General features: G+C 37.4%; 2 protein-coding genes across 2 annotated transcripts; both read right to left on the reverse strand.

Annotated features, from left to right (window-relative positions):
- Positions 1 to 30307: 30307 nt before the first annotated feature.
- PGGT1B (protein geranylgeranyltransferase type I subunit beta) lies at positions 30308 to 71463 on the reverse strand. The gene is made up of 9 exons (XM_069492149.1): positions 71322 to 71463; positions 61800 to 61918; positions 56554 to 56621; positions 51926 to 52077; positions 48525 to 48657; positions 42579 to 42624; positions 37650 to 37834; positions 34647 to 34755; positions 30308 to 30900 (listed from the first exon to the last, which is right to left on the reverse strand). The coding sequence occupies exons 1-9, from the start codon at positions 71459 to 71461 to the stop codon at positions 30719 to 30721; spliced, it is 1134 nt and encodes a 377-aa protein (XP_069348250.1). The 5' UTR covers positions 71462 to 71463; the 3' UTR covers positions 30308 to 30718.
- A 3662-nt stretch (positions 71464 to 75125) lies between these two features.
- On the reverse strand, positions 75126 to 103348 carry CCDC112 (coiled-coil domain containing 112). Its single transcript, XM_069492251.1, has 10 exons — positions 103150 to 103348; positions 92403 to 92524; positions 87690 to 87811; positions 85059 to 85148; positions 82860 to 82935; positions 82082 to 82472; positions 78019 to 78432; positions 76500 to 76595; positions 75682 to 75800; positions 75126 to 75475 (listed from the first exon to the last, which is right to left on the reverse strand). Exons 1-10 carry the CDS (start codon positions 103264 to 103266, stop codon positions 75445 to 75447), a joined length of 1578 nt encoding a protein of 525 aa, XP_069348352.1. The 5' UTR covers positions 103267 to 103348; the 3' UTR covers positions 75126 to 75444.
- Positions 103349 to 144179: the final 40831 nt, after the last annotated feature.

Consider the following 144179-nt stretch of genomic DNA (forward strand, 5'->3'; position numbering starts at 1 on the left):
TGTCCTTATCAGTTGCCTGGATTCCGACCTAGGACCAAGACAGTGGTGGGGCAAAGGTTTTGGCATCAGCTGCTGCAGTGTCAGAGGACTGCCCATGAGTGCGCCCATGTCAGTGTCCAGACGTTAGAACACGAGTTGGGTCCTGAGCATTTACTCAAATGCGGGTGGTATTTACCACCCTTTACTGCTATCATTGTGTGAAGAACACTCTGGAGCATTAGAGACCTTTCAAAGATGACAAGAATACAAAATAAAGACCACATTAGAATTTCTCCTGATATTCTTTGTATGGACTTCAAAGACACAGACAGGGTCAGACCGTCATTAGGTACCAAATAAAAGTTGTTTCATTATTTCTTCTCTAAGAACAAAATAAAATTAAAATCATATAGGTTAATATCAAATTTCACTACCCCAAAGGAATCAAAGTTAAGAAAAATGTTAATATTTCTCTAAAAATGATGAATGGAATTAACATGACAGATGCTGCTTCCCAGGGAACTTCCCCACCCAAGAAGAAGATATTTAATAAAGGGATTATGTGATGTGTGAATTTTTCACACTGAGAAGACCAGCAATATTAAAGGGTGCCTTGCTGTGGAAAATCTGCTAATTGCCAACTTCCATCAAATGGAGAGAAATCTTCAATATAATTGCTCTATTGCCATGCCAATTATTGAAATCATTGAATATACAGATTCATAACACTCCATTTTCTCCTTCTGATGGTAACCAACATAATGTTAATACATAATAGTTTTAACAAATAACAGTAACAAAATACACAATCCAATTTTTTTAAATGGTGTACACACAAATAATTGTATTTGTGAAGGTTTAGAAGTTAAAATCTATGACAATTGTTTAGCTTTTTAAAAGTTAGAGACTGAAACAAGGAATCTACCAAGATCTAAGTTTTAATAAACTTACATTTTCTTCAACAGTTTTTAATTCAAAACTGTAAACATAAAATTTGACTTTCTGACAAAAATGCATCCCAGTATCTGTACCCAGAAATGTAATTTTAAAAACCTCTTCTTTATTTATTTAAACAGTTTTATTGAGGTATAATTTACATTCTATAAAATTCACCAATTGTATGTATACAGTTTAGTGATTTTGATTAAATTATGGAGCTGTGCAACCATCTCATAATCTGGTTATAAAACAATGGAATATCCATTTAAGATTTTCTTTAATTTCTCTCAACAATGCTCTATAGCTTTTAATGTTGAGATATTGCACTTCTTTTATTAATGTATTGCTAAGTGTTTTATTCTCTTTACTATTATTGTGAATGAAATTGATTTCTTTATTTCATTTTTTGGATTGTTCATTGCTATAGAATTATAATTGATTTTTGCATAACATAGTATCTTGCAGTAGTGCAAAATTTATTTATTAATTCCAATAGATTTTTTTGTAGATTCCTTATTATATCATCTATAATTAAAGAAAATTTTACTCTTTCTTTTCCAATCTATATGCCTTTTATTTATTTTTCTTACCTTATTGCTTTGGTCAGAACCTCTAATGCAATATTGAGTGAATGCAGCAAGGGTGGACATCTTTGTCTTATTCTCAATTTGGGGGAAAAGCATTCATTCTCTCACTGTGAAGTACTGATTGGGTTAGCTACATTCTCTGAGTTTTGATATGTTCTTTTAATTCAGTTAGAAATATTTTTTAATTTCCCCTTATGATTTCTTCTTTGACCCCTGAGTTATTTATAAGTGTGTTCTTTAATTTGAAATTATTCCAAATTTTCAAATATTGTAGATTTTCCATTTTGGTGGTATTGATTTCTAATCCAATTCTGTTTTGAAAAAAGAACATCCTTTGAATGACTTTAATGTTTTTAAATACATTGAGACTTTTTATGGTCTAGCATGGGATTCAGCAAACTTTTTCTTAAAGGATGAGATATTAATTGAACCTTTTACTTTTTTTTTTTTTTTTTTTTTTTTTGAGACACAGTCTTGCTCTGTTGCCAGGCTATAGTGATGTGGCCTCAGCCTAGCTCACAGCAACCTCAAACTCCTGGGCTCAAGTGATCCTTTTGCCTCAGCATCCCAAGTAGCTGGGTCTACAGGTACAGGCCACCTTGCCTGGCTCATTTTTTCTATTTTTAGTCACCTAATTTTTTCTATTTTTAGTAGAGACAGTGTCTCGTCCTTCTTGCTCAGGCTGATCTTGAACTTTTGACCTCAATTAATCCTCCCGCCTCTGCCTCCCAGAGTGCAAGGATTATAGGCATGAGCCACCTTACCTGGCCTAATTGAACATTTTAGACTTGTAGCCATATGTTTCTGTCACTACTCAACTCTGCTGTTAGAGGATGAAAGGAATCATCAACAATGGGTAAACAAATTGTGGTGGACATGTTTCAATAAGCATTTATTTACAAAAATAGGCAGCTGAATAAACACATGAAAAGATACTCATTATTAGTCATTAGGGAAATGCAAATCAAAACAACAATGAGATACCCCCTCATACCTACTAGGATGGTTATAACCCAAAACACAGAGAATGAAAAGTATTGGTGACAATGTGGTGAAATTGGAAGACTCTTACATGGCTGATGGGAATGTAAAATGGTGCAGCCATTGTATAAAACAGTTCAGTCGTTCCTCAAAAAGTTAAACATAGAAATACTGTGTAACACAGCAATTCCACTTCTAGGTATGTACCCAAAAGAATTGAAAACAGGGACTCAAACAGATACTTCTATATTAGTGTTCATTGCTACATTTTTCACAGTAACCACAAGGTGGAAACCATCCAAGTGTCTATCAGCAGATGAATGGATAAACAAAATGTGGCATACACATATAATGGAATATTTTTCAGCTATAAAATATTAGGAAGTTTTGATATATGCTACAATATAAACATTATGCTAAGTGAAATAAGCCAGAAACAAAAGGACAGGTATTATATAATTTCACTTATGTAGGGACAGAAAGCAGATTAGAGGAGCTAGAGAAAGTCAATAAGGGAGAGTTATTGTTTAATGGGTATAGAGTTTATGTTGAAGATGATGAATAAATTTTGAGTATAGATAGTGGTGATGATTACACAACATCAGGAATATAATGCCACTGAATTGTATGCTTAAAAATCATTGAAGGAAAATAGGCAGCGGGGCCAAGTACATGGTGGCTCACACCTGTAATCCTAGCACTTTGGGAGGCTGAGGTGGGAGGATCGCCTGAGGCCAGGAGTTCAAGACCAGCCTGAGCAAGAGAGAGACCCTGTCTCTACAAAAAATAGAAATATTAGCCTGGCATGGTGGCCGGTGCCTGTAGTCCCAGCTACTCAGAAGACTGAGGCAACAGGATTGCTGCTGGAGCCCAGGAGTTTGAGGTTGCAGTGAGCTATATGACGACACCACGGCACTCTAGCTCAGGCAACAGAGTGAGACTCTGTCTCGAAAAGAAAAGAAAAGAAAAAAAAGAAAAAAGAAGAGAAGAGAAGAGAAGAGAAGAGAAGAGAAGAGAAGAGAAGAGAAGAGAAGAGAAAGGAGGGGAGGGGAGGGGAGAGGAGAGGGCTGGCCCTTAGGCTATAATTTACTGACCCCTGGCTAAGAATATAATCTATTTTGGATGATATACCAGGTGTGCTTAAAAAGAATGTATTATATATCCTGTTGTTGTTGGGTGAAATGTTCTTCAAATGTCAGGTAAACTTGGCCTTTCTGTATGTTCCATGTCTTTGTTCTTCCTATGTTCCTCTGCTGTCTTTTGTGTTAAATACCTTTTAGTGTTCCTATTTCATTATTCTTTTGATCTTTAACAAAATTCTTATTTCTTAATGGTTATTCTAGGAATTATAATGCAAATCTTAACTGATTATAGTGTACTTCAAGTTAATACTAACTTGATTCTGTTAAATATAGCAACTTTACTTCCAAACCTCCTCCCTCCATTGTCATACATGTTTATATATGTTATGAATCAAACAGTACAATGTTATAATTATTACTTTACGCAATCTAACATAAAACTGTTTTTAAAGAAATTAAGAGAAGAGAAAAAATATATGTATACAATTTTATTTATACACATTTATCATTTCTGGTGCTCATCCTTTCTTGCTATCTGTAGTCTTTTCCTTACATTCTGAAGACTGCCTGTAGTATATCTTGTAAGGCAGATCTGTAAGCAATGGATTTTCTCAATCTTAGTTCACCTGGGGAAGTCTTCATTTTACTTTCTTTTCTGAAGAATAGTTTTGTTAGATATGCAAATTTTGGCTGATGGTTTTTTTCCTTTCAACACTTTCAATACACTATTCTACTGAATCAATGATGGATCTCATTTTAATTTGTATTTCCCTTATTACCATTGTGTTATGCATCTTTTCATGTTTAATGGTCATTTGTTTTCCCTTGTTTAGAAATAGTTTATTCATATTCTTTTCTTTTTTTTTTTTTTTTTTTTTTTTGAGACAGAGTGTTGCTTTGTTGCCCTGGCTAGAGTGAGTGCCATGGCGTCAGCCTAGCTCACAGCAACCTCAAACTCCTGGGCTTAAGCAATCCTACTGCCTCAGCCTCCCGAGTAGCTGGGACTACAGCCATGTGCCACCATGCCCGGCTAATTTTTTTTCTATATATATTTTAGTTGACCAGATAACTTCTTTCTATTTTTAGTAGAGACGGGGTCTCGCTCTTGCTCAGGCTGGTCTCGAACTCCTGACCTTGAGTGATCCACCCGCCTCGGCCTCCCAGAGTGCTAGGACTACAGGCGTGCGCCACCACACCCAGCCTATTCATATTCTTTATACTTTTTCTATTGGGGTATTTGGGTTTTTTCTTATGGACTTATGGGGTTCTTTATGCATTCTTCTATGTATCCTTTATCTGTTGTATATGTTGCAAATATTTCCTCCCAGCCTATCTCATTTTTTTAAACTTTGTTGTCTTTTGGTGTACATAGGTTTTTTTTCAGCAACATTTGATGGGTCCATCCTTTTACCACTGATTTGAAATGGCACCTTTATTACTTAGTAATTATAAATCACATAAAATCAAGTAAAAATCATGAGTCTTTACCTAGATTTTTCTATTCTGTTTTATTGATCTATTTGTCTATTCCCATACTGATTATTCTAATTATTAAATGTACTTCATTTTTGTATTTGCTAGAGCATTACTCTTATTTTAGAGATTGTCTTGAGCATTCTTGTGCATTTCTCTTTTGTTTGTTTGTTTGTTTTTTTTTTTTTTTTGAGACAGAGTCTCACTTTGTTGCCCAGGCTAGAGTGAGTGCCGTGGCGTCAGCCTAGCTCACAGCAACCTCAAACTCCTGGGCTCAAGCAATCCTCCTGCCTCAGCCTCCCGAGTAGCTGGGACTACAGGCATGTGCCACTATGCCCGGCTAATTTTTCTATATATATTTTTAGTTGTCCATATAATTTCTTTCTATTTTTAGTAGAGACAGGGTCTCGCTCTTGCTCAGGCTGGTCTCGAACTCCTGACCTTGAGCAATCCACCCGCCTCGGCCTCCCAGAGTGCTAGGATTACAGGCGTGAGCCACCGTGCCCAGCTGCATTTCTCTTTTGAATTAATTTTAGGACTTGACAAGTTCCTGGATAATCTTTGAAATTTTCATTGTGATCTTTTTGGATTTATAGATTAATTTGGAAAAAAAAAAGAGAAGTGTTTACAATTTAGAGTATTGTCTTCCAATAACATAGTATGCCTGTTTATTCAGGTCATGTTTTGTAGTTATATCATTCAGGGACGGTTTTAAATATTCTTACAAACATATTGCGTTGTTTTTCTGAGTATGAGTCCTTTACATGGGTATTGCTAGTGAGTAGGAAGGCTGTGGATTTTGTCTGCTGATTTTGTTTCTGGTCACCATATTCGAGTCTTATTATTTCTAATAGCTCGTTATTTGATTCTTCTGGAAATTTTTAAAAGATATATTATCTGAATAGACATATAGGCCATTTTTCCCCCTTCTTTGCCAATATTTAGAGATCAGTTTTTATTTTATTTGCTAGAACTTCCAATGTAATATTGCATAGAAGTGAAAGCAACCTTTTTGTCTTATTTCTGACTTTAACAGAAACACACCTAACTTTGTAGCTGAGGATTTTTTGGCAAATATACTTTATTGGGTTAGAAAGTCTCTTTCTATGCCTAGTATGCTAAAAAACAAAAACAAAACCTCTTTTTTTATTAGATATGTATGTTGAATTTTATCAAATCCATTTTTAGAGCATCTATTTACATGACTGTATGGTCTTCATTGTTAATCTGGTAATAGAGTGAATTACACTGATGTTTTTTTCCAGTGTTGAACCTCTCCTGGCATAGGTCCTTCTTGGTTATGATACATAATTCTAGTAATACATTACTGAATCTGATGTACTGACCTAGTCCTCAGCATTTTTGCTTTAATGTCCACAGATCACTGTCTGGCAGCCTGAGACTCCTCCTATTCCCTGTATCTGCCCCTTCTGAGTCACCAGCCCATTTGGAGTCATTCCATTTTTAGGTAGCAGCTTTTCTCTGTTACTATTATTTCATCTGCATTGCATATTTCAGGTATTCCTTGTAATAATTTCCGGTCCAGCCAATGTATCCATTTCTGTGTTCTAGTTCTGCTATGGATTTTAAAAATAATAGTATCCATTATTTCTAGGAATTAGGGATGGGAGGGCAGAGGCTTAACATGAGTTCTGCTCTCCACCTTGATTCAAGATCCAAGATTGATGCAATTTTAGTCTCTTGTTGGAACCTGATTTTTCTGGTACTCTCTGAACAGTAAATATTACCAGAAAACTAGGCCTACACACCTAACATTTTCTTCTCTTTCAATAATGTGTTTTTTTATTTAATTTCTTAAAATATTTGCTATTAGAAAGGCAGTACATTAGTCAAAGTTGTCTATAATGGAGACATGTCACAAGATACCTTTGCTATGTGGCTTTTCAAATTTGGGACAGATTCTGAGAACTTCCTCTTGAAATGAACCAACTTGATCAGCTACTAATATTTTTGTTCTCTTCTACATTAGAACAGGAACCTCCTTCCCCAACCTCGATGAAATACTGGTTACCTCAATAGCATTCAGAACAGAGTTTTCTTTTCAAGTACCTTTTCCCTTGAGGTGAAAAGGACATTGTATCTTCTAACAGTTTCTTTTCTCCAGAAGTTTATCACAACACAATCTTTGGCCCAAAGAAGGTAGCAAACTGCCTTGGGATTGTTTGTGAAAGGACAAAGGATCAATCCTTGTCTTAGAGTTTCCCAAATGGCAAAGTTGGAACTGTGTGCACATATCCGAAATTCATCCTCAATCTCAAGGGACACGTTATTTCTCCAGCAAGCAAGACTTTACCCAGGAGGAAGCCCAGGATGGCCAAACCAGGCTATCGCAGGAGGCAGTGGCCTCCCAAGACACGCTGCAGAAAACATGACCTTCTGTGCCTGAATCCCAAAATACCAATAACACTCAATCATTAATATCCATTAAATATGACTGACCACCTACTGTGTGCCCAGCAGTGTTCTGGCAGTGGAGATTCAGTGGTAAACAAGATAAATATATTCTTAAAATATAAATGCCCTTTTACTATCATTCTGTGTTTTGAAAGCTTCAATTTTGTTTTGGGATTTTTAATGCTGAGGTAATATGATCTCGGTAGGTAGGGCAAAACCTTTTTCCCCCTGCAGGGTACACCGTGAAATGATATACCATTTCGTTCCTAGGAAATGAGATATGTGAAGAGATCATCAGTTTGTTTGTCATTAGATATGGGAGAACTGTATTAGATAACCAGTCTTCTCTTAACTAAGGTCCTGACTAGCTGCCCACACTCCACCCCCTGAACTTTCACATTGGGGCATAATTCTTCAGGTGGTGACAGCTTCTATAGGTACAGGAAAGGTGGGGTTAAGAAAGAAAACTGCCTCTGGTCAATAAAGCCGCAGGGGCATCATAAATAATTTAACCACGTACTCCGTTTTTAGTTTCTTTGATCTGCTTCTCTCATCGTGCCTGGTTGTGTTGTTGCTGCCACGAAAGTTTGCTCTTGGTGAGGTTGATGAGACTTACGGCAGTCCCTCAGTCACCTTCCTGGGGCAAGGGTCCACTTTGAATTACGCCTTCTGCCTCGTAGCTGAGCATCAATGTGTTTCTTACCGATCTTAAGGGTGCTGTTGCTTTGAAATGTTCTAAGTCAGTTTGAATGAATAAGTGAAGTTACTTATTCATTCTGGTAATAAGATAAATGGACTGGTTCTAAGAGCCATCTTCCTGTTGTTCTTTATTTATTTTAGAAGTTTGTTTTGTGAGTTTTGGGACAGGAAAGCTAGGGAGAGGAAGAAAGAGGGATAATTTTCAGGATCTCAGATTTAGCACTAGTATTGCTTTTAGGGGGCAGTGAGTGAGGAGATAGGGTATATTAGGCAGTAGTAATTAGTATAGAACTTGCTATCTGATTATCAGAGTTCATTGGCTCTGGGAAAAATACTAAAACATGTCTATTTTTCTATTTTGCCACTGTCATCTATTTTAAAAATCTTCTTGTAGTGCCAGCATTGCTCAACAAAAGGCACAGCTCATATCTCCATTAAATTGAAATTAAGAATATTAATAACACCAATATAGGCTATAGATTTATTGCTTAAATTGAGTATTTGGTAGGACTTGAGCACAGTTGTTCTATTATAGAGGGAGGAAATATCTGGCAAGAAATGCACAGAATAGCAAAAAGTGCTAAGAAAGGGATGCTATAAGCATCATACTATAAAAATAACATTGACTTTGAGGAGCAGGAAGGACAAGCTTTTGGCCAGGAGGCAGACACATTTTCACCTGTCCCTAAACTACACACAGGTCAGCCAAGCTAAGGTGAGGAGCTATGGTATATGTTAAAAAAAAAAAATAAAAATCACCATTTTCTGAGTAAGATCGAGGACACAAAGGGGAAGGTGTGTTGAGAATTGTATTTATTAACTGATTTTCTGCTTTTTAAAAAATACCTACCTTTCCACAGAACACTCTCCTGAGTCCTGCTGTTCTTGATGCTTTCCTTTTCATCGACTCTATTTTACTTCATTTACCTCCCTTTTTGAATCCGTATTTGAAATGGAGGTCTCTATGTCTTTGGTAATTTGAAATGAATATACTCTGTGTTAAGAATGCAAACCACTATTGTGGCCCCTCCCCCCAGTGCCCACATTTAAGCAGATCTCTGACTGGTGCCGCAGCTCCTAGGTGCCCTGCAGTTCCTCCCACAGCCACCGTTGCTTGTGCACTATGGCAAACGAAAGGTAAAGAACTAAGAGCTCAGATGGCTTGTCTAGTGTCAGAAGGTAATCAGAATTAGTAACAAACTGAATATGACCCACGACACCCCAGCCACAGCCTGGGGCTCTGGTTCTGAAGTTGTACCTCTTTATTTACTGTCATATGCACAGTTTAAATTCTATCAGAGGAAACATTTTTAGTGTATTTTCCACAAGTATGATTTTCTTCTCAATATATTTCTGGAACACAGTGGCAGTATTTATAACTATTTCTTTGGAGAAATGATATGACTCTATTAATATAAATGAGAAGAATATTTTCTGGAAATATATCTATTTTAGTGTTGCATCAGCTGCTAGGGGAGAGCTTTGTATTTCACCAAGTCATTTTATAGTATGTTGTTTGCTTTTAAAAAGAACCATTTTTGATATTTATCTTCCAATATCCTTATATGTAAAGACTCATAAGATGTTTTGCTCTGTGTAATATGTACTTAGTTGAACTATTTGTACCTCATATGATTTCAAAATAATTCCAAAAGGAGTTTTAAGTTTCTTTTTTCAATATATTATTAAGACAAATTTAGTTTACCCTTATGAAAAGAAATACTTTCTATTTAACTGTAAAAGTGCTCATTGAGTAACAAACTTTAGACAATTTGTTACACATTACCCATTTTCTTAACAATGAAACAGAAATGACTATCAAATACAAACTATCCAACACCCATTAAGTCCAAAACAAGTTTTTTTGTTTTTTTTTTTTTTTTTTTTTTTGAGACAGAGTCTCACTCTGTTGCCCGGGCTAGAGTGCTGTGGCATCAGCCTAGCTCACAGCAACCTCAAACTCCTGGGCTCAAGCAACTCTCTGCCTCAGCCTCCTGAGCAGCTGGGACTATAGGCATGTACCACCATGCCCTGCTAATTTTTTCTATATATTTTTAGTTGTCCAGCTAATTTCTTTCTATTTTTTTTTTTTCCAGTAGAGATGGGGTCTCGCTCTTGCTCAGGCTGGTCTTGAACTCCTGAGCTCAAACGATCCACCCGCCTTGGCCTCCCAGAGTGCTAGGATTACAGGCATGAGCCACCGCACCTAGACCCAAACAAGTATTTATTCAATGAATGAATGAACAAATGAATGAATTTATCTACTTTACAACTGAGGTCAAAAGAAAGGTTTTAGCCATAATAAAGTATAGTATAACCCAATTAAAAAATTCTGTAAACATCTAATTCAAATATACTTTTCCTTTAAAAAAAAAAAAAGGACAAATGAGGACAGGTGCTGTGCTCACACCTGTAATCTCAGCACTTTGGGAGGCCAACGCACGAGGATAGCTTGAGGCCAGGAGTTCAAGACCAACCTGGGCAAAATAGTGAGGCCTTGTCTCTACAAAAAATAAAAAAAATTAGCAGGGCATGGTGGCACACGCCTGTAGTCCTTAGCTACTCAGGAGGCTGAAGAGAGAGCATCACTTGAGCCCAGGAGTTGAAGGTTACAGTGAGATATGATTGCACCACTTCGAGCTCAGCCTAGGTGACAGAGCAAGACTTTGTCTCAAAAAAGAAAAAGAAAAAAAAGAAAAAAAAATCAGAAAAAAAATGAGGAAAATTATTTTACCTAAACACCATGTCTGTCTTTCTTTTACTCTTGGTTGTAAGAGTCTAAAATAACCATTTAAATACTACAAAGTTACAGAATTTCATCAATTATAAATAAACTGTGGATAAGAGAAACCTAGGAATCTTAGTAAAGTTCTAATTTTTTTAAACATGTGCACCACCTTTTTTGCATTTTCCAAATAATCACGACAAGTGGGAAGTAAAAACAGTAATACAGTTTTCTCTTCACCTGCCAACCAACAGCACAGTTGTAGTCTGAAAAACTGTATTTCATGGCACATGGGTCCACTATTCACTTTCTTCTCCTTCTTTGATACAGAACCTTGAGAAATGTGCCCGACTTAAAAAAAGCAAAACCCACTTTGCAGCCTTCTTTGCAGACAGGGTAACCCATGAGATGTCAAAGCAAGTTTTGAGGCTGGGCTGCTGGGAAAGCCCCTTGGGCCTCTCTTTCCTTTCCTTCTAACTGAAGCACAGTTCTGCTGCCTGGCACTCCAGCCATCCTGCACTGCTGAGCAACACCTGAGGGTGGAAGTCAAGCACTAAGATGGCTAGAGGGGAGAGAGACAAGAGGCTAAGAACTGCGGAGCTTCCCTTGTAACTCTTAACTATTATACCTACCTCCCATCTTCTTTTACTCAAGAGAAAATTAAACCATAACTTGTTTAAACCATGTCACTTGAGTTTTCTGTTACGTACAACCACACCTAGTCCCAATTGATGTAGTCACATTATACCTATTTGACTTTTAACAATTCATTTAACTTCTCTGTACCTCAGTTTACTCATCGGTAAACATGGACACAATAATAGTATTGACTCAGAGAGCTATTACAAAGATCAAATAAGGTAATGCATATAAAGAGCTTAGAATTATAGCCAGCACCCACAGGGGGCTCAATGAATCCTCTCTGTTTCTCTGTTATTATTATTCTCTGTTAACTCTGTTATTATTATTGCACTATCTGTAATACAATAGAACAACAGAATATAATAAATACAATAGAACAACAGTGCTCAAGTCCTACCAAATACTCAGTTTAAGCAATAAATCAGTAGCCTATATTGATGTTATTAACATTCTTAATTTCAATTTAATGGAGATATGAGCTGTGCCTTTTGTTGAGGAACCCTGGCACTATAAGAAGATTTTTAAAATAGATGATAGTGGCAAAATAGAAATTAGCTACACTGTAGTCTTAATATAATAATGATGATAATAACTAATATGTATTGAGCACTCACTATAGGTGAGGCACCACTGTAAGTACTTACTCATATTGCCCTTCATATTATATAAATGTGAAAAGGTGTATGAAGAGGAGAAATCACTGTATTTGTTTCTTGTCATCTTCTTCACAGAGAGAGCGAGCTTGAACACATAGTATTTCTCAATTAGAAACACTTTGCAGATTACAAAGCACTTTCAGATACCTGAGTTGCTGTAATACTTACCAGAGCTCTGACGCGAGGGTGAAGGCTGAAGCTTGCTTGTGTTGGCAGGTAGGTCACTGGCTCCATAGCTGGAGTCCAAGTTCCCTGTTCCAGTAAGGGCCAAGTAGGCTTGGTTCTAGTCATGACCCTAGACAGTGCAGGGCACTTAGCTTTGGTTCCATGCCCTCTGAAGATGATTCCAAATTTAAATCACGTGGGAGGAAACATGAGGCAGTATAACCAGCCACACTCCTGAGAAACTCCAAGCATCTGCCTTCTCCTGCTGGGATTGACTCCACCTGCCAGCAGGGGTGTGTGTGTGTGTGTGTGTGTGTGTGTGTGTGTGATGTTGCCAGCAGGTGTGTGTGCGTCGTAACTAAGGTTTTTTGTTTGTTTTTTAAAGGGAAGTTTCCTGAATTATTTTCAAGAAATCTGAATATTTTTCCCCAGATAATTTATATTGAAGCCTTCTGAGCCTTAGGGTTTTAACTTTAGGATGATTCCCCAATTAGCTCCACTCTAATATAATAATGATGATAATTAATATGTATTGAGCACTCACCATGAGGCACCACTGAAAGTACTTATATTACCCTACTTGATCCCCACAAAACTCCACGAGGTACTATTATATCCAGAGATTATTATACATTCAGAGATGACCAGCCCAAGGCACAGACAGTGGGGTGACCTGCCCAAGTCACTGGTGGGGACAGAGGCAGAGCTAGGTGAGAGCCATGCCCTTAGACTCCACCTACTGCCCCGTCCTATATTCATAAATGCTCTACTTTCTGCCTTTACTTTCCAAGCCTTGGCCACTTGGTAGTGCCTCGCTTCCTTGCCCAGGTGCCTTTGATGGTGGCCGTATTTGCATCACTTGTTATTCTGCATTCCAGTCTTACATTACTCACAAAAGATTATAAAATCCCTCAGGCAGTGTCTTCTACTAAGTTAGCTACCCAGATTGTTCTGTCTTCCATGCCAGAGAGCTCTGGCCTGTGACTCTAGGACCAGCTTTCCAGGGGAATTTTTTCTTTGGGGTCCATTCCTGCTAGTGATACCCAATCGGGAAGAGTGACTTCCTGTAATACATACAAGCATAATGCCTCTATAATCCTAGCAGGCACTATCAATATAATAAATTTTTGGGGGGTGCGGGGAGAAGAAGATGGGGAAAATAGACACAGGATTTTTAAAAAGTAGAAAGGTAGAAAAATGCCCTTTTACTTCTGTAATCTTTCTTCCCCAAACCCATAACCACAGTCTAATCATGAGAAAAACATCAGATAGATCCCAGGTGAGGGGCATTCTACAAAATACCTGATCAGTACTCCTAAAATGTCATCAAGAACAAGGAAAGTCTGAGAAACTGTCACAGCCAAGAGGAGACATGAGAACTAAACGTAATGTGGTATCCTGGATGGGATCCTGGAACATCAAAAGGACGCCAGGTATAACCGAAGGAAATCTGAACATAGTTCATAGTAATGTATCAATATTGGGTTACTAATTATAGGAAATGCACCATTCTAATGTCAGATGTTAATAACAGGGGAAACTGAGTGCAGAGTATTTGGGAACTCTCTGTACTGTATTTGCACTTTTTTCTGTAAATCTAAAACTGTCCTAAATTAAAAAGTTCCCATAAAAAATGCATAGGCAATGTAGTCAAGTCCTGCCCCATTTGTGAGGTTCTACTGGGCTGGCTGATACACTGTCCCCTTCTTTACGGACACTTTGAACCAAACACTCCCTCCTCTCCTCTAAAGAGCTTTGGACACTTTATAGCCAGGCACACATCAGTTTTCATTGTTTCCACTGGTCCAGGTGGCAACGTTTATGATTCCTGGGTTACACAGTAATGAGATCTGGCATAGGGAAAGGCTTGCTGAAGGTCACCAGAGCGGGGCTGAGCTGGGTGTGGAGCCCTGTTTGTTTACTTCTCCCAGTGCCATTCCAGGCCGGGCACGGAAACCGGCTTAGATGATTTTAAGTCCATTCAATTCAACAAATGTTGAATTTGCACTTACTATGTATTGTAAGCACTGGGAATCTAAAACTGAAAGAGATTCGTTTTCCTGCTCAAGGATGATTTGGTGCAGTCGGGAGAGACATATACCTATAGACAATTTAGGTACGCGAAGCCAAGTGCCATGGCAGATGTGTGACAAGTGTTGAGGGAGCTTGGGAGGAAAGACACCTCACCAGGCAGGATGTGGCAATTTAGCCCAGTGTGGAAAACATCTCAGCCTGAAGTGCAGGTGGATCCTGGTTGGGGGAAAATAAGTCTTATTTCTGCAGGGGCTCCGCTGTGTCTGGTTTCTTACGGGCTCCAGGGCTCTTCCAAGGGGTTTACATGGTAGCAGTAAAGGACTACGCTAAAGCCAGTTTTCTTGGCGGGGCATAAATCTTACATTCAGCAGCTCAGTTTCTGTGAGAACATGAAAGGGCTTTGATACATACCAGTAGCAAAACCACGGTCCAAGTAGCTTGGCTTACTCCTGTGTCTCTGAGCTATGAATGGAGAAGGGAGATTTGTGCAGGATTTTCTGTACCGTAAAATATGTTGGCACTCCCAGGGGAGTGGCGACAGCCTTGCGTTTTCTGTTTCAGCCTTTAGGAGTGATGAGCTAATCAGGACAATGGAGATTAATGCTATTTTCTTATACTTTTTGACAGTAAGGCATAGGCAGTTTTTCCTTAGGCTGTGAGCCAGGTCTGGGAGACACTCTGGGCCCCTTTCCTCCCTGTGGGAGATCTAATAAGCCCATGTTTTCTTTAGGCCTCTAGGTCTCAGTTTGAGGCACTGAGTAAAGCCCATTTTGCAAGCATGAGAGATTTTTTTTTTCTTTCTTTTTTTTTTTTTTTTTTTTTTGAGACAGAGTCTCGCTTTGTTGCCCGGGCTAGAGTGAGTGCCGTGGCATCAGCCTAGCTCACAGCAACCTCAAACTCCTGGGCTTAAGCGATCCTACCGCCTCAGCCTCCCGAGTAGCTGGGACTACAGGCATGCGCCACCATGCCCGGCTAATTTTTTTCTATATATATTTTAGTTGGCCAGATAATTTCCTTCTATTTTTAGTAGAGACGAGGTCTCGCTCTTGCTCAGGCTGGTCTCGAACTCCTGACCTTGAGCGATCCACCCGCCTCGGCCTCCCAGAGTGCTAGGATTACAGGCGTGAGCCACCGCGCCCGGCCTCTTTTTAGTTTTAAGTCACTGCATTAGAGAAGGGATTTCCTACCTGGAGGTTTCAAATCAATTGTCTATGCTGTCTAAATTTTATTCCATATATTTTGAAATTATTTGCTCCCTTTCCCTGTCATTTTCTGAGAGATTAAATGCGGCCAAATCTTGAGTCCTCTTCTCTCCCTGCTTGATGCCAGCACCACCTCCCCTTCCCCATCCGAGAAGCCCCTTCTCTCCAAGACAGATGCCCACATCATATCCGGAGAGAGTTAACATCCTTCCCACCATATCCACTTTCCTCAGCTCAGAAGAGAAAAGAAACTCTATCTCTTGGCTTTACTCAGCACCTGGTGTAGTCTCACGGCCTGCAACTCTTTGGTAAATTATGCCACTGTTTGGCTACCAGGGGAAAACTGGTCTTTGTAACATTTTCCTTTTATGAGTCTCCCTAATGCAGTAGAAAGAAGCCAGCATCCAGGTGAGGATTTAAAAAGTGGTATGTGGAGGTAAGTTTAAAATGCTTGGGGAAGAAAAAGGATACAATGAGAGAACATGATCTTTACAGTGGACATAGATCAGCTAGGAATGTGAAGGATTTCTTAGTATCTTTAAAGAAGACAGCGAGCCAATATTAGGCTTATATTTTTTGGGGAAAAATGTACTGAACAATGATTTAGTAGACAGTGTTTATAACAGAAGATGTTTTTCTTCTGTGACTTATTTAGATATGATTTAATTTCTCCTTGCAATAACTTTATTACAGTTAAAATATATTAAATCTTGAAAGGATAAATCATAATTTTACGTCTAGCCTGAGGGATAAGAAAGGGATTTACATGCTATTCTGTATTTTACGAAACTGGCCACAAATCAGAAGAATACAAACAGAATTATTTTGAAATGATTTATAAATATTATATACACTATTGTCTTTAAGAGAAAATAGTTTTCTGGCAGAAGTGGCCAGCAAGATTCCCTGATTTGTCCAATGAGCATGAATTGTACAACTACCGTGTGCCGTGTTTGCCTCCTAGAAATTAAAAAGTGAGTAAATCTAAGATGCTGTACGAGAGCCTACAGTAGTTGGCTTGGGAAAACAGAGAATGAACAGAGAATCAATTACGTTACAATGTGGTGAGTACTGTAATAGAAGCACATAAGCAGACCTAGGGGGCAACAGGGTGGATGTAAGACCATCATGGGTGAGTGTCTCACTCTAAATCTGCTGGGGCAGGTGAAGCTTGACTTTTAAATGGAGAATTGAAGGATAAGTAAGAGTTCAAAAGGGCAGGTAAAGGGAATTAATTCGAGGCTGAGAAGCACCTCTGCAAAGAGGGGAGTGAGAGCACAGTGTCCTCAGGTGTTTTAGATACTTTACTCTGATTGGGTTGCAGAGATGGAGTGAGCAAAGAGGAGGCTGGAAAGGTGGGTGGAGCTCAGATCTCCAAGGGCCTTTTATCGCCTGCTAAGGAGGTAGACTTTGCCCTGCAGACTAACACTTCTTAAACTTTAATGTTCATGCGACTCACTTGGGGATCTTGTTGAAACACAGATGCTAACTGGGCATGGTGGCCCGTGCCTGTAGTCCCAGCTACTGAGGCTGAGGCAGGAGGAGTGCTTTTGCCCAGGAGTTCGAGGCTGTAGTGTACTATAATCACACCTGTGAATAGTCACTGCACTCCAGACTGGGCAACATAGTGAGACGCTGTCTCTTAAAAGAAAAAAAAAAAAAAAAAAAAAGTAGCTGCTTTTTTAAAAATCCCCAGGTAATGCTGCTGCTGCAAAAAAGTGTGGTCTGCAGAGCATGCTTTAGGTAGCAAATAATTACAAATTGCATTAGCTGGAGTGGATTACCTGTGTGCTAAGACAACCTTTAACTCTTTGAGAGGAAGGATGTGGGGAGTGGGACATGGGTCAACTGCAGTCTCCAGGATGGTGGATTCTGCCCAAAAGCTGCCTCTTGAAGGGTTTACTACAGGTGCCCTACAAATACAATAATACTTTCTACATGTTCTATGATATGAAGAGAGTAGAGGAAGCAAGGCAGTACAAGTAATTCAGTCTGCACTGTAAAGACCACAATCTGGCCTTTTCTTTCTTTCTTTTTTTTTTAATTGGTGCCACAAATAGTCCCAGTTACCCAAAGCAGCTGATATTCATTGTCAGCATGGCCTGGAGCCTTTCCTCCTCAGCATTAAGCATTTGGAGATTGAAATCTTGGCTCCAGTTCCTCTCTGCAGTGGGACTGACTTCATCTCAGCCTGTGCTGGTTTCTGCAGCAGCTCAAATCTATCAGGCTCAAAGTTAAAAGATTCTGTCATGCCGTAGCAACAAAGGCGTGGCAGAATTAAAAAATAAAAATCTTGTTCTATGACCTTTCAGTTATTATTATTTATGAGTTTGTAAGTAATTTTGTCAAGTTAATCTTTAGCCCTTTCTCAAAATATGACAAAGATTATTAAGTTGGCCAATTTTCCCTAATAACCTGTAATAGATAGCTGGAATAGGAAAATGTCAGATTGTATCAAAAGAATGAGAATTTAAATTTCTGTGGAGTCAAGTGTTATCATTGTGTATGTATAAACATATTCACACATACGTGATTGTAACTACAGGTCAATTTCTAGAAAAGAAACTGGTCATACTTGCTGCCTCTGAAGACGAGAATTGGAGACCCTGGAAGGGTTGGCTGTGGGAGAGGATCTTCTTGACAGCAGTACTGCTTTTATCCTGCTAAATTAAAAAATATAATAAAAAAGAAAGTTGTCTCAGTGATTGAAAACTACGGTGATATTTGCAGGTTTGGGTAATATAATATCTTTCCTCCTGTGTCATCTAGTACGGAAACTCTTTTTATACCGTGTGTTAAAGGGGAAACGATTAGTGTCTTTAGGTGCCCTGAAGTTTAAGCCTAGGTTGCTAAATTACCTAGAGTCTATTAGTAAGGAAATCAATCTTCGAAATAAAAATTTTCCACAAGTCAGAATTTTTTTTCAGTTGTTTCCTCAGTTGACAATTTCTGCCTTCTCTTCAGACAATAGTGAAACATAATCAAAATGAGATGCAGAATTACAAAATAAAAAGGAACTGGATGGAAAGACATTTGTTTTTAATATAGTCAAGCATCTTCATTGATGCCCTTCCCTCTGCTTCTTTCTTCCCCCAACTATAATATCATAGAACTCTGAGGAAAAGCACATCCCAGATATATGCCATATAAACTAATAACATTTAATGGATAACTTCCATTATGCTATTATATATTTATAAGCATAGAAGCCATATTGTTTTCCATAAATACTATGAGTATTAAACATTCAACAGTTATAAACCAGTTTGCAATCTCCTATGACTTATATAAAATCTTTTTTTTTTTTTCTGAGACAGAATCTTGCTCTGCTGCCCGGGCATGAGGGCAGTGGTGTCATCATAGCTCACAGCAACCTCAAACGCCTGAGCTCAAGTGATTCTCCTGCCTCAGCCTCCCAAGTAGCTGGGACTACTGGCACGTGCCACCACACCTGGCTAATTTTTTCCTATTTTTTCTAGAGATAGGGTCTCCCTCTTGCTCAGGCTGGTCTCAAACTCCTGACCTCAAGCAATCCTCCTGCCTTGGCCTCCCAGAGTGCTAGGATTACAGGCATGAGCCACCACACTCGGCCTATAAAATCTCATTTTAATAAATTGGAGTGTAGATGTATGAATTCATTTAGGCTCTAAAGTTATGTTAATATATTCCTCTTATAGAAATAAGAGCTGAAATAAATTGGGTTGGAGCCGTAGAGTTTTGTATCCTGTTTCCTTTCTTCCAAGTAGATAGTACAGTCTTGTTGGAAAAGACTTAAAGGCAGTGCTTCCTGAAACTCATTTGTCTACTTATGCATGATAGGCCTTACATTTAGAAATTCTTACTTTTTAAGGTTTCATCTATAAAGAATGTAGAGATAAAATATAAATGGTTTCAATATAACTAACATTGAACCAACCACTACTTCATAATTAGTTTTCAACAAAAACTTTTCTCCTCGTGGTTTCAGTATCCATCGTTTGACTAGAATCTATTAGCACTTACAATATAGCTATTTTCTAACTCCATTACTGCTTCTCCATGTAGGCACTGAGACATTTTCTGGAAGAGAGAACTTTCCCTTATCAACTAGGACAATTTGTTTACTCTGAAGATGCAGTTTCTTCAGAACAGGCAATATAAACTTTTTTAGACAAATGAGCTGATGTTTTAAAATAAGTGTGCATGTGTTTTTTAAAACACTGCCTTGCCCACAGTAAATGCCATCTCAAAGTGGGTCTAGCCTAGGGACTGCCAACCTTCGGTCCTGGTGCTCTTTTCCCGATTTCCAGCCTGAGTCTCACCTTCTCCAGGAGCAGTAGCAGCAGGAGCAGGGAACTTACCGGGGCTCCCCATTTCAGCCTCAAACAGCTCTAATGTTGCAGAATTTTTCTTTATGGTTCTCAAATATCAATTCATTTATTCCTTTATTCAACAAATATTATTTTTTGTGCACGCTAAAAGTTTTGAGAAGTCCAGTTATTGGTGAAGGAAAAGTGTGGCTAAGGAGAGACCTGCTTTCTCAAAAGCCACCAGAAACAGATGCACAATAAAGAGTGTAGTGATACGCAAATCACCTTCACAGCAAGTCCTCTAGGCCTCATCTTCTCGCTGATGGCCACCGCGAAGGCCCTCCAAAACAGGAATTCTGGAGTTGCCACTGAATCCAAACCTTCCTCTAAAGAACAGGCCTTTATATATTTGACTATGAAAAATAGTCACTTCTCCTTGCCCCTCTGGAAAGCCCGAGCTTCCTACCTCTGACCTTTTTAATGTGTGAACCGTGAACCTATCGCGGTATCCCGACAGTATAGAGGGCAGTGGCATCATCACCTCCTTCACTTTAGCTACACTACTTGTATCAAAGTAATTTGGCAGGGATACTAAATTTGAAAAATGTTTAATGTTTTTTGCCTTTGCATTTCCTATTCCATCAGAGGTAACTCATTTGCCTTGAGACACATAGACTATTACAAGGATAAAGGGAGGACATACACAGCTTCTGAGTTTGCAGCCAAACAAGAATCATAAAGTAAAACTTTGTCACTCGAGAGGATTTTCTAAATTTCTTAAATTCCAATGATCATGAAAGTCAGTAGTAGAGAGAACTGAGGAAATGAAGAAAGGTCCTTGCCACAGATGAAAAGGGCTTCATTACTCCCAGCCCTGGGAAAGTGTGGGAAGGATAAAAGATGGGTAGGGAAGAGAGGTACGTGGAAGTAGCAAGGAATGAACAGGCATGAAGGAAACTGAGAACACAGAGGCTGGCAGCTGCCAGCACTGCCTTTGGATCTGGGCAAGAGGGGCCCCTGCAGTTTAGTGGACCCCATTCTGATGCTTGTCTCTACAAGGTAAGGAATCAGTGGGGCCCCTTTCTAGACTATGCCCCAGGTGCCGGAGATGCTAGAATTCCCTGCCCCAGCCCACTGACAGAGCCTGCATGGGCTCCTTCCCTGGGCCATTTTTGGACTGTGCTGTTAGAGTGTGCATGCCTAGGTCTAAGGTGTGATGAAGGCCCAGCTGTTTGGGAGAGCTGGGGGTAAGGTGGAGCTTGGACAAAAGGGCTGAAGTTCCTTCACAAGCATAAGGGAACTCCTCAAGGTGTGGGAGAGTCCCTGGGGTGGGAACAGGACGACTGGCAGTGGGCTGTGAACCTTAAGGCCAAAATTTCTAAGTCTGAACCTGGTCTTCCAGCCTCAGGTTGCTTTGAGGCATCTGAAAGGGTGTTTGGTGGGGGTAGGAGGCTGGACACACATTGTGAGCAAAGGCTGCCTGACTTGGGCTGAGGGGAGTAAAGAGAAACCTGTGCTCAGATGGAGAGGGTGTGGGTAGGCAGAAAGGAGACTGAGCAGGGGTTAAAGAACCACATCACTGCTCCCTCCCCAAGAAGAGAAAGTGGATGTTTATCCGGTGGATACCTCCAGTGAGTACAGGAGCCAGGGCTGGCAAGCCGACACCCAGGGAGAAATCTTTCCCCTTTGTCCGCTCTGCTCCAGCCCAGCAGCAGCCACTGCCAAATCATGGCCTGGGGTGGAAAATGCAGTTAATTTCGAAGTTGCGCTCTTCACAAGTGTTTGGTATGACTCGCTATTTTTTCCAATTCTGTCATTTTGAAGGTATGTTTGTCAAGCTATATAGAAGACAGAACATAATTTGCTAGTTTGATTTGACAACTTTTAAATATTTAGGCATGTTGTACGTGTGGTATATGGGGTGGCCCTGCGACCTGCTTCTCTAAGCACAGCCTAGAAGAAGCTGCAGTCCTAGGAGAAACAGCCTTTAGGCTTATTTCCATATCCAAGGTGGCTCCGTAGCATTGAACTGGGAGGGGAGGGAGCTAGATATATGAATAGGAGATGGTGCTTCAGGCATAAACAAGATCTAGGAGTTTCTGCATAGGCCAGAGAGCAGCGAATTTGTGCACGTGGGGCAGGCAGAGGGTGGCGGACACAGGGATGGATCACTAAAATCAGTTGGATTGAAAGAGGCCTGGGAGTAGAGCGAAGAGGCCATAGAACAGGGGCTGCAAAATCAGAGGCAAAGAGCCAGCACCCACCTCAGTAGTCCACGTTAGACCAGGAGCAGACACCTCAGTATGCACCAGTCCAGGGACCAGACCAGACCACAGCAGCAACCTGCAACAGAGGCCCTCTATCCTCCAAGAATCCACATACACCCAGACTGCAAGGAGCAGGGGAAAAAAAACACTGCTGAAATCAGAAGAGACTGAGATAGTTAAATTCAATGGTCCCTCTCCCTAGCCTCCCTCATCCCTTGCTATCCAAAGATATGGGTAAATGAAAACATTATTTGAGAAAATAATGTCATATTTTCTTTGCATATCTGAGCATTCATTAAATTTTCAATCCTACTACCACAGAGTGAGATCATATTAGATTTTTTGGGGGGTGAGAGTAAATATCCCATTGTTGAATTATACTGAACTTATTGTTGACTAAAATCCCTATTTTTAAAAATATAAATTTGCAAATAATCATGGGGCTCTCAACTGCTTCTCCTACCCAAGCTGCTTTTTTCTAAATCAGTGAATGGTTGTCAAAAATAAGTGTGCATTGGAACCACTTGGAGGGCTTGCTAAAGCACAGATAGGCTAGGCCCACCCCCCGAGTTTCTGATTCAGGAGGTCTAAGATGGGGCCAGAGAATCTATACTTTCTAACAAATTCTCAGGTGATGTTAATACTCCTGTGTGCAGAAGACACTTGGAAAACTAGTATTCCAAGTCCTAGTTAGCGGAGAGAAATTATTCTGATTTCACTGTCATAGGCAGTACTGGTATTCCCTCATACAGCACATACAAACGATGAACCTCCCCCAAAACTTAGCAGAACTTTTTTTTCTAATTGTTTATCAGTGTGGGGATACCATTTTTTCCCCCAACCAGAATGGAAAAACTTTAAGATTGATAAAATCCAGTGCTGCTGAGGATATGAGGAAACAAGTACTCTAAGACCTTGTTGAATTTATGAATGAACTACACTGTTTCTGGATGGCAGTGTGGCAGTAACTACCAATATTTTTTAAGCATAAATTCTTTAGTCCAGAAATTTCCTTCTAGGAACCCCATAGAAGTGAATAAATGATGTTCATAGTAACATTTATGAATTGAAAATAACCTAAATGTCCCTTAATATGAGAAATATTAAAATGAGTATCAAAAGACATAAAAGTAAAAGGCATTGCCAGAACAATATAGTTATATAATTTAACCACTGAATAACTTTCTATAATGTGTTCTGTAGCAAAAAAAAGATATTCTGTAAGAGAATATCATTTGTGGATATTCTAGTGTGGTACCCAATTGCTGAAATTTAAATGACAAGACGAAAATCCATTAACACTCTAGCAAGTTACTTAAGTGTGCTTTATCAAATTATTTTCCCTCACTCATTAGAGACTTCATAAAGCTCTACCAAACTCCCTGTCTTGCTCATGTAGGATTAAATAAGAGGGAAATTGGCTTTAAGCCTAAATTTGTAACCTGTCTCTTTTACTTTCATTTCACTTGTTTCTCCAGTGAATTATACATGGCTTTCATGCTCCCACACACTTTAAAAAATCCTTTTATTTTGAAATATAGACTCACAAGAAGTTACAAACATACTATGGTGAGGTCTCATGTACCCATCACCAGCTTCTCCAATGATGACATCTTACATATGTGTAGTGCATTATCAATCACTTCAGGAAATCCCACATACACTTCTAATGGCAACCTTTAATTTAGTTAGAGCCTTAATAAGAGCTTTGACAAAACGTTAGTAGAACTAAGCATATGGAAAAATGTTAAAAGAGGCAAGAGATGGAGTATGAACACTTCAAAGGAATGTTGTGGCATGAAAAGAACCCTCTTTTGGAAAAAGAAAATGTACACTCTAGTTGCAGAATTTGTATATGCTTATCATCTGCAAAGAGGGTGAGGAATTAAGCCGCGAAAGTCCTTTCCAACGTCACAACTTTGAGTTACAAGTAGATGGCATTTTATTATCAGAAGAGCTTTCAAGGTAGAAGTGTGCACTAGTACAACCTTCTTGGAAAGCAGCTTAGCAAAAGCTATCAGAAATTAAAATGTGCACACGTTTTGCACCAGTAATTCTGTATCTATAAATTTCGCTTAAAGAAACACACAGGCAATGTTTTCAAGGATCTTATAGCAATCTTTTTTGTCATTGTGAAAAACAAGGCACTGATTATGATACATTTAATGCAATGCAATACTATGCAACTGTTAAAGTATGGATATTGAAAGACATTCATATTTTGTTGAATAAAAAATTTACATTACAGAACATATAGTAACTCTGATCTTTACACATGTATACATATGTCTATGTGGATTTGTGTAAGTATGTGTATCGTATTGGTATAAGTAATGCTGAAATACATTTAAAGAATATGTATTCTTTATATAGAGCATACATATTCTCTACTTTTACATATACACATAGAGATTAAAAGGTCAGAAGGATTTATGCAACAGTGGTGGTTATCTGTAGGAAGGGAGGTGGGGTGGGGAAAGGACTATCACTTTTTTCTCTTTTAAATTATAAAAGTAAACATCCCTTCTAAAAAGAAAAGGTTCAAAGTGAAAGAAGCTATATACCCTTCAAAAATACATAAATAGCTGAATTAAGCAGTAGTAATCCCATAGAACTTATTTAGAAGTTTATCTCACTAATTTGAGATGCTGCCTTTATTGTGTTCTAATATGCTACTGAATCTATTTCTGGAACTTCTGTTCCATTGGACCGCCTATTAATGTGTCAATACCAAACTTTTCATTCACTCAACAGTATGAACACCATTCAACATCCATACTTTAACAGTTACGTAGCATTACACTGCATGTATCATAATCAGTGACTTTTCCCAATTACAAAAATATTGCTGTAAGATTCTTGAAAAGGTATCATTGCCTCTTTGTGTGCTTCAAGCTAAATTTATAGATACGGAATTGCTGGGGCAAAAAGCGTGCACACTTTTAAATTCTGATAGCTTTTGCCAGGGAAGGTTTAGTGTTTTAATGTCTGGTAGGGCTGCTCCCCTCTCATTCTTCTTTTTCAATTTTCATGGTTATTCTAGTATGTTCTCTCAAATGAAAACATGGTGATTTTTAGTGGGATGACGTAAAATTTATAAATTAACATAAGGGGAAAGGCATGTTTTGATGTTGAATCTTCCTAAGAATATCGTGTATCTTCATTTGTTTGAGTACATTTTTGTCTTTCAAGAGCTTTATTCTTTTTTTTAAAAAAAAGTTTTTCTCACACAGGTTTTAGACATGCCTTATTAAGTTTGCACGAGTTTTTTTTTTTTTACTTTTGCTAACATAAAAGCAGTTGTCTCTTCTAGTTTAGATTTGTATATATATGAAGTCTTTTTATTTTTAGTAAACATTTTTATTGAACTGTAATTATACATACAGAAAAGTGCACAAATCACAAGTATACAGCTTGATAAACAGTCATAAGGTGAATGCACCTATGTAACCAGCACCTAGATAATGAAACAGAACATTACCAGCACCATGCAGCCCCCCCTTGTCCACTCCCGCTGAGTTAAAGCCAGTTGGAAATTAATGTATACAGTATGTTTCCACTTATATAAAGTCTGAAACCAGACAAAATTAACTGATGGTGATTGAAGTCATGACAGTACTTACCTTTTAGGAGAGAGGTAGTGGCTTAAAGAGGGTGCTCATTTCTGACATCAGGCATAAACGCTGCCTGTTTGGAACTTTTCCTCTAAATGGAATCAGAGTGTGCACTCTTTTGTGTCTGGTGAAGGCTATGAATATTTATACGTTAATTATATTTAACTGCTACTTCACTAAGTTCTTTTATAGTTTTTCAACAAGTTCCTTTGGGTTTTCTAGATATTCATATCTACTTATAGTTTTCTTTCTTCTTTTTCAATTCACAAGTCTGTTTTGTCTAACTTCACTGGCTAAAACCCCCAACACAATGTTAAGTAGTAGAGGAGATAGTGGGCATATGTCTTGTTTCTGACTTTAGCTGGAAGCCTCTTTTGGCATTAAGATGCTGGCTTTTACGCAGAGGTACAATGTTAATGAATTATTCGTCAATTTCTATTTACTGAGTATATTTAATAGAAGTGAGTGATCAATTCTATCCTATGCCTTTTCTGCAAAAGTGGAAGATAATATAATTCCTATAATAAACCCAACTTGATCATGATTTATTATCTTTTGAAAGTGCTGTTGGATTGTTTGCTAATATATCATTAAAACTCTTTCATTCATATTTGTGAGATTGGTCCAGTCTTCATCAGGTTTTTGAATCAATGCTATTATCTTCACTTTACAAAATGAATTTGGAAGTTTTTTTTTTTTTTTCCTTTGGCACTTTGAGGTGTAAGATTCCTTTTCCAGTTCCTAGAATTAAGCAACAGTGGGATTATTTAATCATAAAGGTTTGGTTTGGAAATTCTCTTGAAACAATCTGCGCCTGATACTTTTTTTAGTAATGGTTCCTTTATTTACTTATTTTTTATACTCATATTTTATTTTGTAAGGGTTTTTTTTCCTATGGTAATTGGTTTGTTTTGACTTTCTGTATTCACTAAATTTTGGCAATCTGCATTTTTCTCAAAAAAGTTAATTTTCTGGTTATATAAAATTGCTCAAAGTAGTCAATTTTTAAAAATTTCCTGTTTTCTTATTTCCCCCGTCATTTAAAGTTTTGTATGTGTGCTTCCTTCTTTTCTTAAATAGGTTAGCTGGTGGTTTGTCTATTTCATTGAGCTCCCTGCACCTCCCACCACCAACTCTGCCAAAGAACCAACTTTTGGATTTATTTATTGGCTCTACAATATTCTGTTTTTCTACTGGTAATTACTTTTTGCTTTTATCTTTACTAATTCATTCCTTCTGCTTTCTTTTGATTTGCTTTTTACTCCAGTTTTTAAGACTTGGTCATTTAACTTTCATCTTTCCCTACTTTTATTGATATGGTACTAAATACATTTCCTGTCATAATTGCTTTTTAATTTTTTTGGAAATATTCGGTTTTCATCTGTCTTGTGGTCATGTCTCTCTGGTGTGCTTTCATTGTCTGTGGGGATGTTGATTTACTCATTCTCTTATTTCTTATACTAACTTTGAATGGAATCTGACTGTAATCCTGGCTCAGTTGCTTTTATTTTTTCACCTTAAGTGAAATGAGTTTGCCTATACTTTTATGAATGAGGGGTGGCTGGTGGATGACTTTTCTAGCTTCATGTCCCTAAAGCTCCCTTTTCTTTTTCACAGTGGTTTGTGTGTGTGTGTATACACATATATATGTATATATACACATATATATATACATAATGTCTATGTATATTGGCTTCCTTACCAATATTTATCTGGACCTTTCTTTTGTCCTATCGTACCCAACCTGCCCAATTTGGATTCTAATTCTAGCAGTTTCTCCTTAGCGCTAGGCTTTGTCTCATTAGCTTCAAGAGGTATACAGTGTAAGGCCCATCTGCTCTGGCACAATCATCAGACCTTATCATACTGCTTTACCAGGCACGTGCAAATGGGATTCTGCAGAACTCTTCCCAGTTTCAGCTTCTGTCCTCAGGTTGGCCCACTGCACTGAAGTAGTGAGAAACTGTGGGCAGTGTTACAGTTCTCCAATTTGCAGGGTTGTCACAAACCAGCTGCCTGCCTTCCCCTTCCTCCCACACAGATGCTCAAACTATGTGGGTCAGTGGTTTGTTCTCACTTGTATTTGAGGTTCATGGAGATACCCTGTCATCTAGTTCTGCAGAGAGTGTCTGTGGCTATCCTAGTGGCTGTGTATTCTCATGGGGAAGATTCAAAAACTACACTGCTGTCATCACCTTCCCTGAGTTTAATCTCTGTTAAGAATTCTTTCTAGTGTAGAAAACAGGTTAACTACAATGACAATCTTACGATTATAACATAAACTATAATTAGGAATTTGTTGTATTCCAGGCACTATGTGAAGTGCTTTATATGTATTATCTCATTTAATTCTCAATCCCACGAGGAAACCTAACTGCCTGTTTTTTTTTTTTTTTTTACCAATGGGAGAGTTAGAATCCAAGATCACGCTGTTGAACGGGCAGATCTGGGATTTAAACCCAGGTCATCTGATTCCAGAGCATCTGTTCATTAACTGCCTCTTAAATATTATCAGGTCTAACAGCTTTCAAACTATGTATTACTGTCAGTAAAATTTCAATTTGAATTTAGATTAAATAGTTATAAATAACCATTTAAAGAGTTCATAAAAACATACATATTATAGGCCAAATCTAAAAACACTGTTGATGAATAATTGGTTAAATTATGTTGTATGACTTGATTAACCTTGTTTTTATGCAGATACTCAAAACAGAGCTTCTCCTATCTCCTAAAAATACTATGGGGGTGTCGAGGGAAACAGTAGAGAGTAGAAAATAGATTTGAGATTTTGGACTTCATATTTCCTTTCTCATTATATCACTATTGCTAAAGAACAAAATATATATGTGAAATATTGCTTATAATTTACTTTATTAATAAATACTTTTTTATAAGTAACTATTTAGAAAAGTTAGGAATAGTTTCTCCACAATTCACACTGGCCCGCTATTTTTTGGTCAGTATGTTCTTGTGGAACATGAACATTTGCTGGTCCACAAAGTTTCACAAGAAGGTCTCCCACAAGTATATCAATTGGAATCATACTATCATACTATAATTTATATTCTTATGCTATTGAGTTAGAAAATATTTATGAAATAGTTTTTGACAGAAATTCTTCTCTTTCATCTCTGAATATAGTCATTACTACTACTTTTCTTACCTTCTAACCAATGATAGTCATTTAGGAAAAACAGTTTGGGCTTTTTAGAAAGTCCTAAAGCCATTACATATATGCTATTTTAACTCCCAATGTCTAAAAGATGACTTAGTTTGAGATATGGATGCCTTAATTTGTCAGGATTTAAACAGAAGCAACTGGAATAACTCGTAGAAGGGTAACATCTATTGTTAAGCTTACTTTCCCCCCACCATCAGATGATTTGTTTTATTTCTAATTTAAAAAAATACAGTTGACTTTGGCAAACTCAGGTTTAAAACTAAGCATGCCAATAATAAATGAATTGTTTCTCCAAGTACGTAGGGTTTCCCTTGGGAAAAACTGTTACTTTACAATATTTTTTCTCTAATTTAGGAAAGGAAAATAAACTTAAAATATTACAATACCTCAACAGTGAGACTAGTAATTTAGTTTTTATACTGATGCCTGTAGAATAATTCAACATTTATTACCACCAAGACTAACTTAAACCCAACACCTTTAGTGAGATTTCCTTCTCCATTCTAGTACTAGACTCTTATCTTTGAATGTCATTGAGCAAGTGATAGATGTGATTTATTGATAAATTGATTACAAATGAAGAGTTTTGACACTATCTCCTTTATAATTAGCTAGTTCACAGACTTAAGAAAACAAAACAATGAACAAAAACAAAACGTCAGTTCTTACCCTCTAAATAGTTACGTTTCCCTCCTACTTACCTGAAAATATAAAAATATAAATGACCATATATAGAGTTGAAACACTGAATTTACTTGAGTGGTTCTACTTTTGTATTTAATTTGAAAAAACTTACAAAATTATTAGTTTGAAATTAGAGCAGCTATCGCAGTGAGGGCAACAAACTAAAAAAGAAAAAATCCAAATGACTAAAAATAACTCAGTTATGAAAGTACAATTTACAATATCATGTATCTCAGAAAAATAAAAACACTAAATATCTTTTCCTCTAGATAAGATTGTTTTCTTCTCAGAAAGCAAAAGAGAAAAAGGAAATAAAGGGCAACTAATGATTTGAAATTAAAATCAAACATAACTGGTATTCACCAGAGCAATGTCTAAATAAATGACCCACACAGCATAAAACTTGCTCATTCACAATCACATACAGTTAAATTACCTTTCCCTCATAATAGTCCTCTTAAAACAATCTCCCTTTAGAAAACTATCATATTATTTAAGCCTATTTATTCCTATTATGAAGTCAATAATTTCATCTATATAGGCCACACAAGTTTAATTGGCACATTTTACTTAAGAATAAGACAAAATAATTCACTTTTCTTTAAAAAAAATTATGGGATCATCTGTTTCCAAAGAATAATCCTAGATACGTAATTCATTAAAGCAAATTTTCTATTATCAGCCGTCAAGCTTTTTAAATGATCACTAAGTGTTCACCTGAAGATTATCAATGCTATATGAAGTGTAAACTTGTTTTTAAGATTTGTGTCCATTTTATAAGAAGATACAATTTGTACTGAAGAGTTTTTAAAAAGATAACCTACATACATACAGTTAATTTGCCTCAAAGAACTTCTTAGAAATACAGTATAAACATTTAAGAACCATTACAGAGTCGTGGTTCAAACTTCAACAAAGATTTTCTTGAAACCCAGTACAAAAGTTACTGGCTCAAGACTATATCCCAAAGTGACATCAGTACAAGATTTGATTGTAAGACTTCTACCTCTTAAAAAAAGAGCACACGGTGGTTATACATGGCTTTTCACCTGGAGCTACAGTTATGCTACAAATCCCCCCACCCTCCCAATCTAAAGTCAGTCATGTGGAGATATGTACATTCTCTGAGCACTGTTCAGAGTCCTTGGTTTTCCAGCTTTGATGGAGATTTAGAAGGCGTTCAGAAGTCCGTGTGCTTACATTCAGAGCAGGATGAACTTTACAAATTCCACTTTCCTCCATTAGTGACAGGCCACAGATCCCAAAGTATGCATGCAAAGCATCTGAAAATGAGGCATTAAAAAAAATCATAATAGGCATTTTTATACACGTATGAAATATTTTAGCTACATACCTAATAGTCCATCATTACATTAAAAATAAACTTAGAAAAATGCTAAATATGGTTTTTAAAATATTTGCTTTCTCAAAGTCTCAAACACCAATTTTTAAAAAATCAGATGATCAAAATAAAATCTTTTATTCATGAAAACAGTATTAACAAAGGAACACAGTTCCCAGCTGAAGAGAAAACTCTGCCAACAAATTCTGTGATTAAAGGACAGGGAGGAAGAGTAGCAGTAATATGAAAGACTTTTCTCTTTAGTGAGTTTTCCCTTTTGCTTATTACAGAAAATGGAAACAAACAGCTTTAACTCTGTATCATTAAAGGAAAATATTTTCTTAAAAATGAAAACAAAACTCTCAATCTAAGTAGCAATACTCCTCTCCTCCCCCCAAGTTTTACCTCTGACAGTTCCTAAACCATATATAGTACTATCCTAATATTGTGTTAAATGAAAGGAGCTGAAATAAAAATAACCCATTCTGGAATGCTGTACCATATTTAATTCTCCTATTTAGGGTAGTATCAGTCATTCTAAAAATATCTATCTGAAAATAAAAATAAACTCACATTCTATTAGGTTATAATAATATATGAGTGCTCATATCGTAACACTTCTGCACTGGTCTCATTGGTTTCCCGTATTTCAGGGGGCAGCAACCCTCTTCTATTAAAGTGGCCACTGAAATCACATGGCCATTGCCTGTCTGAGAGCCTTATATAGACTTCTGAAGAGCTCAGAGCTATGTAGTTATAGAAACACCACACAAAGTTTCATAGCAGTCAAGAATTTTTTCTATTTTTGAACTGGCCAACATTTATGCCCTCGAGCTTTTAAAGTTCAAAACATCCTACCAAGTCAAACTTTGTCAAAAGAGTTAAAGTTTTATTTACATGAGTATCATTTACTTTTCCAAAAAGAAATGACAAATAGTTGTGTTATTTTTGATAAAGTTATTTCACTAATAGAGGTCCTTGTTTATCCCCTTTTAGGCCTTTTCAGAAAATGCTTAGATTTCTTCTGGCTCACTTTCCTCTAATTTTTAGACTACAAAAAATAAATTCAGTTTCCCCTGTATTATTACATCATTCCATATAGTTATTCTAAAATTACAAATAACACAAAGCAACATTAAGCTTTATTTTCTAGAAACTAGGAAACTTTTCTAGGAAAAAATGCAATGTAAAGAAATATAATATACAGCTATAATAACAAAATAGAATCTGTGCAAGATTAAAATCTCTTTGGATAAAGTAAAAATAAAACTTATTTTTTTCTCTGAAGGAATTTTGTAAAAGCCAGTGACATTAGAACTAAATTGTTTCAAACCTCAAATAGTTAAAAAACAAAACAAAACCAAACCAAGAAACTCCAAAAAACCCTCTTTATCTGTAGGTGGTGATGTATTCAAGCACTTTACATGTTGAAATATATTTTTAGTTCACCATAAAACATTATTCTTTTGAAGTTTCTTTCATAAATGTATATAAAATCTCTATCAGATCTACTACTGGATTTGCTAAAACTAAGAATAAGTTCATTTTAAAGAATCTCCTTAAAATGATTTTTCTAAAGGCCTGTCCATATAAATTCAGTTTATCATACAAAGACTTTCTATGCTTTTTAGTGTATAGGCTCTGAAAACATTTTAACGTATCTGTAAAAAGCCAGTATTACATCCAAATATTTATACAAATGTTAAAGGTAGCAACCGATCTCCCTAGAAAAAAGCTTTAAAAATTTTCTCTCAAAAGTTACTGGACAAAGTTTTTTTAATATAAATGAAATAAATTCATTTTTTTCCCCTGAAAGTGACTCTTACAAAAAATGTAAGTGTGATTAAGTTTAAAGGTATATCAAATACTTATGGAAGATGATTAAAAATCAAAATTCTTTTAAGTATCAGGTTAAAAAGAATTTTTCTAAGTAACAGTAATTAGGATATAAAAAATTTTCCTCCAAAGTAATATTTCACTTTACATTTTCAAGAAGGTAGTCAGGTGTGTTGATGCCTGAGGTCTCAAAAGGGAAATTTTTCTATTGCTGGTATCGTGTCCTTAGGGATGTAAACCTCAGCTACCTGGAATACCTATGGAGTGTGTGGTTCTGGTTAACTAAAAATTAATCAGCAAACATTCTGTAGCAACCATTACAGAAAATACTCTGCCCTTAAAAAGTATGGTATGCCAGAGATAAATTAGTGTTTCTTGACATTTGAGGAATTTCAAATGCCTCAAGTGTGTTGTATTGAACAATGACTGTAACTGGATATAGACATAGAAAGGACAAGAAATGGAAATATTTACTAACACTGGGACATCCTTTGGAATTAAAAAAAGAAAAAAAGATATATTATTCTTTAAAAAAAAGCTATTGGAAATAATGTATTTCAAGTAGGTTTATACAAGAAATGCTTTTTAAGATTTCTATTTCCCTATTCTCACCTATCTCCCTATTCTCATCACTTGTTAAAATAGTGATAAAAAAAAGGCATCAAGAACAAAATAACTGTCTTCTTGAGGCATTTTTCTATCATATTTATAGCTATGTGTTATAGGTACCAAGAATTTCAAAATATGATTTGCTTTGGAAATTAATTTGTGAAAATATAATTTGGCTTATGACTTTGAAGCATTAAACTTTTTTTTTCTAAGTAAGTTTTACATGAAAATACAGGCAAATATGAGTGTGAGGAAATATTTCTGCTCATTTCAGGTACAAAAATATGATTTCATGAGCCCCTTATTTATGTTTTGATGCAAGTGCACATTCAACCATAGCAGTTTTATGATGGGAGACAAGTTGAAGAGGTATTTTCTAGACTGATAATAAAAGCCATGATTCTATAGCAATGCTGCAAAAACAATCATTCTTTGCATCTAGTTTCATATATTTATAGCTAATTCCTCGACAACTTGCTTATCAAAAATGTCAGTGTTCTGAATTATTTTAACAAATTTTATATTGATTTTTATGAGGCAACTGTAAATAGACTCATTTTACTGAAGGTGAAAATATCAGGGGGCCGCTGTAGACTGGAGAATGATGCTAGAGGCGGGAGAGGAGCCAAATTTGGGGGAGAACCTTGAGTGTCATGCCATTAATACTGTATGAATCTCTTTGGTTCCTGATTTTTAGACAGTGAATGGTGAGAGTTCAAACAGCAAGGCAGTCATCTAAAAAAGCTACCTGAATCTGCTGAAATTTAGAGAACAAGAGTATGGGGCAGTGAGAAACACCTCTATTCAGGATTTGAGATGTTTTTAATTTAACAACTTCTGAAAAGAATAAACTGGTTCCCTTTGGGGTTGAGAGTAATTTAGACTACTTAGTTCAAGTCATAGCTAATAATCCTAATGATTTTGGATGGGCCAAATAATTCCCTATTTTGGAAAGGGCCCATTCAGACCATCTGCCTTACTGCTGCAAATGAAATAAAACATTGCTAAGTGAAATATTTGGGAAAAAAATGTACATTATACCAATACATCTTGATAAACAACTCTTTCCTTTATACTCCCCAACACCCTAAATCTATCCCAAGTTTAAACAATCTACTTTTTAAAACACATATTATTTAATGTGACTTTACAATGGTGGCTATATTTTCTATCATATGCCTTTTCTAATAAAGATGCATGAAGAAATTAAAGTTGTTCTAGATTCATACAGAAAATAATTACCTGGATGACTATCTGGCCACTTGGCAAATCCCCCTACAAGGCGATCTTGAGTTGATAAGATGTAATTTCTATTTTTCTCAAAGTTAGTGTATTGGAAAATTTTCAGAAGCTGAAATGACATGACAAAAGTTTATTGACATATAACTTTCATATTGACTTTTGGCTCAAATTTCAGATATGTATCATTTAGATATGCTTTTTCCTGGCCAAGGTGCTCAGAGCCAGTCTTTGGGGACTTCAGCACTTACAATTAGTCAACCACATTATCTTTTTTTATCTTCTTATCAAATCAGTTTTGTTTTGAGGCAGGGTCTCACTCAGCCACTGCCCTGGCTAGAGTACAGTGGCATCATAATAGCTCATTGTAACCCCGAACTCCTGAGCTCAAGCGATCCTCCTGCCTCAGTCTCCTGAGCAGCTGAGACTACAGGCATGCTCCACCATGTCTGGCTAATTTTTCTATTTGTTGTAGAGATGGGGTCTTGCTCTTGCTCAGGCTGGTCTCGAACTCCTGACCTCAAGTGATCATCCCTTCTAGGCCTCCCAGGGTGCTGGGATTAGAGGTGTGAGCCACCCATGCCCAGCCTATCTTCTTATCACATCTACTCTCCTTTTCTTGACCCATTCATTTCTTTCTTCTGAACCAGGCCCATCTAAACTCTGCATCACATTAAGCTAGATTCAAAAGACAATTTCTCCAATATACTCAGTCATTTCAAAAAAGTGCAATTTTATCTACCCATATTTTAACTCTAATTATAGGCTCTTGAGCTATTAGTTACAAACTGGTAATAATTGAAACTAAAAATATTTCAAAAAAGAACAAAAAAATTAACCAAATGCTAGAGGCAATTTTGTTTGAGAATAGTAAAAAAGTATAGCTCTTTAATCAAGAAAGACAAAGGTAAGACAAATATGATTACAACATAAAAAACTCATTTGTCTTTTCTCTCAAAATTTCATTAAAGAGAAAAAAATAAAAATAGATAAATCAAACTGTGAAGAGAACAAGGGTGGGGTGAACAGTAGTTAAGAGTGTTCAAGAAATTTCTGAGGATACAAAGTGGTTTAAAGTGTGTTAATGAATTAAAGAGAGCTACAGAAGGTATCAGTGATTTACGAAGAAATATTATTTCTCCAAAAAAAAAAAAAAAAGCTAAACCTGTAAGAAAGTTATGGTACAAATAAGAAATAAACTTATTTATTTTGATTTAATTAACAGAACGTACGGAGATTCTTTAGAATCTTGATGCTAGGAACATTTTCCATCAAGTGGCACATGGGTCATTACTTAAAATGAAGAAATTATAATCTTAACACTCTGCTTAGTTTAGCAATGAACAATAGTTACAATATCATAATAAATGTTGATTACTAGCTTTTAAATTTTAGAAACAATCTATAGGCAAAGCATGAAAGATTTGAGCATTACTGAACAAAATATGAATGCTAGCTAATTTGATATTATAAAAGTAAAGATAAGCTTACAGCATTAGAAGGTGGAAAAGGAGGAGAAAAGATTCAGAATTAAAAATAATATAACAAGTAACAATTCGCTGGTAAAAAGGAGAAGCTAAATCTTAAATTTTCATAGTTGGGAATCAAAGATAATGTCTAAAAGGTGCTAAGATAAAAAAATCAGTATATTATTTAAAGTTATGGTAATGTCCACAAGAATTAAAAAAAAAAAAAAAAAAAAAAAGTTTAAAAGTCATTGCCGGCCGGGCACGGTGGCTCATGCCTGTAATCCTAGCACTCTGGGAGGCCGAGGCGGGAGGATTGTTTGAGCTCGGGAGTTCGAGACCAGCCTGAACAAGAGTGAGATTCCCGTCTCTACTAAAAATAGAAAGAAATGATTTGGACAGCTAAAAATATATATAGAAAAATTAGCCGGGCATGGTGGCGCATGCCTGTAGTCCCAGCTACTCGGGAGGCTGAGAGAGTAGGATCCCTTAAGCCCAGGAATTTGAGGTTAGGGTTAGGGTTATCTCTCATTTAGAGATTATATTAAAAAATTTCCTGACAACATAAAAGATGGCATCTGGAATTTGCTTTAAAATAATACAGTGAATGGGAGGGAAGTAGGCAGTAATATGAATGAAGAAAGACCGGCTTTGGGTTGACAACTACTGACACTGGTTGATGGACATATGAGGGTTCATCATACCATTCTCCCTGCTTACGAAGATGTTTGAAATTTCTTACACACACTAAAATGGTGCACTCGAGAAATGGCACTACAAGTGAGTAGAAACAGACTATTGCCTTTGTTTTACATCATTCTTTTCCATATTGTTTCAACCTCATATATGAATTCTGATTAAGAGAAAAAATTAGGATATTATATGGAAGATGAACACAGACTCCTGTTAGATTCCAGAATATCAGAACTAGGTAATAATTCTTAAAGGTGAAAAGGCAATTTTTAGATAAAAACTTGTGGTTATTTAGCGATTAAATAACCTTATAGACTTAGGTATATTAAAAGGTAGTAGATACAGGGAAAAACGTGTGGGCATGTCAATGAATGAGTTTCGGAAGGTTTAGGCAAATAAATAAAAAACCTTACATGTTTTTTTAAAGGGGTGACCAACGGTTTGTTTTTTTAAGATTAATACTTTTCCATAAAACCTTTACTGGTATCACTATCATACAGTAAGTACCCTGCTCTACATGAACTACTAGTCAGTATCAGTAACAAGTTTTTTATGACCATATACCTACAAGAAAGTAGATACATAACAAGTTCTGCATAAGTTATATGTAGGTATAACACTCAAGTTCTGGGTCACTTGAGTTTTATAAGAATGGAAACTTTCAAACAGCACAAGAGATAATTTAATTCTATGGAAAAACCATACAGACTTGCTTTGGTAGAGCAACAGAAAAAACTTTGTAGCCTAAACCTAACAATATTTAATGTATATTATGAAGACTAAAACTTTTTAGCACAATTTATATTAACACAGAATACAGATTTCTCATTTTTAATATTTCTCTTACCTTTAGAGTTGCTCCCACCCAAAAAGAATAACAGGTGTCTACAGGCTTATTAGGTCTTCCATGATAACCATTTTGTTGCCTCATTATACACCACCTCTTTATCCTGTTCAATTCTTTTTCTGAAAAAACTTCTTCTAGTTTACCCATCAGACACAGTGATGCAATGCCACAAAAAGTAGATCCTCCTGTTAATCAAAACCACATAATGCTTTAAACTTCAAATTCGATGCTGATGAAAACAGTACAAAATAGATGAGGAAAAAAGTGGTTAAATAATTCTAGAAAATAATGAAATAAAATTTAAATTTAAAAAAGCAATTGTAATTTAAAAATAACCACTAAGCACAAGTCTTCAATATTAATTTGAGAAAACAGAATTTAAAATAATTTAAATCCATAAGAAACATTTTACTTTAAAAAACAAAGATGTGGAACAAGATTAAGGAACTTGTTCAAAATTACATAGTTAATGGTAGATTTGGAACTAAAATATAGGACTACTAACTCTCTGTCCAGGACACAATCATAAGAGTGTGGTTTTAAGTCCTTTAAAAAGAGCATATCGCTTATAAATTAAGGTCCCATCTGCCTGAAGCTATGAACAAATTTTCTCATATATAACATAAACAAGTAAGAAGCTGATGTGCAGATATGGTATCTAATCAGCTTAAGAATTTTAAGGAATAAAAAGTATAAGGGTGTGGGGAGGAGAGAGAGGAAGAGGGAAACCAAATACAAAAGCAGATACACAATATGACTTTAAAATGTATCCACATTCATTGTGGTAAGCTGAATAATGCCTTCCCCAAATCTCCAAATCCTAATTCCTAGAACCTGTAAATGTTACTGTTTTTTTTTTTTTTTTTGAGACAGAGTCTCGCTCTGTTGCCTGGGCTAGAGTGCCGTGGCGTCAGCCTAGCTCACAGCAACCTCAACCTCAAACTCCTGGGCTCAAGAAATCCTTCTGCCTCAGCCTCCCGAGTAGCTGGGACTATAGGCATGCGCCACCATGCCCGGCTAATTTTTCTATATATATTTTTAGCTGTCCAGATCATTTCTTTCTATTTTTAGTAGAGACGGGGGGTCTCACTCTTGCTCAGGCTGGTCTCGAACCCCTGACCTCGAGTGATCCTCCCACCTCGGCCTCCCAGAGTCCTAGGATTACAGGCGTGAGCCACCGCGCCCGGCCATAAATGTTACTTTAAATGGAGAAAGTAGCTTTGTAAATTCGATTAAGTTAAATGATCTTGTGGGCCCTAAGTGTACTCACAAGCGTCATTATAAGAAAGCAGAAGGAGATAAGACTAAAAGAGAGGAGGAGGCAATATAACTATGGAGGCAGAGATTGGGAGTGTTGTGGCCAAAGGCAAGGAATGCCAGTAGTCAGAAGAAGCTGGAAGAAGCAAGGAACTATTTCTCCCTTAAGCCTCTGTAGGCAAGGAACCAGTCCTGCTGACACCTTGATTTTAGCCCTGTAAGTCTCACTTCAGACTTCCTCACAGTTCTGGTCTCCAGACTGTAAAGAGAATAAATATGTCGTTTTACACCCATAAGTTTGTGGTAAAACATTACAGCAGCAATAGGAAACTGGAACACTCACAAAGGTAAGTACTTCAATCAGTAAATTAAAAAGTCAATATTTTTCCATACAAGAAAAGAAACACTTTCCACTGACACTATTTGTTGTCAACTCTAAACAATTTGAAAACACTTATATTTCCAATTATAACTTTACCTAATGATTTTTATTGATTTCAGCAGTTTAAATGGCTTGTTCCTAATATATCTTATGCCCTAACTTTTCTTTTGGTGCTATAAATCTTGAATGTATTCTCTGGCAAAGGAAAGGTGAGCTTTCCCTCTAGAAAACTCAAGGCAGCTATCACATTAAAAGTGTTACTGTCAACAAGAGCTATTAATCTTCAGAATTTTTCCCAATTAGTTGGGAGTCTACGTTAGTTTTGAGCGAATTAAAACAGAAAAGTAAACAAACAAACAAACAAACAAAAAAACTATCAATCTTATTTCCATTTCAACAACTCACTAGTTTCAGTTTCTCTTTCATGAAAACCTGGCCATGACTTCAAGTGTTATTTTATCATGAAATATAAAGCCTCTAATAGACAGTATATAATCTTTAAAACTACCAAAGAGTGAAAAGAGACATTTAAGTATTACTCTTCCAACTACTTGTTAGGATTCTTTAAAGCAAACTGGCACAATTCAAAGTAAAAACATTCTTTACTTTGTCCAAATTATCTGATTTTGAAAATAACTACAGAAGCCTGAGCTCTAAGTAACTAAAAACATTTTTTACAGAGTCTATGCTTTAAAATTCATTTGCCAACAGTCTATTGCTCTTAGAGTTCCTTGTTTCACACAAAACTCTTAAAAAACTAGTTCAAAAACCCATCTCTACCAAAAAAAAAAAAGAAGAGACATTGTATTTGAAATGTAGATTATTCATGACTAAGACAAACTTTGTAAGTTGCTGAAGGCTTACATAGAAAATTAAAGAACAAGCCATTTGTGAAGAAAGGTGAACAGTATATTTGGACCACTTTTCCAAAAAGATTAATAAAAAGAAGAAAAAGAGAGAACACAATGACTTGATAGGGTAGCCAAATTGCAGCACTACTTTTTAAGAAGAGGTTTCACCTGCTAGTGTAGATAGTGATCAGAGAGAGAAGAAAGGCTATTGTGAAGTCTTCTAGGGTGGTATAATACTTCCCAGCCTATATAACCTCATAGCACACAAAGAAATTTATAATATTTGATATTTGTAGGGCATAATGTGGTATATTGAGAAGGTGCTTCTGTCCACAGGCAACCTTACCAGAGGCTCCAGATACCCAAGTCCTGCTTGGTTGTTCCAAAAGCTGAGGCAGCAATATTTTGGCATACCTATAACCTATTTGAGGCATACCTATAACCTATCTGAGGCATACCAATACTGTGGCAATCTTAAAAAGCCCTTCTCTAGGGCTTTGGGCCTCAAAATCTACCATGCAAAATTCACAAATAAAAGAAAGATATAGGCTTTTGGGTGTGAACTGCAGTTCATCACTTATGATCCTGACGGGTACAATCTACTCAAGTCATACCAACTCAAAATCATGAACTACATGACTCAGGAAGATTTTTTCCTTAGTAACATATTTGGGTAGTCCCTCTCCATTTCATATCCCAGAGAATATAATCCCAATTTCCTGTCCCACAGGTCTCCTGTGCAGGTGAGGTGAGGTGTCTTCTCAGCCAGAGTGTACATTAATACCATCTACAATAGTGAGCACCAGGATCCTGTCTTCTCACAAATTCTTACAGCCGCCAGATTTCCGCTTTGTACAACAACTATATCCTGCCTGATCATGTGGTCATGACCACTAACATAACTGCTATCACCAGCTCCTCCCACCCCCAATCTCATATAGACTCAGGCACACACAAGAATTATGGTAACGTAATTATAGTATGGCTTCAGTGGAAAATCGAAGACAGTCTTCTATATACCCGTTAGAGACACACACTTTACAAATAATCTCAATTGAAGGAGGGAGTGAATATGCAAAAGGAGGAGGAAATACTTGATAGGACAAAGTCCTAGGGGAAATACAAGGATATGGGGTCAAGGAATATATGTTAAAAATATCTTTTCATACATGTTTTATGGTTTACAAACTATTTCCCCCCACATCTCTTCTAATCCTAGCAACAATGCTAAAGAAAGATGTAATTATTTCTGCTTGTGTTGATGAGGAAAACTTGAGAGAGATTAAGCAAGGTACCAAGGTAACACAGCTGGTTATCAAGGCTGAAACCTGAACACTTATCTGTTCTATTTTATTACAGTAGCGGGGGTGGTGATAACAGATGATCACACAAAAAACTGCTGTGATGAAGAAGAAATTGAAGTTCATTCAGAAAGCCTCCATGATCTGGGCTCTTTCTTTTTAGAAAAGGAAAATGGAAGCTTATTTACTTCTGACTGGAAATTTCAATTTGAGAGAGTTCAGACTGTTGACGTGTTGACAAACTTAGTGACTATCATCTTACTATTCTGGTTCTGCCCAAAGTGAGAAAAAATGTGAAAAAAGAGACTGTATTAATGTTTGTACTGAACATATGCTAATGTTTTATGTTTTAAGACTATGACTAAAGATAATTATATTAAGCAAGGTAAATAAAAATTTTCATTTCTTCATGAATTTATTGATTCATATTTAATATCTGGCATCTATTTGGTCTAACCTTTTAGTGTTATAGCAAAGAAGAAAATCTGTTTTCTTTTTTTTTTTTTTTTTTTTTGAGACAGAGTCTCACTCTGTTGCCCAGGCTAGAGTGAGTGCCGTGGCGTCAGCCTAGCTCACAGCAACCTCAAACTCCTGAGCTCAAGTGATCCTCCTGTCTCAGCCTCCCGAGTAGCTGGGACTACAGGCATGCACCACCATGCCCGGCTAATTTTTTCTATATATATTTTTAGCTGTCCATATAATTTCTTTCTATTTTTAGTAGAGATGGGGTCTCGCTCATTGCTCAGGCTGGTCTCGAACTCCTGAGCTCAAACGATCCGCCCACCTCGGCCTCCCAGAGTGCTAGGATTACAGGCGTGAGCCACCGCGCCCGGCCTGTTGTTTTCTAATAATGGCTTAAGAAATAATCCTAAGATATTTTCATGCAGCTAACACTTGAATAAATTACTAGAAAATATTGTATGAACATTCTGTCCTAAATGATTCCTGAATGATTACTGACCTAAGAGGATGCACATAGACAAAATGCTGTCAAAAGAGAGAAGCAGGAGAGTAACAAGATAATCACGCTGCACCAACAGTTGAAAAAAACTTCTGAGGTTCTCCATACTGAAAATACCAAGCTGTTGTTTAAAAGAACAAAAGAAACTACATGTTCATTTATTTTAAGATGTCTTACCATGAGATTCAAGTCCAGCTCCCTGTGCCAGCCCATTGTCATAGGACTGAAAAAGAAAAACACTGTTCAGTTTAATAGGAAGATAATAATGACTTAAATGAATATTAGATGCCATTGCACTAATTTTTTTCTTTTCTAATTTTAATTCTCCTTTGTATCTTCCAAAATATGCACTCTTCCTCATGGAGAAGTAGAATTAGGGATTTTCCAGTACCTGTTCTTGTCTTATTCACCAAGTCAAATCACTAAGTGCATATACTAGGCAAATTCTGAGAATAGATTGTTCAAAGATAGCACCTACATATTCTGGTACCAAATATTCAATTTCTACCCAGTAAAAAGCTCTGACTCTACTCCTCTCTCTAATCACAAGAATATATGAATTCAAGGAAAATTTAAGGATTTTGCACCTACAGAACTTTACAAACATGAAACAAATCTATTAATATTTTGAGGCAGTTTAGGGTCACTGAGAATAATGGTAAGTTATTAATTTGAATCTCCCCACATATCCTGCAAAATCAAAACAGAATAAGAACAATAAAACTGAATCTCCCCACATAGCCTCCAAAATCAAAATCAAAACACAATAAGAATAAAACTTATAAAACTCAAACCTTAGCAACACGAGAAGACACACTCAAGCTTCAGATTACCTGTCTACAGAAAAAGAAACATCAAATCCCAGCAAGCCATCTCTTACATCTCTGACTACCTTTGCAGAGAGCCAGGGTGATTTGTGAAAAACTGTAAGAGAGAGAAGAGCTAATCTAGATTTTTAGATTGATTTAAAATCACTAAAATTTAGATGAGTCTAAAATCACTCCCTAAAAGAGAAAGTTCACCCTAAGTGTGAAAATACAGGCAGTCCTCATTTTGCACAGTTCCGACATGCACAAATTCCAGTTACTATGGTTTAAATAATAGAAAATGGTTCAAATTTCAGTAACCATGGTGTATTAACTGTAATTGCAGAAATTACAAAACTTCATTGCTAGCTCTTCTAGCCACAAATCACTTCATAAATAACAGATGTGCATCACTATCAGTGACCAATCATATACTTTTTGCAAAGTCTGTTAGTAGTTGGTCACTGCACATGTTATTCAGTTCAAAGAGCAAAGGGGTGTGGTTGTGCTGTGTCGTTGTCTCTCAGTGATAAACCCCTATGACATTTTATAAAAAGGTACAACCAAAAGAGGGGACTAGCCACCAAAGATGAAAGTACTGTAAAGAAATAAAAACCATAACACTGGAAATGAAATTGAAATCAAACAGAGTTAATAGAAGAAACAGCTATCATGGGAATGTTGACAATGCTGCTGTTTGAGAGACTCTAGATACGTAGTCAAAAGAACTAAGTGAAGGTAAAATGAACAAAGGAAGGGGTTGTAATGAAAAGGATGAAGATGTGCTAGAGCACTGCTACTGCAGAAAAACTTCACATAAAAGGAATTTTCAGATATATTTCACAACATTGAAAACACAAAGGATAAAATGTTGGAAGCTGATACAAACTTATGAAGAGTATGACCATTTGTCAAGACACAGAAAAGATGCTCGCTCTAAATCATAAGTTATAAGATGAGAAGGCAAAGCATTGTATAAACAAATAAAATTTTAATTCTCAATATTTCTAATGTTTTAAATAGCAGTGTACTAAATATTGATTTTACTATTTAAAAAATTCTCTATACATTTGCAACTGACAGGAAGAGTTTTTAACGTTTTGGCAAAAAATTTTAAATGTCACAGAGCAATGATAATTTTTCCCATTGATCATTAAAATCCCTTTGCATCATTTCAGCTTGCATGGTTATCATTATGGTCCAGCACTACTATGCAAAGTGAGGACAGCCTGTACTGAGAGAGGCCTGGTAAAACAGCACCGACTACAGGGAAGGAACTTAAAAGACTGTGTAAAAGTCAAGTGGACAGTGCTCAAAGGGTATAACTTCTGGTGAAGAAAGAAGGAAGATGGGCCCTTTGAAGATCAGGGAACAGTAGAAAACTCAAAAAAGCAAAATTTAGAGACCTGAGAAACAAGAGAACCCCTCTCCTAGCAGAAAACCATACAAGACACAACTCCTCCCCCACCACTAAAAAAGCCACTCATTAATCATACTTTGTTGCACTGGAAAGACAGCACCCTTAAACTAGAAATTCTTGTAAGAAAAAAAAATCCATGAAATTACTAAACAAAAAGAGACAAATCTATATACAAAGTAACTCTGAGATGAAAACACATCAAACAGAATGAAAACACTTATGTATATGAAAATCTGTCCCCATCCCCTGCAAACAGGCATAAATCAGAAGAAAATAAAGCACTCCAAACTCAGCTACATATACTCAAACAAGCATATGGGAATATAAAAAGGAAATTAAAAATTAAATACAAATGGGCAAACACTATAAAGAAATAAAAATAAATAATTTCAAGAAAGATATGGGTGGGAAAAAGACAAAATAATCTAAGAAATGAAGACTAAACTATAGGATGCCTAAGGAATAATAATCTCAGATGAAAATACTGTAAGGGACAATGAAGAAAACAGCCAAGAGACTAAAAATAAGATGAAGCAAAAAAGGTCAGAGAAAAAGTAGCCACAAAATTGAATTACTAAAAAAAAAAAAGAAAATTCAAAATAGAATTAGGGATCAGGAAACAATGGCCTGAAGGCTGAATCTGGCCTGCAGCCTGGTTTTGTATGGACCGTGAGTTAAGAAAATGGTAATCTCACTCAATAATAAAAGAAATGTAAATTAAAAATACACAAATGTTATTTTTCAACCACCAGAAAAACAGCAAAAATAAAACAGCATAACATTCCATTATCAAGGCTATGTGGAAACAGGCACTCTTAAACAAATTGGTCTATCCTTTCTGGAGAGAAAATGAACAATATTTAATAATTACATGTGCATTTACCTTTTAATCAAGCAATTCCATTACCAGAAATTTACTCTGAAGATATATCTCCACGTTATATGCACGTTATCTCCACGATATATATGCACGTTAATTACAGCATTGTTTGCAATTGCAAAATATATGCTCTACAGATAGAATAGTTGAAAAAACTATGGCACCTCCACACAGTGGAGTAATATGAAACTGTAAAAAAGGGGAAAATCTCTCTGAACTAATAAGGAGTGACTTTTCAAGCTGTATTGTTAAATGAAAAAAGCAAATTGCAAAAAAAAAAAAAGTGTGGCATGCTACCTTTTGAATAAAAAAGAAGGAAAAATAAAAATATACATATCTTCTCATCAAAAAGAAATATAGGAAAGATAAACCAAAAACTAAGGAGAAGGGTCATTTACAGAGTGAATGGGAACAAGATGGTAAGTATGGGGGTTAGGAAAGGGGTAGAAGATAGAAAGGGGGAGTGAAGGGTGAGGGGCGAGGAGTCACACTTCTCTAAATATGTGTGTGTGTGTGTGTGTGTGTATGTGTGTGTATATATATATATATATATATATTTTTTTTTTTTTTTTTTTTTTTGAGACAGGGTCTCTATTGCCTGGGCTGGAGTGCAGTGGTATCATCATAGCTCACTGCAAACTCAAACTTCTGGGCTCCAGTGATCCTCCTGCCTCAGCCTCCCGAGTAGCTGGGACTACAGGCACATGGCACCAAACCCAGCTAATTTTTCTATTTTTTGTAGAGATGTGGTCTTGCTCTTGCTCAGGTTGGTCTTGAACTCCTGGCCTCAAGCAATCCTCCCACCTCAGCCTCCCAAAGTGTTAGGATTACAGGTGTAAGCCACTGGATGAATATATCTTTCTGCATACTTCTGGCATTCAGAATCAAGTTAATGCTTCACATATTAAGTAAATAAATCAAATCGACAAAGTTGAGGGGGAACCTAAATGGGGGAATCCAAACAGAAACAAGTAACCTAACTGTACTTCAAATAAATAATATAACCATATTAAAGGGGGAAAATAAAAGAAGTAACCTAAGTACTTCTTAAATATAATAATTCTGACTATATCCCCACAGACTCAAAACAAAAAGAACCAATGTAAGAGAAGCCAGGTTTGTCACTATCAAAGAATGGAGTGACAAAGGAAAGGAGGAAAGTTAAAATGAACCCGACAGTGTTAAACTGAAACCTGAGGTATCAGTATGGACTCACAGTTTTTATTATATATTAATAGATATAAAGATAAATAGATACAGAAATATAGATTGTGTGTGTCTGTGTGTGTGTGGGGGGGGGGCTGTGCGGGTGTATACAGACAGGCTGAGAGAGGGCCTAGAAGTAATGACATCCCAATACCAAGAAACATACCTAGTACCCCAAGTCCTAGTTTTTAAACACCATCATCCTCCAATAAGAATAACGAGGGCTTCACATAGAAATGACTGATTCCAGGGTTCAAGATGGGAAAGTAGAAGATAAACTTAGAATATCTTGTGCCAGAAAGCAAGGAAGTCCTCAAAGAATGAGGGGAACATGTCAAAAGGGCACAGAGCCTCCTCAAAGGGGTTTTTACTGGCCGAATCTAGGACAGAAAAAAAATGATAGTAATAGAATCAATAAAATAAAATGAATGACTGAAATAAACCGAATTGAATTTATTCAATTCATTGAATGAAATAAAAATCTAGAGTCCATAGTGATATGAATAAATAAGTAAATAAATAAATGAATGGAGGCAGAGAGAAAGCTTTTCCTAACAGAATTTTAATATTTATTTGAGAGATGCTAGAGCTGGAAAATCATCAATGCATGCTAACAACACTAGTGGATAAACATTTGATGATAGACAGAATATTTACATGGTCTCCAGATATCTCACCATGAGATACTGAATAATTACGAAGGGGAGAATGCTAAATTTAGAGAAAACTCTGGCATACACCACCTTAACCAAGTGAGCAGAAATAGAGCAAATCAATATGCTGTACCTCCACACACGATGAACGGAGAAGACAGTATTACTTCTGTACTGTTCATGCCAAAAACACATATCACCACCTTATCTAATATAAATCTTTTTTCCTCTTAAAACTCTTTTAAGGATCTCATCTTTCTTGTATCCACAGGCTTTTTAAAATTTATACTATTGTAGATTCTACAAAATCTGACCAACAGTGATACATTCAGTTAATATGAACAACTCCGTTTCTCTAAGAAATTAACAAATTTTCATTTTGAAATGAAAAGTTGAATTAACAGGTTAAAATACTCTAATCTATAAAATGAAAAACTTCATATTTGGTAAATAATAAACTGGGGAAGCAGCACCTCTATTTTTCCTATTTTATATAGAGATGAAACAGTAGAACAATGGAAAATTCTGGCTGAGACTAAGCTTTCGTTACTATTGCCAATAAAAAGATTATAGGAATAGTTTCATCAAAGATACCGTAATTTTCCAGTTTATTTGAACAGGACTCTCCACTAACTCCTTAGAATAGGCTCTCAACATTTGCCTTTCAGATTTTACTTCTTTTTTTTCTTCTAAGGTTGACCAATCCCTTTCTGATAAAGACATTGCTTCTTTAGATAAAATCAGATTACATTTAAATTTCAATGGCCACGGAGTCAATCTACCTTTTAAGATTACTTCTATACGGTGTTCTGATACATGATTTACCTAAAAAGCAATCTTATTGTCCTTATTTACAAATTCTTGGTGGAAGAGATGAGGCATACATTGTTATCAGGGGTTCCCAACCTATGGTAAGTTGTATAATTATTTCATTGTATCTTACAATGTAATAATAACAGAAATAAAGTACAAAATAAATGTAATGTGCTTGAATCATCCTGAAACCATTCCCCCCCCCAACCCCCAATCTGTGGAAAGAATTGTCTTCCATGAAAACAGTCCCTGGTACCAAAAAGGTTGGGGACCATTGCACTATACTATAGCCCTCATATACAAGCAATAACAATCTAAATAGGCAATTTTATCAACATAACTCACCATACTTCTTCTAATATAGCTGATGGCTTTTTTCATATCCATGCCTGACCAGTTGTTGAGCATATAGCAAATACAGGAAGCACAGTACACAAATCTCATGTCATTTTCACTGCCTTCAGGTACTGCACAAAAACTGAAAATAATAATAATGATTTTCTATTAACACTAGACTATAATCGTTTTGGAGGGGGGGTTAGAAACACCTCTTTTGTGTCTTTACTCACAAAAAAATCTGTAACTTACTTTAAAACCATATTCTACTTGGATTAGTCAATAAAGAATAAGACCATTAACTTGAATAATACAAAACTATCTCTAAATCATCACTCTACTCCAAACTTCTGACTCCTGGGTAGTTTTACACACTACCATGTTAATCCTACCTAGATACAACCACTCAGAGTGAGCTTATTTGCTCCCAGCCAGGGATAGCTGTGGTACACTGGCTTGAGAATTAATGACAGAAAAAGTATTAGGTCAGCGCAAAAGTAATTGCGGTTTTGGACCATGAATTTCAAATCATTATAACTAATAAGCTCAAACACATCTTTATTAATCAAAATAGCAACCATTACAATAAACACATTTTTGCCAAGGAGAAATAAGTTTGTTTATTCCTGTACTGTAAAAATCCACGCTTTGGGATTCAATGAACTCTTGGAAAGCATTTTCTGCATCCTGTTGGTTGTGGAAGTATTTTCCCTGCAAGAAGTTGTGGAGGAGATCCAAACACATCGGGAGGAAAAAAAAAAAAAAAAAGAAAGAAAAAGAAGTGGTAGTCAGCTGGCAAAAGGTCAGGTGAATATGGTGAATGAGGCAAAACACAGCCCAATTCATTCAACTTTTGAAGCATTGGCTGTGTTGTCGTGGAGAAGAATTGGACCCTTTCTGTTGACCAGTGCTGGCTGCAGACGCTGCAGTTTTTGGTGCATCTCATTGATATGTGGAGCGTACTTCTCACATGTAATGGTTTCGCTGGGATTCAGAAAGCTATAGTGGATCAGACTGGGAGAAGATCACCCAACAGTGACCATGACAACTTTTTGGTGCAAGTTTGGCTATGGGAAGTGCTTTGGAGCTTCTTCTTGGTCCAACCACTGAGCTGGTCATCCCCGGTTGTTATACAAAATCCACTTTTCTTTGCACATCACAATCTGATCAACAAATGGTTCGTTGTTGTTGCGTACAATAAGAGAAGACAACACTTCAAAACAATGATTTTTTTGATTTTCAGTCAGTTCATAAGGCACCCACTTATCAAGCTTTTTCACCTTTCCAATTTGCTTCAAATGCCAAACGACTATAGAATGGCTGACATTGAATTCTTTGGCAACATCTTGTGTAGTTGTAAGAGGATCAGCTTCGATGACGGCTCTCAATTGGTCGTTATCAACTTCTGATGGCTGGCCACCACGCTCCTTACCTTCAATGCTCTCGTCTCCTTTGCAAAACTTCTTGAATCACCACGGCACTGTACCTTCCTTAGCAGTTCCTGGGACAAATACATGTTGATGTTGGGAGTTGTCTCTACTGCTTTCTGACCCATTTTTAACTTGAACAAAATCGTTCAAATTTGCTTTCGTCTAACATCATTTCCATAGTCTAAGATAAATATAAACAGCAAGTAACAAGTCATTAGCAAAAAAAAAAAATAAAGAAATGTACATTAAAATGATGTATAACATAATCACATTTATTTAGGAATGTATTCCAATATCAAATGGCAAATTTCAACAATCCTAAAACTGCAATTACTTTTGCACCAACCTAATAGCAGGTAAAATCTGAGACCTATTGGGCAGGAAGAAATTCCCAAGCCCAAGTTTTTCTGTGTGAAATCTCTTCCAAAAATATATATTTCCATTAACTGATCAATCATATTGTGTTTTAATTTTTACATATTTAGGCTGGGCGCGGTGGCTTACACCTGTAATCCTAGCACTCTGGGAGGCTGAGGCGGGCAGATTGTTTGAGTTCAGGAGTTTGAGACCAGCCTGAGCAAGAGCGAGACCTTGTCTCTACTAAAAATAGAAAGAAATTAACGGGACAACTAAAAATATATAGAAAAAGTTAGCCGGGCATGGTGATGCATGCCTGTAGTCCCAGCTACTTGGGAGGCTGAGACAGTTGGATTGCTTGAGCCCAGGAGTCTGAGGTTGCTGTGAGCTAGGCTGAGGCCACGGCACTCTAGCCTGGGCAACAGAGTGAGACTCTGTCTCAAAAAAAATATATTAAAAAAAAAAAATTTTTTTTACATATTTAATTAGTTTTAGGTTACACTCTGTGTTGCCTATTTCATTTCTTTACTTATAAATAAGAATAAGGCAGCAGGAATCAAAGACTACACTGAAATATTTAGGTATTAGTCACATGTACTGGCTGAGGTAGATATTTATAGTATTTCTAATTAATCTCAATTTATTCTGTAAGGAAGTTTAATTTTTCCCTCACTTAGAGCAGTGCTTTGAAAACACTAATAGGAAAATGAAGATATTAGTAGATGGAGCACAAAGATGTAAAAACATAGGATTTGTCTGCAGTCTTGTCCTTAGACAGCATCACTTCGCAGATTTAAAAGTTTTTACCCTAAAACTCTAGGAAGAATTTTCTTTAGCCATACCACATGAACTACCCAATATTAATGAACATATAATCCTTTTCTATCCTTTAAAAATGTCACTGAAACTACCTATACTAAAATATAACATTCAATGTTTATCCCTTTCTCCTCTAAACAGTATGTCTTAAGGAACTAAAGTTCAGACTAAATATATGCTCATTTCCAAATCCCTTTTTCATCTAGAAGGCAAGTTAAAGTAGACCCCAATCCTGAAACTATTCAACCATTTATTTATCTATCCTCTGTTTTTTAAAAAAATGAAGAGAAAGGAGTTTAGCTATTTAATTACTTTTCATTCACAGAAGAAAGCATGGATTACCATTATATTTTTTTAGAGAGACCAGGTCTCGCTCTGTTGCCTGGGCTAGAGTGAAGTGGTGCAATCATAGCTCACTGTAACCTAGAACTCCTGGGCTCAAGCAATCCTCCTGCCTCAGACTCCTGAGTAGTTGGGACTACAGGCATGTTCCACCACATCTGGCTATTTTATTTTTTGTGGAGATGGGGTCTCACTATGTTGCTCAGGCTAGTCTCAAATTCCTAGCCTCAATGGATCCTTCTACCTCGGCCTCCCAAATTGCTGGGATTACAGGAATGAGCCACCATGCCTGGCCCTGGATTACTTTTTTGATTAAGCACTTAACTATGTATACAGTAAACTTTAGGTGGTTCTAATAAGTGTATGATCCTCTAAAGATATAGTATAGTATTATATTCATTTTTTTTAGTTCCAAAATATTTTTATTTAAAAAAAACAAACAAAACAAAGAATGACTCATACCTCCCATCTTCCAGCTGAAGGGCTCTCAAGCCTGCTAAGCAAGCGTCCTTATTTACCCGGCTTAAGTCGTCTCCAAGAATAACTAAGCATGAAAGGCCAGTATAGGTCATTGCTATGTGGCCACTATCATAAGGATGAGCTGTTCCAGGATTCTAAATTCAAAATTAATATAATATTAATTAATGAAGTGAAATGAAAATGTATTTAATCTGACATGAGATTTTAGTAAATAATAAAATTAAATGCTGCTTGTACTGATGTGTATAGAAATCTAATTGAGAAAAACCTCCATTTTTATTAACATATATGTCTCAAGATAAGTATGATTGCATACATTTTAGGCTACATAATTTTTAAATTTATCTTAGAGATCTCAAACTTTATAAAAGGAGTCATGATATTCAAGTAAATCAAATTATTTGATCTTCATATTTAATCAACTCTATCACTTATAATTTAACTCCTATAAAGTTAGAAAAGCATGTAGCCTTTGAAACAAGATTTATAAAATAAATAAAAATTCTTTTATATAGTACAAATCTAAAATGCCACAGTAGTAATCACCATATAGGAAATTTAAAAACTATACAATTGAAAACCATATTATTCTATTCTCATATAGAATCCCTAATAAACATTAGCATTTAGAATAGAAAAATACAAACCAAAAAATATGAAGGACTCTAAATACTAAATATGAAAAATTGTCTAGAAATAAAATAGTGTAACTTTTAAAATTTGGAACCCAAATGGATATTGCTTGCAAAAAATGTTTTATGAAGGCTATGCTCTTATAGAAGAAAGATTATGAGACTAGCAATTTTTCAGGCAGAACTAGGAAGACTAGGAAACTCATATTATCACAATATAAGTTAGATTATTTGACTGACTGGACTATTTCAATAAAAGATAACCATAAATAAATATCAAATATTTCTTAAGCTTTATAAAATAAGTGACTCCTTGAAGGAAATCCTATAAAGAATCTGGACACAGGCATAGATAAAACTGGAATTTAAAAATAGTTTATTATGCCAAATAATTTTACATTCTACAAAAAGCATTTAAAGTTTTAAAAATCAATTTCAAATGATCCTATTTATTGGTTATTTTAAATGATTTTAATTGAAAAATGTAAAATTTCACATTGTACTGTTTTCTCAGTTTAAGAAAGTTTTACTTTTGAAAGAATAAAAGTATCTTTTGTGTTTTATAATATAAAAAATTTTCATAGATGTAATTGTACATATTTATGGGTACATAGTGATGCTGTGATACATATAAATATAATGATCAGATCACAGTAATTAGCATATCCATCATCTCAAACATTTATCATTTCTTTGTTGGGAACATTCAATATCCTCCTTCTAGTTATATTAAACTATATATTATTAACTATTGTCATCCTACAGTGCTATAGAACATTACAACTTATTTCTCCTATCTACCTGTAATTTTGTATCCTTTTCTCTCCCTATCCTTCCTCTTACCCCTCCTCTTCCCACCCTTCAGTATCCACCGTTCTACTTTCTATGAGATCAAGAATAAGACAGAGAGAGAGAGAGAATGTGTGTGTACTTTTCTTTTTTTGAGATGAGGTCTCACTATGTTGCCCAGGCTGGTAGCTGGGATACAGGCATGCATCATTGTAACTAAGAGTATATTCTTAATGCACCTTCAGGTAAGTTTGCCTTCTGTTTCAGTTTGGGTTTACCAATAACTGCTTCAGATACTAGAATAACTGCTCATAATACTAGAAAGATATAATAAAATTTGCACAAGGTTTTGGCTAAAATAAACTTCTCTGCCTTCTATTTATATTGAGTGTAAACTTCTACAATCATTGAAAGGTATCAAATCCTAGCTCTCCTTATTGGCTTAATTTTTCTCATTCTAAAAATTGAAGATATTAGTATCTACCTCATAGGGTTAGTTTAGGGGTTAAATAAATTACTGTCTAAAAAGATGTTAGCTATCTTAATGATGATTTAAGTGCAAGGCAAATATAAAAAGGGCCACCACTTCTTTAGAGTCATGACCCAAGGGTGTTGGAACCACCAATGATTTTATTAAATAATTTTCCTCCATACTAACCTGTCATTCCTCACAGAATGAGTTTGCATGCTGTTCATTACCTTTTATAATCTGAACCCACCAAACTATCCACCCTTAGATACATAATTCTTTATATGGTCTCACAAATATACCAAGCAAATTTTCATCTTGACATCTTTCATTCTAAGTTCCTTTTTAGAACTCAAGTTCTCGTTCTCCTGGGTATTCTATTCCACATTTATTTAGAATTCCTATAGTATATTTCATTTTCTGGTACTTAAAGTGAACAAACATCTGCTATGTTAAAAGAACTGTAGAAAATCCATATATAAATCAAATGTGGACCTTGACCTTAAGGGCACAAGAGAGGTCTGCTCAAATAATTACAATACAAAGTAGAATATAATAAGCAGTCATAAGGGAGATATAATAGCATGTGGATTTAAAGTGGAATTCCTTTCTGCAGAAGAGGAGCTTGGGCAAGTATAGAAGAAGAGGAGGCATTATAGGTAGAAGAAAAAATAAAAGCAAATTAAAGAAGGAAAATTCTAGGGTATATATTAAGGAAAATATATAACTTAATAGAGACGATGGGATTCACGAAGGAAAGTAGTACGAAAAGTGGGTTGGACGCATCCATTAGTGTTTCTCAAAAAGTGCTCTAAGGCCACTGAAGGTACCAAGCATGTATCAGGTAAGTCAACGATCTATAGGTAGAGTTTGGTGCTTTTGGAAGAAAAATCAATGACACCATTCTATTTATATACTGTCTTGCTGTGGTTCCCAACCCCTGGGAGGTGGCCCAGTACCAGTCTGCAGCCCGTTAGGAACCCGGGCCCACGGTGCATCACCACCCAAACTCCCCTCCACCCCAACTTCCACCCATGCCCCTTCCATGGGAAAACTGTCTTCTACAAAACTTAGGAAATGGGTGCACAGCAGGTGAGCAGAGGGAGGGTGAGCAAGAAGCTTTATGTGTATTTACAGCCACCTCCCTCCCCATTGCTGGCATCATGGCCTGAGCTCCCCCACTTCACCCCCATCAGTGGAAAAACTGTCTTCCATGAAACTGGTCCCTGGCGCCAAAAAGGGTGGGGACAATCTTATGTGCCTCCTCAGATTCTCTTGGCCTTACAACGTCTGCTAGACTCTCAGCCATCACCCTTAGTGACAACTCTGATTCTACCTGGAGTCTCTAGCTCCTTTTACCATTCAGATGAAGGCAACACAGCATGGATTGAGACCTAGCTTCCCCAGAAGATGACAGGGTCCAGGTGAATGAAGGGCCAAAAATGGGTTTCAGGAGATTCTGTAAACCAAGGGCAAACACGGTTTCTTCTTCAATTTTATTCTTGCTATTTTGAAAATGTTTTAGGGGAGGAGATGCCATTTAAAAATAATTTAAAGCACTGTTTTTTCTCCAATATCTATAGATATAAATCTGTATGTGGTCTTGTACTGTATAATGGTCATCATTACCACTGTTATGACATCCAGATAATCTGTTCATTATGACTAAAGGAAGAGGATACCTTTACTCAGTTGGAAAACATACGTATGAAAAAAGGGGACAAATTTTATGAATCTTTTGTTTATATATTCCCTAAGTTCAATGAGCACACATGATTGAGACACCTTGGTGAATTTATATGACCTTGACATAGGCAAGCTGGTCTATAGCTTAAGGCAGAGGAAGAAAAGGTAAAGTAGTGCCTCTATCAAATCATGCCATCTCCAAAATCATTGCAACTTATTCCAAAATTCTGACTGGCAGCACTCCTTTACCTTTAGCTTGCAAGTGGATACAAATGTGGATATACTCAGCACAATGAGATATTGGCTTGTAACCATTACATAAGCAGACTGACCCCATAAAGGAAAAAGTTTTTATTTTGTGAGGACTCTTTAGAAAAAATGAAGTTTTTCTCCACTTTCTACTATAGAAAAATATTGGTATTTTGTGTACAGATGGAACCACCTTCAAAGTTTGTTCTGGGTCTGCTTCTTTGAAGAAGAACGAACCTCCTCACTCTGTTAGGACTCATTGCTTTTTATACTGGCATGTGCTGGTTCCAAAGCCTCTGCCCACAACCCTGAGGAAGTTTTGCCTGTTGCCATAAAAGTCATCAAATTAACCATTACGCATGTCTTCAATCAATGCCTTGAAAAAAAGGTTTTCATTTATTCCTAAGAAATGAGAGCCAAACATAGAGTCCTTCCATAACACATAGACGTTTACTAGCTTCTTAGCCATCAAGTATCAAGTACTTTATTTCCATTTTCTCCAGGAAATCACCAATAATGTTTACACACACATACTAGACGTGAGATATTTTTTATAACAATTAATAGAAATTTCTGTGTGTATCATGTGCTACACTTTCTTCTAGGAAGTACGGGGAGTATATGTTTCCCTTAAGAGGTTTTAGTTTATAATATACATTATTGACAGTATTTAGCTGTATTGAAATCTGGAAGCCTGGCTCTTTCTGTATAACTTCTCAGTTTTCTCTCTCACTAAAATCTTTCCATATTCCCTTCTCCTTCCTTCTGACCCCCAAAAAACTAACCTTTGATGGATTGAATGGAATACCCAGGTATGAAGAGCCTCGGAAACCACAACGATTTAGATTGGATCCTAGAAAATAAAAACATGCTTAATTAAGATACATCTTATTTTCATACAGACTCTAGAGCAGTTTAATTATACAATCTTTCAGAAACAGAGTTTTTAGTACCAAAGTTTTGTCACTGTCTCCATTTTCATGGTAGCTAATGTTGAATGTTCACCATGTGCCAGGTCTGTTCTGGGTGCTTTATAGGAATCTCACTTAATTTCCATACCAGGCATAGACAAAATAATGATTTCTTACCATGTACCTTTTATTTATACCCCACCTCACTGCCTACAGAATGCCTTATACTTCTATAAGACCATTTTTCATGTGATCAACATATTCAATCCTGCTTTCTATAGAACAGAAAACAGAAGCCCAGAGGTTAAGTGACATGTTCAAGGTAACAGTTAATAACACAATAAGGTCTAAAATACTAACTTCTCACCTAGTGTCCTTTTACTTTAGCTCATTACTTCTTTACATGCGAGCAAGCTAAAAGTATAAAACCATAGAGAATATATGTATTTCATATTTCAGTATTAGAAAGAGCTTCGCTCATCCAATAACCCACTTGTCTTTGAAGTAAATAGAACACTTTAAGTTAGCACTTAGTTTCTACTCAATCAAAATATGTTTATTCACACATTTTCTTCTATCCAAAAATTTTCATTTTTTAAGATATCAATGGACTATAAGTTGGGAACTTAAAATAATCACCTCCACAATAATTATGGTTTTGATAGCTATTTAATATTAGAAAATCAGCACAACAGATGCAGAAGAATGCAGTATCAGACTGCAGGTGTATTGCTAATAAAAAAAATCAAGTTGGTTTAAAAAAAAAGGCTCTGATGTGAAGAATTCCCTTAATATCTCTTTTGACTGTACATGATTCATTCCTTATAACTGCTTTTCACTCTCCATTTTCTTCAAATCAGACACTGTACTTTATTCAGCAAAGACCTTTATGACAAATAGGATCACATTTTGAAGTTCTGGGTGAACATATCTCTGTGGGGGCCACTATTCAACCCATTACAGAACACATCAGAATATATAAGACAGGGTAAAAAATTATACTGCTAAATTATCTTTCAAAAGGGTATAATAATTCTCACCTTCACCAACAGAATGTTAAGTACTCTTTCTTCTGTATCCTTGCCAACTTTTAGCTAAACTGACATGTCAGGTAATAAAAAAAAATAATTTAACACCATTGTTTGATCGAATTTCCCTGATTTCTAGTAAGGTTACTAATCTTTTCATGTATTTACAGGTTATCTGCAGTACTTTTTTTTAACTATTCATAAATTTTGTCATTTTCTAAAGGATGATGTGTCTTTTTCTTCTTAATCTTTAAGAATTCCTTAGATGTTAATATTCTTAATCTTTAAGAATTCCTTAGATATTAATATTTTATTATATATACATATATTTATATATATCCACAATTTTCTGCAAGTCTGTCACTTATATAACTTGGTTATTTTTCACTACATAAAAGTTTAAAATATTTACTTAATCGAATCTATCAAAATTTTCCTTTATAATCTACAGGCTTTATTTAACATTTTTGGATTTTTTTTTTTTTTTTTGAGAGACAGGGTCTTGATCTGTCACCCTGGCTAGAGTGCAGTAGTGTCATCATAGCTCACAGCAACCTCAAACTCCTGGGCTCAAGCAATCCTCCTGCCTCAGCCTCCCCATTAGCTGGGATTACAGGTGCATGCCACCACACCCAGCTAATTTTTCTATTTTTAGTAGAGACAGAGTCTTGCTCTTGCTCAAGCTAGTCTTGAACTCCTGACCTCAAGTGATCCTCCCGCCTCAGCCTTCCAGAGTGCTAGGATTATAGGTGTGAGCCACCATGCCTGGCCCATTTTTGGATTTTTAAATTCTCTAGATTTTATGTGAAATCTTGAAGTTGAACAACTATAGACCTATGAATTGTAAAAGGATATTCTACTAAGTCTGCAAATGCTTCATGAATGAGAAAATAGTTGAGGAGCCAGACGATGCTCTAGACTAAACATAAAAATATAGAAAAGAGGAAGAGACCAGCCTGAGCAAGAGCAAGACCCTGTCTCTACTAAAAATAGAAAGATATTAGCCAAACAACTAAAAATAGAAAAAATTAGCCGGGCATGGTGACACATGCCTGTAGTCCCAGCTACCCGGGAGGCTGAGGCAAGAGGATCGCTTGAGCCCAAGAGTTTGAGGTTGCCATGAGCTAGGCTGATGCCATGGTACTCTGGCCCAGGCAAGAGAGTGAGACTGTTTCAAAAAAAAAAAAAAAGAAGAAGAAGAAGACAGAAGTTGGAGAAGGTGCAGGTGATTTAACAGTCTCAGAACCCCTGATATACAACAATGTTTTAGGTACTGAGAGGGAAAAGAAATGTAAAACATTCACATTCTCTGCCTTCCAGAAGTTTAGAATTTAGATGGAAGTCAAAATATTTTAAAAACAGCTTTTAAGCAGTCATTAAGCTGCAATGACTGAAGAAAAAAAACTAGCAATGAGCTTCAAACCAACAAAGTCCATGGAGTTGACAGTACATGGGAAAGAGGCTGATGGGTCTCGAAAGATATGGTGAGTTGCAACTCTAATTCCAAAAAATTTTGAAACTTTCATCAAAGTATAATAAAATGAAAAGTACACCTATCATAATTAAACAGCTCCATACACTTTTGCAAAATAAACACCTGTATAACCAGGATTCAACTCAAGAAAAAGTACATAACCAGCACTCCCAAAACCTCTCCGCCCCTCCCACTTCCTTTTACTCACTTCCTAAGAGCTCAGACTGGTTTTACTTATTTTTGTGTTTTATATAAATAATATACTAAGTACTTCTTTCTCTCAAAACATGTCTGTGTAACTCACTCAAATAACTGCATAGACTGTTCATTTCCATTACTGTATGGTTTTCCATGGTGTGAATAAGCTAATATATAATTTATCCATTATACTAATTATGAGTAGTTTGTATAGCTCCTAGTTCTAGGCTCTTACGAAATATACTGCTGTGAACATTCTAGTACATATCTTTTGGTGCACACATGTTTTCATTTCTGTTAGGTATACATTAGGAGAATTGTTGGGTCATAGAATTTACATATGTTCCGCTTTAGTAAATACCACCACATAGTTTTCCAAAATAGTTGTAAAACTCCTTCAGTAGTGTATGAGAGTTCCAGTTTGCTACACTCTTGTCAACATTTGTTATTTTCCATCTTTTTCATTTTTAGCCATTCTGGTACATATGTATAATAGCAAACAAAATTATTATGGATAATTATTATGGAAAATTATTATGGGTTATGGAAACTTCAGATGACAGCAAATCTCTCATAACAAAAGATTAAATAGTATAAAAAATATATAACCTTTAAAAAGAATACAAGTATTAAAGTGTTATAAAAAACTCATTTTGCTAATAAAATGATAGGGGGAAGTAAACAAATATTAAAGAACAGATCACAAAACAGCTCAATCATGGAGCCACCAAATAGTCCTTAAAAGTGGGGGAAAATATAAGAAAAGACAAAGTAGGAAGCACGGTGAGTAAGTGACCAACGTTCTGGAAACTACACCCTCTAGTATAAATTCTCTCACTAGAATGTTATGGTCTATCCTTTTTTACAGAGACAATGGTTATTTTATTTCAGGAGAATGAGTATCGGCAAATTTTTAATAAAAATAATACAAAAATATATTTCAGCAAAAACTTATAAAATAGCTTTTCTATGTGCCATGGTGTGTATAATTTCCTATCTGAGATACATTTCTCAAAGAAACTGCAGTGCATTATTTGATCATGGCATATATTTTTAGTATAAAAGCAAAAAAAACAAGCAGAATCTATAATACTACCTTATATCTGTCTAATATTTAACTTTTAAAATAATCCCAGACTTAAACTATTAAAAAAAAAATCCTGGCAAAAAAAGAAAACCATGAATAGCTTCTATTTTGCAGCTGACTAGGACTATGACCTGGCCTCAGCCGCAGGTACCTAGAGAATGAGGACTATACCTTGTAACATATCACAACCCTTAGCCACAAGTTTAGCAGAGAAGTTAATAAACCTCTCACCAACATGGTAGAATCTATAACTACTGACCAAATTATCATATATGCTTCTTCATGTTGCTGGTGAAAAGTGATGAGATATTTACATATTAAATTCTGATAGACCTAGTTCAAAATGCTTAATCATTTTAACAAGAATTTGTAAACAGGCATAGATTTTAAAAATTACATAAAAACAAACACTATGAACTTCAAGAACAAAGTAGAAAGCCACAAACTATGTCCAAGATCATCTGTTAACAGAGAAAAATCTTTCTTTCTTGCTAAATAAAGTTTTAGCTTGTTATTTCTCCAAAGTTGGTTGGGTGAGATTTACACATGATTACTCCAACCAATGAACCATATTGCTAATTTATAAATTCTGATTCTTTTAAGACAGATAAATGGTCACCACTGATAAAAATTGCATGATTTTCTAGGAGTTTATTTGCTTGACCTTTTTAAGGTTAGAATTTTTAACATGTGTAAGTTATATCTATGTTACGTATTTTATACTTAGAGTGAATAACAGAGTTTATCTAACTTGTGTACAAGTGGTCCCCAGGTTATGATGAGATGTTGCTGACAATGTCTTTATGTTAGATTTGTATGTAACTCGGATCTCTTATGAACAGCACATATACGGTGATAATAACAATACTATAATGGTTCATATATGGTAACACTAATACAGTGTAATACTGTACTAATTAGTTACAGAAACATTGTGCTCTTTCAATTCAGACAAACATAAAAACAAACAAATACAAAAAGTTTAGATAGGAGAAATTTTGAAAAGAGTCAATGCTATAAAACTCATCAAACATAAATATTGACTACAAATAATCAACAAGCAGTCACCAATGTGGAAGTGTACGACATAGTATGGTGCTACAGTTGTGAATTTCAATTTAATCCCAGACAACTCTAAATTGTTTTTTCAAGAGATTTATGATACAACTTGTTAAGTGTTATATTTGAGCAGAATGAGAGTAATGTATCACAAGGAAAACATAGATGAATAAAATATGTTAATAGCATGTGAATAAATACTACGATTTGCTAGTCCACCACGTTATGCCAAGTACTACTCACACTAAAAATAAAATGCCAAAAACTCACTCACTGTCTTCTGTGGGAAGGACCTGCAGGGAGTAAATCCACTCTATTATATCATCTTTGTTCACCACATCTAAGGAATCCAACATATCCAGCCCGGAGAGTGCAAAAAATGCAATTGTCAACCTAAAAGAAAAAAATGTAAAATTCCATCTTAACTATCAAACCACTGAACTCTTTCTGGATCAGAAAAATAATAAACTTATTCTACTTTTATAATAATTTAAACAATACTCCCACCTTACAAAATTAAAAACCCACAACAATTTATTCTTATAACTTAATAGTATCAGTCAAATTTTTGTTTCTATTTTTTAAAGAGGGTAAGAAACCAATCCTACTCAATTGAAGCATATATGAATCCACAGAGGCCAGTATATCAGCAACCTGAAGGCCAAAAGCAGGTTAACAAAGAGGATTCTCTGCATCTAATAAGTACAAATAAGCACAAAAGACTGGGAAATATTTTTAAAATGTCAATTTTCACTAATTTTCCAAGAGTAATTATGCTTAAAGCTTGTGTTTAATTCTTGACAAATGTTAGAATAAATTTATCTTTATTCAAATCTGTTATAATAATATGACTCCTTAGAAAAAAATTTATTAATATAATGAATTTTGTGAAATAAGAAACACTTACAAAAAATACAAATGCATTTCAACTCCATTTTCCCAGAGAGGAGCATTCTTTGATAGAATGAAAAGCTATAAGGCAACACTCTCCCCCTCCAAGACTGTACACTATAAATCAGAATCTAAACCTTGTGCGTTCATATAAAATTCAATATCTTAGTGGTTGCTTAAAACATAAAGAATTTGTTACATATAATTCTTTTTATGTTGAAAAGCATTCTATAATGTTGCTTGATTGAGCACTATTACTTCATTTCTATAATCTAATAATCCATATAACTAATAGTAATAAATTAATACTTCAAATTATCTGGTCTAAAATCTTACAGCAGAGCCACTTGATGAATTCAGTAACCTTTTCAATGAAGGTCTCTAAAGAGAATTAAGCTTAATGCCCTAAGGCATTAAGGTATATAACAAATTCACTTCTCCCCTGTGCATCTAGAAGAGTATTATCTAGAATGATATTACAGGTTGAGTATGCCTTATCCAAAATGCTTGTGATCAGAAGTGTTTCAGATTTCACATTTTTCTGAATTTTGGAATATCTGTACATACAGGGATATCTTGGGGATGGGACCCAAGTCTAAATATGAAATTCATTTATATTTCATACAGACCTTACACTCACAGTGTGAAGGTAATTTTATATAATATTTTAACAATTTTGTGAATAAAACAAAGTTTTTATTAAGTACTTATGTGTGGAATTTTCCACTTGTGGCATCATGTTAGTGCTCAAAAGGTTTCAGATATTGGAGCATTTCTGATTTTTGGATTAGGATCCTCAACCTGTACCAACTTTAGGAGAAATGAGAAAATAGTCATTCATTTTTTTTTTTTTTCTTTTTCAAGCATAAATCTATGATCCCGGATGGAAAAAGTCTCACATACATTAGGTAACAGGAGGAAAAACCAGAGAGAGTAATTACATTCCCACCAAAGCTTAAGGGCAAAAACTAAAACTAAGGAGATTCTGGCACACTTTAGAACAATAAATATTTAGAAACACATTACTGAGAGACTATGATCATGGACTGAACACTGAGCTGGATACTTTCTCCTATATTATCTCAATTTAATTCTAGCAACCCACTGAGATCTACCTGAATTAGAGAGGTGATTTATCTGGATGAGGATTAAATTAAGAGCATGGAACCCCTTCCTGTGGGAAGCAGTGCTGCACAGTAGTCCAGAGCTCAGATTTCCCAAATGAGCCAGGTTCAAATTCTAAGTTGGCCAACTTCTGGCCACAGGATTCTAGGCAGGATACCTACACTTTGCTAACTCTCAGCTTCCAATTACACCTCACACAGTTATTGGGCTTATTTGCTCACAACAAGCACTCAAAATATGGAAGCCATTATTATTGGTATTTGTCCTGATTTGGAGGGACAAGAGTAACAATGACCTTAGGATCTAATCACACTCTGTAACACTCTGTTAAAACAATGGCCTTTCTACATACAGGCCACTGGTTGGCAACCATTTTCCCTATGGGAACTTTCTTCTCCAAAATAATACTTCAGACATGGGAAAAAAGTCTACATAACAGCAGCAAAGTTTGAAAACCACTGTTCTTGGTGGTATTTATGTCTCATGAGATAAGTCCCCTTTGTTCATATGTACTCAAATATTTATTGAATTAACTAACAAATAAAAGATCTGCAATACTACATCTAACCCTCCTGGAACGTTCAAACAGCGTTTTTAGTTTTGGTGTAATCCATCAAGTGAATGATTACAGTCAGAAAAAATTAAGCATCTAATAACTTAGTTTATTAAAGCATTATTAAAGAAAAAAGCAAAAGATACAAGTGGAGAAAAACATGAAGGACTTGAGGTTAAATAAGATAAAGAGCTTCCTGTCAGTACAAGCTGTGTAGTAAGAAAACATAACCAAAAGGCTATAAAAACAAGTTGGTATTCTTTTCTAAATTCAGAAATTATATAGTCCATCTCTTTAATTTTCTAGTTGAAAACATAGTACCAAAAATTCAAGGAATTTACTTGTGATTTCAACACTGGATAATCAAAACTACTCAGGAAGTCTGAATTCCAGTGTGGGGTTCTCCAACACAGGGGTGCTTCTCAAGCCTGGCTGCACATTACTATCAGATTAAAAACAAATAAGTAGTACTCCATGGTATACATATACCACATGTTGTTAATCCACTCATGTACTGGTGGACATGTGGGTTGTTTCTACACCTTTGCAATTGTTAGTTGTACTGCTATAAACATTAGAGTGCAGATACCTTTTTTACAGAATGCCTTCTTCTCCTTTGGATAGATACCCAGTAGTGGGATTGCTGGATAGAATGGTAGTTCTATTTTTAGTTCTTTGGGGTATCTCCATACTACTTTCCATAGAAGTTGTACTAGTTTGCAGTCCATGAAAAAAAAAAAAAATGAACTACCTCTTGTATTATCCTGGATAGAGCTGGAGACCATTCTTCTAAGTGAAGTATCACAAGAATGGAAAAACAAACACCACATGTACTCACCATTAAATTGGTACTAATTGATCAACACTAATGTGCACATAGGGGAGGTAACATTCAAAGGGTGTGGGCAGGTGGGAGGTGGGAGGAGGGGATGGGTAAATCCACACTGAATGGGTGCAGTGTGCTCTCTAGGGGATGGGCAAACTTGTTGGACAGTGCAAAGGCAATTTATGTAACCAAAGTGTCTATACTCCTGCAATACTCTGAAATTAAAAAAGCAAAAACAAAAACCAAATGACTAAAACATGTCCAACATAACCTAGAGAGGTCCAAGTCCTACTTCACAATTATTAATAAATCAGAATTTCTGGGTGGAAGGTGGGGTCTGGGTATGTGGGTCTTTTTTTTTTTTTTTTAAACTTTCCAGGTGATTTTAATGTGCAGGCAGGCTTTAGAAGCATTGCTCTATAATAGTGGTTCTCTACTGAGGCAACGCTGCCCCCAAGGGGACATATCATAATCAAATATTTTTGGTTGTCACAACCTGAGGAAAGTGCTGCTGGCATCTAGTGGGTAAAGGTCAGGGATGCTGCCAAATATCCTATAATGCACAGGAAAGGCCCATACAGCAATCTGGCCCAAAATGTCAATAGCGCTGAGGTCGAGAAACCCTGCTCTAAAGTTATACTGTTATCTTTAAGTGTTATCTGAATGATCTGTTTGTCCTGTTACTTGCTCCTGGATATGAATGCATTTCATTTACAAGTATCAAACACAAGAAATCAATCAATAAAGTATTTGAAAATCTTGCATACTTAATTATTAAGGGTTCCTGAAAGTCCAGCATTTTCTACTCATAGTTGAGGATGAGACTGTAAGGTTTGTGGGATTAACACAGAGATGGTGAATAGTGTATGTTTATAAAGTGAGGCCCTATCGGAAGCACCCAGCAATGGCTGACAGAACTAACAAGCCACGTTAGGGCAAATGTCCAACCTCCCTCTAAGATAAGCTGACAAAGCACTCTTTTTCTGATCGCCCCAGAATTCTCAAGTAGTCCTAAAACTTTGAGAGTGAGAGAATTAAATAAGCCATAAGACATATAAAAGAATTTTGGGCTAAGGGCCTCTGAGAGAAATAATGTAGGGTTTTATGGTACCCAGATGACTGCTGCTTGGAGTATAAACTAACGGGCAACCTGACTCAGTGCAGCAATACAGAGGGGTAATTTTGCTAACACATGCACCTAAAATCAGGCCAATAAAGTTATTTTTACCTTATTACTTCTTTTGGAGAACATTTTTCTGTTCTCTTCCTTTTTTTCCTTAGATATGAATCTCTGAGTCAGCCTGAGAAGCTGAAGGAAGTAAGCCATGTCTTCCTGCTCACTCCTTTCTCCTACTCTCAACAATGCTTATAAAACATTTATCCTGCATGGATAAAAAAGTAACATTTTCCCCATAAATTAAGTTGCTTTACCAGTGGATCAATTCACACATGGGAGGGGGCAAACTAAACATCTCCTAAAGATCTCAAATATTCCAGGGTTAAGAAGCGGCACAAAAAACAAGAACAAAAAAGTCACAACCAACCAACAATTAAATAAGAACAAATGAACCAAAAAAAAAAAAAGGAAAGAAGAAATAAACACAGTTTACAGTCTGAGCAATAGACAAAAAATTTAGTCATACTGTATGATACGGTATCAATGAGTAGTGTACTGTCAGGCTAGAGCAGTGAGTGACAATTTGGGAATATATCCGGAACACTGATTTATGGGAGCTGACTAGATTTTTAGATCACTTGCACTGCCCCTTTCTGAGACAACCCCTCCCCTTACTGGCATCTTTAAGTGTCTTTAACAATGGACTCAATGGACTGCATTCCTGCCTAGACCTCAGGTGGGGCTACGGCAAAATCATATTGCAGAGTTGTTTTTTTGTTTTTTTTTTAAGACAGAGTCTGGCTCTGTAACCCAGGCTAGAGTGCAGTGGCGTGATCACAGCTCACTGTAACCTCAAATTTCCGGACTTAAGCGATCCTATAGCTGAGACTACAGGTGCGCGTGCTACAACGCCTGGCTCATTTTTTCTATTTTTAGTAGAGACAGTCTTGCTCTTGCTCAGGCTGGTCTCGAACTCATGACCTCAAGTGATCCTCCCACCTCAGCCTCCCAGAGTGCTAAGATTACAGGTGTGAGCTGCTGCGCTGGGCCAATAGTTCTAAAATTATAAATAAGCAGCTACAGTAAGAAATAGGAACACAAATAAAATTGATAACCATGTCAAGTGAAGAGAGAGGTTTAGAAGACACATTAGAATTAATCATGAAGTTAAAATACTAGCACATAGATGCCCCAATAAAAACTCTGGAGTGAATGAATGAAATACTGCATGAATTCTAAGAATATAATATTTTTCAACGGCTGACTCACCTGGTAAATAAACTTTAAGTACAGTCATACATCTTTGGAATTATTTAACTTGTTAAATAGTTTTTCTACTATCATAATTATTCAACAAGAAGCACCCACCGAACATCTACTACAGACAAGAAGTCATGACAAAAATGAATAAAGTTTCCTAACCTTAAGCAGGTTATATGATAAGTGCTATTACAGAAATCATCTTCCTTTCTAAACCTGCTCCTTTTGCCTCTTCTTCTCCAGACCAGATGGTAGTTCCAGTCCTGGAATGCTGGGACTCCTTCTTCATCTCTTTTCTATCCCTACTTCCACTGCCCCAGCATCCCTCTCCAGAACTACTACACCAGTTTCCCAACTGGTCTTCCTGGTTCTGGTCCTGTCCCACCCAATACAAAGATCATTCTCAAATCCAATGATCACTTTAAAACGCATATCTAACTATGAAGATCCACTGTTTTCTGTCACTTAACATCAAATCAAATTCAAGTTTCTTGACAAGGCACACAAAGCTTTCCATGATCTGACCCACATCTACCTCTTAATTCCTGCCAGAATACCCCCTTACATTTAGATCTATTAGAGAAATGACTGAAGTTCTTTCTCTGTTCAACATTCAGTTATCTGCCTTTATTACTATTGCCCAATTGCAAAAAGCAAAAACAAAAACAAAACAAAACCCTGGAGCACATTCTTTAAGATTTAGTTCTGGGTTATTTCTTTCAAGAAGCCTTCTCTGAGTTCTCTGAGTCCCTATCTCTCTTCAGGTTGAGCTAGTTACTTCCATAATGCCCTGTGACTGTTTTAATCATTGTTTGTGGTCAGGAGATCAACAATGTCAGAATCACCTGGAGCTTGTTAGAAAGGCATCTCAGACCCTACCTCGATGTATCCAATCCGAATCTGCTTTTTAACAAGACGACCCCCAAGTGATTCACATGCACATTTCAGTTGGGAAGCACTGCTGTAGTAACTATTTGCGTACTTGTTTCTCCTATCAGGCAGTCTCAAAGTTTAGTGAGCATCAAAGCCACCTGGGAAGCTTGTTCTAAAGCAGACTACCAGGCCCACAAAGAGAATCCAACCCAGTAGATCTGGGGAGGGGTCCAAGTATGTGCATGTTTATAAGCACCCTGAAGTCACTAATTAAGAGCCTCCCACCCACTTACTTTGAGAGATACACTGCCAGACTATGATATACTTGAGATAACGGAGGAAATTAAAGGACAAAATAGTTATGGAATGAGAGGAAACAAGTTACAACACAGAATATATATGGAAAGATGGAAGAACATGAGAATAGAAAGACTAGGTATATTGTAAATGCCTTGTGAAATAAAAATTGCCTAAATTTTTCTTCTAGAACAGTTGGATTAGTAAAAACAACATTAGAAAATGGTCACTATTTTGTTCCTCAATAAAAAAGCCTACTCTATTTTCCATTACCCAAATACAAGTGGCAACAATAACTCATAACTACAAAAAACTCTTTAAGCTACTCAATATTAGCCTTCTTGTCAGCTTTTCATACATATTCACAAAAAGAAATGAACAGAACACCTGAATCATTGGTTTTACACCAAATACCTGTACCTAGACATAAGGTATGCACTCTATAAATGCTTGTGGAATTCAACTGCAATACTGGGTAAGAACGGTGACTTAGACAATGCATTGTTTTGTCTTAAAACTGGCATCAGTAGAAATTCTATGATCAGTCACCTTTGCTTAAAAGATTGGAACTTCTTCACAAGCATCTTAAAGTCAATTATGAATCATATACACCATAAAAGGAATTAATGCTAAACTAAGAAAAGTAAAGACTGTGATTCAGGAAAGAGAAAAACTTAAAATCACTACAAAAACTGACACATGCAGTTACCTTAAATGTGGTTATTAAGTGAGCAATAAGAAAACCAAAAATGATATAAAAATTCTATTCGTCAACCACTAGGCAGAAAACGGATATAATTAATATTGCTTAATCAACGCACCAAGATGTTAGTATCTATTATCTAACATATGATGCCTGGTATAAATTCTATGATATTAAAATTATTAAATCAATCGTTAAATAAGTCAATTTTTGCTGTTTTTCTTATACTGTTAGCAGAATTACAGAGTTTAATGCCAACATACATTAGTCTATATGGTTTTGCCCAAGCTGTAATTTTATAGAATAGACCAAACACCTTGGCATTTTAAAAATGCAACCACAGACCTGTAACAATAGCTGCAAGCAAAGGTCAACTGTTCAACAATCACAATTTAACAATAGGACATACACATGTACTGTAGGCATGTATCAAAATATCACATATACCTCATAAATATATATAATTATTATGTATCAGCAATAAAAAAATAGGATGGAAGACTTTATCCAAACGCTTTGAAGTCAAATAAAATCAATCCCTATGATATAAATATGATTTATTAACATTTAAAAATATTCCATGTCACTACAATCAATGAACTGAGTTTTGGAAATCTTAATTTAGGTGAAGGTATGAGCTCTGCTAGTCAACCAATACCTATGAATTGAGGAAAGACTATAAATACTGTTTTACTCTTTCTTTTCTAAGAATCTGTTCATCCTTCAGGATTCTGCTCACATTATTCAACAAATATTTCCTTAGTGCTTCTGATATGCCAGATACTATTCAAGGTCCTAGTGTAATGCCGTCCAATAGGACTTTCTGAGATATGAAAATGCTGAAATAGAAAGAAACAATAGCCACTGGTCAATATGGTGACTGAGCACTTGAAATGTGGTGGCTAGGCAAATAGAAAAACTGAATTTTTAATTTGATTAAATTAATTCAAATTTAAATAGCCAAATATGGGTAGTAGCTACCATATTGGATAGGGCAGCCCTACTGTGTGTCACAGAGGTAAACAAGATAGACAAGGACCCTGCCTTCATGAAATTAACAATCCAGGGTTAACTGGATATTAAACAAATAAGTCAATAAATGTGTAATGTTAGGTGGTGATTGAAAGTGGTCCCTTTGGGAAGAGTGATTAAGGAAGGCCTCTTTAAAGAAATCTCCATTAGGTACATGCCCTTTCTATATGGTCCCACGAATCCTATACTAAGATATAGCATAGAACTCTATGAAAACGCTTGCTTGTCTTCTTCAGCTGTACTCCAGCATACACCATAGTAAATGTATTTCTTGACCACGTGTGCATAAGTAATCTATAAAACTCCTAAAACTGACCCAGTCGGGCAGTGTTCAAACTACAACAGAAGCTCAGAGTTCAGAAAACGTGGAGTGAGATTAGAGCAAAAACAATCTGCTATTTCTTCCCATCCAGTCTCACGCTGCTTTGGAGCCTCACTTCAAAACACGGCAATGCGGAGCAAAGATCGCCGCCTCCTTTCGTTCTTTTCATCCCCTGATTTCGTGGTGAATGACAGTGTCTTAGCTGAATGACACTCTCATGTGCCAGAACACACTCCTCAGCTATTGCAAAACACTTTAAACAAACTGCTTCAAGCAACACCACACTTCTTTCGCCTACCATTAAATTTGTAATTCCTGGAAAGTAAATTTCTACTCAGTCCTTAAAGGCTCTCTGCCGCTCTTACACATCAAACATCACACAGGCATTCAATTAAGAGTTAATGGCTTTAGACAAGAAAGGGAAGCACCGAAGGCAAACGCTTTGTCTTTTTCCTTTTATATTCGGAAGTAATGAGCCAGAGTGACTCACGGGCTCTGGGAGAGGGAGTAAAAAGGAAGCTCCGAGTTAACAGGAAAACGGTTGGGAAGTGAAAAAGGCGGAAACCGAAGATTCCAAAAGCCCTCGACTTATAGCTTTTCAGACCCTCCCACCGTAGCTCGGGGGAGTGAGGGTGACCGCAGGCCGGTCCGAAAAGGCAGGAACCGGTCACAGCCGGGTGGGCGGCGGCACAGCACCCTGCGGGCGCCCAGTTTGCTGTCCGGCTACGCTGCCCCTTTCCGCAGGCGCCGGAGCCCCGGCTCTGTGCCGGCCCCGCTTAACTGTGGCGACGAGTTACCTGCTGGTCTCGAGCGAAGAATAGCGCTCTGGCAAGACCTGGAGGCATCGCTGGAAGAACCGCACGTGCCGGTCCCTTAGGAAATCCAGCCGCTCTCCCTCACCGCTCCCTGCCAGCCTCTCCTCCTCAGTGGTCGCCATGCTGCTCCGGAAGCTACGTCCGCCGCAACCCGGAAGCAATTGGCGGGCGCCGTGAACAAACCCCAACTGGGAACCTGAAGGTGTTAGGTCGGGAAGGGATGTTCGCCTGTAGCAGGCCAACCCGGTGATTGAAACCGTCCACTATAAGCTGAAAATCTTGTGCAACACTTTCTCTCTCTGATTTTTCCATAGCTAGCGCAATACCCAACCTTTTCTATTCTAAGCCCCAGAGGTTTGGAAACACCTCACAGGCCTTGTATTATAAAATCAGTCCACAAATCCCTCCGTCAGAACTATTATCCTCATCAGGTATTTGGTATTTGGGAGGAAATGCAAGGTCAGTAGGTTCTTGTACCCTTTGAGAAAATTCTGGCCCTAAAGAATGTGAGCATGGTATCTCTGAAAATGGGGTTGGATCAGTATAAATTTGCTAATATTCTGAATTTTGGAGAGCCACAGTTTTAAACTGAATGGATAGGGAGCTAAGCCTACAAATCAAAATGTGGAAATAAAATTTATTAATTATTGACACTACAAAAGTTCAGAGACTTTCCTAATCCTCTCTGGAATACCAGGAATCACTTTCAAATATATGTATATTTGCAACACACACAACATACATATTCATACGTCGGTGAAACTACTGGCATTTTTTATATATCTTACAGACTTTGCTTGCATCAATATACGGCAGCAAAATAAACTCAACATGTTCTCCAACTACCTGTATACTAAAAAAAATGAAATAACATGCTTCTAGTTGTTTTCCAAATATATGGATTTAAGTTGCTTTAGCCATATGCTATTCCCTTTAAAGGTTCTGAGGCATTTTTGGCCAGGAGGGGGTAAATCCACCCAAGGATGAGGCCTAAACTAGGTTCTTTGTAATCAACTTAGCTAACAAGTTTGGGTATAACTTTAATTGTTAGTTTTGTTAGAAAATGTAATTCTTAAGAAAATGTACTCTGTGGGCTGGAGTTATCTTATACTTATTCAATAGTCCAAAGCACCTTGAATTAATTTTTGGTACTAGTAACTACTTAGTCAAGGTATTCTTGCATGTCTTTTAACAAATGCTGTATTAACAAACAGCACTGTATGGAAGAGGGCTATCTTTAGTGCTTCCCTGTAAATATGAAGCTCACAGTCCTTGCCCTTCATATATACTAAGTCTACAGTTATTTTCGTTGGTACAATTAAGATTGCTCTCTCACAGATACCCTCAAATGCCTGAAGATGTTCAAAGTGGAGTCATCTCACACACATTTAACCTACTAGAATCAACTATGAACACTGTATGTGCTCAGAAAATTATTAATAATTCTAATCATGGTCCTTAAAGTAGGGAAGCCAAATATTTAATCCAATTTTCAGCTCAAATCTCACACACATTTAACCTACTAGAATCAACTATGAACACTGTATGTGCTCAGAAAATTATTAATAATTCTAATCATGGTCCTTAAAGTAGGGAAGCCAAATATTTAATCCAATTTTCAGCTCAAGGACCAGCAGTCTGATGTAAAGCTGGAGGAAAAACTTGTTGCATTGGACTCATTGAGAGATAATATAATATACCTCCTAGGTCAGTAAAAAGCTTTTCATGAGTGATTTTAACCATACATGCTTTTTTGCATATGCATGACAGAATCTATTAGTAACCTCCACATAAAGTACTACTCTACATTTTTAGCTAAGAAGTGAAAATAGCTTCAAAGTATTAGACCATCTATATAATTAAATACTATTTAGCCATCAAATGATAATGTTTGAATTATGTAGAAACATAGGAAAACGTGTAATGAAAAGTGATTATAGTATAGTAATTAATATGTACTATATGACTACCTATTTTAAAATATATAGGTATGTTTTTGGAAAAAGTTACCCTGAAATTATAGGCATTCTATAATATTTCTTTAGCGTTTGTTTCCCTAAATTTCTTATTAATGTACTTTTTAAACCAGTATAAGAAATGTTTGACATCATTTCTATGAACCCATAACAAAAGACATTATCAACTATGTTTATTCTACATCCTTTATAGAAAGGAACTATATAATAAATTCCTCATTTCAGATTCAGTTAGAAAAACTGATTTCTTCAGAGGGACTTCCATACTTTATTAAAAAAGAAAACAAAACCAAAAATAAACGGCATAAGAATCATGTCACCCAGAATGCTTACCTTTAGATGCCTTAGATGCAGGAAATTGAAAGGTGCATTTGTGTGCAACAAAAAGCAACATGTAAAAAAGCAACACATAAGAAACATTTGCTTTTCTGTATCTTGTAGGTATTCAGTACTGTTTTTAAATTCCCTCTTCTTGTTCTATATTTTATTTCTAAACTGCTTCAAATTGTTTTAAAAAAAAAGCTATGGAGAGCAAGTAAATAAAATAAGCATTCCTAATTAAGGGTTTTCTTTAATGTCAATTTTCTCATTCTGCACCAATAACTGTACAATCAGAATTCATTTTCCAAAATTTGGAAGCCATCTACTTTGAATATTAACTGTGAAATAAGAAAAGGTTTTGACCACTACTCACAGTAAATTTCTAACTGAGTCATTTAACTTAATGTATCAAATTATAATTAAAGATACTCTAATAAAAAGTTATAAGGCCGGGCGCGGTGGCTCACGCCTGTAATCCTAGCACTCTGGGAGGCCGAGGTGGGCGGATCGTTTGAGCTCAGGAGTTCGAGACCAGCCTGAGCAAGAGCGAGACCCCATCTCTACTAAAAATAGAAAGAAATTATATAGACAGCTAAAAATACATATAGAAAAAATTAGCCGGGCATGGTGGCACATGCCAGTAGTCCCAGCTACTCGGGAGGCTGAGGCAAGAGGATCCCTTGAGCTCAGGAGTTTGAGGTTGCTGTGAGCTAGGCTGACGCCACGGCACTCACTCTAGCCTGGGCAACAGAGTGAGACTCTGTCTCAAAAAAAAAAAAAAAAAAAAGTTATAAGAAAAAAGTTTCCTGTTTTTATATATATGGCAACTTTCCCATAAAATGAGAACTAGTCAAGGTTAGAAACTAAGATTTTATAATATGAAAAGTTGAAATGAATTAAGTTAAATTGTGTTTTCATGTACAAGTTTAAAAGTTTTAAAATTTAACTTTTGACCAAACATATTAGTGTAGCAATTTTAAAACACTTTAAATGCCACCAAGAGAAATCATAGTATTCTAAAGCTAGCTTATTTCAGATGATGTTTCAGAACAAAGAATTCTCCTATTTTGAAGCAAACAAGCAGAAAAGACAACTGCATTAGCCAGGAAGATGTGAAAGACACAAAGATTTTATAAATGTGTGAAGTCCAGAAAGGCTGAAGGAAAATTTGGAATAGCTGAAGGAAACTAAAAAGATTATATCAATAATATAATTAATGGAGTATATGAGATGACAGGTATCTTTTAAAAATATTCTCTATATAAAACAAAGCATGCTTCACAAATACAAAATATTTATTACACAAAAATTAATAACTGACAAACCACCAATTTGTTAAACTTAGAAAACGTACTAACATTTCATAACTCTAAAAAAAAAAAAAACACTTTACATTTTTGTTACTCAAGCTAACTTGGCTCCAAGTTATAAAAGTTACAAAATTTTGGTTTAAAAAATGTCATTCTATGATTGTCCCAATTTATTTTGCTATGCCATGACAAAAACAAAAATCTTTGAAATGTTTGGAATATTTAAATGGAATGTCTGTAACATAAACTAATTTAAATAACTTTTACATCAAAAACAGGCCAACATACATATATTATATGCCCTCTTAGTAGAAACAGGAAATACTAATGACAAAGCCTCATGAAACTTAATACCTCTCAATTCAATCACAGCACAATAATCAATCTGACTAGGCTAGTGGTATTGAAAGAACATGGTTAGTCACTTTCTCCTGGTATAACCGAATATGCTAACATTTTCATCAACTGAATAGCAACTTCATTATCTCATATTCTTCTTTATATTCCTTGTCTCCAGGTTGGAACAGCCCTAAAGAGAAAAAGAAAAGAGCAATTATAAATGTATAGGAAATTAAAAAAAAAAAAAAAACCTATCTGATTAAACGTTAACTTAAAAATGGTTTATAGATTTGCTTTATCAGCTTATTACTATAAAATATGCATATAGAAATTATATAAAATATAGACATGCAGATATTAAATTATTATTAAGTGAACAGTTATTCTTTTTTTTACCTATGTGGGATATGTAGAAGTGGTCCAGAGCCTGTTGGTCCTATATTTTTGGTTCGTTCTTCCCAAACTTTGGTAGGTTTGTAAAGCCTAGAGGGGTCTCTACTAACATGGTTTTCAACCTGTAATAGAAGTAAAATAGGGTAAGTTAATTTACATGAACTAAGTTTATACTAGTAAGCGAGAAATATAAAGAAAACAGTTTAAAAAAACATAGTTGATAGTAACTAAATAGTAATAAAACTGTTAATAAACCTCTTCAGTAAACTTCTAATTGGGCTCATATAGCTCAAATAAAATTTGGACTATATCAATCTATTCATAAACTATTATTTATTTTTTCTAGTAATAGAACTATTTTATTTCTGTTTTTCTATATTATGAGAGAAATGCAATATGGCTAAATATGATAGTGATATAGGCAGATAATAAATTTACGGTAAGTAACCACCAGTTAAGTTCTGTTTTATCCATGAGGGTCACCAACATCTTTAGTTCTGAGTATTACAATGAGATTAAGCAATGCTCGTAGCTGTTTCTAAAAGAGAGGTTCACATAGAAAGAATGAAAAGAGTGACAAATATGAAGAGAAAGAAATAATTCAGGGTAAAGAAAAAAGGGCTTATAATGTAAAATGGCAGAATTCAAACAATAGTTACTTAAATTATGCTTAGTTATGCTTTCTAATATGTAAATAAATATGAAATTTAAAGATGTTATTAGAAATAAAGATATAAAGAAAACAGATTTGATGTCGGTGTCCTTTCACATCAAGGAATTAGGAAAATAACAATAAAAAAATTAATCTCAGTACAGAATACCTTTTCTTTTAATTTTAACAGTCTTCTTTGTTTTTCTGCTTTTTCATCTTCCTTTGCCTGTCTATCTAGAATTTTCAATTCAAGTTTATGTAAATCCTAAAAAAAGAAAAAAAAAACAACAAAAAAGAAAGTAAAATTAATGAAAATTTGTTTCAAACTTATGTTGTTTGCAAGTAAAATTAAATTACTTCAATTATCAATACTCCTTCAATATTAACCCTTTCCAACCAAGGGTAAGAGCTTTATTTTCTCTGAATATAAAATGTTAACACATGCACATCCTTTCTGTATCAATTTCTTTCAGGTATTTCTTATTTTACTTTAAAGTAAAATCTAAAACTCCTTTTCTTTTAATGGGTGAGTTAAGCCCATTTTCACTCATCAATACAGATATGTCTGGTTTTAGATGTCTCTTACATTTTCTGTTTTATCGGTTTTCTTTTTTCTAAGTCCTTTATTATGTGGCCTGCTTATCTTTTGGGGGAGTGAGGAGGCAGGGGCTATTTTTGTTATTTAGGAAGATTTTTATACATGGACTGAAAGAAATGAACTAAAATTTCCATTATTAATGTGTTTTTATCTATTATTTTTCTTTGTATCTCCCTTGTTTTTTGCTTTACAAATGTTGCTGCTATATATTTAATGCATATGACAATCATAACTGTTATATTCATAAAAATTATATATCATTTGCACCCTTTTTCATTTTAAAGTCCCCTTCCTTGTCTTGTTTAATCCTTTTTGGGCTGAATTCCACTTGTCTTTATTAGTATTTTTCTTATATGAATTTGTTTAAAATCACCTATAATCCAACCACCCAGCAATAACCTTGATTCCTTTAAGTATACATCAAGTATCTACAATGCACGTGATCCTAGGGTACAGGGAAGAAAAAAACACACCACCTCTGTCCTCGTGGAGCCTACATTACGGTGGAAAGATGAAAAAATAAGCAAATTGCCTATTGGGTAAAGCCAACCAGTTTGGCAGGAAAGACAATTGCAGGGAAGATAAGACACTCAGCCTTGCTGGTGGCTACTTTTCCATTTCCAGCCTCGTCGTCTGCTGGTTTCCATCTCCCCCGATTCTTGCCCTATGAATATTGAAGTGGTTATAGGTTTCTCCACAGATCACACTGTCACACTCCTCCAAGCTGCTATTCATGCTATTCCCTCTGTTAGGAAGGATCTCCCCTTTCCTTCCCTTTCTTCTCCTTTGAGACTCAGGTATTATCTTCTCTCTGACACTCAGGGCTGTGGTAAGCATCCCTCCCTGTATATCTTCCTCCTGAAGTACTCTGCCTGTACCTCACCACAGCATTTACCACATTATACTGAAATCTCCTACTTCCACTAGACTATGATCTACTGGAAATTAGGGAGCATGGATTACCCATTTTGGTATACTAATACTAGGTGTAGGTCCAATATGTAGGAAGTATTCAATTTTTGCTGAACTGAATCTGGAAGTTAATACCTCCATGTTTAGCATTTAAAAATTAGGAAACAGATTTACTCACTCTTTCTTGAAACCTGGAAATTTCATCAGCAGCAGTTTTCCTTTTTTCTGCCTTTTCTGCCTTTTCCCTTATCTCCTTTTCAAGCCTCAAAAATTCTTCCTGTTCTTTCTTCTGCTGGGTATAACTTTCCAGTAATAATTTCAGTTTAAACTGGCGTTGGCGCTCTTTCTGCTGCTTTTTCTCTTTCTCTTCCTCTTCTTTTAACTGGGAGGCATATTTCATTGACATTTCTATACTTTTCTGTTTTTTCCAAGCTTCAACTGCCAATTTCTGTTTCTTTCTTTGTTCCTCTTTTTGTTTTTGATTATTTTCTTGTTTATTATGGAAAGTCATGGGTATGTTGTCTGCCTTTTCCTTTACCTTGAAAATTTCTTCCTTTTTTTGCTGCTTTTTAGTTTTCCACTTCTGAATTGACTAAATGATTTAAAAAAAAAGAGAGAAAAAAATTTTTTAATAACCAAAAATATTTTAAAATACAACCTCAATTCTATCTTTCTGAAAAGAAAGAACTGATGAAGGATGCTGGATGCTTAGGTTTTTAAGTTTTGTTTTGTTTTTAACCAATGCAATTTTTTTCTACTTCTGTTTCTAAAAAAATTACTGTATCTTTTAAAACTCTGAATAACGGGTTATTCTTTTGGCCTTTGTCTTCCTCTCTTAATCCCCAGGCTCACAAGGACTGCAACTCATAAACCATCCTCCTCTTCACCTGCCTCTTTTGTCTTCATGGGCAACATCCCTTTCCTCCAATCATTTCACTTCTGCTTCCAAGTTCTCTTTCTAGGCTTAGAATACTCTCCGAGTGATCTTTATTTGGTCAAATATCAGAAGAGGAATTGAAAGTGGGGTGGTTAAGACAAAGAGCTGTGAAACCTATTTGGGAACAAACCTTGGCTTTGCTGTTTACTAGGTGTAAGAGTACATGGCAAACTTCTCTGGAGGAGTCGCCAAACTTCTCTGTCCTCATTTTGTTCATCTGTACAGTAGTAGGCAGTACTTCTTGCACAGGGTTGTTGTGAAGATTCAATGAGTTAATGCCTGGCACATAGTGCTCCGTAAGTATAAAAAAATAAAATAAAATAAAAAATAGCTCAATAGCATTATATATGGGTATGTAAAAAGCATTTAAAATTCCAGCAGCCTTCTCTATGCCACATAGGACATGTTAACTGAATTACTTTTCCCCCAAGTCAGGAAACCATTTCCTTATTCCTTCTGGTGTAGCATTCCTTCATTTAATATATCCTTATGGTATGTGCACATACTGTATACAAGGCAATGTGACAAGAACAATAGATGATTAAAACAATACCAAATGCCATCTAGTACAGTGCTATTCAAAGTACCAGTCCACAAAAATATCAGGAATTTATGTCAAAATGTAAAATCGCACTGGTTCCTTCAATGAGAAAATTTTCTATGAAAAAAAGTCAACTGAGCCTAACTGTGCTTACTGGACAGTCGATTCTGATGCAGTATCACCTTATCTCATTGTAGACAGGTAACAGTTTGCAAACCAATATCCAGTCCATGGACCAAGTCTGAGTAGCACTGATCAAGGTGACATACAACATGGACAAGCCACAGTACATCATAAAAAAAGGTATAGACAAAGTGGCAGTAAAATCCTGAGGAGGACTACTTATGTTTGGGTGGGCAAGAAGGAGGCAACATCTGATCTAGGCAGATTTTGATAAGCCAAAGTAGAGGGGAAACGAAAGAACGCAGGTTCCAGAAAGTGAGAACAAGATAAACAAGGGCACTCAGACAAAAAAGTCCAGGGCATGTCTGAAAATGGTAAGTATCTTCATTTACACAAAACATGGGATATATTAAAGGAATTGGAGATAAAAATCGTAAATTTCCTATTCAACATCTTAAACTCAGTAGATTTAAAACTGAATTTCCGATATTAATGTTTTCCCCAAACTTCCCTCTCCTCCAGTGTGTCCTACTTCAGTAAATTGCACCTCCACTTTCAAACCACTTCTACCTCACCCCTATGTCCAATCAATCATCAAATATTAGGAAACAGAGTAGCTGGGAAGAAGAGGAGTAAGCTATTACAGAATCTGTGTTTACTTTATTACAAGAAGCACCGTGTCAGTTCTTTTTCCCTAGAGAAGTGGTTATCAAACTCCAGCTTGTAACAGAATAACCTACAGCACTGTTATAGCACAGACTGGCGCACCCTGCTCCAAGAGATCTAATTAGGTTTGGCGTTGGGGCCCGCTAAGTTCTAACAAAGTCTCAGGTGATACTGAGTTTGCTGGTCTAGGGACCATTTTGAGAACCTCATGCTTTCAGTATCCTGGAATAAAAGCCCAAATAATTCTTAAGAGCTTGTTATTTTGAGTCTTTAAAAATTACTTATGTTTCGGCCGGGCGCGGTGGCTCACACCTGTAATCCTAGCACTCTGGGAGGCCGAGGCGGGTGGATTGCTCAAGGTCAGAAGTTCGAGACCAGCCTGAGCGAGACCCCGTCTCTACTAAAAATAGAAGGACATTATATGGACACCTAAAAATCTATATAGAAAAAATTAGCCGGGCATAGTGGCGCATGCCTGTAGTCCCAGCTACTCGGGAGGCTGAGGCAGTAGGATCGCTTAAGCCCAGGAGTTTGAGGTTGCTGTGAGCTAAGCTGACGCCACGGCACTCACTCTAGCCTGGGCAACAAAGTGAGACTCTGTCTCAACAACAAAAAAAAAAAAAAAAATTACTTATGTTTCAACAATTTTTCTCAAAGCCCCAAAAGTCAATCTCCCTACATTTAACTTATTTCAGAGAAGGGAAAACAATGACGACAATAACAAACCCAGCCACTCCCTCTGAACCTTTAGATTAAACATGGAATCAATATTTCTTTAATGCTCCTTAGATATGTCATTTCTTGAATAGGCAAACCTTTCTTGTTAAAAAAGCAAGTTACAGTTTGTCATAGCTGAAGTCTACAAAAAAATGACTCAGACTGAGTATCTAAACCCATGGTTTTCAACTAGGGGCGGTTTTTGCCCCCCAGGGGATATCTGGCAATGTCTGGTGACATTTTTGATAATCATAATGAAGAAGGTGTTATGAGCACCTAGTGACTGGAGACCAGGGATGTTATTAATCACCCATGAATGCATAGGACAGCCCCCCACAACAAAGAATTATCCAGTCCCAAGTGTTAATAGTGCCAAGGCAGAGAAATCCTGACCTAAACCAAAACCAGAATAATATTTTTGTGAAAGTAGACCTTTTTAGGCATTTACTACAATCAAGGGTTATTGTGTTTCTCTGGGGTAACCAAAATTTTGAGTCTTTACAATAAGCAATGAGGCTGAAGTTCAAAAATCTCAAGGAAACTTTTAACAGTCAAAGCATTTTTTCCTACTGCCTCTTGATTTTCTACTCAAAATAAAGTATCCTTTGCCACTAACATGACTGTTTTCAAAAGTCTGAGTGGATCTGGATTACCCTTATTTCTGCGAAGTGGACACAGAGGTGACAATCATAAGTTTTCTGACCCATTGTGTAATTTGTTGCGGTAGAGATGTTTGGCCTTGAGGAAGCCCAACTGCAGTTCCATTTGTTGGGTAAATTTACTTAACTTCTCAATGCCTCAGTTTCATGTTCTATAAAATGGGGGGCGGGGGGAAACTACAAATAGGCCAGGTGCAGTGGCTCACACATGTAATCCTAGAACCTTGGAGGGATCACTTGAGGCCAAGAGTTTGAGACCAGACTGAGCAACATAGTGAGACTTCATCTCTACAAAAAATTAGAAATTAGCCAAGTGTGGTAGCGAGCACTTGTAGTCCTAGCTACTAAGGAGGCTGAGGTAGGAAGATCGCTTGAGCCCAGGAATTTGAGGTTGCAGTGAGCTTTAACAATGCCACTGCACTCCAGCCCAAACAATGGAATGAGACCCTGTCTCCAAAAAAAGAAAAGCCCACAAAAAACTATAAACATATTTCATGGAATTTGGATTTGTTGTAAAGTTAATAATACATGTTACAAGTTTAGTACAGTGCCTAGAACATAAAAATACACATGTAATAGCTATTATAATTATTATTACCTCTTTTTTTCTTTCTTCTAGAGCCAGAAACTTTTGATACCATTTCTCATGCTGTTGAACTTCATCTTGTGTTCTTCCAGGAAGGTGTTCTAGAACTTCTTCCATAAATGTTGGCATCCCTTTATGTTTGTTTCTCACCTTGACAAAGTTCTGGTGATCATAATCATCCCAGCCCCCTTGTCGCCCTCCTGTTTGCTGAAGGAATTTTTCAAAATCTAGTATTTCTTCTGGAAGGGTACTTGGTGCTACTTTGTCTACAGGAACTTTGCTTGAGATTGCTCTGAACGCTTTCTCTGTTTCTGAATTACCCAAAGCCCAGGAGTCAATTTTTCTTGATATGGCACTCAGCTCATTATTAGTTGTTTTCTCTTCTTTAATAAGCTCTTCATATCTAAAATTTAAAAAATAAAGTTTAAATAAGAAGATACCAAACAATCCACACTAATTCTTCATTTTCCCTCAAGTTTAATCATACCTGATTCTTCACATCATCTTCTCCACTTAACATTATTGACATTTATAAATCCTAAAAGAGTTTCCTCAGAGATAAAAAACAATCTTTCAAATTCTTATTTTGGATTTTATACTATCTAAATACGAATGAAAATTCACTTTAAAACTGAAAAGCCATCTAAACCCTAAAACAAAAGAAAAGAGGTATTATATTGTTTTTATGCAAGACTCATTAAATATATAACAATAAAATGCTTTGTGTACAACCTAGCAAAGAATTATTAAAAAAGTCAATAATTTTATTTAAAATGAGTTTAAAACATACATCAACCTCTGCTCTTCTTTAAAAGTGTTAATTGCATTTTCAATTTCTTCCATCATTTCTCTGAGTTTCTCAACAACTGTAAAAAAAAATAATTCATGGAAAAATTATTTTATATCATATTTCAGCATAACTAAGAGTTAAATATTAAGAAAAAAAGTGGACTATTCTCCTAATTTTAAAACATTTCTTAGCCTTAACAAATAAGTATACTCAAAAGTGAATTATTATAATTTTTTTCTGATTACAGATTTTTTCCTATGCACCCATATCAAGTATTAATATTATTTTTTACAAAAAAGTTTCACATTAAACATACTGTTTTGTGACTTGCAGCTTTTATTTAACAAAATGCGGTAAAAAAAAAAAAAAAATGTGGTTAACCTTCCATAGCTGTAATATAGCACTACACCTCATTCTTTTTTTTTTTTTTTTTTTTGAGACAGAGTCTCACTTTGTTGCCCAGGCTAGAGTGAGTGCCGTGGCGTCAGCCTAGCTCACAGCAACCTCAAACTCCTGAGCTCAAGGGATCCTCCTGTCTCAGCCTCCCGAGTAGTTGGGACTACAGGCATGCACCACCATGCCCGGCTAATTTTTTCTATATATATTTTTAGCTGTCCATATGATTTCTTTCTATTTTTAGTAGAGATGGGGTCTCACTCTTGCTCAGGCTGGTCTCGAACTCCTGAGCTCAAACGATCCGCCCACCTCGGCCTCCCAGAGTGCTAGGATTACAGGCGTGAGCCACCGCGCCCGGCCAACACCTCATTCTTTTTATGCCTACATATGGTATTTCATTGTCTCAATTTACCCTAATCCATTTTAATTAATTCTGTAATTGATGAATCTTTAAATATGCACAATAACGTAGTAAATATCCTTGCATACATATTTTAGTATGCTCAAATAAGTATTTTAGAGAATTTATAGAACTTGAAATGCTAAGTAAAAAGTATGCCCGCTTTACAAAATGCTGTACTGTCATATTATACTTAAAAGAGGCTCTACCAACTTACAGTTCCTGAGAGCGCTCCCTTCCCATGTATTGTTACCCATTTCCAAAATGAAAGGCAAATATTCATCACCATCGATTTGATGTTTTTGTGATCATTAATAATCTTGAGCATTTTTTATATGTGTTTTATATTTCTTTTGCTATAATGTATACCTTATGATCTTTGCCCATTTTTCTATTAAGTTATTTATTTTTGTTGCTCTAATTTGTAGGCACTCTTATATTAATATATTATGGATTTTACACTTTAAAATTACATATACATTGCTATTATGTACATTCCTAAGTTGTCTTTCAACTTAGCTTGTGGGTTTTAAGTTTTTTTAAAAGTAGTCAAATATGTCCACTTTTTCCCCTATGGTTTCTGATATTTATCATTCTTATAGCATACAATATTGTTATAAAATATTAAACCCATATTCTCTTCTACTATTTTTATGGTTTTATTTATTAATTTTATGAACAGTTATAATATTCATCTGTACCATTTTTAGTGCTATATTAGAAGCACTGCACAAGTGCTATATTATGTACATTGTTTCACTTCATCTCCTCAACAACTCTATGAAATAGGTTCTATGATTATCTCCATTTTAGAGCTGAGGAAACAAAAGATCAGAGAGATCAAGCAACTTGCCTAAAATTGCATAACTCACAAGTGACAGATAAAGTGTTTGACTCATCTGTCTGAATCCTAAGTCCTTATGTTTTCAGCACTTTATTGCTTTGATCCTTCAGGAATGAATGCTGGTGTAAGCAAAGAGGTAGGGTTATAATTTAGGTTTTATTCCCCGCCCCAAACAGCATTTTCTCCAAATCAGTTTAACCTTTCTCTATGTATTAGAATTGCTTCTGAAAGGTAATTTTTTCAAAAAGCAAATGATAGGAAAAACGCTGGGCTAGGAATCAGGAAATTAGTCTTTTTTCTCCTTAATTAGCTGAATCTGAACCTTTCTGTACACAGATTCCCTATTCCATAAATGGCACTAGTATCTGTTCTGCCTACCTTATAATTTGGAAGGATTTGATAACACTTTAAAGGTTAAAAAAAAACACAACATAAATGCTAGATATTAGTTTTCCAATATATCCTTATTAAGCCCTATCCCAATACAGTAGGGTTTAGCTCGATTAATGTCAAGTAGAAAACATTATTACATAAGACTGTAACATTTAAATTTACTTACAATCAGGTGTGGGCCTCACATCTTTTAACTGATGCTGAAGTTTCTTTACATTGTTATGTATTTTGGCCAATTGTTGCTGGATTTTTGCTCCTATAAGAAAGAAGTATGGACTTTTAAAATAATTCTGTGACAAATGTGGTTACAATGCAGAATTCTACACATAGGACTGATCACAATCACTTAGCAAAAGACCACCAAGAACAACAAAATAAAGAACAAAAGATGGTTATTTATGTCAATACTTTAAGTACCCTTGCTCTAGATAAAGCATCTCTCAATTTCCTCCAGTATTTAAAAGCACAGTGGGTTAAATCTTACTATAACCTGTGCCAAGGAAATGTCTGTTTTTTTCCTGTGGAGACTGAGTTATTGGACATTGTTTTAAATGCATGGATTAGCAGTTTAAGCCTAGTCTGTTTTGTTCTTTATCAGTGTTTCTTTTCAATTTGTTATAATTTATGGAAATAGAATTTGATCTTCATTGTGGGAATATTAAAACTAACTACTTAATTCCATAAATACTGAGAAACTTCCCATTGACTTCATCTAACCACACCCTCTAAGACAGAGTCAAGTGATACCCTCTGGTAACACCGTCGGTACCATTCAATGGTATCTATGCCACAGGTTGCCAAGCTCAACCAAAGGACCAGCCTGGAGTGAAATGTCAGTCCTACAATAAAAGCCTGAAAAACAGATGAGAGTCTCAAAGGCATTTTTAGATGGTCTTTATCAGCAGCAGAAAGACAGGATTCTTCTTTAATATTGTTTTCTGATGTAATGATCTTACTTTAATATTTGTTTAACTTATTAGGCTGATACAAATATTCATACATATACATTCATATAATAGTATTATTATTTTATAATCTTTGAGTATTTTATGGACACTTCTCTTTTTTGTTTTTGCAACTTTTCCACAAATGAGTGTGAAGCACCAAAGGCTTGGTCCAAAAATCCTTAAAAGTAATTATTTTTTTTAAAAAAGTTTACCTACATGCTTGCAGCCAGTGCTAATACCCAAAATAAACCTCTAAATATGCGTATGTGACTTTGGCTTGTTCTGTTTTTTTAGATTAAAATTCAAGAGTTTCATAAAAGTAGAAACTTTATTCAATTTATTTTATAGCATCTTGCTGGCTGTTGAAACTTTAGGTCAAGAAACTTCTCTAGTAAAGCTAAGAAATTAGTAAAGTTTTTTGTTGTTTTATTTTTGCTTTAGTTTGATCAGCTATAGCATTATCACTACAGAACAAATAATCTTTTTATTTTATTTATTCATTTAGAATAAACACTCTGTATAGACAAACCATTTAAGTACATTATGACATAAATGCAGGCTAAAATTGAGGCATGATATTTGAGGTAATGAATAGGTTGTTTATTACTTCTAAGCTGTAACATATAAAGCATACATCTTTACACTAAGATAATGCATTCCTTCCTCTCCTACATAAGGCCTAAAGTTTATTAAAAAAGGGTAAAACTGTAGAACAAAGGGAAATAAAAAGGTAAAAATAAAGTTCCCTTAATAAAGGGAAAATCAAGTGACCTAAAAAAATGAGATACTTTACTTAATTGCATTACTGAGAGAAAGATCAGCTTCCTAGCTGTCTGCAAAAGAACTGAGGGAAATGAAGAAATATTACATTAGGGATGTCTAGATTTTTCTACGAATCAAAGAGAAGAGAGAACTGGAAATCTGGTATTCATATTGGGATCTGCTGTTATTCCAATAGAAGAGGGAAAATGATTCTTGCCACTACCTGACAAAAGACGACTTTAAAAAAAAAGTGTGACCTTATATTCTGAAAGAAAAAAATTATTAGGAATTTCTTTTAATTGGTGATAAGGGAGTACCAAAAGCAGTATAATCTCTACATAAGAAGTCTTAATATTTTATAAATCTTAGTTGATAACCATTATTTTTCCTTTAAGTAATGCTAAGTAGCTTTTTCATTATAAGAAGGATTTTACAGCATAGAGAATCTGACTCTATAATGAAACAAAGTATTCTCATAGAATTCACTAAGGTTAACATTTAGTATACACTGTTGACACTAATTAGTATTCATAACAAACAACTGAACATGTTCACTGTACAATCTATAAAGTATTTTCTTATATATTATCTCATCAGATGCACAGGACAGCTCTCCTGAGGTAGAAATAGTAGGTTTCAGAGTGCAGACAAGGAAACTCAGGTTTAGGCAATTATGTGACCTGATCGCTTCATACAACTACTAAGTACACGTTCTGAATCTACTGATGCTTACTGAGTGCAAGGCTCAGTCAACAATGCCAGAGTGATGAGCTAAGATCAGATAGCCCAGAAATCAATGTGCTTTTATTTTAAGAAATTTTAATAGCATTTACTGGTTTGTCAACTGAAAAACCAAAACTCTTTCTTACTAAATTGGAGGAAATATAAACAGAAAACAATCTGGTTAGGGTGACTAAATAGTGATCTGAAGAATAAATACATGTCCCTAAAAGACGAATTTATTACCAACTAAAATACCTTAATACAGAAACTATTAATAACACAGTCAATACACAAAGACAAAGCACAGGGCAAAACTACAACTTATATCACTCAACAGTATTTAGTTCATCATGAACTCCACTTACTTTCTGTTTTCCTGCTGTTAATCAATTTATTTTCCAATTCTTCCAGCATACTATGCTCAATTCTGAAGTCACCTTTTTGGTTGTAGAAATGACTGTGTTTATCTTTTTCTATGTTAATAACTCTTCAGGAAAAGAAACAAATGATATAAATATAATTTAAATATATTTTTAATTGTTTAAAATATGAAGACACTCATAAAAAGTATATTTATATTTGGATTAATTCACCTAAGAAATAAAATACAATTACTTAGATTAAGAAGGAGTCAAAATAGTAGTTAGAAAAGAGTTAAGTTCAACTAAAATCAACTATAATTTGAACTATTATTTTAATTATAAAATGTTAATTTAAGAAAATGTGGATATGCACTTGCTTTGAAAATGTGTAAATCTTTTGCTATCAATTCCAACTCAATCTCACTGGAGCCTGACAATGGCCATCAATGCTGATGACTGCTTTCAGTAGTAGATACTGTTCACTTTGTAACCTCAGTCAAGATGTTCAACCCCTCCTGGTGTGAACCTCCTCATCACTAAAATATGAAAAATAACAGCTCTCCACTACCTAAGGGCTGTTATTAACATCAAATGAGATAATATATGTGATGAATCTTTGCACAGTATAACTGTGCTAATGGAAATGCAAATTACTGTTATTAATAAAACTAAAACTTTGAGAAGCAAACTAGCTACAAAGACAGGAAATTTAGTATATTTAAGAGATATTGTCTACATTTACTTCAAAGCTTCTTTCATCTCAACTTTGCTCCTTGGATTTAGTCCATCCACCAGTAAGGAGTTCTAAGTTTTAGTTTAAGTCCTTGGCTAAAACAAAAGAAAACAAAATACTATCAAGGAACTTTTTTGGTTGGGCAAAGGAATTAATTTTCTCAGCCCTTGTTTTCCTTCTCCCAGAAGGTGGAAATTAATACGAATACTTCTCCATTAATCCTGGATTTAATGAGTGGTGGAGTGTCTCTGGCCATTAACTAAATTTCATACAACCAGAAGGGCAACTATCTAAGGCAAAGTTTCCCAATCTTTTTCACTTTGCCACACATAGAGAAAAATTTGGTCTCTATAAGACACACTGGGGTAAACAGATGAGACTGCCTCAGGCACTACCTGGCTGCCTCAAAGGCTGAGGGGCTCATATTTTAGTATGTGTGTTTAGGAAGCTGTGTTGTTTGTGAGAGGAAGTGAGGGGTAGAATGAAATGTCAAATAGATTTCAGCCTTCTTGGCAACTCTAATGGATTGAGGGTGATTCCTGGGGTCCTGTGCTGAGAACTGGGAAGCCCATTTAGGCTCTGGTCAGGGTAGGGGAAATTACAATGATCAAATAGAAACGTTTGCCATGGACACAGAATAAGCTATGACAGTAAGCTGTGAGTCACTATTCCCAGATTAAAAATATTAACCTATAAAGACATTCAAAATGTACTAATGGAAACAAATTGCCAAATGTATGAAAAGATGCTCAACTTCACTCAGAACAGAAGAAATGCAAATTAAAACTATACCACAGTAACATTGTACACCTATCAGATTGACAAAAAAAATAACAAGTTTAAATAACATATGCTGTTGATAAAACTGTGAGGAAACAGGTCATCTCATACATCGTTGGTGGAATTGTAAATTGCCTATGGAGGGAAATTTAGCAATATTTATCACGTTTGCAAATTCATGTACCTTTGACCCAGCATTTTCTTCTAGGAATTTATCCTAAAGATATACTCACACATGTTCAAAATAATGTGGACCTATGTGAATACTGCAATTAACCACAACGTTTGTTATAACAAAAGATTGAATGTAACCTAAATATCCATAAATTTGGTTAAATAAATCATGTTAAATTCATACACTAGAATACAATGCAGTGGTACTGGGTTCGGTGTACTGATAGGGAAAGATCCCTGAAATAACTCTTTTGATAACAAAGTTTCGTATGAAAATATTACACATATCCAAAAGTAGAGAATGAGAAATTGATCCCTCTCATATACTCTCACGTTATGCCCCTCATATCACCCTGATTCGATTTTGGCTCTCGTTTCATTTATTCATCTATCTTTTCTTTTCTTTGCTTTAGTATTTTAAAGTAAATCCACCACAGTATGCAATTTCACCCAACATACTTCCGTGTACATATCTAGAGATTATAGATATTTGACTTACATAACTACAATGCCACTAATCATGCTGACAAAAATCAACAATTCCTTGGTATCTAAGATATACTCTTAAATTAAAAAAAAAAAGATGCAAAGCAGTGTGAACAGTATGCTACCACTTATGCAAAAAAGGAAAATATGAATATGTATTTCCATTTCCTTATAAACACACAAAATATCTTTGTAAGGACACTAAGAGTGGCTGCGGTCAGGAGCGAAACAGACTTTCTACTGGGTACCAGTCAACATGTTTTGATTTTTGAACCATGTGAATATATTATCTATCCTAAAAATGATATTACGAATTTTACAAATTGTGTCTTTTCCTTTGTGTTTAATGAGAATTGCTGGATACAAACACTCTTCCAATGTTTTGTTTTGTTTTGTTTTTTGAGACAGAGTCTCTCTCACTCTCTCACCCAGGCTAGAGTGCAGTGGTATGATCACAGCTCACTGAAGTCTCAAACTCCTGGGCTCAAGTGGTTCTCCCCCTGCTCAACCTTCTAAGTAGGTAGGACTATAGGCACATGCTACCATTCCTGGCTAATTTTAAAATTTTTTTGTAAAGACAGTGTCTTGCTATTTTGCCCAGGCTGGTCTTGAACTCCTAGCCCAAGTGATCCTTTTACCTTGGCCTCCCAAAGTGATAGAATTACAGCCATGAGCCACTACACCCAGCCCCAATGGGTTTTTCTAATATTCTTTCAGTGAGTTTTTCCAGCGCCTAACAAAGAAAAGCCTAATCAGAATTGTAAAACAAACACATTGGTTTGCTGTATGTATGGATAGTAACCATTTGGTGGACGCTCCCCTATCTAGAAAGAAACATAAACCAGAATCCCTAATCCAGAATCTAATTCTATCTAGAGTAATACATTTCGGAAATAAAACAAAATTGTGTTTTCTCAAATTCTAAACATTAAAGATGTATTAGCAATTTCAAGTATATAATACATTATTATTAACTATAGTCACCATGCTGTACAGTAGGTCTTGAGAACTTACCCATCCTATAATTTATTAACTTGTACTTTTTGACCAATATTTCCTCATTATCCCCACCCCACCACATTACCCCAAGACTTTGGTAACCATCTTTCTACTCTTTGTTTCTATGAGTTAGATTTCTTTTTAATTGCACAGTGAGATCACGCTGTGTCTATCTTTCTGTGTCTGGCTTATTTTTATTTAGCATAATGAAAATGCTTTAGTAAGAGAGTTTATCTTAAGTATGCTCACCACACACATACAAGGTAACTGTGTGAGGTGATGGATATGTTAATTAGCTTGATTGTGGTAATCACTTCACAATGTATATATAGATCCAAACATCACATTGTATACTTTAAACATACATAATTTTTATTTGTCAATCATTCCTCAATAAAGCTGGGGAAAAAGATATAAATATTATCCATATGCAGTGAGAGTTTAATCTCCAAAAGCTACAATATGGCAATGACTTTTCAAAATTCAAACAGTACACGTTTTTTTGGGCAGAATCTCTAAACAGAGAAATGCCACTAATTCTGGTCCAGAGATCATTCCTTACAATAGGTTCCTTTTCTCTTGAGTTCTCTGGCAAATTGATTCTTCATAAGTTCAAAGAAGTGTTTTTATAAAGCTCTCAACTGTGGGCTAGAGTAGGGTGCTTTGAGTTTTAATTCTTTTTATTATTCCTCATTTATCATATCACAGGGCTGCTGACAACATTGAACATTCAATAAATACCACTGGTGGTTTAAAGAAAAAATTCATATACACTAAAAATTTTAAATAAATGGAAAGTTCTCAGTTAGCCTCAACATAATGTGCAAAATGGATCTGAGAAGGGCAAAAACCAAGGAGCCATTTCAAAAAAAAAAAAAATCTCAAGAGTATAGCCTTTTCATTAAAACTATTCACTGCTTTCCTCAGTGAGATCATATCTACGTACTCAAACAGGCTTAATGAAGAGCAGCACTGGTTAATAAGAAGAACAATGGCTTTCACAGTGGTTAGAGCCAGGCTGAGTCCCTAAATCAACCATTTACTAATCATATAACCAATGGAAAGATATTATGCTCTATGATCCTCAACACCCTCATTTGTAAAATAAGAATAATAACAATTTAAATATATGATGCACATCATTTGTAAAGCACTTTCATACATATATAATAAAAAAACGGAAAACTATTCACTTACTCAAAAATATATACCAAGTACTTAACTATACAGTTGTAAAATGAAAATGTACTCAATCTGTTTTTGATACACAAAATTCAAAGAAATAGCTGGTTTGTTTCCCTTGAAATACACAGATTCAAAATATAAAAATAAAATTCAAAGAACTCTACTTATAATTAACTTTATATTAAATAGCTTATTATCATTTGCCCATTTCACACCTCCCATATTTCTCTTGTTATATTTGACAGGCCAGTGACTAGAATTTTGTAACTTAATCTGGTAGGGTGGAATGGAGTTAATTTTGTATTGTCTATTGTATAATGACGAGTAATGTTATTTGAAAATAATATTCCTATACTTACTGATTTTTCAACTTTTCTGCTGTGCGTATGAATTCTGCTTTCTTAGTTCGATTAACTTTCTGCTTCCAATTTTGAAGGTGAAAAGAACGAATTCCACCTGAAGTACTAAAACAGCCATCATTCTGCACAGAGAGCAAAAAAGAATTTATCATCAATAATGATAAATAAACAGATGAATATGGAATTTTTTTAGAGAGATAAAATATCAATAGTGGAGTTTCTTGGAAGATAATTTTGGGGCCAATCTTACTTAATTTTTAAAAGCACATTTTTGAAAGAAGGACAATCTACCTTAAAATGTTAAACTAAGTAAAAAATGTTAAATGTCCAGCGATTATCTACAAAATAATCTAATTCATTCAGTTGGTCATCTAACAAATATGTGTTGATCACTCTGATGTGACAGGGGCTGCGTTAGGCACCGGGGAAACAGTGATGACCCACACTGATACGTCCCCTGCCTTAAAGTCTAGTGAGGGAAAACAGATTTAAAGAGAAGTAGACAAGCAGTACAACAAACAAAAACTCTATCAACTGCAGTAAGTGCTATTAAGGAAATAAACAATGCTGCTGAGATGGAGAAAGTGGGTCAAAGGTTTGCTTTTTCAGTTAGAATGGCCACAGAAGGTTTACTTGGAGGAATGACTTTAAGAAAGAATGGAGAGCTGGGTGCCGTGGCTCATGGCTCACGCCTGTAATCCTAGTACTCTGGGAGGCCGAGGCGGGAGGGTCACTTGAGCTCAGGAGTTCGAGACCAGCCTGAGCAAGAGCGAGACCCCGTCTTTACTAAAAATAGAAAGAAATTATATGGACAGCTAAAAATATATATAGAGAAAAAATTAGCCGGGTGTGGTAGCGCATGCCTGTAGTCCCAGCTACTCAGGACGCTGAGGCAGGAGGATTGCTTGAGCCCAGGAGTTTGAGGTTGCTGTGAGCTAGGCTGACTCCATGGCACTCTAGCCTGGGCAACAGAGTGAGACTCTGTCTGGAAGGAAGGAAGGAAGGAAGGAGAGCAGGCCATGAACAGAAAGCAGTAGGGAAGGCTGTTCCAGACAGAGGGACCAGGATATGCGAAAGCCCGAGGGCAGGAAAGACTTTGGCTAGCTCAAGCAGAGAAAGGGCAACTGTGACGTGACATTAGTAAAGGTGGGGGAGCTTGGTAGGAGATGAAAATAGAGAGATAGGTGTGCCAGATCACACAGACATTTTAGGTCACCTAGAGAGCATCTGGATTTTACTGAAGGATTTTGAGCAGGAGAATGCCATAATACATTTAATTCTTTAAGAAAATTTTTTTGGCTGTTTTTTTGAGAATGGGTGGGAGGGGTGGGTGTGGGGTAAGGTAAGACTGGAAGCAGGAGGATCAGAGAAGTAGCTGGTACAGCAATACAGGCAAAAAATGATCATGTCCAGGACTACAAGGATGATGGGAATTAAAAGTAAGAAGATTGTGTTTTAAATTGAGATATAATTCACATACCATAAAATATATCTGTTTAAAGTATACAGTTCAGTAGTTTTTAGTATATTCACAAAGTTGTGCAACCATCACCACTATCTAGTTCCAGAATATTTTCACCCTATCAAAAGGAAACTTTGTACTCATTAGCAGTCACTCTCCATCTCCCCTCCTCCCAGCTCCTGGCAACCATTAACCTATTTTCTGACTCTATGGATTTGCCTAATCTGGAGAATTCATAAAAATAGGCTCTCAAAATATATGACCTTTTCTGTCTGGCTTCTTTCACTTAGCATAATGTTTTCAAGATTCATCTGTGCTGTACTGTGAATCTATACTTCATTCCTTTTTATGGCTGAATACTACCCCACTATATGGATCTACATTTTGTTTATCCACTCATCAGTCATTAGCTGAAGGACAACTGAGGTATTTCCACTATTTGGCCAATATGCATAATAGTATAATATTATACTATGAACGTTTATGTACAGGTTTTAGTGTGCATGTATTTTCAATTCTCTTAGGTATATATTTAGCAGTGGAATTTCTAGATCATAAGGTAACTCTAGTTTTTTACTTCACCATTTTAAAAACTGAGTTGCCCCTTTATTTTTGAGTTAGAAGCATTCTTTATGTATTCTGGATATAAGTCCCTTATCACTGTGGTCCCCAAGTCCTGGGCTGTGGACCAGTACCAGACTGTGGCTTGTTAGGGACTGGGCCACAGAGCTCCACTGCCACCCCCACCACCCCCTATCCTCCTTTGGGAAATACTGTCTTCCATGAAAATTAGGAAAGGGGGAGGGTGCACAGCAGGCAGTGAGTGGTGGAGCGAGAGTGAAGCTTCATCTGTACTTACAGCCGCTCCCCATCACTCACATCACTACCAGAGCTCTACTCCCACCCATTTCAGTGGAAAAACTGTCTTCCATGAAACCAGTCCCTGGTGCCAAAAAGGTTGGGGACTGCTGCCTTATCAGATATATGATTGGCAAATATTTTCCCCATTCTCTGAGTTGTCTTTTCACTTTCTTGATAATGTCTTTCAAGCACTTAACTTTTTGAAGAACTGCCAAACTGTTTTCTACAGTGGCTATACTATTTTGCATTTATACCAGTAAGGTACGGAGGGTCCAATTTCTCCACACCCTCATCAATACTTATTATCTATTTTTTATTATAGCTATCTTAATGGGTGTGAAGTGGTATCTCACAGTGGTTTGGATTAGTCCATAATGACTAATGAAGTTGAGCATCTTTTCATGTGTTTATTGGTCACTTCTTTTCAGGAATGTCTATTTAACTCCTTTCTAATTTTTAAAATTGGGTTGTCTTTTAATTGTTAAATTATTAAAGGTTATTAATATATGTTAAACAGTTTTTATGGGAGGCCATTGTTTTGGACTGTGCTCCTGAACTAGGCCTCAACAGACATGCCAATCAAAATAGAGCCTTAAGTAACACATAATCAAACTGAAACATTAAGAGGTAGATTCCCAAACAGACCAATTTATCCTGAAAATAGGAGATTGACAGCAACTAATCAGAAAGGGCCCAATCACACACAGCATAACCAATCACTTTTTTCTATTGTTCTGTTTCTTTGTTCCTATCTTACAAAACCCACTGTTCTGCCATGCCCTGTGGGAGCTATTATTCTATTTTATAGAATAGAATGCTGACCCAATTCATGAATCACATATAAAAGCCAATTAGTTCTTTAAATTTGGTATAATTTTGTTTTTTAATGTATATTTTCAATGTAAGATCCTTATCAATATGTGATTTGCAGGCCAGGCATGGTGGCTCATGCCTGTAATCCTAGTTCTTCGGAGGCTGAGGAGTGAAGATCACCTACTTGTGGCCAGGAGTTCGACACTAGCCTGGACAACAGAGAGAGACCCTGTCTCTCTCTACCCCCCCAAAAACAAAAACAACAACAAAAAACAGCTGGGCATGATGGCATGTGCCTGTAGTCCCAGCTACTACTTGGGAGGCTAAGGCAGGAGAATCACCTGAGCTCAAGAGTTCAACGCTACAATGAGGTATTATTGTACCACTCCAGCCTTGGCAACAGAGCAACACACTGCCTCAAAAAAAAAAAAAATGCATATATATGATTTGCAAATATTTTTGCCCATTCTATGACTTGTCTTTTCACTGTCTTGATAAAGTTCTTTGAAATATATAAGTTTTTAATTTTGATGGAGTCCAATTCATATATTTGATCTTTGGTTGCTTGTGCTTTAGGTGTTATGTAGAAGAACCCAACCTGGTCAAAGGTTATGAAGACTCAAGCCTAATTTTATTCCAAGAGTTTTATATCTTATATTTAGGTTTCTGATCCACATTAATTTTTATATATGGTGTGAGGTAGGTCAACTTCTACATGTCGATATCCAATTGTCCCAACACCATTTGTTGAAAAGAGTACTTTTTCCTTGTTGAGTTGTCTTGGTAAACTTGTTGAAAATCAATTGCCCACAAGTGTAGGTTATTTCTTGACTCTTATTGATCTATATGTCTATCTTTATGCCAATATCACAGTGTTTGATTACTGTAGCTTTGATGTAAGTTTTTTTGTTTGTTTGTTTTTTGAGAAAGGGTCTTGCTCTGCAGCCAAGGCTAGAGTGCAGTGACATGATTATAGCTCACTGTAACCTCAAACTCCTGGGCTCAAGTGATCCTCCTGCCTCAGCCTCCTGAGTAGGTAGGACTACAGCTATACCATGCCTAATTTTTCTTTTTTTGCAGAGATGGGTCTTGCTATGTTGCCCAGGTTGGTCTTGAACTGTTGGGCTCAAGCAATCCTCCTGCCACAGCCTCCCAAAGTGCTGGGATCACAGGTGTTAGCCACCACTACCTGGCCTGAAGTAAGTTTTGAAACTAAAAAGTGTGAGCCCTCCAAGTTTGTTCTTTTTCAAGACTATTTTAGTTATTTTTGGTATGTTGCATTGTCCACATGAATTTTAGAATCTGCTTGTAAATTTCTGCAAAAAAAAAAAAAAAAAAGCTGAAATTTTTATATAGTACTGAAACTGTCAATCAGTTTTGGGGAATAGTGCCATCTTAACAAAATTAAAATTTCAAAGTCATAAACATGAAATATCCATTTATGTACATCTCTTTTAATTTCTTTCAATAATGTTTTGAAGTTTTTAGAGTATAATTTTGTTCTTTTGTGAAAATTCACTCCTATGTATTTTATTCTTTGTGATACTATTGTAAATGGAATTATTTTCTTAATTTCATTCTTGAATAGTTCATTGCTAGTACACAGAAATACAATTGATGTTTGTATACTGATCTTGTATGCTATAGCCTTGATGAACTTATTTATTAGTTCTATTAATAACAGTTTTTTATGGATTCTTTGGGATTTTTTATAAATAAGATCATGTCCATGTCATCTGTGAATAAAGATCATTTTACTTCTCCTTTTCCAATATGGATGCTTTTTATTTGCTTTCTTGCCTAATTGCCCTGACTAGAACTTCCAGTAAATAAACTGGCAAGAGTGGACAATCTTGTCTTATTCCTGATGTTATGGGGAGAGCTTTCCATCTTTCATCATTAAGTATTATGTTAGCTGAAATTGTTTCACAGATGCCTTTACCAGGTTGAGGAAGTTCCCTTCTGTTGCTAATTTGTTGACTGTTTTTATCATGAAAGGGTGTTGGATTTTGCCAACTGTTTTTTCTACTTCTACTAAGACGACCATGTAGTTTTTTTCCTTGATTTTATTAATACATCATATGTTGAACCAACTTTTCATGTCTGCAATAAATCCCAGCTGATCATGTGTATAATCCTTTTCATATGTTGCTAGATTTACTTTGCTAATATTTTGTTGTGGATTTTTTGTGTCTGTATTCACAATAGATACTAGTCTGTATTTTTCTTTCTTGTGAATGTTTTTATACGATTTTGGTATTAGGGCAATAACGGCCTTAGAGAATAAGAAATACTCTAATGAGAAACGTTCCCTCCTCCTCTATTTTCTGAAAAATGTTACAAACAAAAAAATACATTTATGCTGGCTATTAGATTTACCTATACATTTACCTTTACCAGTGCTCCTTATTCATATTATTCTTCATGTGGATTTACTCTCTAGTGTCTTTTTATTTCAGCTTGAAGGGCTTCCTTTAATATTGGTTATAGGGCAGTTTTGCTGGTGATGAATTCTTTGTTTTTTGTTTATCTCAGAATGTCTTAAATTCTCCTTCATTCTTAAAGGATAATTTTGCTGGACAAAGAATTATTGGCTAACAGTCCTTTTCTTTTACCATTTGACTATGTCATCCTCCTGCCTTTTGGTGTCCATGGTTTCTGATAGGAAATCACCTGTTTAATCTTATTAGGAATCCCTATATGTAATTAATCACTTCTCTGGTGGCACTTTCAAGATTTTCTTTTTGTCTATGCCTTTTGATCATTTCATTATGATGTGTCTAGATATGAAGTTCTTTGAGTTATTCTACTTAGAGTTTATTGAGCTCCAAAACTGTGAAGATTAATGTTTCTCATCAAATATGGAAAGTTTTCTGCCATTATTCCTTCAATCGTTTTGTCCTTTTTGCCCCTTTCTCTCTTTTCCTTAACGGACTCTCATTATGCATATGTTAATATGCTTAATGGTGTCCACAGATCTCTGGGGCTTTGTTCATTTTTCTTCATTTTTTTTTTTTTTTTTCCTGTTCTTCACTCTGGATGTACTGAATTGACCTATCTTTAAGTTTGCTAATTTTTTCTTCTACCAGCTCAAATCTGATACTGAGTCCTGGCTAATAAAGTTTTTATGTGAGTTCTTACATTTTAACTCCAGAATTTCTATATGATTCTTTTTTATATTTTTTGTCTCTTTATCAAATTTTCTATTTGGTGAGATATCATTCTCATATTTGCTCTTAGTTCCTTACAAATAGTTTCCTTTAATTCTTTGAACATATTTAAAATAACTTTTAAAGTCTATGTCTAGTATGCCCAATATCTAGTCTTCCTCAGAGAGTTTCTTTTTAGTGCTCTTTCCCCCCTGTGTGAACCATACTTTATTTCTTTGCATGTCTCATAATTTTTTTTTGTTAAAACCTGACCACTTAAAATAATATAATGTGGCAACTCTGAAAATAAGATTCTCTCTACTCCCCAGAATTTGTTTTGCTGCTGTTTATTATTGTTGCTGTTTGTTTAGTTAGCTTAGTTGGGTTGGCTTGGTTGTCAGCTAATAATTGGTCAGAGGTTTCCTTACATGCTTAAACCAGTAAGTTTCCTAACCTTTGCTACCTTTAGGAAAGGGGATCTGTGCATGCTAAGGCACACCTCCAACACTCAGGCAGGTAGTTTACAACTCTACCTTAGCTCTTTCCTTTTGCCTGCACAGAGTTTCAAAGTCAGCCAAAGATGAGGGCATAAGGACTTCTCAGGTCTTTCCTGGTATTTCCTATTGCTGCAGGCAAATTAGTTTACCATGAAATTAGTGGCTTAAACAACACAAATTTATTCCCTTATAGTTCTGGAGGTCAAGTCTAAAATCAAGGTGTAAACTTGTAGGCCATTATGCCAAGTGAAATAAGTCAGGCATGGAAATACAAATACCAAGTGATCTCACTTATACTGTATGTGGAATTAACTACAGAGTACAATGATGGTTACCAGAGGGTGGATGGAAGGGAAGGAAGGGAATGGGCAGTTGCTGGTCAAAGGGTACAAAGTTTCAGGCAGACAGGAAGAATAAGTTTTGAGATCTATTGCACAGCACGTAGATTACAGTCAATAATAATGTACTGTATATTTCAAAATAACTGAGAGAATTTAAAATGTCTCACCACAAAAAATAAGTGAGGTGATGGATAATTAGCTTGATTTAAACATTCCACATTGTATACACATATCAAAACATTACACTGTATCCCATAAATGCATATAATTATGATTTATCAATTAAAAATAATATTAATAAAAAATAAATAAAATCAAGATGTTACCAGGGCTGCATTCCTTCTGGAGGCTTCAGGGGAGAATCTACTTCCTTATCTTTTTTCAGCATCTGGAGGCCCCACCTTTATTCCTTGGCTCGTGGGCCCTTCCTCACATCACCCCATCCTCTCACTTTCATCATCACATGTCCTACTACTGATTCTGATCTTCTTGCCTCCCTCTTATAAGGACTTTTGTGATTATACTGGGTCCACGCAGATAAGCCAGGATAATCTCCCTAAGATCCTTAATTTAATCATATCTGCAAAGTCCCTTTCACTGTGCTAAGTTACATATTCACAGGTGCTGGGGATTAGGAAGTAAATACCCTTGGGAAACCATATTCAGCCTTCCACACCTGGACATACACACAGCTCTATGCATGTGCATGACCTTCTAGAGGAAAACCATGTTGAGTGATCAGTCAGAGGAGGAATGTAGTTATTACTGAAGGGCTACTCCAGGCAGCCAAGTCCACAAAATTCAGCTCATCAGAGAGAAGGTCATTAGAAATTAAACAGAAAACACAGCCCTATCCTGGTACAACACCAGCATTACACTGGTGTGATGCTCGTAGAGATACTTCAGAAAAGTCATAATTCAGCAACTAAAATAATCAAGACAACAGTAGCTGGGAATAAGAGGGAAATGGCATTTAAGAGGAGGATAAAGAGATTTGTGGTCATCAGTCTTAAAGGGCAATAGCTAAGAGGAATTATGAAAAAATAATATACCAGTATTAAAAAGTGGAAGAGATACCAGAGATCTCTCTCTCATGCACACAGAGGATAAGGCCATGTGAGGACATAGTGAGAATGTGGCTGTCTACAAATCAGGATGGGAGGCCTCACCAGAAACCAACACTAACAGCACCTTGATCTTGGACTTCCAGCCTCTAGAACTATGAGAAAATAAATACATTTCTGTTGTTTTAACCACCCAATCTGTGGCATTTTGTTATGGAAGCCCTAGATGACAGAAACTTTAGATATTTTGGTGGACATTTCTAATTGTCATCAAGAAAATTAATCTCTTCTCAAGCAAACGTAAGTTGGTTTCAGTATTAAGGGTTAATAAGAATATTCACTCATTTAATCATATGACAAATATTCAAGTTTGGTGTTAGGCTGTAGTATTTGTATGTGTAAGTGTGTGTGGTATGGCGGGGGAATTACAAAGATGGATAACACATAAACTCCTCAAAATTATCACAATATAGCAGACGGTGATCCTAATTTTTTTTTTAAGCCCAAACACATTTCAGGAATTCTACCTCAATACTGTAGTGATTTTCAGCTATTTCCTGCCTTCGCTACTAAAGTGGTGAGTTGGTATAAAGTAGTGTTTCTCAATCTCAGCACTACTGACATTTTGAACTGGATAATTCTTTGCTGTGGAGGGTTGTCCTCTGCTCTTACCCTGGCCCCCGCCACTGTGGCAACCAAGAAACGTCTCCAGATGTTGCTAAATGCTCTCTAGGGCAGTGGTCCCCAGCCTCTTTGGCACCAAGGACTGGTTTCATGGAAGACCATTTTTCCACGGACTGGGGTTTGGGGAGCGGTTTGGGGATGATTCAAGCACATTACATTTATTACGCAGTCAAACCTCTCTGCTAATGGTAATCTGTATTTGCAGCTGCTCCCCAGCGCTAGCATCACCGCCTCAGCTCCACCTCAGATCATCAGGCATTAGATTTGCATAAGGAGGGTGCAACCTAGATCCCTCACATGCACAGTTTACAGTAGGGTTCGAGCTCCTATGAGAATGTAATGCTGGTGCTGATCTGACAGGAGGTGGAGCTTATGCAGTGATGCGACCGATGGGGAGTGGCTGTAAACACAGACAAAGCTTGGCTCTCAACTCACCTCCTGCTGTGCGGCCCAGTTTCTAACAGGCCATGGACTGGTACCAGGTCACAGACAGGGAGTTGGGGACCATAGGTCTAGGGGACTGACATTATGTTTCAAACAGCTCCAGAGGTGATTCTGATCCAAACCCTGGAAGGGCAAATACCACCTCTGAGAATCGCCACAGTGGAGTGATAAGGGGTAGACCAATAACAATTTCAGGCAACTTGTAAGAAATGCAAGTCAGGAGGTAAACATGGCTATAAGAATTTAGGGAACAAATCACTCTGAACTAGAGTAAGCCAGTAGGGTTTCATGGAGAAAGCCAACAAGGTGGCTAAACAACTGGGGTCACCCATTTTTTAAATATAGTACTTAAAAAAATATTTTGTATATTACATATTTTTATATATTTTATATTTTTTCCTGAGATACTTGGCCAGAGTTAGCATAATAAAGAGAATTACAGAGGATGTGAGAGAAAACCTGCCTGAGCTGGAATTTCCTTAACTGTAAAGACACTGTGTTCCCTTAGAGGAGGAAAAAGAGCCTGTGCCCAGCTCACACCTGCCTTCCTTCGGGTTTGGACTGACCCACAAATACTCCGAGAATGCTACTATGTTGCAGGCATTACACAACGGGCACAGTTCTTGCTGCTAGGAATATAATACTGAATAAAACTTACCCAAATTTCTGCCCTCATGAAGCTTACATTCTCACGGGGTGGAGGATGTGAAGAGAAAGCCAATTAAAAAAATACAAATAAAATATGTAACGTATCATATGGTAATAAGTGCTATGGGGAAAAATAAAATCAGAAAAGGGGACTAGGTGTGCTGGGTAACTGGGTTCCGTTTAGGGAGATGACAGAAAGTCTCACTGAGCTGAGGCATTTGAACAAAGATATCTGGTCCTCACCGCGGAGAAGGGGGTCCCGAGCCGATCTGTGGAAACACCTCTGCCTCGTACCGTCCCATATTTCATTGCTCCTGTGTTCCCAGTGCCGGTACAATAACCGAGCCGCCACCAATTACTGAGCACCGAGTCTTGTCTCCAACCAAGCTCTGCGCCAGGGGCTCCCCAGACCCGGTCGCGGCTCGGGGAGGTGCACGTTAGTAGTCCCAATTTTTAGAGAAGAAATGGAGTCGCGGGGAGGATATATTCCTATCACACGGCTAGGAAGAGGCAGAGCCGGGATTTCCACGCAGGTCTTCCTCGACTCCAAACCCACATGGAGGTGGTTCTGTAAAAGCTCTTAAACGCACGAGCCAACAAAGAGCAACGCCCGGCGCGTGCCAGGCCGCGGGCAAAGGGAGGTTAACGCCGCGCCTCCCGCCCCCGGGCGGCGCTGCAGGAACACCTGTTCAGCGGGGGCCCGGGACCCGTCCCGCCTTTGGGGCCTGCACCTCCGCGGCCCCACGCCCACCGCCAGAGCGGCTCTCGGCCCTCCTCGATTTACCTGTTGCGACGCCGGCGTCGCTCCCACGCCCGTCCCGGTGGCCGCGCCCGCCCCCGCCACAGCCCCGGCTACCGCGGTGGCTGCCGCCGCCACCACGACCGTCGTCAAGGCAGCCATGTTTCCTCGCCTGCCGCCCCAGCCGCGGCGCCCACCCGGACCTGGGGCTCGCGCCCGGCTCGCTCGCGCCGCTGCCGACCGCTCCCCGAGGCTCCGCCGGGACGCCGGGCGGGGCCGGGCGCAGGGCGGAGCCGGGTGCGGGAGGGCGCGCGATGGGGGGCGGGGCGCGGCGGGGCGGGGCCGGGGGCGTCGCTCTGCCCCGACAGGGGTTTGTGCATTTTTGCAGGCAACTGCCTACTCTGCCCGCCTAGTCCCATATCTGCCAAGAAAATTCACTGTCTTCGTTAAATTTTATTCGTGTCATACCCAATATATATATTTTTACGTGGTAAAACTGCTTTCTAGGTTTCTACTAAGTGCTGCTGAAACCGAGTCTAAATGAAAAAACATTATCGATAAGTTCCAGAAAACCCTATGTTTTACATCTTCAAAGAAAATAAACCAGCATGCCCCACAGAACAGATATTAGAGGCAGGAATGCCACAGTTACATTCCTAGGGCTTGGTCAATAAGAAGAGAGATTGCAAAGGTAATGTTGGGAAGTTAGAAAAAAGCCACTGACGACTCCTCCAGTCAAGGCAACCTGGGGCAACTGAGCTGGTTTCTGTAGGTACTTCCTTTTCCTTCTTTAAAGGAATTGATTCATTTATTCAATCAATATAGAGCTCCCACCATATGCCAGGCACTGTTCTAGGCCTTGGGAATTCATTGTTGAATTAGACACACACACACACACACACACACACACACGCATTTCCTTCTCTCATACTTCTAGTAGGGAATTTAAACAAGTCAACACGTAGTATATTTACTGAGCAATTACTTTGTGCCAGCACTGTTATAAGTGTTTTGAGCGCACTTTATTCTCACAAATAACAGTGAAGTTGGTACTATTATCATCTCCATTTCAGGGGTAAACTTAAACAACACAAGATCACAAAGGTAGGACCATCCTGGTAGAAATATTAAATAGGCAGCTGGATAAATGCCTCTAAAGCCCAGGAGAGAGATTGGAGCTAAAGATGTGAATTTGGCTTTCATCTCTGTATAAAGATATTTGAAATAAGACTGAATGAGATCATCCAGGGATAGTGTAAATTAAAATCTGAGAATTAAGACTAGGGCCCTCAAATAGGTGACCACAGACAAGAAGAGGAGGGCACTAAGAGAGGTCTGTGAGAAGGGAAGAAAACCAGAACTCTGTGGAAGAAAGTGTTTCAAGGAGAGAATGTTCGGGGTCCAGAGGCTGAGTGAGAGGAGAACAAAGACATAAGGGCTGCATTGGGCAATAGGGAGGCCGTGACAAGGGCTGTGCTCATGGGGTGGGAGGACCAAAGCCTGGCTGACTGTGCTGAAGACACAATGGAGGTGAGAAGGTAGAGATGGTATCTTTTAACAATGATCTTGATGGATTCTGTGGAGCAGGTAATCAGAGAAATGAGGGCGATAGCTGGGGGAAGATGTGTGATCAAAGAAGGGTCTTTGTTATTGCTGGGTTGTGTTTCACGGTGGGGACTAGTAGAAGGTGTTTTTATGCTGCTGAGAATGATCCAGTGGAGAGCAAAAGTTTGATGCTGCAGAAGAGAGAGGCAGCCTAGCCGTCTTGAAGGCAAGACTGTTGGAGTCCAGGGCACGAATTGAAGGTTTGATCTTTGATAGGGCCACAGACTCTTCCTAACAGAGGGAGATGGGGGAGGCCGGAAAGTCCTGCACACGTGGGTTGCAGCACAAGGTGGTCTGTAGATTAGGAAAGAGAAGATGGCTGCTCTCCTCCCGCCCACCCCCTTGTGTAAAAGGAGGAAGTAAGTTGCCTGGGTCTATTGAGAAGGTAAAATTTCTCTAATTTACATATTTACCTTTCACCCAAAGTGAGCCCTGTGGCTACAGCACTGTTTGAATTCCTATAGTTGTTAGTTCAGAATAATCTTTCATCCTCTGGGAAAAATAAATCAATTAACAATTTGAAGTGAGTAGTCTCTGTAAAGGACGAGACACGGGACCAGATACTGTAAGGGAATATAGAAACAACAGGCAAGATACCCACTATGTTTAAGGCTTTTAATGATTTGTTAGGGTGGAAAATTCCAAAAAATGATTAAGAATCTCAAAAGCAGAAAACCAGGCCGGGCGCGGTGGCTCACGCCTGTAATCCTAGCACTCTGGGAGGCCGAGGCGGGTGGATCACTCGAGGTCAGGAGTTCGAGACCAGCCTGAGCAAGAGCGAGACCCCGTCTCTACTAAAAATAAGAAAGATATATGGACAACTAAAAATCTATATAGAAAAAATTAGCTGGGCATGGTGGCGCATGCCTGTAGTCCCAGCTACTCGGGAGGCTGAGGCAGTAGGATCGCTTAAGCTGAGGAGTCTGAGGTTGCTGTGAGCTAAGCTGACGCCACGGCACTCACTCTAGCCTGGGCAACAAAGTGAGACTCTGTCTCAACAAAAAAAAAAAAAAAAAAAAAAAAAAAAAAAAAAACGCAGAAAACCAGAGCAAGCCTTTGTGACATGTAGATTAGGCAGCTGCCTTGTGTTCTCACCGCTAGGCCTTTTCAGTGGTCAGAGCTACAAAATATATTTTTATTGTATAGTTTCATTTTTGATGTTTTGTATCAATTCTAATTTAACATCACAGGTATGGCTTTTCTTAACTTCCTTTATATTTGCATTTCTTTTACACTGAAAATCTTGTTTCCATAGAATATCAACATATTTACTTATTTGTTTCCTCTTGGAACAACCATGTAGTTTAAAATTCAAATATTCTAATATTATCACTAAAAATGAACCTACTGGGTGAAGTTTAAGATCATGTTTCAGTTCTTTTGGTCCTTAGAACATATCCTACACAAGATATCAAGTCAGAATATTGTGTTCAAAAGCTTTCTGGAATCACCCTTATCTCTGTGTGGTTATGGAATCAATTTGTATATAGTTTAGATCTTTTGGTTATGTTTGTGTTCAATTTCAGTGCTTCCTTTTTGTTTTCTTTTCTTTTTGGTTGACTTTATAAAAGTATGTTAAACATTGTACAAACTATATGACAAAGTATGTTTGTAAAAGTCTTGCTCTCAAACATATCCTTTCCATGCCATTTCAACTAATCCTCTATGGGTGGCCATTTGTATTAATTTCTACTTTATTCTTTTACATTTCTTTTTTCAAAAAAATAAAAATGCATATAAATTCCTATTTTCCCTTTTTTCTTACAAACAAATGTAGCATATTTTATTAGTTTCCTATGGCTGCCATAACAAAGTACCATAAACTGAGTGGTTTATAACAACAGAAATTTATTCTTTCACAGTTTAGGAGACCAGAAGTCCAAAACCAGTTTTGGTTTTGGTTTTTTTTGAGGCTTAGAGGGGAAAATCTGTTCCATGCTTCTCTCATAGCCTCTGATGGTTGCCAGCAATCTTGATATTCCTTGGCTTGTGGAAGCATTACTCCAATCTCTGCCTCCTCGTTTACATGACACATATCTGTGTCTCTGTGTTCAAATTTCCCTCTCATTTTTTATTTTTTATTTATTTATTTTTTGAGACAGAGTCTCGCTCTGTTGCCCGGGCTAGAGTGAGTGCCGTGGTGTCAGCCTAGCTCACAGCAACCTCAAACTCCTGGGCTCAAGTGATCCTACTGCCTCAGGCTCCCAACTAGCTGGGACTACAGGCATGCGCCACCATGCCCAGCTAATTTTTTCTATATATATTTTTAGTTGGGCCACATAATTTCTTTCTATTTTTAGTAGAGATGGGGTCTCGCTCTTGCCCAGGCTGGTCTCGAACTCCTGACCTCAAGGGATCCACCCGCCTCAGCCTCCCAGAGTGCTAGGATTACAGGCATGAGCCATCACGCCCGGCCTATTTTTTATTTTTTTTTTAGAGATGGGATCTTGCTCTGTCACCCAGATGGAGTGGAGTGGCATGATCATAGCTCACTGTAACCTCAAACTCTTGGGCTCAAGCAATCAAGCAATCCTCCTGTCTCAGTCTCCTGAGTAGCTGGAATTACAAGTGTGTACCACCATGCCCAGCTAAATTTTCTATTTTTTTTAAAGATAGGGTCTTGCTATGTTGGCCAGGCTGGTCACAAACTCCTGGCCTCAAGCAATGCTCCTGTGTCACCCTCCCAAAGTACTGAAATTACAGGCATCAGCCACTGAGCCTGACCCAAATTTCCCTCTTCTTTTAAGGACACTAGTTATTGGATTGGGCCCACTCTAATCTATTAATAGTATGATCTAACTTTAACCTGATTATATCTGCATAGACCCTGTTTCCAAATAAGGTCACATTCACAGGTATCAGGGATTAGGACTTCAGCATATCTCTTTGGGGGACACAATTCAACTGATAACACATATTATATGTAATGTACCTTAAATTTTTCACTTAATATATCCTGGAACTTGCTTCATATTAGTTCACAGAACTTTTCCTCATTTTTTTAATGATGCATAATACTCCATTATTTTATTCAACTACCATCTATTGATAGATGTTTGGGTTATTTCCAATCTTTTGCTGTTGCAAATAATGATTCATAAGTATTTCATATTTGGGGAAATATATCTGCAGTGGAATTGCTAGGTCAAAGTATACATACAAATGCAACCCAGTTAGAAATCGGTAAATTTCTCTCCATAGGAGTTGTACCATATGGCACTCCCACTCACAATGTGTAAGGGTGCTTATTTCTTTATTACTTACCAGCACAGTATTTGTTTAAGATTTTGGATTTTTGACAATCTAGAGAGGTGAAAAACGGTATCTCCCAGTAATTTAAATACTAACATACCACATTTTATTGCACTCTATTGTACTTTGCAGATATTGTGGTTTGTGTGGGTTTTTTTTTTTGTTTTTTTTTTTTGTTAACAAATTGAAGGTTTGTGGCAACCCTGCATCAAACAAGTCTATTGGCACCACTTTTCCAACAGCATGTTCTCACTATGTGTCTTCATGTCACATTTTGGTAATTCTCACAATATTTTAAACTTTTCCATTATCATTATGTCTGTATGGCAATTTATGATCAGTGATCTTTGATGTTACTATTGTTATTGCTTTGGGGCACCATGAACCATGCCCATACAAGATGGTAAACTTAATTGACGAATGCTGTGTGTGCTCTGATTGCTCCATCAACCCACGGTTTCTTCATCTCTCTCTTTCTTCATGGACCTTCCTATTCTCCAAAACACAACAATATTGATATTAGGCCAATTAATAACCCTCCAGTGGCCTTGAAGTGTTCAGGTGAAAGGAAGAGTAGCAAGTCTTTGAATCAAAAGCTAGAAATGAATAAACTTAGTGAGGAAAGCATGTTGAAAGCTGAGATAGGCCAAGAGCTAGATCTCTTGTGCCAGTTAGCCAAGTTGTGAGTGCAAAGGAAAAGTTCTTGAAGGAAATTCAAAGTGCTACCCCAGTGGACACACAAATGATAAGAAGGCAAAACAGCCTTATTGCTGGTATGGGGAAAGTTTGAGTGATCTGGGTAGAAGCTCAAATCGGCCACAATATTTCCTTAAGCTAAAACATAATCTAGAGTAAGACCCTAACTCTCTTTAATTCTGTGATGGCTGAGAGGGGTGAGGAAGCTGCAGAAGAAAAGTTGCAAGCTAGCAGAGGATGGTTCATGAGGCTTAAGGAAAGAAGCCGTTTCCATAACATAAAAATCAATGGTGAAGTAGCAAGTGCTGCTGCAGCAAGTTATCCAGAAGATCTAGCTACGATAATGATGAAGGTGGCTACACTAAACAACAGATTTCCTTTCTTTCTTTCCTTTCCTTTCCTTCTTTCCTGTCTTGCTCTGTCACCCAGGCTGGAGTGCAGTGGCACAATCATAGCTCACTGCAGCCTCAAACTCTTGGGCTCAAGCAATCCTCCTGCCTCAGCCTCCTGAGTAGCTGGGACTATGGGCATGAGCCACCACATCCAGCTAATTTTTTTTTTTTTTTTTAAAGATGGGTGTCTTGCTATGTTGCTCAAGCTGGTCTCAAACTTCTGGCCTCAAGTAATCCTTCCACCTCAACCTCCCAAGTAGCTGGGATTGCAGGCATGAGCCACTGCACCCAGTTTAAACAACAGATTTCAAACAGCTTTCAATCAGAAGAAGATGCCATTGAAGACTTTCATAAGCTATAGAGAAGTCAATGCCTGGATTCAAAACCTCAAAGGACAGGCTAACTCCTCTAGGAATTTGGTAACCTTTTTGTACCTGGATGTCTAAATCTCTAGCAAGACCAGGGAACTTTTCCTCCATTGTTCCCTCAAATAGGTTTTCCATGCTTTTTGCTTTTCCTTCTTCTCCCTTAGGAATACTTCTGATTTTTATGTTTTAGTGTTTTACATAATCTCGTATTTCTCAGAGACTTATTCATTTCTCTTGATTTTTTTCTTTATTTTTGACTCACTGGGTTAATTCAAAAGCCTTGGCTTCAAGCTCTGAAATTCTTTCTTCTGCTTGGCCTATTCTCTTGTTAAAACTTTCCGCTGTATTTTGAAATTCCCTAAATGACTCCTTCATTTCCAGAAGTTCTGTTATTTTTAAAAAGGTATCTCTCTTTTTAGTGAATTCTTCATTCATGTCCTGAATTATCTTCTTGGCTTCTTTGTATTGGTTTTCCACTTTCTCATCAATCCCATCGTGCTTACTTGTGATCCATATTTTGAATTCCATATCCAATATTCCAAAAATTTCCTTTTGGTTGGAGCCCATTGCTAGAGAGCTAGTGGGGTGTCATATGTGCCAGTGTTTTTATGCTGGTTCCTTCTTGTCTGGAACCTCTTCCTTTAGCTCAAAACAGATAGCTTTGTGGTTTACCTGTTCTCATCTGCCAGGAACTCTGCTGGTCACTGTGAGATGGTGAGGTACTCTGCCTCTCAGCTCATGCAGGTAGGTAGCCACTGTCGTGTTGCTGGCAATTTGGGTTGGTTAGACCTCAGACCCCTGAAGAGTATTCAGGTGCCAGTGGTGGTGGACTAGGTTATGTGATCTCCGGTTCCCAGGCCCCTGGATGACCAGACTGAGACTCAGCTGGCAAACTTGCCCCCAAACCTCCCTGGGTTCAGGCGCTGGCTGTGATAGTGAGGGGTGGGGTGCTCTCTTGCTGTAGAAGAATGTTCAGGCAGGAGAAGGACAGATGCACTGTGAGCCTGTGACAAGATTGGCAGAGGCAGGCAGGAGTGGGACACACAAGCTGTTCACATCTCCCTGTCTCAGTAATGACAGCAGTCTCTGTCTGTTAGGGGCAGAAAAATGCTCAGATCCTAGCTCCCACCCAGGCCCAGCTGCAGCAGATGTGGCAGAGGCAGCACTGTGTGCAGGGCTGCTAAACTGGCTGTGTGAGCTGTGGCTGAAGTGCTCGGCGGGGGAAGTGTGTTTGTGCCAGGGACTTGCCTCTGGGTAGGGAGGGCTCCTCCCAGAAACGACAGGCAGCTCTGGGAAAGGACTGCCAGCCCCGCCTTCCCTCACAGGAGGTGATAGATCTTGTCCTTGGGGCACATGAAAGCACTTGCTGTGGCTTTTTAGAGGAAAAGACCTGAACCCCAAGCTCCATGGACACCTGGGTGTGACAGGGGCTCTCTCACAGGTGGGGCAGCCACTCCCAGGTGCCTTGGCTTTATCATCCCCTGTGGAACCCACAGCCTTCAGGCAGCTAGGCAGGGAAGGGGAGGAGGAGAAGCCTCTGAATGGTGGAAGGGGTGCAGACCACTTTGGATCACGAGCCAGGGGCTCTCTGTGCAGGAGAGTCTACGTTCCACCTTCCTCTGTCCTAAAGAGCATTTGCAGCACTTCCCAGTCCCCTTGGGCAGCCTGCCCCACACGTCAGAACTCCAGGAATACTGCTGCTCTTCGTGACTCCCTATTCCTTTGCAGTTGTGCCAATCCAAGCCAATGCTGGGGAATGTCAGTGTGGGGTCCTGTGACAGGGAGACTGATGGGCTGTGACTTCCCCAGGAGCATAGAGGCACCCTGTGTGTGCACAGGCCATACGGTGCCTGGCATCTCAGCTCAGGTCTGTGGCTGGGGAAAGCAGGTCCCTGGCCCAGTGCTCTGCTCCCAGGAGCCTCTCAGTTCGCTGATGGCAGCAGCACCTGGATTCCCCAGGGTAGAAGTACTTTCACAGGTGGGAGGAGAGGAAAAGTAAACACTCCCACCTGCTCTTTCTGCCAGCTCCAAATCCCTGGGCGGGGGCGGGGGGAGGAGGGGTCAGTCTCTGCCAAGAGCTTGCTCCTTCTTATTCTGCTCCACAACTACTTCCCACGGGATCTCTGGTAAGGGTAGGTTCTGGCACTTTCCCCTCAGTATTTCACCTGGGCTATGCTTCCTCACCTGAAGCTTTTTCTTCTATTTGGGACAAATTGGTGACCAATGACTCTATTCACGTGTCCCTTCTTTCCTGTTTTGGGTGCAGGCACTTTGGAAGAACGAGGGTGGAGGCTACAAAAAATACCAGGATCCAGGAAGCAGCCAAGGGCGAGAGTGGCTGTGCTGGAGTGAGCGAGTGGGACGAGCCACCAGAAACAGAGCTGTGGCCACCGGATTCATGCTTTTAAATAAACTTAATTATAACAAAATATTTGTGTTACTCTTTCAAACACACTAAAAATTGGATGATTTTATAGTGCACTGTAGAATTCACTAGTATACACTGGCAAGGCAGGAATAAATTATGTTATACTGACTACTGAAATCACAGGACAAGCTAACCAATAGAACTTGTATATGGAATGATAGCTCCCTCCACAATTTTCTCCCTCAAATAAAAATAATCGAACTCCTTCTATTAACCCTTCACTGACTATTTCCGCACAAAATGTTCTATTGTTAAAACTAAACTATATTTCTGGATACCAAGAAGAGAGAGTTATTTAAAGAGGTCCCAGTCATTAGCTTTTATTTTACAATTCCTTGGTAAAATCAGAGTTTCCTAACCAGATATTCTCTAACAGACAGTAGTTCCTCAATGATGGGCTTAAAAGATCGGTCGTTTGCAGCAACATAAGTGAATCTACTTCAAATGTAGCTGCTCACATTTAGGAATAACAATCGGGTGTCGGGCAGATGTGGTGGGGGAGGGGATGGGTGTATACATACATAATGAGTGTGATGCGCACTGTCTAGGTAGGGGATGGACACACTTGAAGCTCTGATTGAGGGGGAAGGGGGCAAGAGCAATATATGTAACCTAAACTTTTGTACCCCCATAATATGCTGAAATTAAAAAAAAAAAAACAAAACAAATGTAGCTGTTAAGACAATTTGAGAGCAGGCTTAGATAAAAGGAAAAAATGTAAATATTTATTCAAAAAATCATAATCTCTCTTTTGATTGCCTATTGTGTGCCAAACATTCCTATTAACATGCATAATTTCCTTTTGGTGTAAATAAATAAACCATGTTTGAGAGCCTTAGTTAATAACCTTTATAAGACAACACAGCTAGAATATGGCAGAGCCAACCATCTAGCCTGAATCTGCCTTTATAGTTAATACTTATTTTCCTAAACCCCAAAAATCTCTATTTTTTATTTTTTGAAAAATAATTATTTCTTAGATGCCATTAGGGAACAAAGAAGGCAATGAATTGTGTCTGAATGGATGCTGATTCATTCAACTTGCTGCTAGTAGCAGGTTTACATCCCTGAGACCAGCCTTGAGGAAATAAAAAAATCTTCATTGTGAAAGATAGTTTTATGACTACCCCACTTAGTCCCAAGAGAGCAATTTCTCTAAGAATTCCAACCCATATGATGAACATAAAGCTATCATTTAAAAATTAATTTCAGAAAAGTTATTATAGGGTTATTTTACATTTAGAAAATTAAATGCATACAGTATATCATCTATTTCCCTGGATTTTATAGGAAAATTCTCAGAAAGTTCTAGCTTATAGGTACAAAATAACTTTTTAATTACTTACTTTTGGTTGAGAATTTTAAATAAAAATCAGATCCCCATATATAAATGTAGAAGTTACATTGTATATCAAGAAAATGATAAAACACCAATGAATGGTTGTGACATCTGTAATGTCGGGAATTTTTTACACTTATCATGTATTAATTTGAACAGCTTTATGGCTACCTCTGAGCTGCTTTTTATGTGGGAAAAACAATCAACTATTTTTTAAACCACTCTTTTTGGATTTTTGTTATGTGTAGGCTAAGATGATCCCAACTGATACTGTCAGTTTAACATTAACTGGTACCTATAAAATATAACAAAAAGTATATGTCTAGTGATGGGCACAATTTGGAACACAGAAATATTTTATGGCGTGGCTCATATTGGAAGAAAGATCAACAAGCTTTAGGCCGTTATCAAGGAACAATTGCAGATACCAAGCCAAGTTGCCTAGGACAGAGAAATACAAGGAAGTGAATGTCCCACCCTGATCTGGGCATGGAAGCAGGTCGTATTGAGAGACTGCTCAGTGGGTGTTATAGTCAGTCTGAGGAAGGTACCTGGCAGAAATCTCGGTGGAGTCAAAGAGAAAGAAAAAAGGTGGGGGGAAGGGTTTGGTTTTGTATAAAGATGCAAATTTAAGCATGTATTTGACCTGGCTGTCAGTCAGTGTAAACAAATGAGAAATAATACCTCCTTGATTTATTTTCTCTCCATATCAACATTTCTGCAAGGATTCTTAATATTGGAGGCAGGGGTGTTCGCTTCCTTGGCAGAACTTAGAAATGTAGCCTTCAGACACCTATCACAGGATTGTTGTTCTTCTCCTTTAAGGCTGCCAAGCAATGGGGAGACTATAGAGTAGACTAAATGATATGCTTTATAAGGTAGATCCAATTGACATATATTGATGCTATGCACTAAAAACAGGGACTTCTTTTTAACACTCATACAACATTCATAAAAATTGACCATATATTTAGGCCACAGAAACCTCAGTAAATGTGAAAAAGCAGAAATAAGGCAGATACAACCCACTGATCACAAAGCAAATTGACAAAGAAGACAAAAAGTCCCCATTTACCTGAAAATTTAAAACTCTCTTAAAATTCTAAAATCAAAGAGGATATCAAAAGTAAAATTGCAGGCCGGGCGCGGTGGCTCACGCCTGTAATCCTAGCACTCTGGGAGGCCGAGGCGGGTGGATCGCTCGAGGTCAGGAGTTCGAGACCAGCCTGAGCAAGAGTGAGACCCCGTCTCTACTAAAAATAGAAAGAAATTATATGGACAACTAAAATATATATATATATACAAAAAATTAGCCGGGCATGGTGGCGCATGCCTGTAGTCCCAGCTACTCGGGAGGCTGAGGCAGTAGGATCGCTTAAGTCCAGGAGTTTGAGGTTGCTGTGAGCTAGGCTGACGCCATGGCACTCACTCTAGCCCGGGCAACAAAGCGAGACTCTGTCTCAAAAAAAAAAAAAAAAAAAAAAAACCAAAAGTAAAATTGCAGTTTAATTAGAAAACATTGATAATACTGCATACTAGTATCCCTGGAATATAGCTAAAGCAATCCTCAGAAGAAATTTAGCTGTTTTCAATAATTATATTAATAAATACAAAAGAATAAGAATAAATGAATTAACTGCCCAGCTCAAAAATATAGAAGGAAAAAAACACAAAAAAAGAAAGAGAAGGAAAAATGAATTAAGAAATACAAAAGAATAATAAAATCAAAACCAGAAAAATGAGGATTCCAATGAATAAATTCAATAAAGACAGATAAACTACTAGCTAACCTGATCAATAATTAAAATTAAGAAAGCACAAATATCATAATATAAAATATAAAAGAAGATAAAAGAATCATAGGAGATTATTTTGCTCAACTGCCTGCAAATAAATTTGAACATCCAGATGAGATAAATCATTTTTCTAAGAATATACAATTTATTGAAATTGGTAAATTAAAAATCTAAACATCAAACATTTAATACTAAAAACACAAGAAAGAGAAAAACGAAAAGCTGTCAAAGAGGTCGTCTTCCACAGAGCATCAGACCCAGAGGGCTTCACAGACTAATCTTACCAAATCTTTATGGAATAAATAGGCTCCATTGCTTTTTACATTGTTCCAGAGCAGAGGCAAAAGGGAAAAGCTTCCAAATTCTTATAATGAAAGTAACATACACTTGTTACCAAAATTTGACAGCAATAGCACAAAAAAGAAAACTGACAAAAATCACTTATGAACATTGATACAAAAAACTGTTTACCAAAGTTTAAGCAAACTGAATCCAGCAGCATCTTAAAAGAATTAAGAGAAAAAGAATTTTTCCCCCTGGGATCTCAGGAGTGATTCAACATTATTTATCACATCAGGGTTGGGAGCAGTCGGCTGGCTCACTCAGCATCTATCCCGATCTCTCTTTAGTGTGTCAACTTATGCTGCAGAGGCTCCCCCTGGGATCTCAGGAGTGATTCAACATTATTTATCACATCAGGGTTGGGAGCAGTCGGCTGGCTCACTCACCATCTATCCCCATCTCTCTTTAGTGTGTCATCCTATGCTGCAGAGGCTGGAAGGTTCAGAATCATCATTTCCCAGGCTCCCTTGAAGCTAGGGTCCTTGATGTGAATTATGTTTCCCAATCAGACAGATGCACTTGTGTGAAACTTGATCTCATGGTGACAACTGAAGCATCCATTTTGCTGGAGTAGCTTGTAGCAGATACGGTGAGACTCTGGAGCTGACAATACTTGCATCAGTTTCCTGACCCAGAGGTGACAGATAAGGTGTGCTCCTGCGGCTAAGAATTGTGGCGGCAGGTTCTCATTCCCAGATCACATTAAGATGGTGTGCTCAGGAGCTATGGAATGAAAGCATGACTTCCTGCGTGTGACAGAGGGAACAGGTCAGTGGGTGGGCCATTTCTGCAGTGTGGTTCTGGGAGTTACTAGCAGACGGCCTCCTCCTCCAGCTCTCTACTGACTTATAAGCAGTTGATTCTCTATATTAAATCCCTTTCTGTTTTCTGCAACTGAACTCTGACTAATAAAATTGATTAAAAGAGAAATAAATTATGTACGATTTTCTCTAAATATGCTGAAAAGACATTCAACAAATGTCTACATCCATACTTGATTTTTAAAAAATCTTAATAAAAGAGGAAAGATGGATATTTCCCCAAAGCAGCATTTTGCTTAATGAGGAAACACTAAAAGCATTTTCATTAAAATCAACAGCAAGACAGTTACGTCTCTAGTCAACACCATTATTTAGCATAGTTCTGGAGGTTTAATCAATGAAATCATGCAAGGGAGAGAGGTATAAACATTGGAAATGAGGTACAATGATCACTATTTACATATAATTGTACACCTGGAAAACCCAAGGAACTCAATTATAAATCTATTGCAAACAATATGAGAACTTGTGTGATGGGTGGGTACAAAATTAGTGTGCAAAAATCAATTGCCTTCCTCTTATACAAACAAATTAAAAAAACATAACGAAGATAAAGAGTCAATTTGACATGACAAAAAAATTGAAACTAAAACTGAAACATAAGCTGCTTTCTAGAAAGGATTTTGTCTGCCTGATCACTGTTATATTTATTGAATACGTGAAATAATATAACAAAAACATAAATAGGCATTTTAAATAGACAAGCTAGTCTATAGCTTATAATAAAAATAAAAATATCTGGAAAATTTCAGGAAAAATAAACCAATAATAATAAAGGAAATGTTCTACTAAATATTTATCAGAACACACGTACACATACAGACATACCTTCCATAAACGGAAACATCTGACAAATTAGTGTATGATAAAGATGACATTTTAATTACTAAGTATTTCAGAGAGGTCTCATGCAAGGTTAACTTTAATGCATGTCTGAAAATGCTTTTATTTTGCTCACATCTGAAGTAGACTTTGGCTCAGCAGAGAACTCTAGACAGAAAGAAAATTCCCCTAAGAACATTGAAGATATTGTTCTCTTGTTTTTTGTACCTACAATATTACCACTGAGAAGTCAGATATTAATCTGATCTTGTCCCTTTGGTAGCTAATCTATTTTTTTTTTTTCACCTTGGAAGCTGTGTTCGTCCATTTTTGCATTGCTGTAAAGAAAATACCTGAGGCTGGGTAATTTATAAAGAAAAAAGATTTATTTGGCTGACGGTTCTGCAGACTGTGCAAGAAGCTTGGTGCCAGCATCTGCTCTGGTGAAGGCTTCAGGGAGCTTCCAACCAAGGCGGAATGTGAAGGGGGAGCAAGAGAGGGAGGAGGAGGTGCCAGGCTCTTTTAAACCACCAGCTCTCCTGTGAACTAATAAAGGAAGAACTCACTCATCGTGGGGAGGGCGCCAAGCTTTATGACACAAACACTTCCCACCAGGCCCCACCTCCAACACTGGGACAAATTTCAGTATAAGATTTGGAGGGGCCAAACATCCATACCCTATCAGAGGCTTTTTAGAAAACAAAATCAGGCCGTTTAGCTACTGATTACCAAAGGTTTGAGCAGGATGCAAAACCTATCAAGTTTACTAGAACACGGCAGAGTTCTCTCCATCAAATCCCATATCATAACGCCTAGCTACCATGAATAATGTAGTGCCAAAAATATAACAAAATTAATCTTCAACCAATTTGGTTCAAAGTCTTTAATGATTTCCTACCAATGGAATTTGAGAATCTCACCTTTCTTAAACTACATAAAACTGCATTTCAGTTTTTATCCACCAGATGTCACTTGAGAAACAGTAAAAAAAGTACTGCTCTATATTTGATTCTTTGCAAATGAAAACAATTTTCATCTTTTATGCATGAAAATTAGAACGTTCTTGCTATGATATATCAGCAATAGGGGTAGGAAAGAGCATACCAATTGAAACCGTGGAAGATAAATAGAAACATTTACTTTCATATTAAGACTCTCAAATGTACTCAACTGACATTTAGTTCTTAAATAGACTCCAGTTTCCAGAATTTTATACTAAACTTAAGATTCCTTTTTAGTGAAAATTGTTAGAATAGTTTTTAATACTACCAGTTTTTATATTATACAAATAGTTAAAAAACAAAAAACAAACCTCCATTACTTATACCAGAATGTAAAAGAATAGAGACTACCAACTTTGAAGTTCATGAACAAATTTTTACCAACAACCTCATTCAGTCTTCTGTAATTAATTACTCCCTAATGTGTTTGAACAGACTCCTTAAATGACCTACAAAACCCTGCGTGATCTGGTCCCTGACCACCCTTCCTGCTTCTCTCTCTTCTGCTGGTTCGCTAGCTACCCTGGGCTTCTTTCAGCTCCCAGAACACCCGTTGCCCATGTTAGTAGCTTTATCTGGAATGAGCCTCTAATCCTCCCTTCATCTTATTAGTCATAATCCTTCCAAACACAATTCGAATGTCAGTTCCCAAGGAAGCCTTCTTTGGCCACCTCTATTCCCATCTAGATTGGATCCCCTCTAATCTTATTTTTTCTTTCATAACAGGTGTCACCATTTGTTACCTATTTGTGCAATGATTTGATTAATGTCATTTCCCCTCTAGAGAGTAAGCTCCATGGGGCACCCCTGTATCTCTGCTATCCTGCACCAAGTCCATAGGAGCACTTAACAAATGTTTATTGAGGGAAAGAATTACTGAATACAGATTATAATATTTATACTCCCTCTATTCTAACACAAGCTCCACTAGAGATAATCTTTGTTCTGTTCACTGTTGCATCCCTATGCCTGAGACAGGCCCATTGTAGGCATCAGTAAATACTGGTTAGATGGATCCATGAACAAATAAATGAGGATATATTTTCTAAACTAAAAATTAGGACATATTTGGACACGTGCAAAATAAGGACCAACTTCAGACATGTGGGACAGAGGATTGCCAAATATGGGAGTGGTTAAATGTCATTTCTTAATAACTATTTTTGTCCATTGGTGAAATGGGATGGAGATGATAAAAACGCTGGTCATCTATGAGGCAAGTTCTAGGTGAAATGTAATTTCATCTATTGTTATTGTTTTTCTAGTAGCAATTTTGTTTCCCATCACCCTCATTCACTCACTCAGCAACCAACCAAAAACACGACATTGAATTCTTTCATAGGATATTTCTTTCCTAGGGAAATTACAGGGTTTTTCAACTGGGATGGCTCAGTGCAGTTATTGACTGTGTCTCACAGGTGGGTGGAAGGATGGAGCAGCTCTTCCACCCAGAGAAGGGCTTGGATAGGGGATTTTTTCAAGTACTGCCACAACATGGCACAGGGACTCTGACTGGAATGGTTCAGACAGTTAATCCACAAACATTATCCATTCATTCATTCAACAGCTTTTTATTGAATGATTACTATGTGCCAGTTACAGTGCTTGATGCTAGGGCTCCAAAGCCGAATGAGACATGATCCCTCCTCTCAAGAAGCTTACTATCTTCTTATGGAAGACAGGCCAACAGATCAATAGGTGAGTCCAGTGTGGCCCACGTAAGTATTAATACAATGCACAGAGTAGTATAGGAATTTACAGTTTGGTATAGATTAGAGTTGTGGTAGGTGGTCTTCAAGAGGGCTTCCTTAAAATGGTGACACCCAAGTTTAATTTTTAAGGACTACAGGTAATTAATTGTAGTACTAATGGAAGGGGAAACAGCTTCTTAAAAGAGAAAACAACCTGAGGGAGAGCACAGAGAAACTGGATACAATGGCAAAGGGAACTGGAAGAAATTTCAGCACGGCTATAATAAAGCATGAAGCTATTTGATAAAGCAGCTAGGAGACTCTCAGTGAATCTGAGCAAATTGACAAGTTAATTCATCCACCCCCACTCTCACAGCCTGATCCCCCAATGAATAATTCTTTTTTTGTGCATAAGGCAAAAATAAATTAGAGATAGTAGAAAAGAAGTTTTTAGCATGACTGACAGTGATGGCAAATGTGGGCTTACAAATTGGTATGAACTTCTATAACTAGTTTTCTAGGGAAAATAATTGAAGTTGGTCACAGAGACCACACAAAGGCTCTAGGGAGATTACCTTGCATCTGAAATAAGATGCTCTTGTATCCTTAGAAACCAGAGCCTAAAAGAAAGGCTTATGTGCTGCCATTTTTTGGGGAGGTACAATTCTCAGGAAGCAAAAATGAGAGAAATGGGAAGCGAGGCAGGGGCATACATGAGGGAATCAGCCTGTTGTCGGTAGCAAGTATAGTTAATGCGCCGTCTCATGGGATGTGTTCAGGAAGGCCAAATGAACTACCGCATCTCAAGGCAGCCCATCAGGGGAGAGGAATGGAGAACAATTTATCTGCCACCTCCCTTCCATTCTCTATGTCCCCTTGGTCAGAGTCGGTCCCATAGGCATTAACTCCCCTGGAAAGATGTGACCCAGGCTCTCCAGGGACCTAGGGGAAGCTGGGGTCATACTACTTCTCTGAAGTGCCACTGTCGTGTTTTGGGCCACCTTGGAGCCCACTTTATATTTGTAGCATGTCCTAATTTCTAAGAGTTTGTTCTCCAAAGTCACAAACTCTCTTGACATCTTAAATTTGAGGATCTAGGGTTCAGGTTCTGCCAATTAGATCCACTGGTTGAGAACTCCATGAGGAGGTAAGTGGGGCACTTGCAGAATCCATCGTGGCAAGTAGAGGGAGAAGCTGCGCCTTTCAGAGACCAGTGCCAGGGGTCTAGCAGTAGGTTCTAGCGCCCACCACTGGGGGAGAAAGCTGGGCATCTGTGCCCAGGGACAGCAGCAACGGGGTGTCCCCTGGAGCCATCCTGCTGTGTAACTTGAGCTTGGCTCCTGGTCTAGAGCATCCACGGTTGATTCTCTAGCCCTCACGGAGTTTCTGAGAACTACTTAAAACCTTTAACAAAATTATTTTTCTGCTTGAACTAGCTCAAATGAGTTTTGTTGTCTGAAATCAAGAACTCTGAAAGATCCATGTAGCCTGAAACTAAATTTTGGGTTGTCTTCAAGTTATGACAAACTTCTAATCCTAGATCTGCTTGCTTATGTGACACAGATCCATTAATTTTGACACCAAATTCCAGAATCATAGAATTCCGGAATCTCAGACATAGAAGTATCCTTTTAGAGGCCATTTTATTACTCACCTTTGGCTTTGAGTAAATTTTCATATCCAACCCACTTGAGGGAACTAAATTTCTCACAAAACCAGAAAAAAAGGTAATTTATAAGGCCTGAAATGTCTTTGGGCCAGTCATTCAATGAGTAGGGCTGAGAGGGAACCCTTGGGAAATGCTATTTATGTGAGAGACAGGTGAAGGGCCTGCAGGCTGTAACCTAATTTAGGCAGACACTTCTGGTGCAAAAAACAGTGACCTATAAACCAGTACTTTCCTACAATTTCTAGTGAAACCAGGTCACTATTTCCAGCTCCAACTTTGCTCCCTGGACTCTTAGCATTGAGCAATGTCATGTATTTCCTTTTGATAATGTTGATTAGTGAATTTATAGGAAAAGACAATATTAAGTTAAAACCCACAGGAATCTTTGGAAAGTGTCACTGTGTACAGTGTTCACTATGTCCCAGGTATACAAGGGCTGCATTATAATAGGATAACAAATTATTAGAATCGTTATGGTATTTTTTCTTCCTTTTAGCATATTAAGAAGAATCTGATGAAACTTTCCTTTGATTTGCTTTAATTTACATCTTGAGTGGAAGGTTGTAATGGCTCAATGGGCTACCAGTTTGATCTTTGATTTGGACCTATTTATGCCTCAAGAATAGCTGAGTGAGTAAGTGTGGGTATTAAATTGGACTTGGTATCAGAATCACTAAAGGATAGTGTCACTCCTTTCTTTTCCTAAGGTTTTTATATGCTACCTTTTAGGTTAAGATGGGAACGAAATAGAGCTCTTAATGTATTTAGGTGAGGCTGATCAGAAACATGTTAATGCAAAATGCATCAGCTAGCAAGATGGCCCTATGCAGAATATGTACGGCCTACATGGCAATCGTGGTTGCAAATTACAAGCCAATCAAGGTTGCAAAAGCATGTTTAATAGTTTTGTAAGGATATGTTTCTTTAAAGCAAACACATTGTGTGATTACATTTCTGGGGAATATTTTGCTTCTCCCATCCCTCTCTGCCAATGGCTCCTTGAACAAGTTGAACGTCACTTATCCTGTTATCAAGGTATGTGGCCCTAAACTGAGCATCACCTTCAGGAGGAGTGGCTGCTCTTTAATGAGATGAATTGGATTCTTCAGTGTGTTGGGCCAAAACTGAATTGAGGAACATTAACTTAGAAAAAATAGAGGATAGGTCTTACGATATTTGGCTTTTCTTTCCCCCTTAATTTCAAATAACTATCAAGTCTACTTTCAATGGACTTTATTTATTTTGGTCCAAAATATTAATGAGGTACAAATGTTTTTGTTACATGGAAGCTTTTATAAAGCTTAACTCATGGCTATTAGTGTGCCCATCACCTGAATAGTGTTCACTGTATCTATTAGGCAGGTTTTTTCCCCCTTTCTTCCCCCCCCTTCTTGATTTCCAATGCCTTTTACTTCTCTCTGTGCCCATGTGTGCCCATTGATTAGTTCCAAATTATTACAGAGCACATGTAGTGTTTGTTTTTCCATTCCTGAGATACTTTACTTAGGATAATGATTTTCCGTTCTATCCACATTGTTTTATGTGAGCTGTGAGCTTTAGCTGTAGGGTGATTTCTCACTGGTGGGTATCTATTGTGCTGATCCATGTATAATGGAGTTCTGAGTTTTTCCTGCAGAGCAGGTCTAGTCATGACAAATTCCCTCAGTGTTTGCTTGCCTGGAAAAGTCTTTATTTCTCTGTCAATTATGAAACTTAGTTTTGCAGCATACAAAATTCTAGGCTGGTAGTTGTTCTGTTTAAGAAGACTAAAGATGGGGCCCCAATCCCTTCTACCCTGTAAGACATCCACTGAGATGTCTGTAGTTAGCCTGGTGGGCTTTCCTTTGTAGGTTTATTTGTTGCTTTCATCTTGCTGGTTGTAGAATTTTCTCCTTCATTTTGACTTTGGCCAGGTTTATTACTATTTGTCTTGGAGATGTCCAATTTGCTATGAATCTTATTGGTGTTTGATGACCATCTTGTATCTGATGTCTGGATATCTGGTCATAACAGGGAAGTTTTTCTCAATAATGCCCTAGAATAGATTTTCCATGCTTTTTCCTCTTTCTTCTTCTCCCTCAGGGATACCTATAATTTGTATATTAGTTTGCTTGACATAGTCCCATATCTCTCTAAGTGATCTTCTGCTGCTTTAAATAATTAGGTTAGCTCAAGAGCCTTGTCTTCAAGCTCTGAGATTCTTTCTTCTCCTTGGTTTAGTCTGTTGTTGAAGCTTTCTGCTGTGTTTTGAAATTCCCTAAATCTCTTTAAATTCTATTATATACTTTCTTATGTTGTCTAACTCTTTAACAACTTTTTCTTTTTTTCATTGATTTTCTGGAAAAATTTTTTGGCTTCTTTTTGTTGGTTTTCAACTTTCTCTTCAATTCTATTCATCTTATTTGCCATCCATACTCTGAATTCCATTTCTGTCACTTTAACAATTTCCTTTTGGTTGGAGTCCTCTACTGTAGCTCCATGGTGATCCCTTTGGGGTATCAAACTGTTTTATTTTTTCATGTTGCCAGGGTTCATTGGCTGGTTTCTTCTCATATGAATCCTTATCTCTTGGCTCATGGCTAATAGGTTTTTTGGGAACTCTCCTGCTTAGTGAGAAGAAGTTGAGGTCCCTGGATGGTGCTTTTATGTCCTACTCTGGAATACAGATCCAGCAAGGGAGGGGCGGGCACACTGAGAGCTTATGGTGCAGCTGTTCTGTTTTGTCCTGTTTCCCTGTGATTGTCACAGTTTAAACCGGTGCTGGATGATCTTTGTGTGAGGTGGTGGATTTTTTCCCCAGACTGTTGGATATTTGAGTTGGGGGCTGGGTGAGACCCTCTCCATAGAGGCTAGCATTGTGAGGGATTGCTCTGCCCAGGGTCTCCCCACAGTGGTGATAGTGGCAGCTGGGTGAGGCTGTCTAGGCAGTGGTCATGGGTGTCAGGGCTGTGGGCATTTTCTTGAACCAGGCCCAGGAATAATGGTGGCTCAAGGCTGGTGGGGGGGGGGTGTCCCTGGAGGGGTGTTGGACCTCAAGGTGGTTCCGCAGGCCCAGCAGCAGTGGTGGAGACTCAAGTGTGGGGTTTTAGGGTCCAGGCACAACACTAGAATCTTGGGGGCCATGTTACAGGTCTGGTGGGAGCTCTGGAGCCACAGGGGCAGAGCCTTGGGCTCAGATGCAGCAAGAGCCTCAGAGCTGGATCTGGGGACCATGGAGGGAGAGTCACAGAGGGATGGGGTTGTCCTGCCAGCGTGGGTACTGTGGATGCTGAGTTGCACAGGTGAGTTGGTTCCAGAGGCCCAGGGATTGCAGAGGTGGACCTGGGCCATTGGAAGGTGGGCCCAGGTGGGGTTCTCCCCCCACCTAGGTCCTGCTGAGGCAGTCTCCCAAGGCTTCCCAGGTGGTGCCTGTGGCACCTGAGGCAGCTCCTCTGCTAAGATCCCAGACTGAGGGGGAAGGATGCTTGGCTCCCTGTCACAGGACATGGCATGGGAGAGTGTCTGGCCTGCCTGCTCCCTCCCCAGCCCAGCAGGGGTGATGCTAAGCTGAGTCCTGAGCAGACCTGGTGCCATGCACCTGAGAGCTCAGGATGACATCAGCTGCAGAAACCTGGGATTGGCAGCCACCAGATTCCTGCTGCACCTGCTCTTCAGTGCAATGTCTCTGCACAAACTCTGAGCAGCTGCCTGATCAGTCCAGAGGTCTGCGGTGGTGGAGGGAGCCCCTCACAGCTTGGGCTGCAGTGTCTGTGGTGTAAGCGTGGAGTCCCAGGGCTCTCTTGTCCTGCCCTTCCCCATGTGTGGGTGCCTCCCCACAGATCCCTTCAATCCTGCTGAATGAACTGCCCCAATCATCTTCTCCTTTTGAATGTCCCATGTTGTGTCTGTGGAGTTTTACAACATTCTTTCCAAGAAGAGCCATCCATAGGTAGGCATCCACCTGCAACTTTCTGCCTAGGGCCATCTTGCCAGCTAATCCATTTTGCATTAAAATGTTTCTGATCAGCCTCACCTAAATATACTAAGAGCTCTATTTCGTTCCCCTCCTAACCCAAAAGGTAGCATATAAAAACCTTAGAAAAAGAAAGGAGTGACACTATCCTTTAGTGATTCTGATACCAAGTCCAACTTAATACCCATACCCCCTCACTCACTCAGCCATTCTTGGCGAATAAATAGGTCCAAACCAAAGCTCAAACTGGTAGCCCATTGGGCCATTATAACCTTCCATTCAAGATGTAAATTAAACCAAATCAAAGGAAAGTTTTACCAGATTCTTCTTAACGTGCTATTAATAAAAGGAATTTCCACCTAAGTTCTGGACCAAATAAAAGAAAGTCAGAGTCAGACAGATGGACAAGAAAATATCACATTTATAACTAGGTAAATAGATGATGAAAATGTGGCTCAGATCTGTAATTCTAAATACTAGACCCGCAGAAATAGACAGGAGTGCTCATATAGTCACCAACGGGACTGGACCTCCCACGGGCCTCCCACACAGGGGCCTTTGAAATGCAGAAAGCAACTGAGAGCGTGTGCACAGCATGCTCTCAACAGGAAGAAGAGAGCAAGCGATGTGAGTAGTTTCAGTTCCCAAGCTTGCCCGTGAGGGAAGACTCTTCAAGAGTAACTGAGACATCAGCTGCAGACCAGGATTGAAGCTATAGCTGAAGTCCCTTCACAGAGAAAGAAATCTTAGAATGCATAAAAATGTACCCCACCCCAACAGTTAGCATCTCCTTAATCTTGGAGGTGGTCACAGAGCCATCTGTTATTTTTCTTCACTTTTCTGTTTATTTAAAATATTTCCTAGAAAAATTTAAATTAGAAGACTCCTTAGTGTAAATGCCTTCTAACTGCCATTAAGCCCTCCTTGGCTACAGGGAGCACTCTTCGATGACATTTCATTTGCAGTAAGACCTACAGTGAAAAACATCAGCACTAGGACCAGATGTCTTTGCTAGGCATTGTCAGAATAAGTCCATCAAATGCCTATGGCCTTTTAGGTCCTTAAGTGTGGCGTTTTGACTGAATTCAAATTTTAAGAACAAATCCTTTTATTAAAAAGGGTGCAGCAGAGAAACATGAAGCTTTTCTTCCCTCCTTTAGTGCTTATAAAAGAACAATCTTGAAATCAGAAGGCCGCAGGTTCGGCACTTTGCTTTAGGAAATTAGCCAAATGGGCCACAACACCCTCTAGATTTGGATTCATACGTAAATGACATTTCGCAGTGGAGAGAGGCCGCAGGGAAGTGGTTAAGTGCTTACAGACTCTAGAGTCAGACCTAAATTCAAATCCAGGCTCTCCCACTGACCTACTAGCTGTGTGAACCTTGAGCAAATTACTCAACTTTCTGATTTTCTGTTTGTTTTCTTACCTGCCTGGTCAGGCTGTTTGCAAGATTTAGATGAAGTAATGCGTGTACAGCCCTCAGCAAGGGTCCCAGCACAGGGCAGAAACGGCAGTCTGCAGATGAGGCCCAGAATTTTCCCGCATGTGTGTGCCCTTCCTTCTTCAGACATCGTCTCAGGACCTGCTCTCTGTGGAGAACGACACAACACGTCGCCCCATCAACACTAATCTTTCTAATCCACCAAATAGATAAAAGCTATTTTGTTCTATAAAACTCCATTTAAAAATGCATTTTGTTACCTGATTAGAACAAACGTCCAATATTTTACTTTGCTTCCATAAAATCTGGGCCCAATCCTCTTTCAGTTCAAAAAAACCATAATCCTACTGGAAGACACACTTCTCCTGTGCCCCACATTCAAATTCTCACTCAAATCTGTGTCTGTGTGAGATTCTGAATTCTTACTAATGTTTCCTAGGTCTGTCCAGATCGATGTCAAATAATATACATGAAGAATATTAAAGATTGGTCAAGACTATTATTATTTCAAATATTTTTCTTGACGTTGAGAACTTCCAGATTTAATGTGGAATTAAATCTATTTGCTTGCTTGATAATTGTCTGCCTCCACTAGTCCCTAAGCTCTGTGAGAACTTGGAATTTCACCTAGTACATAATAGGCACTTAATAAGTCATTGCTGAGTAAATGGATGAAACAGGTTTTGACTTTAAAACTGAAAAAATAATGTCTGAGCTAGAAACTAAGGTTTGTATTCAGGCTAGGCATCTTTCATTTCAATGTATTATATGTAGTTATTCCCTAAATTCAATGAATTATTTTAATTCTCACCTCTTTTTCATTTCTAAAGTTAATCTAGAACTTTTCGCCTGTATAAACTGTATACATTTTACATTGTATGCAAATACAAGTACTTTTTTTTTTTTTTTTTTTTTTTTGTTGAGACAGAGTCTCACTTTGTTGCCCAGGCTAGAGTGAGTGCCGTGGCGTCAGCTTAGCTCACAGCAACCTCAAACTCCTGGGCTTAAGTGATCCTACTGCCTCAGCCTCCCGAGTAGCTGGGACTACAGGCATGCGCCACTATGCCTGGCTAATTTTTTCTGTATAGATTTTTAGTTGTCCATATAATTTCTTTCTATTTTTAGTAGAGATGGGGTCTCGCTCTTGCTCAGGCTGGTCTCGAACTCCTGACCTCGAGCGATCCACCCGCCTCGGCCTCCCAGAGTGCTAGGATTACAGGCGTGAGCCACCGCGCCCGGCCCACAAGTACATTTTAAATTGTAACATCCATGTGCTATTGCCGAATGTGCCAGACAGTTTTTGTCCTGAAGAGCCCAGCGCTTGGTTAACAGCAGCCTTAGCTCACCTGTGTAGGTAATTTAAGGGGCTGTTTAGATCTGTTCTTCTGTTGCGGAATGCTTGTCTAATTTTAGTACTAGTACAAAGGAACTTCTGTTAGAGGTCTTTCCAAGGACAAATGGCATCATTTCTTCCACATACCAAGTCTATTTTTACCTTTTGTGAAAATATTGGAGAACTGCTTTTAGGTGCAAGGTCATTTTCCTTACTGAGCTGTTGTATGTTAATAACTTTTCATGTGTTTTAAAAAGCTAAAAATGGAACCATAAACATAGAGTTCAGAGAGTGTTTTTATGTGATTTTTGCTCTCTTTTGAAAGAGAGACTTCACCTTTTGACCATGATCCAAAAGAGGCTGAAAAGAAAAATTGCCCCTAGGCGTTTAGGTGACCTCAGCACTCAGGGGAATTCCAGTTGTCTGCTGGCCTTAAAGGCAGTTTGACGAAGGAAGAATGTAATTGCTAGTTAAAATGTACCGCCACAGACTTTCTAAGTAGGTTGCCTAAATGGCAGGAGAAAGGACTCACGTAGGAGAATGTCTAGCACATTCCAAATAGTTCTGTTTGACAGTCTTTCCATCATCTTATTGCAAGCTCATCACATACTGCTCCTTGACCTAAATTAATTTTCCCTAAAGATTTCTTATTTTCTACTTCAGATACTTTTGTTTAAGTCAGTGCATAAAAACCTTGATGGTTCATTCATTCATTCATTCAACTCTGTTCACTACCTACTATGTTTGAGAGGAAATTCCAGACTCTCACAGAACTATGTACTACTAGTGGAGGGGGACAGGTTACCAGGTAAGCAAATAAAGAAACAAGATAATTTCAATTAGCAATGAGGGCTATGAGTGAAGTAAAACAGGAAGATGTGATGGAGAACATGAGTGTGTGTGATCTTGAGAAAAAGTTGGTTGGGGAAATGCCATCTGAGCAAAGCCCCAGCACATGGGCAAAGCCAGCCCCGTGAAGATGGAGGAACACAGTATTCCAGACAGAGAGAAAAGAGAGGAAAACAGGTGCAAACACTCTAAGGCAGGAGCATGCTTGGCATGTTCTAGGAATGAAAGAAGGCTTATGCGGTTGGCTCAAATGAGCGAGAGGAGAATGGCCGCAAATTAAGGTCAGAGAGTAGACAGAGCAGGATCATGTAATTTAGATTTTATGTTAACATGAAAAGCTGCTGGAAGATTTCAATCAAGGGAAGGACCTAATCTGATTTGTATTTTCAATCTGATTTGTGTTTTCAAAGATCACCCTGCATGCTGTGTGGAGAATAGATCCGTTTTAGCCTTGTATTTTGGACTGACACAAATTAAACCACAAGTTCTACCTGGGTCAGTGAAAGGATTATTACTTTCATTTTTTTGAAAATCCAGATTAGTTTATGATATCTGCCATTATTCTTCCTTATCTTTAGACTTGGCCTCCAGAAATAGCAAAGCCTTTTTAGGTAATAACCTTTTCTATTCCCGGAGAACATGCCCATAATGACCTAGGATGGGGGAAAATCAGTCCATTGCTTCATGTGTTCCTAGCAAACACATTTGTTTGTCTGACCTAGAAAAGCCATGCTGCAACTATGCCAAACCTGAGACTTTTTGATAGGTCAGCTATACATGATTAATTAAAGTGACACTGTAGTTTTCTCTGAAAGTAGAAACCTTATTCTACAAGGCTGCTATCCTCATGACACAGACCTAAAACATGCATGGATTTTCTAAGTGCGAGTCTTCAGAATTATGACTAAAGGATAAACTATCCCAATTATGAACTACAGAAGCCCTTAATGGATGGGACTGGTCTATTCTCCAAGACATCAGGGTGAACTTCAATAATAACAGTAACAACAACAGTCAATATTTACTGAGCATTTAGGTTTTGCCAAGTACTCGTCTAAATCAGGTGTTGGCAAACTTTTTCTGCAAAGGACCAGATAATATTTTCAGTGTTATGGGCCATATGGTCTCTCTTGCAAGTACTCAACTTTGCAGTAGGAATGAGTAAGCAGCCACACATAATATTTAGGGAATGAGTGTGGCTGTGTTCCAATAAAACTTTATTTCCCAAAACAGACAGGGGGATTTGTGGGATTTGGCCCACAGGAGGTAATTTGATGACCTCTGATCTACATGACTGACATATGTTAACTTATTCGATTCTCAAAATACCCTGAGTGTTATTATTATCTTTAATGTACAGGTGAGGAACCTGTGGCAGAGAGAGGGAATGTGACTGGCCCTGGACGGCTACTGTAGAGCTGAGGTTCCCACCCACACAGTGCGGCTCCAGAAGCTGAGGACCGACTGGCTGTGACTGTGGCTGGGCCAGGGGTGGCCCCATGCTTAGTCATCTATAGACTTCATGGACAAATGTATAAGTTATCTGATTTCTTTGTCTATAAAATGCCGATGTCATATGATTGTTGCAGAATAAAATGTTGGGAAATGAAATGAACCAATGGCACAATGCTTGTATCAGCACAGTGCTTTGGAGGAGTTGTCAAGTCACACCATATTTGTGGGTCTGTTTGGTCTAATATTTGAGGGATACCTGGGCTCCCGGGGCTATGCGGAACACCTGTGCCTGGGCGTTGGTGCTGGCCTTGGCAGTTCTTAGAAGAGTGGTACTGTCACCAGCCTTAGGCTTTTCTGCTTCTGTTTTTTTCCTCTACATACTTCATGAGATTATTTTGATGACCAAATAGAAGCAAAAGAAATACAGAGAATTGTGGAGAATTAAGAATTTGGGGGATAACAGAAATTCTGTAGGATATAGTACACATATAGTGAGAACTTTTATGCTTCATTTTCTTTCTCTAAAAGTATAGATAAGCATGGGTGTTCTTTAACAGCCATGCTAGGGAACTCTCTTAGATGTTCAAGAGATAAAGATATTTGGAGTTAAAGTTTGATCACTATTTTGGAGAACATAGTTTTTAGGATAAACTCCACTCCATCTGTGTTAACAAGCTAAGTCAAAGAGAAAGTCCTCTGGGTTACTCTTTTGAATCCCAAAGCTCCCTCAACTCTCACTCTCTGCACATCATTTGAGTGCCATACGGCTCCCTTTTCACATATGTCTGCCAGAAAAACTAATGGATGCAATGGAGACGTATTTTGTGCAGAATTTCTATTTATTTCCCACCTTTTTTGTTTTTGCTTAAAATTTTAATTTTAAAATAATTATAACTGTTATAATTATTATGGATATAGATGCACAAGAAGTTGCAAAAATATATATATATACAGGGAGGTCCCAGGTACCCTTCACTCAATTTCTTCCATTTGTATCATCTTGCATAATGAGAGCTCAGTATCGAAACAAAGAAAGTGACCATGGTAAATTACACAGAACTTATTCAGATTTCACCAGTTTTATATGCCCTTAATTGGCTGTGTGTTTGTGCACGTGTACATATTTCTAATACAGTTTTATCACATGTGTAAGTTAATGTAACCATGACCATAATCAAGATATAAAACTATTTCATCCACACAAGGCTCCCTTGTACCATCTTTTTATAGCTACGTCTTCCCTCCCTACCCACTAATTTGGCAACCACTAATCTGTTCTCCATTTCTATAATTTTATTATTTCAAGGGTGTTACATAAAAAGGAGTCATACGTTATGTAATGTTTTGAGATTGTCATTTTTTACTCGGCATAATGCCTGTGAGATCCATCCAGGTTGTTGCCTGTATCAATAGTTTGTCCTTTTTATTGCTGAGTAGTGTCCTATCATATGAATGTACCACAGTTTGTTTAACCACTTACTCAAGGAAGGATGTTTGGGTTGATTCCAGTTTTTGGAGGATATGAATAAAACTTCCATGAATATTCATGTACAGGTTTTTGTTTGAACGTAGGTTTTCATTTCTCTGGGATAAATGCCCAAAAGAGCAATTGCTGGGTTGTATGGTATCTTAGTTCATTTTCTATTGCTATAACAGAATACCTCAGGCTGGGTAATTTATAAAAAGAAAAAAATTCATCTCTTACAGTTGTGGAGGCTGGGAAGTCTAAGAGCATGGCACCAGCATGTAGTGAGGGCCTTCTTACCATGGCACAGCATGGTGGAAAACATCACACGGTGAGAGGCAAGTGCGTTTGCCACCCTAGGTTTCTCTTCCGCTTCTGATAAAGCTACCAGTTCCATCAGGGAGGCCACACCCTGATGATCTTATCTAACCCTAATTATCACTCTAAGGCCCCACCTCCAATCAACATATGAATTTGGGGATTAAGTTTCCAACACATGGAATTTTGGGGACACGTTCAAACCAGAGCATGTGGTTAAGTAGGTGCTTAGTTTTAAAGAAACTGCCAAACTGTATTCCAGAGTGACTGTACCATTTTATTTCTATTTGTCTTAAAGCATATGTTAAATAAGAAAACTTCTTTGTTATTCAGTATTAATTGCAATATTTATTATGCATATTCAAAAATTTAATTAAACTATTTATTTTACCAGCTGGTAAATTACAAATAGTCTTATATCGGATCTATTTTTAACTTAAAATCAACCCACTGGTGGAAGATAATGCAATTCTTTTAATGTCCCTCCACTACTGAATACATTTTATGCAGTTGATCTTTATTGATGTTTACCTCTTTAATCTTATAAATATAAGACAGTTTCTGCAGCACTCCAGGGATACACAGAATGTGTTTTACTCCTTTCTTCATAACTAGGGAATATAAAGCAAAATGACAAAAAAAAAAAAAAAAAAAAAGCAAAATGAAACCAAAAGATTCTTCCAATATCCTATAGTTTAAGAGTAGAAAATATAAGCTTTTATTGTTTGGCTTGAAATAAATTTTAAAAAAACCACAAAAGAACTTGATTTCTGTTCCTTCTTTTCCTTTATGTTTTTATGTGGGTAGATCAAAAGATCAAATTGCAGAAACTTCTTTAAAAAAAAATCAAAAAGTACTTAGAAGTAAAGGTAGCATTCTATATATATAAAGAGCAAACAGAAACGAGAACAATGGGTGACACAATTTCATGGACTGCAGAAGAAAAGAGTCCATGATCAGCTGCCATATTTGTGACTCAATGGACAAGTACTTGTTGAGAACACACTGTATGCCAGACACCGTAGGGGGTGCTGTGGGAAGATGGGAGTTTATTGATTTGGGATAAGAAATATAATGCCATCCAAATGCTTCCTGTCCAGCTGGGAGACAAGTGGGTCATGCATGCTGGGACTGGAGACAGATTCAGAATGGCACATACTTCATGATAATGGCCAGCGCTTACATTGATCCTGGGTCAAACACTGGGCAGAGCTTTGCAGACATTAATAACTCAGTCCTCACAACTGCCCTGTGAGGTCGCCACCAGCATTGCCGTTTTACAAATGAGGAAGCTGAGGCTTGGAGAGTTAGCTGAAATACATGTCATTTACAACACTCTGATTTTCCATATTCACTGAGAGTCTTTCTCATCTTCATGATCTTTCCTGCCCCGAGGGTGGAATGGACAGGTCCTGTCTCCTACAAATGTGCAGCCTGAGCTGGGAGGCAGCTGTAGGATACAATATTCTCTGGCTAGATGTGGCGCTGAGATTTACACTAGCTGCTGCACATTGAACTGATCTGAGCTCCAGAAAACGTGGATTAGAACCCAGATCTTTTTCACTCTAAAGAACTTTATCTTCTTCACCATTGTTTTCCATCCTTATTTTGGCCACAAAACCCCCCTTTTAAACATTTTACACTGAAAAAAAGAAAAGGAAAAAACAAGGAATGGCTTTGATTGAAGAATAGAATGAGGGAGTCAGTCCCACCTGCTCTCAACACTTTCCTCCCATGCAGGCCCTTGAGGAGCTTGTAGGTAAGAACTTAATGCACCAAGTACTGGTGACTCTTATTTTTTCTCTAAACCTAAGAGGCTCCAAACCATCACCCAATTGCCTGCAATGGGGTGAGAGTCCTGCAGAGAAGGTGGAAGTGGTGCCCAGGTGAGCAGGTGAAAGGAGGCTACACCACACCTACTTGAGTACTTGGGAGGTCGAGGTGCCCAAGGAGTCCTATCTCATCTGCATCTTACCTACTCACTGACACCCGGATTCCACAGTTAGAGCATCCATGTTAAAATGCAGGTATTTTGAAAGGAATAAAAGTTTAAGCTACTGTCAGTCATTTGTGCCTAAATTTAAATAAAGAATTTGAAAGTTTTCAATAGGTAGGAGAAAGAAGAAAAAGATTGCTCAAACAGGGGAAACCAGGGAGCTAGAAAAAGAGTCCCTTGGGTTCACAACATTGTTGAGCTCCAGCCTTCAATGTGGAGTTTGTGGCCAAAAACCTTCCTGCCTGATTCAAGTAGATGAAACTGTATCAGAGCAGAGGCAGTTCAAGGCACAAACCAGTTGGACAAAACATTTACTTGGACTCTCGTACAGGGCTTTAAATAGAAAACACAATGGGCACATCCAGATTTGAGAATTTGATATGAAACATGAGGTCATCTCGCTGCTTTAAACAGGCAAATCTTTTAAAGTAGATTTTATTGCTTCCAAAATCATTCTGTATTCTTTGGAGGCCTTCTTTTTTACTTTCACACCATGTGGTTTTCTTTTGGATTTTTAGACTAAAAGAGTATGATAAATATATTCAGCATTTAAAAAAACAAACCCAAAGTTTTACATTTTCAAAAGAGGGAACTTTCGCCCTTTTGTTTCTGATGTGAGCCTTTGATACTCTGCCAGGATTTGATTTTGAGCCATTAATCCATTGGGATGATATAAAAATCCATGTCCTCTGCCCCATGACCCACAGCTGGAGGCATCCAACAGAAAAACTAACATTACAGATGATGTTTCACAGAGCCCACAGGCAGATTTCGGGGTCAGAGATTTCCAAAAGAGGAAAATTTCCTAGAGAGTTTCTATGTAAAGATTCTTAGCTAGTCTTTCTCCTGTGACTCTTCTGAACCACTCATCTTCCTTTTCTGTAGAGCAAAAAGAGATTAGAACAAGATGTCAGACTGAGCACATATGCCTACCTTTCCAAATCCTTTCGGATAACAGAATACATATTTTTAAAATAAATGAATCCATAGTAATGCTGGAAAACAAGAACGACTTCCATTAATGGACAAGAAATTTTGAAAATTCCCTGAAAGACCGAAAGAGGACAAGATGGGGTTGGTAGAGGAAACCACACCCCAGACCACTATTGAGAGGACTCTGCAGAGGTGGGAGATGTTCTGGCGTGTGGTCCAGGCTTAGCGATGCTGGATTCCAGATGTGGGGAAATGAGATTCACACGCTATTGGGAGTTTGTGATTTACTTAAGACAATGCATCAAAAATTTAAATGTGTATACTCTTCAACCAAAAAATTCCATTTCTATATATTTCTCCTAGAAAAATACACATACGCATGCACAAAAAGTACAAAAAGATATTCATTAAGGGAGTGATTGGATTATGAGATGATCATGTGATATATTTATAATAGTGAAAAAAACTACACTAATATGTAAATATCCTGTACTAGCATGTAAAGATCTCCATGATATTGTGTGAAGTTTTCAAAAAGTCTTTTTTTTTTTTTTTTTTTGAGACAGAGTCTCACTCTGTTGCCCAGGCTAGAGTGAGTGCCGTGGCATCAGCCTAGCTCACAGCAACCTCAAACTCCTGAGCTCAAGCGATCCTCCTGTCTCAGCCTCCCGAGTAGCTGGGACTACAGGCATGCGCCACCATGCCCGGCTAATTTTTTCTATATATATTTTTAGCTGTCCATATAATTTCTTTCTATTTTTAGTAGAGGTGGGGTCTCGCTCTTGCTCAGGCTGGTCTCGAACTCCTGAGCTCAAACGATCCGCCCACCTCGGCCTCCCAGAGTGCTAGGATTACAGGCGTGAGCCACCGCGCCCGGCCTCAAAAAGTCTTTTAAAAGTAGTAGAACTAACCCAAAAAACCTAATTCCATTTATGTTAAAAAATTCCAATGGTTATTTTTCTATATGTAGATCTGTAAATATAAATGTTTACATTTATGTAAATAGATATAAAATTGTCTGGAAGGATATATATCAAACTGTTAGTCATGATTACCTTCTTCTTCTACATATTTCTCTATAGTTTGAACTGAAAAAAAATAGAATATATTCATGTATTGTGCAATTTCTTTAAAAAATTAAAGTTTTTAGGACAGACAGGAAAACAGATGTTTCAAACATCCAAGGTGTTTGATTCAATAAACTTCTGATTAATAGAGCTCAGGTAAATATATTACTTCTCATGCTTACTCTGAGTCTCATTATATATCATAGTTTAAAAAAATTTATATGATGGTTACTTTGACTTAAGTATCATTTAAAACAGATTGGCCTAGAATTGAGGAAGTATCATTTTAGTAGGGTCACGGTAAGATAAAGTAACCATATGGTGAACTTCATGTATAAGAGTGAACAAAAAATGAGAACAACTCGGTTTTTTGCCTGGCACTTGTTGATTTCCTTAACCAATATGTCTCTATGCTGGAGCTTTTATAGAGATTAGAAATGTATATATAAATTTAGAAGCCAGGCCCAAATCCTCAGAATTTGGCTTAAGTTCATCCCAAAATTTCAATGTTACAGTATAATCTCATTTGTCAAAAATAGTATTTTTCTCCTTATCCAAAAACTAAGCAATTTTTTTTTTTACCAGATTAGGTATTGTGTATCTTTATTATTTCCTTCCTTCTGCTTGCTTTGGGTCTGTTTACTCTTCTTTTTCTAGGTTCTTGACGGGGGAAGTTAGATTATTAGTTTGAGATCTTCTTTTCTAAGGTATGCATTTAGTGCTGCACATTTCTCTCTCAGCACTACTTTAGCTGTATCCTACAAATTTTTGTATATTGTATTTCCACTTTCATTCAGGTCAATGTATTTTTTTTTTTTTTTTTTTGAGATGGGGTCTTGCTCTGTTGCCCAGGCTGGACTCAAACTTCTGGGCTCTAGGGATCATCCCACTTTAGCCCCCCAAGTAAATGGGACTATAGGTATGTACCACCGTGCCCAGCTCAGGTTAATGTATTTTTAAAATTACCTTTGAAACTTCCTCCTTGACCTGTGGATTATCTAGAAGTATGTTGCTTAGTTTCCAAGTGTTTAGAGACCTTTCTGTATTAATTTCTAGTTTGATAACATTGTAGACAGAGAATACATTCTACTTCCGTCCTTTTAAATATGTAGAGGGCTGTTTTATGACTCAGGATGAACCTGAGTACATTCATGGGCCCCCATTGATATGCTCTAGCTTAGTATGTGTTCTCTGGGCACTTGAAAAGAATGTGTATTCTGTTGTTGCCAGTTTAAGTATTCTATAAATGCTGATTAAATCCTATTGATCGATGGTATTGTTGGGTTCTCCTCAAATCCTTGTTGATTTTTTTGCCTAGCTGTTTTATAAGTTGTTGAGAGGAGGGAGTTAAGTCTTCCACTATAATTGTGAATTTGTCTATTTCTTTTTTCAGCTCTGTAAATTTTTCTTCATGTATTTTGCAGCTTTGTTTCTTGATATACACACATTTAGGATTGATATGTCTCCTTTGTGGATTTAACCTTTTATTATTATAAAGTGTCTCTGTCTCTGAGAATTTTCTTTGCTCTGAAGTCTACTTTATCTGCCATTAATAGAGTCACTTTTATTTTCTTTTGACTAACGTTTAAATGATATATCTTTTTCAATGGTACTTCCTTTTACCTTCAATCTAATTATATTGTTATACTTGAGGTAAGCATCTTGTAGAGAGCATATAGTTGGGTCATGTTTTTAAATCTATTCTGCTAATCTCTTTTAAGTGATATATTTAGACTACTTAAATTTAATGTAATTATCAATAAGTTAAGGCTTAAATCTGCCATTTTATATTCTGTTTTCTCTTTGTTCTCTCTGGTTTTTGTTTGGTTTGTTTCTGTTTTCTTTTTCCTGTCTTCCTATGGGCTACTTGAATAAGTTTTAGAATTCCACTTTGTTGTATATATATAGTTTTGCTGAGTGTGCCTCTTTGTATGGCTTTTTTAGTTGTTGCTGTAGGTATTAACATTTTGTATATAACTTATCACAGTCTATTGGTGCTGTCATTTTATTAGATTGAGTGAAGTATAGAAACTTTGTATTACTTTACTCTTCCTCATTTATAATTATTTTAAGTATTTCCTCTAATACATTTGGAATCATACCGGTGTTGTAATTTTTGTTTTAACTCTCAAATATAATTTAGAAAACTCAAGAGGAGAAGGCTCTGTTCATTTTTTTCTCCTTTTAAAAATTGATGCATAATAATTGTACATATTTATGGGGCACAACTGATATTTTGATACATGCATACAATGCATAGTGATCAAATCAGGGTAACTGGGATATCTATCACCTCAAATGTCATTTTTTAAGTCTATTTTCTCTCCATTGTTCAGATTGGCTAATTTCTATTGTTCTATTTTCCAGCCTACTAATTCTTTCTTCTTTTCCCTCCATTCTGCCACCAAGCCCATTCACTGAATTTTTTATTTAAGTCATTACATGTTTCAGTTTTAAAATTTCCATTTCATTTCTCTTTATATCATTTATTTCTTTGCTGAGACTTCTAAGTTCTTATTTGTTTCAAGCATGTTTGTAATTGCTTGCTGAAACATTTTTATGGTGGCTGCTTTAAAATATTATCAGCTAATTCTAACACCTCTGTTATCTTCATGTTTGGTGCTTTTTTTCATATACTTTGAGAACCTCCTGGTTCAATTGAGACCTGGACATTTGGGGTATTTTGTTATGAGGCTTTGGATCTTATTTAAACCTTCCATTTTATCTGGATTTCTCTGACACTGCTCCAGAAGTAGAAGGGGTTTGCCACCTTGTTACTGCTGGATGGGGTTAGAAATTCAGGGTCTTCACTTAGCCTTTGTTGACACCTAGGGCTGCTCCTCATTACTGCTGGGTAGAGGTGGACGTTCTGGCTCCCCACTTGGCCTCCACTGACACCTCCCTGGCTGGGAGGGGTAGGAAGTTCCCTTGATACTGCCCCACTGACACTGAGAAGGGGTTTAGCCTCATAGTCACTGGGGGGAGGAGGAGTGTCTTATTACTGTGCTTTCAGGGTAGGGTTCCAGGCTCCCCATGTGGCCCCAACAGACACCATATAGGGAGGGGCTTGTTACATCCTGGCAGGAATGAAAGTCTCAGCCCACTACAGCCTGGTGAGGATGGAAGTCTAGGCTCCCCACTCGACATTAGCTGGTGTGGGTAAGGGCTGGGGCCACAGTTTTTTCTGTGGCGTTTGGCTAGAAGAGAGCAGTTTTCTGCCTTGCTGTGCTGTCCTTTTCCTTGTCCTTTGGCTAGAGAGAGCAGGCTTTTGTTGGGTCTTTTTTTGTCTGCACACATTGACTTTTCTCGGCGGCTAGCTTCTTCAGCTCCAACTCTGGGATATCCCAGGTAACAAGAAACCCAGGGAACTGAACACTAAGTTGTTCCTTGGGTTCCTGCTGTCCTCAGATGGTCTGCCTTTTCTCTCTGCCTTTCAGAGTCTAATTATTTTTGTTTTGCAGATAATATCTAGGGTTTTTAGTTGAACTTAGAGAAATAGGGAAAAGTGTGTCTACTCCAGCTTCCTGGAAGTGGAAGTCTAATTTTGCCTTTTAAAATTCCTTCTCTATTTTGATTTAATTTATAAAATATGTTTACTCTAACAAATGAAATAATAAAAAGGTGAATAAATAAAATCTATATAATGTAAACACCACCTCTGACATCCCCCTGCTATTATTCCCCCTCCCCCTTTCTGAGATGACAAATGTTCTTGGCCTGGGGTGTGTTCTTGTCGTCTTTCTTTGCCATGTTAACATGAACACACATAAATATGCATTTTTTTGTTTGGTTTTGTTTTTGCAAAAAATGGCTTTCTACTTGTCAAATAGAAGCACACTTTGCCTTGTGTTTAAGTTTAAAAATTATCAGAAGAACTATTCTTAAAAGACTGTGGAGGAGGGACAAGCCAAGTGAATTGCTATCTCAGTTAGCAGAAGTTGCCCTGAGCTTTCACTGTGTGGGAGAAAAGAAAAGACAGAGAAGAGAAAGGAAAAGGAGAAATGAAAGCAACAACAACCGATAATTTTTTCTGAGAGTTTATATCTCTGAAATGATTAAAACCGTTTAACTTACAGCCTATCACACTTTTCTACACTTGGATTCTAACCCTGGGATATATCAAAGAAGGGGAACCCATGGCCCAGGAGGTGCCCAGCGAATGGACTACAGGAAAGAAGATTGTGAATGTCACCAGATGAGTGCCCAAGAGCCATCTGGACCAGGTCCTAACAGGTGTGTCTTCCTTCTCTCTAGTAAGCCTCTCCCATTGACACAGCCAGGACCTTGAGGGTCCTGTTTGCTCACAGGAGGAAAATTCGTCCATCTGTATCAAGTCCTTTCAGTTTAGGAAGACCACTGCCCAACCAGAGAGGGGTGAAGCTGGAGCTTTGGCACCATCCTTTGAGGACTGAAGCTGAGCAGGCTCAAGACCACAGAGCCAGGACAGAAAACAGTGACTCCTCCTCCCCACTGACACACGTGGTAGAGGTCTTGACACCTAAAAGGGAAATGGAGCTTTCCTCTTCTTAGAGGCAGGTCTGCTCATCACAGAGACAATTGTTCTTTTAGAGTCCCATGGTTTCAGGAAAGAATGAGGCCTGTTTTCCAGAGCCCAGGTCTGACAGGAGTCACACATTATTGTCAGCTACTTCTGAACGTTCTCAGGTGGGGGGGAGTCTAGCCTTCTTGACAAAGTAACACAACACTGCTCTGTGCCTCCCCTTTTATTCAAGTCACGTGGTCCATTTAAGGTCTGGCCAGGAGAATGGGGTCAAGCACACACTGCTGGTTAATCTTCTCGTCTAGATAGTGGCTAGAAACATAGAGTCTATAACCATACTTCTCAGGTCCCGATCCTTGCTACTGTGACCTTGGACAAATTGCTTACCCTTTCTCCCCCTTGATTTACTTCTCTGTAAAATGGGTATAATAAACATAGGCCTGAAGTGAGGATTAAATAAGTCAGAACAAGGCCAGGCTTGTGATAAGCACTTCTGAAGTCTCAGCTGGTTATTGTGGTCTGGCTTTTTCACACCCAGGGCTCTTCATGAGTACACAGAGTAATTGTGGTGCACCCCAAAGATGCAGTTACAGCTTTCTGAGTTTCAACATTCTCCTCTGATCATTTTCGGACAGAGGGAATAGGAAGTTAGATGTGCAAGTGACCGTGGTGGAAAGGGTTGGGAGAGTGATCCCCTCTTATTCAGAGAAGTCTGAGAGTGGGAGGGAGATGGATGGATGACTAGACAGAGCACCTAAGTGAGGGCAAAGGAGAGTAGGTATGCATGGAAATTCACAACTGTTTTATAGATTGACAATGACTGGCAAACGGTGTTCTGCTTCATTTAAAAATATTGTAGAAAACTTTGAATTTCATCTTGCACAAACTGTCCTCTGTGATGGAATTTGGGAAGGTTGCAGAGGAAGGTAGGGGCAGTGTGATATTGTCTACTTCAGAGACAGAGTAGAAAGACTCTTGTCCTCTCTCTGGGCTGTAGATCAGCTTCTCTCCTCCTTGTTCAGGAAGTCATTCATTCCATATCCCTGTTTCCATGTTCATCTCCAAATTCAGGATGAACTGGAGACTTCAGGCCTCCAGGTCACTCCTCTCAAAAGGTGACTCTAGAAAAAGTAACAATGTTTTCAGTTTTGTGTTGCCTGAGTGTTGCCTTCTTATTTGATTTAATGATTTCCCCCTCGCCCCAAATCCTTTAATATAGCCAGGTTAATTGGGTGTGCTGTGTGAAGCCAGGCTCAAAATAGGAGCAATTAAATTCATTAGACCTTTGAGGGATGAATTAGTAAAGAAGTATGCTTTTTTTTTTTTTTTTCCCCAATAAATGGTACAACAACTTGAAACCTGATTCCCAGCTACACTGCAACATTCTCAATATTGTGAGATGATCTGGGTGTTCAGATTTACAAGATTATTTATACTTCACCATCCGAAAGCACAGGAACTTCTGTTGCTGAACCTGTTCCAGGGATGTGCATGGATCTGAATAATGAACAGGGAACTTCCCTTAAGAACAGAGTCTCTGTCATAGAAATACTTCATTTCTTAGAAATCGGCAGCTGGGCACAGGCCACAATACCCCATTTGTTCCAAAACCTGCGTTGTAGAAAAGAACTGACAGTCATCCCCTACCGGGCACTTCCACGTGCAATACGCCACCATGGAAGAGGGTGAAGCATTGTCAATTTTATCTGCATGCGATTTTTCTCTTCCCCAGTTCAGGTGTTATTGATGTGGTTTAACACAATTAGAACCTGAGGGTCGATTTCATTCCTGAAAACATATAAAAACCACTTCTGAATTTATCTGTATAACTACCTGAATCCTTGCTGACCATGTTAATGGATATGTGCTTTTTATTTGGTAAAAGTCTTTTTCATTATTCTTTGACACACTTTTTCTTTCATGTGTTTCTGTGCCTTTAAAATCAGAAAATTCCTCCATTTCTCTTCTCTCAAGCCAAGATAGATCCCCTAATCACTGGAAAATTCATCTTTTATTTGCAGTGCCAACTCTAGGCCCTGATGACAGAATAAGGATTCTGAAGTGGAGGTAGAAGGGTTGCCCTCCCCTCCCTGACCATAATCCTCTCTGCCATTGTTCTATGTCTCCTCTCTCTCTCTCTCTCTCTCTTTTTTTTTTCTTTTGTCTGGAGACAGAGTTTGCCGTGGCATCATCATAGCTCACTGCAACCTCAAGCTCCTGGGCTCAAGTGATCCTTCTGCTGCAGCCTCCTGAGTAGCTGGGACTACAGGCGCGTGCCACCATGCTCGGCTAATTTTTCTAATGTTTTTGTAGAGACAGGGATCTCACTCTTGCTCAGGCTGGTCTTGAACTGGCCTCAAGTGATCCTACTGCCTCAGCCTCCCAAAGTGCTCGGATTATAGGTGTGAGCCACTGTGCCTGGCCTACATCTCAATTTTAAAAGCAAATTTTTTTTTTATTGTGTTAAACTGTAAAAAGGCAATAGAAATAAGGGATAGGAGACAGACAGTTGAGTCCCAAACAACTTGATACACTTGAGACAGCAATTTTCAATGTGTGGTCACCCCATTGCCTACATTGGAAGACTCCCCTGGAGAGATTGCTAAAAACACAGATTACTAAGCACCTCAGATTTATTTAGCTAAAATTTTTATGGATGGAGCCTGGAAATCTTGCAATTTTAACAAGTTCTGTGAGTAGTTCTTATGCTCACTAAAGTTTAAAGACTTTAAAGTTTGCTGAGATAATTGCTCCTCTCTAGCCCCCCAAAAGCAACAGCTTGACAATAACCTGGAGAACACAGCGGTTCCACCTTAATATAATAGGGATGGAAAAAAAAGAATTATTGACTGTGTAACATGTGCCAGAAACTGCTCATTAGGACATTTATAGACACGCTCTATTTAAATATTACAACTTTTTGTTGAGATGTTGACGTGTAGAGTCAGCACCGTAAGAAGTGGAACCAGGATGAATATCTGACTTTCTGTAATTTGATTACTGCATTCTACACCCATCTCCTGGAACTGGGAACCATCTCGATGGCTATACAGAGTCCAGGAAATGGGCAGATGCATTACTCACAGAGGTGGCACTTTGTCTTCAATGCTGCATCATTATGACAAGTCTAAGCTCGCCACATGTAGGTGGCTTGTGGAGTCACCTTGTGCCCCACATGTGTCTGGAGAGAAATAGGGATGGAGGACAGGGCATGTTTTCCCCCCCATATTTCATTAAGACAATCATTACCAAAGTCTTTTTTTTTTTAACAGCTACGATTTACTGACCATGTGTACTGGACTCCACGGTAAGCACTTTTTGGAATTTCCTCTTAATAATGACCCTATGGGGTAGGTGCTATTATTATCTCTATTTTATCAGTTATGGAACAAAAATGTTGTGAAACTTGCATACATTTACACAGCTGAGTAAGCAGCCAAGGCTGGAATGCGTGTTTGGCTCTAAAGTTCACTGGAATTCTAAGCACAGCCATTGACGGAGCGAAGTTCAGCTCATGCCCCGAGACCTGAGCAGAGAGCC

Source organism: Eulemur rufifrons, chromosome 17 (assembly GCF_041146395.1).
Source record: "Eulemur rufifrons isolate Redbay chromosome 17, OSU_ERuf_1, whole genome shotgun sequence".
NCBI lineage: Eukaryota > Metazoa > Chordata > Mammalia > Primates > Lemuridae > Eulemur > Eulemur rufifrons.

What these genes read in the sequence shown, in the direction of transcription:
- CCDC112 (XM_069492251.1), bottom strand. Translation starts at nt 103,266, where the DNA reads ATGGCTGCCTTGACGACGGTCGTGGTGGCGGCGGCAGCCACCGCGGTA. An exon ending in TGTGAGGCCCACACCTGATT is followed by an intron (nt 82,936 to 85,058) that starts GTAAGTAAATTT and finishes TTTTTTTTACAG; the next exon opens with TTGTTGAGAAACTCAGAGAA. An exon ending in TGTTAAAATTAAAAGAAAAG is followed by an intron (nt 75,801 to 76,499) that starts GTATTCTGTACT and finishes CTTCTATTACAG; the next exon opens with GTTGAAAACCATGTTAGTAG.
- PGGT1B (XM_069492149.1), bottom strand. Translation starts at nt 71,461, where the DNA reads ATGGCGACCACTGAGGAGGAGAGGCTGGCAGGGAGCGGTGAGGGAGAG. An exon ending in GGTCCTTCCCACAGAAGACA is followed by an intron (nt 56,622 to 61,799) that starts GTGAGTGAGTTT and finishes TTTATTTTCTAG; the next exon opens with GATCCAATCTAAATCGTTGT. An exon ending in GCTATATTAGAAGAAGTATG is followed by an intron (nt 42,625 to 48,524) that starts GTGAGTTATGTT and finishes TTTCTTTTTCAG; the next exon opens with TCCTATGACAATGGGCTGGC.